The sequence below is a fragment of the Schistocerca piceifrons genome, chromosome 3 (genome assembly GCF_021461385.2).
Source record: "Schistocerca piceifrons isolate TAMUIC-IGC-003096 chromosome 3, iqSchPice1.1, whole genome shotgun sequence".
Classification (NCBI taxonomy): Eukaryota; Metazoa; Arthropoda; class Insecta; order Orthoptera; family Acrididae; genus Schistocerca; species Schistocerca piceifrons.
Window position 1 is genome coordinate 137,278,307 of NC_060140.1, and position 144,179 is coordinate 137,422,485.

The window sequence follows — 144,179 nt, forward strand, 5'->3', positions numbered from 1 at the left end:
GCTTTTTCTGGCGAACACTCTGAACATGTCCTTTTTTATTACAGAAAAAGCAAATAGCTTGGCGTGACGGGCAATTCTCACGCGAATGTCTAGTAGCACACCGCAGGCATGATTTCACTGCATTTGCTTGCTGCCGCGGGACACGGGGCTGCGCGGACGTGCACGAGGGCTGTTTACAGTTCCGTGCAGCTCGCCCGGCGGGCCTGTTAATGTGACACACAGCTGGCGAAGGTTCAAACGATTCCTGAGCAAAGTCAAGTGTGTCTTGCCTATCCAATATGTCTATCACTTGTTGAAGGGAGGGATTGATTAGTTTCAAAATTTGCTCCCGTATACGAACATAAGAAACGTTCTGTGCAATTGCATCACACACCATAGTATCTGAATAAGGGAGTCCACATTCACACTCAAAAGCACAATCCCTGGTAAGGCGTTGCAAAGTTGCAACCCACTCCCGATTAGTTTGACCAGCCGTACGTTTTGTACGAAAGAACGTATACCGTTTTGCAACTACATTGACTGATTCCTTGAAATAGGCATCTAAAGCAGACAAAATGTCTTCGTAGGACAGAGTTGCTACGTCGCGTCGGGGAAATAATTTCACTAGCACACGGTACGTTTGCACCCCTACACACGCCAATAAATGAGGCTGCCGCTCGTTACCTTGAATTCTGTAGGCGGCGAGATGAAATCCAAATTGGCGTGACCACTCCGTCCAGGTTTCCGTCGCCTCATTGAACGGCCGAAACGGTGGTGCAACAGCATGTTGTGGGTGCGGTAGCTGTGAAACGGCGGCTGCCGCATCGGTTTGCATTGCACGTTGACCCTGGACGAGCTGTCCAAGGGCATCCAATAATGCCTGCGTCTGCTGATTCTGCAAGCGATAAAATTCGGACAGTACATCTGGAGATTGTGGCGAAGCCATGACACAAGTAAATTAGAGCAATACGAACGCGAAATCCTCTTTTAAGCCTCGTCGCCAATATGATGTGTCGACAGAAGTACCGACACAGTATGGTTTGAGGAGACCGATATGCACGCTATAAGCTCACGCAGGATGGCGTGAGGTCTGAAACAGGATACGTAATGAATGCTATAAAGAAAAGTACGTAGCTTCTGGAATACTTAACTTTAATCCATCATTTGTATACATCGTTCATGATGAGACATGCTTCATATGATAACTATCAATTGCTATGGCGCCTTGCTAGGTCGTAGCCATTGACTTAGTTGGAGGCTATTCTAACTATATTCTCAGCAAATGAGAAAGGCTTCGTCAGTGTAGTCGCTAGCAAGTCGTCCGTACAACTGGGGCGAGTGCTAGTACGTCTCTCGAGACCTGCCGTGTGGTGGCGCTCGGTCTGCGATCACTGACAGTGGCGACACGCGGGTCCAACATGTACTAATGGACCGCGGCCGATTTAAAGCTACCACCTAGCAAGTGTGGTGTCTGGCGGTGACACCACACTATATATAGAAAGAAAGAGAAGTACATGCGTATATTCCAGACATAGAGATTGTAAGGACGTCTCTCGGTCCAAATCATGGGCCTTTTAGGCCTTTTATATATTTTAGCTGTCAACAAGAGTTGCAGAGCCGATGCTTCCCAGGCCTAGAAGACGATAATTGTGCTGGTCTTTTGGTGGCCAGGGTTGCTTTTGGAGTAAACAGATTTCGATTTTTACTACAATCCCTATGCTGTGGATCACAGAGATTTGTGGTAGATAAATTATCCCCAATTAGAGAGGTTTATTCAGAAATAAACGAAAATTTTCAGAAAAGTTATTGTTTATCTGCATTTATCACCATTGACGAAATGTTCCACCCATTTCGAGAGCAATGTGGCTTTATCATCTATATGCCAGGTAACCCTACCAAATATGGCATAAAAATGTATGCCTTATGTGATGCGAAAACGTATTACATATCACGTTTAGAGATTTATTATGGTGTCCAGAGTCCATGGCAGTATGTACTATCGAATAAGTCGATGGACATCGTAAAGAGATTAGTAGAACCATTGAAAGGTTCAAAGAGGTATTTAACAACTGATAACTATTATTCAAGTTGCGAGCTTGCTATACACCTTCTCGAAAATGGCCTTACTTTTCTAGCTACCATGAAGAAGAACAAGCCAGACATCCCTCTTGAGTTCCTTCCTAACAGAAATCGCCCAGTAGGATCAACTTTATTTGGCTTTCAAGATTGTTGCACTCTGGTGTCATTTTACTGTACACAATGCACGATGAGCGAGCTGTATGCAAGGAAACGGGAAAACCAGACATTGTTCCCTATTATAACACTACTAAAGGTGGCGTTGATTCACATGTCCAAAAATATGCCAATTATTCTACGAAACGAAGGACAAGGAGGTGGCCACTAGCATTATTTTTCAGATTTTTAGGTATGACAGTTATAAAGCCCATATTGTTTTTGTTACCAACAACATATCAGTGTTGGAAAGGAAGAGGCAAAGGCGAGGAGGGTTTATTGAAAAATTGGGATTTAGCCTACTTGAAGGTTATCTGAAAGAACGGGGTCACATACAATCACTGCCCCTAGATATAAAAGCATATTTGTTAAAATACAAGGAGCCTTCTGATTTACCAGTAATCCCTCAAGCCTCAGGACAGCGACCAAGATCTGCTCCATGCCATGAGTGCGGTAAACATCGCAACAATAAAACTACAAGAACATGCTCAGAGTGCATGCGATTTGTATGCAAAAAGTATTTCACCTGCAAAACTATTTGCAGTGTCTGCTACATTTCATTCGACGAAGAGTGGCACCTTAGTACTAATTTTTTCTAAATATTTGTTCATCGCTATGTTTTTTATGCAACCTTGTTCCTAGTTAGTCGTAAGTAATGAGTTATATTTGAAATATTTACCAAAGTATTATATTTGCCATCATGAGTCATCTGTAACAGCTGTACTACTTAAATTTGATTGCTCAATAAATATTTTAAAAATACTATGTGGTACGATTGCCGCAAAATGGAACTGCAGTACGGAGTGCTGCGCGCGTGTACTGGCGTAACTTTCAGTGGCACATGTAGCTAAGGGTTAAAACTGTGTGCTACACTAAGACACAAACCAGAAACCTTTGCATTTTGCAGGCAAGTACTGTACCAACTGAGCTACCGAAGCACAACTTACAACATATCCTCACAACCTTAATACCACCAGTACCTCATCTGCCAGCTCTCAAACTTCACACAATTCTGTAAAATCTGCAGAACTAGCACTTCTAGAAGAAAAGATATGGCAGACACATGACTTAGCCACAGCCTGTAGGATGGTAAGAGTACTAACCTGCAAAAGGCAAAGATTCTGAGTTCGAGTCTCAGTCGAGCACACAGTTGGAATCTGCCAGAAAGTATCGTTCTGGTATACAGTCAGCTGCAGAGTGAAAAATTCATTCTGGAAACGTCCTTCTCGCTGTGGCTAAGCCATTTTCTGCTATTTCCTTTCTTCCAGTAGTGCTAGTCCTGCAGATTTCGCTGGAGAACTTCCGTGAAGTTTGGAAAGTAGGAGATGAGGTACTGGCGAAAGTAAGGCTGTGAGGATGGATAGTGCGTCGTGGTTGGGTATCTCAGATGTTATAAGACTTTACCTCGAAAGGCAGAGATCCTGATTTCCAGTCTCAGTTCAGCACACAGTTTTAATCGGTCAGGAAGTTTCATATCAGCGCACAGTCCACTCCAGGGTGAAAAATTCTTTCGGGAAATATCCCCACGGCTGTGACTTAAGCAAGTCTCCACAATACCCGTCCGCCTCCATAGCGTAGCGGTAGCGTTATCGCCTATCACACAGGGGGCCTGGGTTCGTTTCCAGGCAGGGGAGTGGGTGTTATGTGTCCTTCATCATCACTGACTCCCAAGTCGCCGATGTGGCGTCACCTAAAAAGGACTTGCAATACGGTGGCCGAACTCCCCTGAATGGGGCCTCCCAGCCAACAATGCCATACGATCATTTCATTTTTTTTCCCCTCACAATACCCTTTCTTCCAAGACTGCTTTTCCTGTAAGTTTCGCAGGAGAACTGTGCAGTTTGGAATGTGGGACATGAGGTAGAGAATGATCTGGAGTTCGAATCTCGGTCTTGCACACAGTTTTAATCTGCCTGTAAGTGTCATACCAGCACACACTTCACTGCAGAGCGAAAAATTCATTCTGGAGACACCTCGCAGACTAAGTCACTGAAGTGGGAACGTGTGGTTGTCGCTGCTTTCATGTTACTCATGCAGTGAGCTGACTTTACTGTTGCACCCACTCCCTTTGCTCAGAAATAAGGTGGAGTGCCGGTGTGGTGATGGGAATTGATAAATGATTTAGCCATAGACTAGGGAATTGTTTACAGAATGGATTTTCACTTTGCAACGATTTGAAACTTCCTGGCAGGTTAAAACTGTGTGCCGGAACGATAGTCGAATGTGGAACCTTTGCTTTGCGTGTGTAAGTGCCCTACCGATTATTGGGCTGTCCAAGCACGAGTCATGACTTGCCCTCACCGTTCCATTCCCGTCAGTACCTATTTTCAAACTTCACAGAAGTTCTCCTGCGAAACGTGCAGGACTACCGGTCCTGCAGAGTAAAACCTCATTCTGAAACAATCCTATAGCCTGTGGCTAAGCCATTTCTCCGCAATGTCCAGGAGAGCTAGTCTGTCTCTGCACAATACTGTTTGCGCAACACAACATTCGTTGGTATTGCGTGGGCTCGGTGTAATGTCTTCGCCATACACAATGTTTGGTTCTCAAAGACATGTAAATAAATAAACAGAAGTGAAGTAAACAAGTGTGCTTTGCTTGGTTAATGTGAACGAAGATCTTCATATCTTTTTTAAAAAAAATGTCGAAATTACTGCGTCTCGGTGGGTGCCACGAACAATTGATTCTAACTCATTACTCGTGGTACGAGTATTATTTAATGCTGTTTTTTTATTTTATTTTAGATAAGATCTGTGCAAGCCGAAATGCCTTAACGAAGTTGTTATTCAGTACCTCAACTGCAAATGGACTCGAACAGAAGTGGAGACGAGAGTAAGTGAAGCTGAAACATCTGTACTTTCGAATACATTCTAGTCAGACACCAATCCCATAGCGTATTAAGGGAAATCCTTGAAAAGGACAATTGTCTTTGAACAGCTTTATAAGTACATCAGTTTAAAAATTACAGATGTATGAAAATCAAGGGCCAGCCTGACAGGACTAACGGCGTTGCGGCAGTGAGGGTGGGAGAGAAACAGTTACTAATGTCGAACCAGGCTAGAGGCTACGAAAGTGCAGTCATTCATTGTCCTGTGCAGTAATTGAAAAATAAGATAAATAAAGCAGTTACCTGTCACCAGCGTACAACATACATTGGTTAAGAATCTTTAGATCTTGGGATGACTGATGAGTTTGGCTCTTAGTTCGTTTTCAAGTATCCGTGAGTAAAAAAGATGATACAAGTGTCACATTGTTTTAGCATTAGTTCTCATTCTTAATAACTGCTTGCAGAGGACTATTACTGTGTAACAACATTTAGTGATAGATGTCTATCAGTTCCAGATTATATTGTGACTTGGAATTTAGACAGTCTGTGACATTCATCCAAACAACTGATTGCTCCTTTTTAATCTCTGTGCTATTTGTAATGATATTGTGGTTAATGAAGCTGTTAGTTAATAAGTACTTTAAGGTCAAATTCACTATTTCACTGTCTTTCTGAAGGAATCCAATACATTTCTCTCTCATCATATACAAAACATAAAGTATGCCTGCACTACAGAAAACTCAAATTTCAGTACTTAATGTCAGTTTTAATGGAAATTATAATAAGTTTTGGTGCATAAGTCCATAGAGAGACCACAGATAGACTGAGTTTATGTATGCTTAGTTCCACAATGAAAGTTATTTGATATGATGAAATGTTTGAATAGGCCTACACACCACATTAAAAGTGACATGTAATTTATGTAAGTACATTGATGCTAAAGCAAGTGCAGGTTTGGATGGATGAAATTGTTTGTAGGATTGGCGACATCTATTTGTACAACTCAATAATTGTTGCGTCATGGAAAATGTGAGGTATTATCATGAAGGAGGAAAAAAAGACTTAAAATGTCAGTTATCTATGTACTAATGTGATAATTGAAACATGGCAAACAGCAATAAGTTAGGTATTTCAGTTTCTTTTCATAACATCAGAAAAAGATAGTAGAAATTTAGGCTGTTTAAAATACTATCACATAGATTCTCAAATACACAAAAATGAGACAATACAAGAGCAGTCTGGTACAGTTGGAATGGCATTGCAGAAGCATACAATTCCACCCGTCTGCTTTGACCCATTGTGTCATCAAGATGATGGATACCCCTACTTCTGGCATATACAATATGGTAACTATAATGTCACTACATACAAATGAAATACAAATGATACCAAAAAACTAACATAACCAATTTCAGAATGCGGAATCACAAAATTCCCTTCGCCTATGTAGCTCAAACAAACCAATGATACCAAAACCTCCCACACAAATTGAAAACCCAGAAACCCCTTTGCACACTTAGCTAATTAAAATACCAACGAAAAACTATGCACCAAAACAAATAAACCATACATAAAGTATTACAAACCAAATAACATAAAAAAATATTAACTAACCAAAGCTACTGATGAATACAACTAGGTCCCCCCCCCCCCCCCCCCACACACACACACTTATATATGCACACACAACCAACCCACCGACAGAAATAGAACAGAATTATCCAGACAACCCCAACCTCCCCTCATTAACCAACCTCTAAACACAAAACCAACAAAGACGGGCTTTTGTTGAAGTTTCGAGAACATACCTTCACCGAAGAGTCAAGCAGTATATTGCTCCCTCCTACATATATCTCATGAAGGGACCATGAGAATAAAATCAGAGAGATTAGCGCCCACACAGAAGCATACCGACAATCCTTCTTTCCACAAACAATACGAGACTGGAATAGAAGAGAGAACCGATAGAGGTACTCAAGGTACCGTCCGCCATACACCGTCAGGTGGCTTGCGGAGTATGGATGTAGATGTAGATGTAGAAATAGTAGAAACAAACAAAAAGACAGTTCATACATTTTTAAAAAGGAACCCTCAGAAAACAAAACAAAATAGCTGCTGAAAGATAAAAAGATGAACAATAACAAAACTAATCCGTAAGTAAAACAATCCCCCTGATAGCCAACCTAGCTTTCTCGGACCAGGTTCCCTGTTGGATAGGTTGCCACATATGTAGGTCCCTGGTCCGAGAAGCCAGGGCTCTAGTCAACTTCATATTGTCGTTGGAAAAATATATCTAAAAACAAAGAAGATGTGACTTACCAAACGAAAGCGCTGGCAGGTTGATAGACACACAAACAAACACAAACATACACACAAAATTCTAGCTTTCGCAACCAATGGTTGCTTCATCAGGAAAGAGGGAAGGAGAGGGAAAGACGAAAGGATGTGGGTTGTAAGGGAGAGGGTAAGGGGTTATTCCAATCCCGGGAGCGGAAAGACTTACCTTAGGGGGAAAAAAGGACAGGTATACACTCACATACACACACATATCCATCCCTCGTTGCACACAGACACCTCTCAAAGTTGGCAGCCAAGCCAGACTCCTGTAAAAAACTTATCATAGTCACCATATCATCATCCAACGCAACCCACAGTGAATAACTCACTGAGGATACAGCACACACTTTCAACAACCAGTTCACAGAATGATTACACAAGGTCAAAGTACCACACATAACACAAACATTTCCAAACATGAACATCCGCCACAAGAGCATGCCACCAAATGCTATGACATTCCATCTACAAACTCGATTCAACTCAAAAACACTGTGCCACAATGATGTCACACAACACATGTATGTCACAGAGCAGATGGGTGTATTGGGACACTTCCCTTGATCCTCTGAAACTGAAATGCACACACATCATATATGTCCAAATATGACACTGGAGACAAAATCATTGTTATGAGCCAAATTACTGCAGTGATAATAATAAGAGTGAAGATGGAATGCTGTTCTTTGTTTCATTTCTCTGGAAAAGGATGTTGGGCACAGTTATTAAGTTTGGAATAGGGCATAAAACATTTGTGACTAGTTAAAATTCTGTCAGACCAGGAACTGAATTATGTTTAACCTACAATGACAATCAGAGTGTTAATTTGCTAGTAGTAAAATGTGAGTGCAGATAAGGAACGTTATTGGCAGAACCTTGGGGCTCAAATGAAAGTAAACTTCAGTTGCGAGGATTATTTGGAAATTAGTAGCTTAAGGGTGGAGTGGGACATTTCTACTTAATTGGGCATTTTTTAGGTTCATTTAGAACCTTATATTTATGATTATTAATTGTAGTACCAAGACAATGTAGATAACAGGGACAGTGCAGACATGCATGTGCATGTTTTTGTTCATTTTATGTTTACGCTGTCTGCCCCATTGTGTATGGTTCGTGTACCTCCATAGAGGGAATATGTGCTCTTGTGACCACCACCTTCAGCCTATTACTGATAACCTACTCTACTATATAAAAGACATTGACCATTTCCTCTACCAACTTCCCACAGTTCCTGTACTGTTATCACATGACACATTGCCTATCACTGTCTGTGCAACCTCCCTCAACATAAGACCTAAGGCCAGGACTTGCTGCCTTTGAACACTACCTATTCCAGTGCCTGACTGACTCCAAATCCACAGCCTCCTCCCTGGTCACCATGACCAACTATATCATCACCCACAAGTACTTCTCCTCTGGAGCATCATGTACAAAGAAATCCATGGTACAGTTATGGGCACCCAAATGGCACCATTCTACACCAACATATTCATTGGCCATTTAGAGGACTGCTTCCTAGACACCCAGAATGCAAAACCCCTCACCTTGTTCAGATTCACTGATGACATCTTCATGATCTGGAACCTTCGCACCTTCTCCTCCATGCACTTCACCTGGTTTTCCACAGCTCAATAAGCCATCTTTCTGAATGTTAATTTCCACCCTCAAGGATGTCTACATCAGTACCTCTGTCCACATCAAACCTACCAACTACTAATGATTCCTCTGCTTTGACAGCTGCCATGTATTATACAACACAAAGTCCTTTCCACACAGCCTAGCTACCGGTAGTGATGAGCAGTCCCTTATCAAATATGCCAGGGATCTCAGTGAAGGCATCAAAAACTGAAATTATCCTCCGCACCTTGTCCAGAAACAGATCTGCCACACCTTGTCTCCCCCCGCCACCTGCAAGTCTGCTCCCCCCCCCCCCCACCCTCCCCTCCCTACCCATACCCATTGGTTGGCCACAAAGGAGCAGCTTCCTCATGACTTACAAAGGAACATTCCCATGTACCAATGAATGACCTTGATGAACATTGATGGGTGTGTAGAGGAGGCAAATTAATGCAATGCATACTTTTTTGTTTGTGCCCAGTTTCACTTCTAAGGGGTAAAGCACACTCTGAAAGTTAAATTGGCATGTGTGGAGGAAATCGCTTCAAAACTGCGAAATTAAGATATAAAATAAAATAAAAATTTAGATGTAATTAATCTTCTTGAAAACTATATAATTAACTGTCAGAAAAATTTGAAAATTTGCAAATTACCCAACTACCATTAATGAATTTTGCAAAATGGAAACTTTTGTTACACCATAAAGTTTTTATGCCACATACATCCGTGTGTAATAAACCTGGTTTCTGTAATACCATTTCTGGAAAGTGAGTAGCACAAAATGTGCTGTCGTAGTATGTGCAACATACCTAATTAAAATATCTAAATGTGCATTATTGTTCCAATTATTTGTTATACTGTACATATTTTTATTGTATTATGTAAATTGTTATTTTATATTTGCAATTAATGTCCTTTCTTCTACTTTTTTAAACATTTCACGTCATGTCTATTATGTTAATTGAAAATCATACTTATCTCATTATTATGAAGCAAAATCATTACAGTAATGATAATCAGGAAAGAAATGCTAAAACATAATGTTTTTGTACACTATGCACACGCGATGAATGACAGTTCTTCACGTAATACGCACAGTGGACAGGTCAATAAAAAACAATGTTCATCAAGTGCTACAAATAGTGGCGGCTGATCTTCTAAATATCCTAATTTGTGCCACGCATATTTCAGTACATTGGAAAGCATTGGTGAAGATTGTTGATTGTGTGTTAGTAAATGCAGATTGTTTATTTTGTTTCTCAAGTAGAGATTGACATCATAATCATGCAGCAGAACTAGATTTGAAAATCTTCTCACAAATTTCTCCCAACATCGAGAACCGTATATGTCCAATGGCTCTACCTACCCCATCAAGCCTTTTGGGATCACCAGATGAGCAAGGTCCTTGTCCTCAGGTACAACACTCAGAACAGTTCTTTATCACTGACCACCCCAGGAATACAATGGTACAGGTTTTTCTCCCAAACTGAGAAAGAAAACTTCTGTCTAATATCTTTTGACATGGCCAGACATTAGTTTATGAGATTTCGATGTCACCACAAAAATATTTGGGGCTTTAGAACGACATTCTCTAATTCTCCGTCCAATCTTTATGTTAGTTTCTTTTAAAACTACGAAAAGAGGGGTCAGCAATTTGCCTGCTGCAGAGACTGTAGGCTGAATCATGTAACAGTGAGTAATTGAAGACAATGACTGCACCTTTGATTCAACTTTCTTTGCACTCTTATGGAACAAAGTATGTCCAGAGTGCAACTCCAGGTTGACTCTGCTCTGATCAGAGTTGTACACATTTTCAGCCCACAAAATACTGTTGTGCTCCTTAACTTGCACTACAAATCATAAAATGACCTCTTCGAGATCATTTTTATCATTTATATAGTGTCTAGTTAAAAACATTGTTATTTTCTGAGATACAAGCCTGTGTACCATTTAAAATGCAATAGCCATATGGAGCTTGCCTTGAAATTATGTAACTTAACTTCCCTGCTTGTCTGCAAGCCCCACTTTTGTAGGTCAATATCATGCGTAACCAGCTGATGATACATAACTTGAAGTACTTTCTTTTGAGTCATTATCAAGAACATACTTTTCCCAGCAATACAGCTGTTTCACTAACATAACTTTGTGATATTTATGCTGTGTGGATGGAAGCAGCCTTTTCCCCCTCTTTCTGTTTTTCAAAAATTCAACCGCAGATTTCTTATATTTGATATTAAATTCGCTTCCTGAAGATAGGGCATTGCCTGGGTGAAGGACTCTTCATATGTTTCACAATCAGATACACAATCATTGCTATGTCATGGAGCTGTGACCCATCAAACCATAGCCCATTATCTTGTTCTATTACAGTCAAATGTCCATCTATTCTTTCACAAATGAATGCTGCAATGGTGCCTTTTGGTTCCATTTCCTGTGAATTGGCGATACTCTCAGGGAATTCCAGGCTGTTGGAATGATCATTTAGAATTCAGAAAATTTTAACTGCATTAATGATTGGCATCTCTCATATTTGCCAACAGATGTACTTTGCACACAGTACAAAATCTCTCCTCAGTGCAGAAACAAGTTTGTTCAACACCACAGGTTCAGTGAATACTGACAAGTACAATCAGTCTCAAGAAGAATTTGAAGAGACATCCGCGTCGAAGACCATGTTCATAAATATGTGTAATGCATAGTAATCAAAAACCGTTCCTTGAAAGAGAGGTCCTGAAGAATGCAGTGAGGTCCAGAAGTCGTGCAGTGATGTACACTTCTGTAGTAGTATCAGGCAGCAGATGAGACTGATATGGAACTCGCAGCACTTGCTTATATAACAGGAAGCACCAGTGAGCAGACACCAGCATGCACAGTTCTAGGCAGATTCGTGATGTTGTCTATGATGTTGCCAACTAGCAGTGTAGCCTTGTACCCCATGGGCTGCTAATTGGTGAACCTCGTTATACTGCAGGCCACAAACTACAGCATCTTTGAGATGTAGCTAATGAGAAGTTGTGCCAGAGAGGGCCGGTTCCTGGAGATGGTAACAGGCAGTGTTGCCAGATGTGGCAATCCTTTATAATCTTCAACTAATGGTCCTCAGAAGCAGCTATTAATGTATGAAACTAGCTCTGAAATCACTTTCATTGTGTCGTGAAGAATTTGTCACAGCAACGGTATTTGGCAGGTAGTGCGCCGAGCAGTACATACTCGAAAGCATCACCCTAACAGATCGGGGTTTGCTGGTGGTACATGCACTGTTTGACTGCGTGTGAGATCTTCTCTTCAACAGCCTTTAGAGATACACCATGAAGAGAACTTCACTTAAACGATTCACCCATTAGTCTCTGTAGCTGGAAAGTTGTTTACCACCGTTTACATAATTTTAAAAGAAACTGATGGAGAGTTTGTGTCAAGAATTCGAGCATCTCTTTATGAATCCCCAAATGTTCTTGTGACTATATCAAAATCTGGTAAGCTAACATCTGAACAAGTGAAACAGATGTCTTTCCCAGCACAGGAGAAATCCATTTACTTTGTGTGTGTGGTGTAAAAAATGTAATGTTGTAAGCATTTCTTTAGTGACTATGGTTATTGTAATGACTTTGGATCATAATAATGGGTTACTTATTATTTCAATTAAGCAAATACACATATGTGAAACAGTAAACTAAAAAAATGAAAAAAATTAATTTGAAGCATAATATACCAATTTAAACATAAACCAAAATAAGTAAAACATGTAATTAGCATACAAATGAACACTTAGATATTTTAATTAGATATGTTACACATACTCTGATAGCACATTGTATACAACTTATTTTCCAAAAATGGTATTACAGAAACTAGCTTTATTAAACTCGGATGTAGGTGGCATGAAAGCTTCTTTAATTTTTGTTGTAGCAAAAGTTTCCATTTTGCAAAATTCAGTAATGGTGGTGGTGTAAATTTCAAAATTCCAATTTTTTTTTCAAAAATTGATTATACAGTTTTGTAGAATGTTAGTTACATTTCAGCTTTTATGTGAAACATATTTTTTATGTTTCATGGTTTCAAGACCATTCCCTCTAAACCTAATACGCCAAATTACCTTTCAGGGCGCATTTTACTACTTAAAAGTGAAACAGGGCATTATTTTGTCTCCTCTACACTTCTTCCAAGTTTCATCAAGATCTTTCATTGACAATAGGGAAAGTTCCCTTGTCATTATTCCACAGGACTGGAGTAACTGAATCACATTATCTCATTGTGCCCTGTGATATGCCACTGGCCCCCCACCCCAACCTACGTGATATTCTTGCCCGTCCCTATTCCACCCCTGTCCCCAACCCATCCCCATTCCACTGCTGCTCCCTACCCCTTGTCTATAGTCCTACAATAGACATAGATGCAGGGCTTGTTCCATACATGTTCCCTCTGTCCCACCAAGGGGCATACATATGGACACAGGATATCTGGCGTGTGTGTCACAGCAAAGTAGTGTGGAAACCTATCATGGACGGTGCAGCAGACAATTGTATGGGCAGAACTAGTGACCCAGGTGTTTGCTTGCAGATGGCAGTATGCCAGGTGGGTCAGTTCTTACGCTGAGATCTACTAACATGCACCTGGCCTTTCACATCATAGCCTGCTCTTGGTTCCACATCTAGTCTGTATTGTTATTTGCACTGACCATGTCTTGTGCTTTTCTTCATGCCAGGCTCTGTATGGCGTCCAGACTCTCTCCTCCTATGTTTTTTTTCGTCTTCTGGGGTCCAGCGCCAAACTTCTGGGCCATGTACCCCCCTAATGTAGTGACATTTGTGCCAATAGGATGGTTTTACAACATTGTTATTCTTGTACAGAAACAAAAGTGGCGATAGAGGACGTCTGTATAAGTGTGACACTTTTATTTGTTTCATGGTGTTAATTTGTGGCCACAATAAACTCGGCATGTATGCAATGCTGGCAGGAACAGTTGTGCCTCTAGAAGAAGCAACAACAGCTGCTCAAACAGAATGCATATTTGATCTGCTCTCACACCACACTGGTGGAAGTCAGGTACCTCCACAGGAACCTTCTCCCCTGTTACTCCCGACTCCATTTGCCAGTTTTGCCAAGTCTGCAGGAACATGGGAGAATTGCCTTCACTGGTTCTTACTGCACTGCCAGGTGTATTATCAGTCCAGCTGATAAGGCTGCCAAGTTATCGTCCTGCTGTGCAGGGTTGTACTAAATTGTGCAAAATTTGAATCCCTCTGCTGAGGCTGACAAACTTATCTTTGCAGAATTTTGTCAGTTGCTCACACAATATTCTGGAAATTAATTCTATGTGTTGGTGGCACAGTTGCAATTTAACAAGCACCACAAGTGCCCTGGGCAGTTGTGTGCTGTCTGGATCACCAATCTGCAGGCTCTCTTGCACCAGTGTCAGTTTGAGTGTCCCCAATATATGTCAACTCACTAATTAGGGATGTGTTTATTTGATTAGCACCAAAATCTGAGGTAAATCAGGGCATTGGTCCCGTATAACCCTTCATTAGCTGAATCTGCCCAGATTGCTTAATAACACGAAATTACAGCAGCGGCGAGGGACATGCTTTCTGACAGTTGGCAGGTGGCAAAGCTAGATAAGCATGGTAAACAGTGCTCGTTGCCCGGTGGGATTGGTTGGTTGACCTTGCCTTCCGCTGAGCCACCATGTGAGGACACCATTAATGATCTGAGTGCAGCCTTATGTCACTGTGCTGCCTGTCTTCACCTGCTGTGAGTTCTGTAGGCCCAAGTAAATCGAGAAGTTGGGATCCTTACTTGCAATGTTTTTTGGGCTCTTGACGTTGCTCTTCTTCTGCACTCAATGGGCAAGTCAGTGGTCCTGCCCAAATTGTCATTTGGTGCATGCTTGACAGGATTGCCTGTATATTGATGCCGTGTGTGGGGTATGCCGAGAAGTCAGTCAGCTGGCATCATTTTGTGGCAGTCAGTGAGCCACAGGCTGGTTGTTAGAGGCCCCAGTATTTTCCCTGGACTTGGAGACTGTCTCTGGCACCCCACAGGCATCACCCCAGCATATTTTCCTGTCATTGGTTGTGGACAGGCAGCCAATTGAGTTACAGGTCAACATAGGGGCAAATGTCAGTCTCATTAATTTATAGATGTATGGGCTCTTGGGCTGTTTAGTGTTGCAGTGACTTCTACATAAGTGGTATCTTATAGTAAACAACATATCTAATTGTGTTGGCAGTTTTCCATCTCAGCTCATTACAAGAAGGTGGAATGACAGTTTATGTTGTTACTGGTAAATTCACCTCTGGCACAAAATATTTCTGGGCTGGATACTTTCTGTTTTTGGGTTCCAGATCACTGACAAAGTCAGTGTAGTGTCCCAGCTGATCCTATTTCAAGGTCTGAGAATACCTTGGGTCAGGCAAAAAATTTCGTGGCCTATGTAAGTCATCAGCATTAGCATACTTTTGTCACCATCACCCGATCCCCTTCACCATCTGTGCATATCTGCCATCCTCTTAACTGGCTGTATCAAAAGGCCATGAAATTCATTTGGTCTGTGGACTGTCAGCGGTCTTTTCAGTCTCTTAGGCACTGTTTTTAACCCATAAACCCTGGCCACTGATTTGTCCCAGTACACATCAAAGATATTTCAACAGCACAATGTAACCATTCGTAGATGGAAAAGGAGGCACTACCTATCATTTTCAGCATATTTTTTTTTAATTATATAGAGAAAATTTTGTATCCATCACTGACCATGAGCACATATTTTGTTATTTGACCCTGGTTCTAAACTCGTGCGGAGAACTGCACACTGTTTGCAGAGTTGGGCACTTTTTCTCAGCAATTATTGCAATGATATTTGTTACTGGTCCATCACCCAGCACACTAATGCATGTGCACTGTCGTGACTGCCAATGTGACCCAATCTGTAGTTCAGTCAACAGGAGGCTCTCGTTTCCAAATTGAATGATACCTTGCAGCAGACATTGCTAAATCTTTTTTGACAGCACTGGAGGTTGTGGCTGCCACAGCTGCTGACACGCTTTCCCAGAAAATAAGTTAAGCAATCCAGATGGGATGGCCCAAGTGCACTCCTTTGGGAACAGATTTGACATGACGTATGTTTCTCCTGCTACACAGATGATTCTGTGTTGTCCAGGGGGTCATCATGCTTGCCATGGAGGAGCAAAACTGTCGAGTCATCGTCTCTCTGGTGTTGTGTTCTCGCATACTTCTGCTGCTGCATGCATCATTGTGGAGTATGTCTTGTGTGAAGGCTGTGTCATGGCAGCACATCTGCTAGCTGATAATTGATTATGGCAGTGAATATCTTGTGTGGGCTTTTGTTGCCTGTGGGCAGAACTATGCCGCACCACCACATCAGTTTTTCCCTTGGCTAGTCCCAGATCCTACTTCGGACAAGCTGCACGTTGTCTTTACAGGTCACTTTCTGGGAAGCATGTTGTTATTAGCAGTAAATGCATTGTCTAATTTCTCATATGTATCCATCACCTGCCACACTGTGAGCAACTATTTGTATGTTGTTCGTCATTTTTGCCATTGAGGGCTCCTCCTAGACCCTAATCTCTGATGATGGTTGGCAATGTGTGTCACAGGAGTTTGAGAATTTTTACATTCACAGTTGCATCCAACATCTGGCTACTGCCCCATTACATTCAGAAGTAGAATGGTTTGTGCGAACCTTCAAGATCCAAATGCTGAAGTCCGTGACTGCCTCGTCCTACAATGATGCACTGTCTCGCTTCCTAGCCTCATAGCAGGAGGCGCTGCTTAATGAGTGCAGTCTGGTATAGTGGCCTACTGTATTTCCCTTATGGGGTGCTGTTTGAACCCAGTTTTTTGTTGGCAACAGGGCTGGCTGCTGAGTGTATTGCTGGGCAGTAATGGCCGACATATTCATGGCGAATGTCGGTCGGGAGCTCCTGACCCATCATTCAAATCAGTTTCGTTTGCCACCTGTTGCTCTCTATACCAGCCTTACGATAGGGTCAGATGTGGCATTTTCCTAGTAGGACGCTTCCAAATGCTGCAGCTTCCACACCTGCTGCTGTCAACACATGCTCTCCACCAACCTACTGTCACCCACAGAATAGGGCACTTCCAGCAGTTGCTTCTGCGACTCCTGATGCTGCGCTCATAGAGATGGAATGCTCTTCACCAACCTACTGTCACCCACAGAATAGGGCACTTCCAGCAGTTGCTTTTGCGACTCCTGATGCTGAGCTCATAGAGATGGAACCTGTGCTGTCCTTTCCCTACTGCCTGTAAATGGGTCCTCACCCCTACTGGATCAGGTGGACCTGCTGTTATGCCAGCTTCTGAAATCTTCTGTCATTCCAGCAAAGTCAGGTCATCAGTGCCAACTTTGGTGGTCGACCCACTGCCAGGGAATCTCATGTCCTCTCTGGTTTTGCAACAAAGGTTGTGTGCAGAAATCAGGCCATTTTAGGACCTAGTGGCCTTTTCTGGGGGATATACATAAGGAAACAAGTGAGATGGCATGAGTCTTGAGACAGAGTAATGCAGAAAGCTATCACAGACAGTGAACACAGAGTGTTGTATAGACAGGACCATTAACACAAGTGTTTTCTTGCCAGCAGTAACAGGCCAGGCCAGTCAGTTCTTATGCTGAGGTGGTTAACACAGACCTGGCCGTTTGCGTCACACCAAGCCCTTGGGTTCGTGTGCTAGTAATTTTGGTTATTCCTAATGTTTATGTCTTGTGCTTTTCTATATGCCAGTCTGTATGCAGTGTTCAGATTCTTTGCTCCTCCATACATTGGCCAACAAATCGTGTTTCCTTTTTTTTCTTTCCACTTGCAAGATCCAGCTCCCTGACTCCCAGATCGCATACCTGCTGTCAGCTAGTGTAGTGACATTTGTGCTGATAGGATGGTTTCCCAGCATTGTGACACCTGTACAGATACAAAAACTGTAAATAGCAATTTACTACTCAGTTCTAACCCATAAGCAACAGAGATACCATTGACAGAACGAGGAACAGTTCAGACTGTGAACCCCAAATAATCCTCCCCCCTCGCCACCAAAGTCATCTTCTGAAAATATCAAGTAACACCATAACCATTAGTCTAGGTGACTCCAAAGCCATAAATGATCAGAGGGTATACTAGTATATCATAATCATCCCTGTGGATGTAGATTTTCTTACCATGCTCCTTGATAGTTGCATAGGGGTTTTGTCATATAAAGCTATTTCTAAAGACTACATTTCCTTTTACACACAGAGAACTGCAGGATATCATAAACTCTAAACCCCCAAAAGGTGTGACGTATCTCTCCATAGAACATCGTACTCTTTCTGATTTGCACATGTGTGCTTTCTGTCTACTGTATATAATACAGAATACCTTCCCCTTCTGGAAGGGTACATAGTCTCAACAGACCATATCTCAGCTGTGGTAGATCAGTAGCTCCAACATATCACCTGGAGTATCCTGTCAAAGACAAAAGTTGCTGCCATGCTGCTTATTGAGAACTGATCCACTTTAGACCTACTGACAAACAGTGATGTCTCTGCTTCTACAGTTTCCATCACTTCCGCACTAAACGCTCCCTTCTGTACTGCTTAGGTGTCTGCGGTAAATGTATTTGCTCCAACAGCAAATTTATCAGTAGCTATACCACTACTCTCTACCAGCTTTCTTCTCCTGCATCTGGCACACACATGGATATCTTGGATTGAATCTGCCCCCTCATTTCAGTCACCATATCTCTGGTTACCAGAAAATTGGAAGCACTTACTTCACTATCCAGTGCCACTCAGGCCTCCAACACCTCATTAGATTACTCTTCTGGAGCTACAACATTCTCAGATCTTGCCCTGAAATAAGGTTATCTCAGTCTAATACCCAGTCGCTGAGTATTCTGTACAATGTGACTCAAGCCAGCACCATGTTTCCTATGTTTAGCATTTGATGAAGTGGGTCAGTCTCAGCACATTTCTGGCACAGTAACAATTGCAATATGTGCAGTAACAATTACAATAAGAAAAAACAGGCAGTCAAGTGGTATGCAAAAGGAACATAGCAGCAGTTCTTGTTACCCACATCTCATGTAGTTCAGTTTGTGCCCTATGGCATAAGGAGTGCTGAAATAGTTTCATTGAAAGCACTGGTGAATAGGCTCATAGTGGTTCACCAGGGTGATTGATAAGATTTCAATTGGATTGTAGAATGTTGTTGAGTTATATTGCATATTGGGGAGAGATATGGCTGTTTTTTGTTCTTGTGGAAGCAGCTGCCTGGCATCATCTTGCATGAAATATGGTGTGGGAACTGTCATGTGATCAGCAACAACCACCACTTTGATTCCTGGGCATGCCATCTGTATAAACTTCTGCTATGTCAGTGCCACTGCCCTCTCTGTCACGGCTGCTGTCAACTTATAATGTGGGGAATGAATACCTGGCTCCAACCTGATCAGGACCTTAACTCCACCAACTTTTGGTAAGAAAGACTGGCACGATAAGAAAGACTGGCACCTACCATCCTTGTGATGGTATAGTATTACTCTGGTGTCGTCACTGGAGAAAAATTTTCCAAACCTCCTTTCACCTACTGGGTAGATGAAAGGCCATCCTAACAGTACATCCACATTACCATCCCTCACCTGTAATAACTAGCACCTGGAGGCTCAGTTGGGCCAAAATCTAGAAGGCATTACATGCAGCAGGCTGTGTTGTCCAGTGCAGATTTCTCTGCTGCGAGAAGTAATCCATTATGTTGACAGGTTGAAAGTAGTCCTATCACTGCCTCAGGAACAATTCATTGTATATACAAAGGAGCTTATTGGCCCCTGTAGTTTCTTGCAACTTTGGAAAATAAACTTTCTATGACATAGTAACTGTAGTTATGGAAGTGAATGGCATGTGACTGTGGTTGCGGATCCGGATACCGCTTGCCTATCTGGAATGCTAATATGAGTACTACATGAACACCCTTGCAAGGCATTGTATGGAACACTGCACAAATATGTGCACACCACATACTTGACTCGTAGCCTGAGACAGAAAATCTCATACGGTGATGACAGCTGCAGAACTTATGCAGTTATATGGTGTTGCTTGAAACTCATACGTACCATGCTGGGACATGTGAGCTAAGTTTATTTCTTGCAGAAAGACCATCAGACCTAGGTATGTCAGAGCCAACCAGCCTGCTATTGACATTAGGTAGCACAGAACTCACAGCTCTAGCAGTATTGTTGTACTTGTCCTGGCTGAAACTGGCTGCCAGTGTCTGGCAATCAAAGAGCGGTGGGGTGCAGATTTGAAATATTTACCATTTTTAGCAGTAGTAAGTGGCATCAGCAACAAGCGGACTCATGGCAGTTATTGAGGTGGTGGTACCCTGAACAGTAACCTGGCATTGATACTTTGTATCTCTGTTGCTGTACATGTTGCAGTAAGTGCTCTAAACTGATCCAGGTCTGCTGAGCTGCTATCAGACGAAGCAAGAAGAGAACAGTCTAGAGTTGCATTCAGGCAAGGCAAATGTTCAGCAGGCAGGATTTTTAATAGTAGATGGGTCAGATTGATAAGAGTGTAGATGTTCAACGGCATGGTCCCTGTTACGCTGCAGGAAGAGGGGCCATTTAAATCACAGTAGACCCCATTGAGCAGCAGTCCACTATCCTGCAGTTCTATACGCTGATCTAAAAAGCAATAATAAGTACTATACAGCCAATGTAGAGCCACCTTTTGACAATAATAGGGCTTATTGACTCTAACTTACTAGTACAATGGTCCACTAGTCTTTCCACAAGAAATAAGCTAAACTCCTATTGTGGTTGTTTATTTACTTACCTTCATTCATCCAAGGATCAACTCACAGTGGTATAGAATTTGTCAAGATAATACAATGCAAATCAGTAAATCAATTGGTTAAAATATACAACATTCAGCATATGCAACATGCTTTATGAGCATTGGATAGGTAGTCAGGTGTGGTCTTAATTAAGGAACCATCCTGGTATTTACCTTTGCCAAGTAGGAAAATCATGGAAAATCCAAATCAGGATGGCTAGAGAGAGCAACTCCATCCTCCTGGATATGAAGCTAATGTCATAACAGCTACACTGCTTCATTCAGTAAGTCTCTGTTGTATAATGTTCCTAGATTTACTCACAGTTTGTGTCAAGTAACTTGTAATATGAACACGATTTGATTCTTCATTGTCATACATGCTAAGAACACCTACTGAGGACTCCAGAACTGCTTCCAGTAACTTTTAATATAAAACATAGTTCCCTTCTTCATTATTGCACACACTAAGGATACCTGCTGATGACTCCTGGATTTTTCCAGTAACTTGTAGTATAAAACATAGTTCTGCTCTTAATTGTCATGCGTTCATGCTAAGGAGACTTCTGCTGTGCCCGTTGCACAAACTCCAGACTCCATTCCCACCGCGTTCAACTATGAACCTCAGTACACCTGAATAACTGAAGTCGGGAAATCTTATGATCAAGCATTTTACACCCTGACACATAATTTCTTTATGAAAATAGTAATAGTGTATTAAAATGCGACAAGGTGTTGTAGCTATCCCCTTTCATTACTACCCACCGCTCTAAGTCAGCTAAGTAAACTTTAATTGTGTGCTACACATTATTTATGAAGAATAGTTTAGCTGCCTTTTTAAACAGGTGTATTTTAGTAACCTTTTTCATTTCATTTGAAAATTTTTATTATACAATTTTATCCCCTGATGAGGGAAGCTGGCTTGTGTTTTTTGTTTGTTTCTTCTGGGAAAATCTGATTAAAAACTGGTTGTTGTTCTGTGATTATGTGTATAACTATTAGTGATGGATTTAGTAATGTTTTCCCTGATATTCAGCACAGGTTGATGTGTGTACTCACTTGGTTCAATAAGGATGCCCAATTTTTTAAATAGTTCTTTACAATGAGCCCAAATACTACATCCAGTTATTATTCTTGGGGTCTTTTTCTGCAGTTGGAAAACTGTGTCCATGGTTTTTGGCTTCATCCCCAAAAAGTAAGCCCATAGCTAAGAACTGAGTGTACGTGGTATATTGTCACAAGACGTGGAGTGTTACAAACTGACACTAACCCCTAAGAGCATAACATGCTGTGGCATTCTTTTTGACAGTATCTTTGTGTCTTCATTCCATGTCAGCTGACAATCAGCATTCGTGCCTAAAAACCAGGCTAGCAGGGATGCACAACGGAAATAGTGTGTGTCAAGTTGAGAATTCGAGCTGGACATGAAGCATGCTAGGATAGTTGAAGTGGTTAAGGTGACCACCAATCCAGGTTTGATCCCCAGTCCAGCACAAATTTTCACTTGTCACCACTGAAATATTTCAGTGACCTAATACAGCTGACATCAGTATTTTTCTTTTACCATCCCTAAAAACTTTGTGTTCGTTGCTTGTATATATATTTCTCATCTGTGCTTAATGTGACGGAGTTTTTCACCTCTTTATGCTGAAGGGCATACTGTTTGTTTTCTTTATGTTCAAGGTTAACCTACTACATACTTCCCATTCATAAAGATCCTTGAGGATTTCATTTGCTTTCTGTAACAGGAGTTCTGGTGTTTTATCAGTGACTATATCTTTTCTGAAATCGGAAAATAGAACTTTTTCTCCATGTCTTTTAATGTCTGGGAAGTCATTGATATAGATTAAGAAGAGAATTGAACCCGATGCACTACAGTGAGTAACACCTGTGTTTATATGTTTCATGTGTGACAATTGTTGTACTAAAAATTTATCTTCAGCAGATGTGAAAACTACCTCTAACTTTTGCACCCTGTTTTTTAAATAAGACTGGAATCATCATTTGCTATTCTTCTTATGCTTAGCACTTCTGGCTTTCTTCATAGTATTTTGTGGTCAAAAATGTCAAAAGCCATGGACAAGCCCAAGAAAATGCATGTAACACAGTCATCCTGTAATGGATGATGTTGTACTTCTCCCTCACTTGCAACTGTGCTGTGCTTCTGTAAAAAGGTTGTATTTATTCATGTAATTTATTAGTTTATCTTTCTTGATTAATTCATTTACAACTTAGAAAAATAGATACATTTTTCAAAGTTTTACTGTCAAAGTATTCACCTGTTGCCAGAAATATGAAAGTCATAGGATACCCTTAGCAGCCCTAGTCTGTTGCCTGATGAATCTCTGTAACAGTTCTGAACTGAAGGCTGTGAAGGGCTTCCTTCAGTTTAGGCATCATGCTGAATTCACAAGAGCTGAAGTCCAGGGAGTATGGTGGTAGGTACAGCACTTCTCAGCCCATTTAACTGAACAAATCAGTCACAGTTGTGCCATATATGCCCAAGCATTGTCCTGCAAGATGATATTCAGGTCTTGCAAAAAATGTCACCGCTTTTTAATGTAAACTGGTTGCAGGCTGTGTTCCAAAACTGAACCGCTTCGAGAGAGAAGCAGCTAGTTGTGGGAATGTCTTCTCAAAAATTGATTTAAATAATGTGCAGAATCTAGAGACCTTAGCGTCTAAATTGTTTTCCATGTACATTTCGTCCCAAGTTTGATTTGCCAATGCCCTATAACAAGTGCATATCTTATGTACCAAAAAAATACTTCTATAGGCTTGCAGTTTTGTAAACTTTACCAAGCTTATCTTTAGCTTCATTATCTTGCAGTAATGATCCAAAATGCCAAGATATATTATAAATGCTTTACAATTTTTCCTGTCAGTATCTGTAAGTAAATGGTCTAAAATTGAAGCCGAAATTTTTGACCCCCTCATGGCAGTGTTTATCATTTGTGCCAAGCCAAAAGTATTCAGACTATTTAGGAAGTTAATACTCGTTTTATCCTCAACACCTGTGTTAATATGCATGCATTCCATGGTGTGGTATGAATTAGCTCCGAGAGGTATAATGTGATTCAATTTGAATGGCAATAAACAAGCTCAGCAGCTGTCATCACTGTAGGAGCTTTCCTGTCTTGTATTTTGTGCTATGAACATGGTATTCTGTATGTATTAGCACATATTGATGCAATGTTACCAACATGACCACAAAGGGGTGAAACACACACCACTCATATTTGACTTCAAGACATGTGAGTGGTGTCAAGACTTGACAGTCACAGCTGCAAGTAATCCATGTCCAGGTTGGTGATTGCTATGCGAACTAAAAGGAGGCAACAAGCTACCTTTTCTTTACTATAGCTGCTTGTCACAGCCGAAGCGCTTCCTGAGCACCCCTAGATGGCCAGACATGCTGTACACACACAATATATACTGCTGAAGTTTCTTTTTTACAGATGATGTCATTTCATCTACTTCATACAGACCTTTATACTGTGTAATGAATTTCTGTATCTTGCACTTAGTTTCAAATATATTTATTAGTGTCACCCATAGGCAAGTGTGAAATTTTGGTAGTGTGAGCTTACCCCACATTGTTCCCACCCATTGCTCTAAAGCCTTAATGTTTTCCTTCTTGGTCGATCTTTGAACTGCTCTTATTCTTTTTGCAAAATTATAAGCTGGTGGAATGCCTTCTCCTGAGGATGGTAACAGTGGCTCAAAAGATGAGAGTGTTTCTTGCCTGGATGAAATATATTCCCCTGGAGGTGGTTTGTAGAAAATGAGGGTATTTGTTGCCTGTGCACTACTTCATAAAGCGAGTCATTTCCTTTCATGAACTTTGGAGTTAATGTTGTTACAATATATGGCAACAACTTGCATGAATAATTATGGTAGCTGTTTACTTAGTGACTTAACATTCTGCCTATCATTCCACAAACGCACTTGGCTCTTCCATTCCCTGCTGCAGCTCACTAGTACATAATTTCTGGATTGTAGGAGTCAGCACAATTGCTTCATAAATTCTGCCAATAAGTTTTAGATCCTTGACCTGTTATAGATGACTCAAGTGTACCAAATTTAAACAGCCAGTTGATAACTATCGTAAGCTACTGCGAGAAATGGTCAGTAATTGTAAGGACACAGCGATTTCGTGATGGTGTTCACTCAGGCATTATTTTATCTGAACCAGTCATCTTGAACCTTGGAAAAGGTGTTCACTCGAGCTGGGCCCTGCTCTTTGCATACAAGGCAATCAGTTCCTTTTATTGCTCCAATTTTTGTTTATGGATACTTCAACAGTAATGTTCCACAATCCACTGGTCCATAACAATTTATCCTCCATGCCCCACCAGTATCGCCCCATGGGGCTGCCTCAACACTTTATTGCACAAACTGGCTGGCAGGACAGTACATTGACTGTTCCAGATGTTTATAAGGAATCTTGTTGCAAGCACAGAACTGCTCTTGAATAGCGAATTGCTAACAATGGGGTTAGCACTCTTTACTGCTTGCCATTCATCAGCATAGATGCTCATGCATTCTGTTGTGTTAACCTTGCAACTCAATCCATTGGCATTACTATGTGTTCTGCCAGTGCAGTGCATAACTTCGTAATCAATTTCACTAAGGCATAACATCCAGTATGTAAGTCAGCTGGTTGAATCTTTTAGACCTAGAAGCTGTTTTAATGTGGCATGACCATTCCCCACTGTAAAAAGCTTGCTGTATATGTAGCATCATAATTAGGTGATGCCATAGGTTACACTTAGTGTCTCTAATGTCTCTCTTTCCATTGTTGCATAATTATTTTGGGTTCTTTCATCAACTTGGAACCATCAGCTGTTGGGTGCTCCATTCTGTCCACTCAGGTTTTTGACTCAGGATGCATTCTAGGATGTGATTGCTGGTATCAGATTTTGGTACTCTGAGTTACAATCACTGGTCAAGTCCTTCAATACTTAGGGCTTCTTTTCACTCCAAGGTCCAGTAGAACTCCCCCCCCCCCCCCCCCACCCCCCATTTTTTTAAGAAGATACGTGAAGGATATCACTATTCCCACAAAGACAGACACAGATTTCCGATAGAAGTTTGCCACTGCTAAGAAGAATTGCAATTATTTTTCTATAATAGGGGTTGCACACTGACTTTTCATGTATGGATATCACCACAAGCCAGGATTCCATTTGCACACTACCTTGGCCAGTAATACAGGTATGACCTAAATAGTGTACTTGAAGTAGCACGAATTGGCATTTTTCCCTATTCATTGTCAAGCACACTATTTTCAGCTGACTCATCATATTTTTTGATTGCATCACATATTCTCAACGTCATTCAAAAACGTAATGATTTCATCCAAGTACACCATATGCTGCCTTGATTTTAGGCCTCTTGGAATCCCATCCAGCTGATGCAGACGTGTCACTGGTATGTTCTTTAATCCAATGGTATTTTGTGGTTCTGTTGATGCCACTAGGGAACAGTAAACAAGGACTGGAGTCAATCCTCTTGTGGTACTACTAACTAATGGAATCCACCTCTCAAGGCCATCATAAACTAGTAGCACTGGCCAGCTTCCATCTGCACTTGAGAGGCTCCAAAGTGTTGGTATTCTCTTCTGTGATTACATAATTGAGCTGTTGGTCTAAGAATTCTTCCATTACTGGCTGGAGGAAGTGCAGAATCGGATACTACCTCTGGTATGCTGATAATTTATTTCCAGTGGGAATCTGTTGTGGCATTCCTGGATTGGCTGTTAATAGTATGGGAGGGTTACATAACTCCTCTAATAACTTCACCATTTCTTGCCCATCAGTGACTCTTATATGGAACACTTTTTCTTTCCATGCTTTTCAATTGGCAGTTGTCCTCCTGGCTCAGGGTTCCATGATACATTCCTCTGTCCACTACCTCCAGTTTGCTGTCAATACATCATGTGGTTTCTCCTTTGTTGTGCTAAGTTTAGCTGTGCTAACAAACACCTTAAGGCTTTTTTTTTATTAGTTGCTATTTGTTCACAGTAAAAATTCACAGTGGTCCAGGAATGGCTATTTCATATTTATTCCAGTTACAGACGACAGTATCTTACATCAAATTACTAATTACACTCTATGATGATACTCTTCAGATCTGAGTATTAAAATTTTTTTGTACTCAGGTCTGAAGATGGTCATTATAGACCTAAATAAACAATGTGATGTAAAATGTGGTCTATAACTGGAATAAATGCAAAAAGTACAAACATATCCCTTCTTTGCACATACAATATCCCCTGGCGCCTAAACCACCATGACCAAACTCCTTATTTCCAGGTTAACTATCCACCACACAAAATGTATGAGGATGAATCAAATATAAATAAGAGTTTTTGTTTTGTGCGCCGTACTGTAAATGGAGAATTGTGCAATCTTTGTTTATTGTTGCTTTCATTTTCAATGATTATTCTCCACAGCAAGAACATTGTCTTGTTTCTTTAGTCAGAGTTGTAATGTCAGAGCAGGAGCTACCATCATCTTTGCACAATGAACTATAATCTAGTTTCACACAGTAGAGGATGTTAAACCATTCAAAATTTTGAAAAGGCCTGCAACACAGTTCAGACTCAAATGTATGCATGGCACAAACAGTTTTTATGAGGCCCAGAAACAGTTGAGAATGCAGTTTACCATCATCTGAGGACCAGCATGACTGAAGAGAGATTCACAGTGTTAGTCAGCTTGTTGAATATGATCACCGAATAACAGCTGCTGAAATTGCTACTGTGGGTTGGCGTAAGCTACAGTAGTGCTCAGTCAAACATTCCTGAGAACCTCGGATTTCAGAAAATGTCCACAAGCTGAGTGCCTTGTCTTCTCACAACAGAGCACAAATTTCATCATCTCGAAGTATACAAATGGCCACTGACATGCTACCAAACCGAACAGCACTGGACTGTGAACTGCAATGAAAAGTGGTTACATGTACCTGTCAAAGCTAGAAACTTTCTGTCCACAGGACCACACTAGAATGCCCTGCCTACAGTCCGAACTTATCACCCTGCGATTTTCATTTGTGTGGACCACTAAAGTAATCAGTCAGATGACACATTTGACAATGACAGTGCTGTCAAAGCATTCGTGCACAACTATCTCCTGTCATTGCCACATTCATTTCATGAAAACAGATTCAAGAAACTGCCTATCTGCTTAGAAAAATTCCTGTGTATATCTGATTCAACCACGTATTAACTGACAACTCAGCTCTGAAATTCATTCAGATTACCTCCAGTATACCTTGTGATACCCTATCATGTGAGGGGACTTTAAAGGATTATGCACATGGTCCAATTGGTTTTCACTGGTGTAGGGATTTACCGTGTGTTGGTTTGGTACTTTCAACAGTGTACCAATGCAGAAAAATATTACCAACACAGAAAAATATCCCATCTATCTTCCCTGTATGCCATTTTAGATTGAATTTAATATGTTGTGTAACTAGGAAATCTCAAGCTCAAAAATGTAGCTACTGCCAATTAGGGAAGCGCTTTCATCCAAGACTGCAGAGTGCACATTCCTACCCAGAAAGTAACCCATTCTGAACAAAGAAAATTCACTTGACTTTCTGCTGCTCCATGTAAGTTTTAATGTGACAAATCTATCCCCTCTCCAAGTACCATCTGACATATTGCAGACACCAGAATCCTCTGTCTAGCTGTCCCCCTCAATTCACCAATCACACAGTAACCTAACCTTGAGTCTGCATATGGATTTCTCATGTTTACATTTCCAGAGAATGCCATGCTGTGTCTTCCGTGTTCCTGTTTCTGTTTAACAATGGAATGTTAGTGTGAAACCCTCCTCATGTTTTACTGTCTTGCCTTTGTGAAGATTGCCTATGGCATTTTCACTTCCAGTACCTTAACTACTTCTACATTGAGAATCTCTGCAGTCAAATTCAGTATGGCCGGACCACCCAAACTGATAACTTGTCTTATATGTACTGAATATTCCTCTCCTTTCGTACAGGCTTTTTTGCCACAATAATATCTTCCAAGGCTGTCACAGTTATACAACATTCACAGAGGATTTCCACTGGCAAGCTCCATAAGAATGTGTTCAGTGCTATCTGTTCTGCATCGTGAATGAGGGTCCTTTATGAACTATTGCTGTCCATTAGCTCATAAATATTATATTTAACTTCCTGATTCTCTCCACAAGTTCTTCTGTTGTTTCCTACACCTTTGGATAATGCCATTAAGCTGCTGTTAGTAATACCTCACTGTATTTTCCCCTAAGAGGGCATCAACAGAACTTGCAATAGATCCTTCAAAGTACAAGCCTCTCATAACTTCTAATAAATCATTACAAATATCCTTTCATGTCTGCTAGTCACAGAAAACCCACACTGAGCAATGGCTCCTAGTCCCAGCTGTTCAAAGTTGTGGTTGTTTGTAAGGTTACAAGGAAAGCTATCACATCCTCCTCTGATTCACCTGAGAGGGAGTAATTAGCCTGGGAGCACTGGAATCTAAGGCAGATGAGGAAACACAGGAGGAAGGAGGGGTGGGGGAACTCCCACACTTCACTCTTGTCTTGATCTTTCTAACTCTTAATGTGTAGCAAGATTATCTGCTCACATCTGTGCATCCTCTGCCAATAAATGTTGAAGTATGTTGTGGGTAGTCACCATCTCACCTGCAGTACCCAATGGCATTCTTGCCATGGGAAACTATTTTGGAAAGGGAAACAGGTATACACGAAAGCCCGAACAAAGAAAATAAGGAATCCACAAGTGGTTACAATATGCCTAAGGTACCACTTACTCATTAGAATGCAGGGAAGTCTTGTGCTTGGTTGCTGCTGAAGAAACTGCCTTCCTGTTTATCAGATTTTGTTCTATGGTGAACAGGCACAGGCCAGCCATTGACGCGACTGTCAACAGGCTGACACTGCTGACATCCAACCTCTGACACCACTTGTGACAGCAACACATGGATATTGGCCACTGTGCCTCCAGGTATCCCTACTGGTGAAGATAGCCAATAAAGGTCTGATGCCTGGCTGGCCTTTTAGCTACCCAGTATAAAAATGGGTTCATTAGATTATTCTCTGCTGGCACCACCATTGCAGTGCTACAGCATTGGGAAGGGTTTAAAGTGCTCTCAGACAGAGCGTGCAGCAAGTCAAACTTCATCTTAACATATTTGATACATTTATAATCAGAAGCTGATGGAGCTAAAGGCCCGTCCACATACAACGATCTGTCTGCGCACATCACATCTGCGCAGACAGATCGTTGCGTGTGGACAGAAGATTTGCACCAACCTGAGGTGTGTGCAAACCTGGAAGTTGGAGTTGGAGGTTTGAGCGAAATCTCTCAAATCTGTGGGTTCAAACCACATCTGCGCAGACAAGTTGGTGCGTGTGGACAGGAGATCGCTGCAAATCTGGTGCGAAACAGCTGTTTGCGCTGTCTAGTGTTTGTATTTGTGCGCACAGGGCATTAAAATGGCTGATACTCGTCAGTGTTCTCGAGAGTTTGTAAGTGAATACATTGAAATATATAGAAACCACCCATGTTTGTGGAAAATTAAAAGTAAAGAATATAGGGACGGAGACAAAAAGACAGCAGCATACAATGCTTCAATTGAAAAATTGCGGGCAGTTGATGCCTCAGCAAACAGAGAAACAGTAATAAAAAAAATAAATTCGTTGCGAACTATTTACCTAAAAGAGTTATCCAAAGTTCAGAAATCTAGAAGATCTGGTGTACGAGTAGGTCAAGTATACCAGCCAATGTTATGGTATTTTGATCGGCTTGGCTTTCTTAGTGATCAAGAAACGCCAAGACCAAGCAGGAGTACAATTGAAGATGAAATTGGAGTGTCAATGTGTGAGGAAATGGAACACAAGGTAATGTAAAGCAATAGTGTAACTATATTAACTATAGTATTCACAACCACAATACTACAAGTAAATCTTTTCAGGCAGATAACGAATCTCTGTCTAGAATTCAGAATGGAGTTTTGTATCCTGGAACAAAAATTTGTAACAGGTTGCTTCTACACAGTACGAACTGAAAATGCCTACTCAGGAACAAAGTAAACCGTAGCTCATTGGCCGTGTAGGTATATAATCTCTAATAATATAGGCCTATTGTGTTTCAAACACGTCTACAACACCAAAAATATTATCTGTAACTTGACTTGCCTTCGTGAACTCATCCTTCAGGACAGCGTAAATAGCTTCACATGTGTTGGGTATTATTTCACTCAACGCTTGTTTCGATATTGCAGTTGAAAATTCCAAATCCTTGTAGCTCCTTCCTGTTGTTAGGAATCTTAATGTTACCACCAGCCGTTCATAAGGAGAAATTGCCCTTCTCATACAAGTATTTTTTCTCATAATATGAGGGGTTACAAGCTTTAAGAGATAATTATAAGTTTCGACATCCATCCGCAAATAATTTCGCCAGTCGTTAGGTTCACCCTGCAGCTCTCGCAGTAAATTTACGTGAGAAAACTGCTTTCGCTTTAGCAGCCACTGTCTACACCATTGTGACCGCTTTCTCTGTTTCCTACGGTTGGTCTGAATGTTTTTTGCAACGCAAGTTGCGAACACAGACCACAACAGAACTTCCTCCATTTCTATATTTCAAAATAACTTAATTAAATTTTTGATGTTTACGGGGAGCGTAGTCGCTTGCCACTGATACTACTTTTCTGCACCGACAGATGGCGGGCGAGTAGTAGACTGGTGTTTGTGTCGTGTGAACACACCACATTTGCAGCGATCTTTTGCATGTACAGACATCTGCGCCGATGTCTGCGCAGACAGATCGTTGTGTGTGGACCAGGCTTAAGGTAGTTGAAGTCAGTTACTCCTTCAGTTGACAGCAGAGGTGGCCTGGTTACCAGACAATCGCTGATGCAAGTGGGTGCCTGGCAGCCACTTCGTTGTCCATAGTTGAATGAAAGCTTGTTTCTTCCTATGTGATATTGCTCAGCCTTGGGAGGTGTGAAACTGGCATCTAGGCAGAAGCATACCAGATAAAATGTGCACTGCTTGTGAGTTGAACATCCATTAGGTGAGTGTGGGAAATATTGAGGCATTCAGTTGAACAGTACAGATGAAAAATCTAAGGCCAGTGCTGTCATTCTCAGAGTATATGCATCAGCTACCCATGAAGTTCCAATTAGACTTTGAAATAAATTATGGTAGCTTTTCACTTTTACAGCTGGTGTCTTTAGATAAATGAACTAAGCAAAGTGGCACTGAGACACTTTGAAGTGCTGGTGTGATGTAATATATCATCACAATATCAGCTGCAGACAGCAGTTTGCATATCTGTTGCTCAAGTGGAATGCCGGAGCTTGTGACTCGTGGAGGTTTTGTTTTGAACATCGGCCTACTGAAATACTTATCCATTACACATAGGTTGTCAAACATAGTTTGTTTTGGCTCTGAGACATATGTAAGCTTGTGACACTTTTTCTGACAACTGTGTGGGTACATAAGTTGAAAGCGTAAAAGAGAGAACTGAACCTTGAGGCAGTTTATTGTCCAGTTCATGAAATTTGCTCTGCATGTGGCGAAAGTAAACTTGGGACAGTTAGGTATTCAGCATATTGCCAAATAATGAGGTGGCCTGTATCCTGGCAGCTGTTGAGTTAAAGGCCCTCTTTCCAGGGTGTGCTGTGCACCGAGAACAAATCTAAGAAGATGGTCAAAATTTTTTCTTTCTTCTCAAAGCCAGTGTACAAATAGATGATTAAGGGGAGGACTTGGTCATGGCAGTTGTGATTGGGTAGAATCCAGCTTACTGGTCTGTGATTAGTACTTTAATTATCATTGTCACTTTGCTTGGAATCAGTAGTTCCAGTAATCTGTATGTGACAGTGTAGTGCAGTTGGTCTATAACTTATGAGAGATCTGGATCACTTCCTGGTTTCAACAGTGAAAGCATTTTAGTGTTCTTGAAGACTGGCATTGTCTATCTGACTCCAACGTGCATCTATAAAAGAAAGCAGTCCAGGGCTAAGTGGCAGATCCACAACATTTAAGTAGTTATGGTAATATCCCATCAAAGCCTGCAACCTTCCCAGTGTGGATACTGTTTAAGCTTTCTTGAACTTGAAGGAGTAAGTGATAGTGAATGCAATTTCTTCAATAAGTTGCTTCTTTTGCCTTATGCAGGTGACTGCAGTTTACTTTAGATCCTTATGCTGAATTTCTTACCTGTTGTTGTTCTGAAAGTTGGGACACGGATGTTTGCTATAAATTCAACATTAACTGCTGCACACTTCTTTGATGACATTGGTGAAGAGACAAATTCATGACTGAGAGACTAGGCTTTCTCACTGAAATGGGTTAAATTCATACTCTTGAAACTTTCCACACGTTTATATTTCCTGGCATTGTCCAGCATTTCAAAAGTTCTGAGGCTGTTTCATGGGAATTGTCTTTAAATTTAGCAGCTGATCTACTTGTCTCTTAGTTCCATCCTGATCATTAATCTTTATAGACTGTTCATTGAATATTTCTTGTGGCTGCTGCTTTAGTTAGGCCAACAAATCTTCTACAGTTCTCTAGAACTTTCATACCCTCTCATTATGCCTTCATAGTGAACAATAGTATCCTAATCCCTCCCCTTCCTCTCTTTAACATACTCAATGTTTTTTTAATTTGATCTTATTTTGCTTTTATTAATTTTCTCATTTATTCTTTTCCTCCAAAAATAGCTCTTCTTTCTTTCACCCCCACCCTCCTCTATTTTTTCTTGGTGTTTTCTGTTTCCTCCGTTTCCTTTGTGTCTGGTGTTGTGCTTTATTTGCATTATTCTACCCACTTACCACTTTCTTCTCTTCTTCTAATCGATCTTTACTTCTTATTCTATTATTCTTTTCTGACATCACTTAAGTGAAAATGTCACATCACTTACTAACATTTCATTGCTGACCTCCTACTTCCCCCATGCATTTTCCTTAATCATTGCCTACATTTTGTCTTGTTAGACACCTTTTTTTAAATTTTTAGTTCGTGCAGTTTTCTTGGAGCTACACTCACATATAAACATCTCTTTGTATTAATAAATGTTTCTCTGTGTGCATGACTACGGGGATAATACACTTGTGGTATGGATGGAAAAACAAAAAAAAAACTGATCGTAGGAAAGGCGGTTGTCACTGAGATTCATTGGAAGAATCATCAGGAAGTGTAGTCCACCCAAAAAGAAGGTAGCTTACAAAACCCACGTTAGAGTGATACTTGAGTATTACTTCTCTATCTGGGACCATTAACAGGTAGTATTGATAGAGGAATGAAAGAAAAGACAAAGAAGAACAGTGTATTTAATCCCAGGTTTGTGTAACAAGCATGAAAGTGTCAGAGAGATGCTTATACAGCTCCATTGCCAGGTGCCACAAGGGTATTTTTGTACCTCATAGTGTAGTTTACTGTTGAAATTCTGAGTGCATGCATTCCTAGAAAGTCAACCAATAATTACTTCTTTGTACATATATCTCTTGAAAAGACCAGGTGGGTAATGTTGAATAGAAATATGAACTCACGCGGTGGGTTACCAGGGATGGGGGGAAGTGACAGTGGTATATGAAGTAGCCTATCCACATACTCAAGTACTTACACAATATTCATTTAATGACTCTCATGAGTGCCTTCTGTCCTCCAGGAATTCTTGAAAGTGCATTTGCTATTTCTTTTGTCTACTGTTTCACTAATATTTTATTCTGTTTTGTTTACTTCCTTATTCACTAATTTCTGAATTGCAGTTCACTCATAGAAGCATTAATGCCTTCCGTAAATTCACTTTTGAGTGTTATAATTTCGTTCATTCTCACCTGGTGGTATTTTGAATGCTAAGTAGTTTTCAAGGCTCTAAGACCCTCTTTTAAAGATTTATTGATTGCTTTCAAGAAATCTAGGCCGGTTTTCATTTACTGCATTAGATCTTCCTATAAAGATTCTTGATCCTTTTTCATGGACTTTGTTAGAACTATGCAGAGCTGTTCAATAAAGAATGACGATAATTTCTTTTTTGACAAGATACCTTTACTCATCCTCATAATTTTGATGGTCCTTCTCAAAGTAGTCTCCCTTGAATGTGATGCACTTGTCCCAGTGTTTCTGCCAGTCTTCAAATACATGCTCAAAACCATTTTTTGAGAGGTCCTTCAAAATCACCTCCACAGCCTTCACCACTGCTTCTGATGATTGATAACGCTCTCACGAAGGCATTTCTTCATGTTAGGGAATAGAAAAAAAGTCACATGGGGCTAAATCCGGATTATAGGGAGGATGAGGGAAGCTCTTCACATTGATTTTTGCAATATATTCAGCAACAACATTGGCAATATGTGGCCGCGCATTATTGTGGTGCAGCATCCAGCCTGCTTCATGGAAATGTGGTCTTTTGTGTCTGATATGGACTTACAATGTTTTCAGAACTCCCTGTCATATTGTCCAGTTACTGATGTGTGTGCAGGTACAACATGCTGATAAACCATACCATGAATATCAAAAGATGAGGTGACCATAACTTTCCCAGCAGAAGCAAGCACTTTTGCTGTTTTGGGGGTTGGTAATGAAGGGGATTTCCACACTGAGCTTTGCTGTTTGCTCTCAGAATCAAAATGATGTAGCCAAGTTTCATCAGCAGTGATTACACTTGAAAAAAACTCCGGATCTTCCTCTAACATCAACTTTAACTGCATACAGACCTGCACGCGAATGTCCTTTTGTTCGGGAATGAACAGCCTTGGAACCCATCGCGCCCAAGCATGTGTCATGTGTAATTTGTCGGTCACCAATGTGTGGGTGGCACCCAGTGAAATGTTCAGTATTTCAGAAAGTGATCTTGAGGTAATTCGTCAATCCTATCTCACAGTGACAGCAGCCGTGTTTATGTTTTCTTCCGTAGGAGCAGTAACTGGAGCAGTGGGTCCACCTTCCTTTGAAATTGATTGTCTCTCCTCTTTAAACATTTTAAACCACCTTCGCGCTGTGCTGTAGGGAAGAACATTTTTCATAGGCCTCCTGTAACATTGTATAGGCCTCAGTTGAAGATTTGTTGAAACGAAAGCAGAATTTCAAAGCCGCATATTGTTCCTCACGTGTTACCTCCATTGCAGCGGTAGGCAGTACTGAACATGTCTGACCTTGCCTGCCTCTCACAGGTGGGAACCAGGAGTCCCAATAATGAAACTACTATGGTGTGTTTGTTGCACATTAAGCTAACAGAAAATCATAAGATTAAATTTTAGTGTGAGAAATTATGAGCATAAAAAATTGTGATCATTCTTTATTAAACAGCCCTCGTATTTTTAATGGTTCCAACTTTGTTTTTAAGACACAGTATTTACAGTACGTCCTATTTATGATTTCAGGACGTCAGTTTTTGTTTTTATTGCCTTCAGGAGTTGTTGAAATAAGACTTGTATGTACAACAGTTTTTTGGCAGACACACCATGATATGATATCTGATAATTTTGACATCCATCACGTGCACCAGTATCGTCCTCTTCCTTTTTTCACTTCTTCTTGTCCCAGTATTGGTTCCTGATATGACATTCATTTGGTGTCCTTGATCTACATTTTCCATAATTCCTGCTTTCTGTTTTGCTGTTTTCTTATCCTGTTTATCCATTTTGATTTCCTGCTAGTAGTACAATAGCTTGCATGGATGCTTGCTCTGAATTTCGACATTTCTTTTCAAATCACTCTGTTACCTAATACGTGAGATTTCAATGTGTATTGGCTTCTCAGATAACAAATAACTCAATTCTGTTCTAGATCAATCCTAATAACTGAACAGCAGATTTTTTAATGTATAAAAATAGTGATATGTTGACAAATTCTATAAATTATTTCTAACCATGAGTTTTTCCTTTCAACATTTATTTCTGTCTCAGTAACATTTTTCTCTCCACGTGATTGACAGTGCAGTCATAACTTGGTTGCTTGATTTTGTATGTTACATTCTTGTTTTCAACTAAACAAAAAAAACATAGATGGAAAGAATAGTTCTAGTGATACTTCTTTTCATTTGAAGCTTAGATGTTAATGTTGATGTAGATCTTAAAATTTACACCCAGTTGTACAGTTTTGTAGCTAAATCCATATCCATGCTGTGTTTATATTAGTACCATTTTTCAGTTGGCACATTGAAGTTCTGAATAAGGTGGAAACATTCTATTTTGCTTTCAGAAATGGATTACCTGAAAATCCAAATAAAGAGCTCTCATTAATCAACTCTCCTGACTACACATTCCTTGATGGAAGAACAACTCCACTGGGTGTAAGACAGAAGAAGCGACTACTTAAACAACGGGAATATGCGGTCAGTAAAAGTATAGACTTAGTCTATTTTAGAGAACTTGTTTCCATCCTCACCGTCCAGAAACAGATTTTTTACAACAAGGAAATCTGAATATCAGGTCTGGCAAAAGAAGTGCCTTGACTTCTCTTATTTTTTTGAATGTGTTTGATACTCTTGTGGATGCTGTTATTTTTGTAAAAAGGCAATCTATTCACACTAGAACTGGAGTTCATTCCCAGGAAGTGATACATATGCAAGATACTATTCGGAAATGGTGATGTATCAAAGTTTTGTTGCAAATACAGTCTACCAAAATAATACTGTAGCTAGTACAATGACTTTCGGGGCATGCATTTCACAGCTCACATCATAACATACAGAGAAGAGTGTGAGACTAGCTCTGTGGTGGTTTATATGATGGAGTCTGGTATGATTCCATTAGAGGCCACAACTGAGGATCAGTTCTATCTGAGTACCTTCACCCATGTGGTGTGTAGTCCAGAGGAGCCATAAAGAGGAAGGCTGTGGATCAACATTCACTGGCATTACAGAAGTGGGATGAGGCACAATGGGAAATGCTAGAGTATCCACAGGATTGGAGGAGAAGCAGGTGGCTGCTGCCCAGAATGACTGAGGCAAAATTGGTTTCGATGGCACTGGAGAAGTCTGTGGGCAGATGTCACAGGATACATCATGGGCCTGTAGTAGATAGAGTTCACACTGCCACCTCAAGGTGTCCGGGCTTATGGGCTCACAGTAGGGTGCCACCTTGGAAGGAGAAGCCTCAATGATGACGTGCACCATTGGTAGATGCAAAACATCCAAGAGGATGGGGTGATGTGCAGCCGTTGAGCTCTCTACCGGGCTTCAAGTTTCAGACAGTGTAGCCGTGCAAGTTACTAGAAGATCGCAGGGTATGCTAGTGCCGTGATTGGACATCACTTCCTTGTAGGTGGCAGCTGTGACACAATCTTCTACTTGTTCAGTCCATTTGCTGAGAGGCTGAATCCCAAATCTGTCACTGGCAGTTGCCTGAAAGGACACTTGCACAAAGATCATTTTAATCCTTTTGCTTTTTGTGGATTATAATTCCAAAAGAGTGACAAGCATCTGTTCCAAAAAGATTACATTTTCTTTTTTGCACCATGAAAAGTGTGCACTTTCATAGATTTATCTCACTTGGTACACTTCCTTAGGTTGGGATGTATCTGCATTGTTCTTGTCGTGTTCTTCTTCAGTCCAAAGACTGTCTATCCTGTGCAAGCCTCATATATCTGAATAGCTATTGCAATCCACATCCATTTGAACATACTTTGTATGCTCCTCTATTGGTCTCTCTATGTGTATTTTACCCTCCACTCCCAATTTCCTCCAATACTAAACAGACGATTCCTTGGTGTCCCAGAATATGTCCAGTCAACTGATTCCTTATTTTAGTCAAATTATGCCAAAAATTTATTTTCTCCCCAATACTATTCAGTACCTCCTCGTTAGTCATGTGATCTACCCATCTGATCATCAGCATTCCTCTGTAGCACTACATTTCAAAAGCTTCTATTTTTTTTCTAGTGTGAGTTGTTTATTGCCCTTGTTGCTCTTCCATGCAAAGTTGCACTCCAGATAATGCCTACAGGAAAGACTTCCTAACACTTACATTTATATTCAATGTTAACAAATTTCTCTTCTTCAGAAATGCTTCTTTTGCCATTACCATTCTGCATTTTATATCCTCTTTACTTCAGCCATCATAAATTATTTTACTGCCCAAACCGCAAAAACTCATGTACAGTTTTATTGCCCTATTTCCTAATCTAATTCCCTCAGCATTACCTGATTTAGTATGACTACATTCCATTACTCTTTTTTTGTTTTTTGTTAATGTTCATGTTATATCCTCCTTTCAAGATACTGTCCATTCCATTGAATTGCTCTTCCAAGTGATTTCACAATATATATAAATGACCTAGTAGATAGTGTCGGAAGTTCCATTCAGCCTTTTGCAGATGATGCTGTAGTTTACAGAGAAGTTGCAGCATTAGAAAATTGTAGCAAAATGCAGGAAGATCTGCAGCAGATAGGCACTTGGTGCAGGGAGTGGCAACTGACCCTTAACATAGACAAATGTAATGTATTGCGAATACATAGAAAGAAGGATCCTTTATTGTATGATTACATGATAGTGGAACAAACACTGGTAGCAGTTACTTCTGTAAAATATCTGGGAGTATGCGTGCAGAACGATTTGAAGTGGAATGATCATATAAAATTATTTGTTGGTAAGGCGGGTACCAGGTTGAGATTCATTGGGAGAGTCCTTACAAAATGTAGTCCATCAACAAAGGAGATGGCTTACAAAACACTCGTTCGACCTATACTTGAGTATTGCTCATCAGTGTGGGATCCGTACCAGATCGGGTTGACGGAGGAGATAGAGAAGATCCAAAGAAGAGCAGCGCATTTCGTCACAGGGTTATTTGGTAACCGTGATAGCGTAACGGAGATGTTTAGCAAACTCAAGTGGCAGACTCTGCAAGAGAGGCGCTCTGCATCGCGGTGTAGCTTGCTCGCCAGGTTTCGAGAGGGTGCGTTTCTGGATGAGGTATCGAATATATTGCTTCCCCCTGCTTATACCTCCCGAGGAGATCATGAATGTAAAAGTAGAGGCTTTCAGACAGTCGTTCTTCCCGCGAACCATACGCGACTGGAACAGAAAAGGGAGGTAATGACAGTGACACGTGAAGTGCCCTCTGCCACACACCATTGGGTGGCTTGCGGAGTATAAATGTAGATGTAGATGTATTGCTTCTGACAGAATTGCAATGCCATTTTATTTCTTCTCTATGAACATTAACTTCCTTTCCAAATTTCTCCTTGCTTTCTTTTACACCTTTTCAATGAGTGGACTGAATAACATTGGGGATTGGCTGCAACTGTGTCTCACTCCCTTCTCAACCACCGCTTTCATTTCATGCCCTTTGACTCTTACAACTGCTGTCTGGTTTCTGCTACCTTCAGAAATTGTCTGGTTTCTGCTACCTTCAGAAATTCGAAAGAATCTGCTGAAGTCAATATTGTCAAAAGATATCTACAAACGCTATAAACATAGGTTTGACTTTCATCAACCTATCTTCTAAGATAAGTCATAGTATCAGTATTGTCTTGTGTGTTCAAACATTTCTCCAGAACCCATTCTGACCATCCCCAAGGTTAGTTCCTACCATTTTTTCCATTCTTCTGTAAATAATTCTTGTCAGTATTTTGCAGTCTTGAAATATTAAACTGATAGTTCGGTAATATTCACTCCTGTCACCACCATTTTTTTTTCTTACATTCTTCATGGTGTTTTGCCTGTTTCATATATCTTGCAGACCAGGTGGAATGATTTTCTCACAACAGGCTCTCCAAAGCATCTCAATAATTATGACGGCATGTAGTCTGCTTCAGGCGCTTGTTTTGAGTTAGATCTTTCATTAGTTTGTCAAATTCTTTCCACAGTATTATATCTTCTGTCTTATCTTTCTTCTTCCATTTCTAAAATACTGACTTCTCAAGTTCATTGTACTTGTATAGCCCCTCTATATATATCTTCTGCCTTTCAGCTTTCACTGCTTCACTTACTATTGGTTTTCCAGCTGTGCTCTTGATATTCATGCATTGGCTTCTTGTTTCTCCAAAGGCCTCTTTAACTTTACCATAGGCAATATCTTTTGCCAACATGTACATGCTTCTATAGATTTACATTTTTACTCTAGTTACTTCTTCTTAACTATTGTACACTTTCTGTCAGTCTTATTTTTTAGACATTTCTATCCCCTTTCACCAGCTTCTTTTGATGCATTTTTGTATTTTCTCTATTCATCAATTAAATTCAGTATCTCCTGTAATATCCAAGGATTCCTACTAGGCACTGCTTTTTTACGTATTTGCTCCTCTGCTGCTTTCACTATTTCATCTCTCAGAGCTATCCCTTCATTGTCTACTGTATTCATTTCTCTGTTTCAGTCTGTCATGGCGTAATGCTGTGTTTGAAACTCTAAATAACTGTAGTTATTCCAGCTTATTCTGATCCTGTCTCCTTAATTAGCCACCTTTTTCCAATTTCTTCAGTTTTAATCTACAACTTATAACCAATAAATTAGGATCAGAATCCCCATCTGCCCCTGGAAAAGTCTTACAGTTTAAAATCTTGTTCCGAAATCTCTGTCTTTGCATTATATAATCTGAAATCATCCAGTGTCTCCAGGTCTCTTCCAGATATACAAGTTATTTCATGATCCGTAAACCAAAGCACTGACAATGATTAAATTACACTATGTGCAGAATTCTACCAGGTGACTTCTTCTTTTCCCCTAGTACATATACTCCTACCATTTTTGTCTTCCTCTTCCTGCTATGGAATACCAGTCGCCCATCACAATTAAATTTTCCTGTCCTTTAACTCTGTGAATAATTTATTTTATCTCATCATTCATTCTTTCAATCTATTCATCTGCAGAGCTAGTATCTCCATTAGCTTGCGAGTGTCCTTTTGTTTGCCAAGCCAGTGGTATGTTGCACACAGGGGGGGGCATGTGTTGCGTGTTCTGACTGTCACCACATTCTTGTAGCCCAAAGCTGATTTAGTAATTTTGAACTAAGTTAATAATCTGGGTGGCAGGTCACATTTTTATAGCACTTGGCATGCAGAGAGAGGAAACAATGCTAGAATTTGCATAAACAATTTTCTTAAGACTCATCTTTTGTTCTTCTTCTTTGTCGTAAGTTGTAAGCTCAGAGTCCATTCTGAAATTTAACTTTTTAGGCTGGTCAAGAGGGTGTTCAGCTTCATTTTGTTAAATATATGAATGCTGGTGGACTTTTTGATGTTGAACACATATATTTTCAATCATTTCACTTCACAGTAGAAATCAACATCAACCATGATGCTAACACAACACACATAACTTGCACTCCGTCCTCGTACTTCAAACTCGCTTTACTAACTGCCCAAAGGCAAAGATTTACCTCTAACAACATATAACAAAGAAAATACGATCATATATCGATCTACTTGTGCAAAATTATCTTTGTGATATACATTTCAAAAATAAAGTACAAATAATTTTTTATCATTACTTTTCTTTTTAAGAAGTCCATAATCACCATAATAATTACACTAAGTGTTTATGTATGTTGACATTTATAAATTTTTGTATAGCTATATGGTTGTCTATTTTTGGATATTGAGTCTTCAACTTGGGAATCGGTCATTTCATGTGATCAAAGATCAGTTAATACATTTATTTCAACACAGCAAGTTTTATTACAATGTGTGGTGAATTAAACAGTGTTTACAGCTGGACGTGGCTCCGCTGCTGATGTGGCCCGTCACTGGTGTGGTTGTTTACAAGGTCATCGGGGCTGTGGGACAGCTGGGGCCCCCGACAGAGTTGGCATGACATACTGTGTGACTGTTGTCAGAGAGCTGACTGTCTCAGTGTCTTTCTCCATCATAAAATAACTCAGGCCCATGTTGCCAGTTTCATAGGCTTGAGCTATTCACTTACATTCCCTTGGGGATGGATGTGGCTACCTCAACTAGTGGTCTCTGCGTTTCAGATCAGAGTTAAATGTGCTATCACATCCCTGATTAGTGTGTCCACATAATTCTGACCACACAAACATGTAAAATTGCAATTTCTACTTAATCTGTGTAGGTCAGCAGCCCAGTCTGAGTGTGGTTGCTTGGGCTCCTTCTTTGCTGGCAAAATTCTGTCCTGGCTGCAATAATTTGCACTAAAGAGTCAATGAAACTGTTACATCTACCTAATATCATGTAGGGCCCCTGTGAGCATGCAGAAGTGCCGCGAAATGATGTGCTATGGACTCAACTAATGTTTGAAATAGTGCTGGAGGCAATTGATGCCCTGAATCCAGCAGGGCGTCCATAAATCTCTAAGAGTACGAGGGGGCATCCAAGATATGCTCAATAATGCTGATGTCTGGGAGGTTTGGTGGCCAGCACAAGTGTTTAAATTCAGAAGAGTGTACCGGAGCGACTCTGTAGCAATTCTGGACGTGTAGTGTATCGCATTGTCCTGCTGGAATTGCCCAAGTCCATTGGAATGCACATTGGACATGAATGGATCCAGGTGATCAGACAGGATGATTCCATACATGTCACCTGTCAAGAGTCATATCTAGATGTATCAGGGCTTCCATATCACTCCAATTGCACATACCTCACACCATTACAGAGTCTCCACCAGCTTGAACAGTCCCCTGCTGTTGAAGCGAGACTTGTCCAACCAGGCAACATCTTTCCAGTCATCAACAGTCTAATGTTGGTGTTCACAGGCCCAGGCAAAGTGTAAAGTTTTATGTCATGCAGTCATCTAGGGTACACGAGTGGGCCTTCAGCTTCGAAAGCCCATATTGATGATGTTTCGTTGAATGGTTTGCATGCTGACACTTATTAATGACCCAGCATTGGAATCAGCAGCAATTTGCGGAAGGGTTACACTTCTGTCACGTTGAACGATTCTCTTCAGTTGTCATTGGTCCCATTCTTGCAAGATCTTTTTCTGGTCGCAGCGATGCTGGAGATTTGATGTTTTACTAGATTCCTGACATTCACAGTACACTCGTGAAATGGTCGTACGGGAAAATCCCCACTTCATCACTACCTCTGAGATGCTGTGTCCCATCGCTCATGCACCGGTTATAACACCACATTCAAACTCACTTAAATCTTGATAATGTGCCATTGTAGCAGCAGTAACTGATCTAAGAACTGCCCAGACACTTGTTGTCTTATATAGGTTTTGCTGACTGCAGTGCTGTATTCTTCCTGTTTACATATATCTGTACTTGAATACGCATGCCTATACCAGTTTCTTTTGTGCTTCAGGGTACATCTTCATTGAGAAATGTTCTTGCAATTAAAAAAACACCTTTAAGGCAACATATGTTATGCTGGATTTATTAATGGTTGTATGTCTTATAATGGATGACACAGAATGAAATTTTCACTCTGCAGTGGAGTGTGCTTTGATATGAAACTTCCTGGCAGATTAAAACTGTGTGCCAGACCAGGACTCGAATCTGGGACCTACTTCTTTCACGGCCAAGTGCTCTACCATCTGACCTACCCAAGCATGACTCATGACATGCGCTCACAGCTTCAATTCCGCCAGTACCCCATCTGTGAAAGGCAAAGGTCCCGAGTTTGAGTGTTGGTCCAGCAGGCAGTTGTAATCTGCCTGGAAGTTTCAGTGGATGATACAGTTTGGAGTTTCCTGTCAAGAATATGACCTTTTGTCCTTCTATATTGGAAATTTGACAAAATGAAAATTATAACTGCAGTCATCACACTCCTGCCTAGTTGGTAACACTTACAGTGCCTGTAATATAGCTGTTGTTAGCTCCTGATAACCCTGCACAAATGGCATTAGTTGATGTTGTAAATGTTCCATGGTTGAAAATCTGCACTCTCACCAATTACAAAATTGTTCAAGGTCCGATTTGCATGTATCACAGGTCCCAAGTCGTTGCCACTTTTGTAAAATGTCAGTCTACCACAGTTTATTGACAGCAGTTGATATTTATACAAGATACTATTCTGAAACCTTAAGTCCGTATTCCCAAGCAGAGTCTAGTCCAAGCCTTATAGAGTTCTGGATATTACAGACAGAGTCTACCAGAATAACACAGTAGCCAATTCAATAACACTCATGGCGTGCGCACTACTGCTCACATCATAACACACATAGAAGAGTATCCTTCCAGCCCTGCACTGGCTTGCGTGCCAGAGTGTGGTTAGAGCTCATCAGAGAGCGTGCCTGAGGATCAGTCCCATCTATGTAGTGGTGCTATAGTGGTTGCTAGTAATGTTCTGCCAGCTACTTTGTTTACATGGTAACATTTGGTGGTGACACTACACTTATGATTATCATTCTCACTTAAGTTTTAGTCTTGTGGTATTATTGTGTTTGAAGACTGTTGTTGAAGGACATTAAAGATGAGGAATCTTGGGAAGTATGTAAGGAGTGAGTATATCAAGCTGAAAATAATTAATGCTGATATGAAGGGTGAAAATTTTTCAGGTGAAACCCTAAGTAGTGTATTACATTGGAAGGTTGATTGCATTTATTGTCAGGATGAAATACCAATTGGAGTTATAAGGGAAATAATAAATACTATTTTTCTGGGTCAGACCATTCATTCAATATTCAAGAGAGTGGCAAATGAAGCTTGTCTAGTGACTTTTACCTCTGTGGCTTTATTTTCCATCTATTGAGCAAAGTGGGGCAGTGGTAAGACACTGGCCTTGTAGTTGGGAGGATACTTCAAATTTTCGGGGGGACAGTTCAAATTTTCGGGGGGACAGTTCAAATCCCCATTCAGTCATCCATACTGAGGTTTCCTCCAAGTATTCCTTAATTCACTTCATGTGGGTGGCAATTTCCTTGCTCATCCAACCTTGTGCTATGTCTCTACGTAATGACCATAATGTTGAAGAAACATTAAATCTTCATTGTCTTTCTTTCCTTCCTTCCTTCCTTCATTCCTTCCATGTTTTTTCCAGTTTTGCTCCCTCTCATTTGCTTATTATTCATCGTTATGTCACTAAATCACAGCCATGGTCATCTTCTTGGTCTATGATTGTCCAACTGCAGTATTCTAGAAAGTCAGTCAACATTCATTTATGACATATGCCCATATGATGTGAAGTTGTGAACAGTTATACTGTATCCTGTAAAATTCGATTTTACTCCCACATATTTCCTACTTTTGAATTGTACTAGATTTTCCCACTATTTCATTCTTAATTCTTCTCTTACCAATCATGAGCTGTACAAACTGCATCTCAGCAGCTTGATTCTCTTGTCGTCTTTCATGCCAGTACTATCTGCTTCTAGATAAAATGTGTAATAACACTAATATATTCATCCAGCATCAGTCCTATCAGTGAGACCCTCATCAAGAGAACCTTTTTCTCACATTGTACTTCCAGATATTAAGATTTAGTGGTGTGATTGCAGCTAAAAGTGATTGATACAGTGTGATTCTATGATGATGATATAAGCTTTTGGGAATGATAGAGAAGGGAAGGGACTCTGGTGTGGAAATGACCGAGTTGAAAGTTGTAAGCGAAAATCATTCTGATGTCTCTGAAAGTGGACCTCTTCTACTGCAAGCTCTTTGCTCTCCATATTGTGGGAAGAGGCAGTGTGGACAAAACAAGAAAAAGCTCTCAGTGAACATGGGCTCTAAAATGCACACCATTAGAGCTGTGAGCACTTGTTCAGTAGAAGAGATGTTTTTCTTAGTAGCATAGATGAACAAATGGCATAACTCTTAAGATATGCACTTCAGAGCCCATGTTTACTGGACTTTTTGTTCTTGTTTTGGTCCATACCACCTCCTCCCAAAATGTGGAAAGCAAGGAGTTTGCAATGGACGAGGTCCATTGTCAGAGGTACCTGAACAATTTTCACTTATAACCTTTGACTTGGTCATTTGTGGACTAGTTTCCCTTATTTCAAATTGATACATTTACTCTTCTCCATCAACCCTCAAAGTTCGTAAAATCATCATAGAATCACATGTATAATCTTTAGGTTTCTATTCTGGCATTACCAATAAAGGCTTTTGTCAGAACAAAGGCACAAGCTGATAATGTCTATTGTGAAGTACCCTGTATGGTGAAAAACTGAAGCACCCCGAAGACATGACCAGATTTCAGTGTAACTTTGTATACGTACACACCGTTGGTGGGCATGTAAATGATTATAGAGTTGCAATTATCCGTGACTCAGGCCTTGTAGGGTATACGAAGGGTGCAAACAGCATCCGATGTTGAGTGAGCAGTGGCATAAGGACAAGAAAGAGATTCAAAAGGGGCTCGTTGTGGGTCTCCATTTCGTTGGCTGGTCTAATCGTGCGATATCTAGATTTGCGAGGTATTTGGATGTAACAGTGGCCTTATATTGGACTACGTGGAAATGCGATTTGTGATGTACTTGTCATCAAGGTTTCTGTTGACCACATCTGCCCACCACAAAGGAGGATCACTGTGTTGTGCATCAAGCACATTGTAACCTCTTTACATGTGCACCTACCAGTTGAGAACAAATAATAGACTCTCTGCAGCATTCTGTGTAATCCTGCAGCATTGGTCAGAGACTAGTGGCAATATGATTACCATACCATGTATATGCTGCTGGTTATACCATAACACAAATAGCTGTGTTAGCTGTGTTCAAATGGTGCAGTGGCTGGCAAGCATTGACTGCTGATAAATGACACCACAATGTGTCCAGTGATGAAGTGATGAATTGTTGTTGTGCACTAACCCGTATGGCCATCACTGGTGAGTATAGCACGACTTGGGGGGGGGGGGGGGAAGGTCCCATTCCTCTTGTTTTGGAGGGGCATAGCTTTATAATTTCTGCTGTCATAGTGTGGGAAGCCATCAGACTTCAGGTCACAGCTGCAAGTGATTGAGGGAATTCTGATGACACAATGGTGTGTTGTGGACATCCTACGTCTTCATGTGTTACCTCTCATGTGACACAGTTGTGGTGCCATTTTTCAACTCACATTGCTTGTTCACACATGGCACACATTTCTATGGATTGTCTGAGTGGTTTTGAAATACTCCCATGGCCATCAAGGTCCACAATTCCAGCATTTGAGACTAGCTCAGACACCAAGTCTGTCCCAGTGCCAGTATTTAGGATATTAAGGACCGGTTACATGGATGTGGGTGAGATTGCTTCAGGAGAGGATACAATGGCTTTGTAAACCCCTTTCCAAGCAAATTAGTGCATGCGTTGAGGTCATAGAGGGAGCAATATCGTACTGATAAGTGGACTTATGCTGCCAAGTTCTTTGTAAATTTGACTCAGTTTTGTAATTGCTCAAATAACTTTGCATACTTTTTCAGTCTGTAAATTTTTTTGTTTTTTGTTTTGTTTTTGGTTTCTCCTCCCCTTCTGGATGCTTCCCTTTTTTTGTCAGTCAATGTATGTAAAAATTGCAGAACCAATGAGAAGGATACAATGACGGAAATGATTGTTATGTCACTTATTAAATACATGATGGCACACAAATGACTAGGATTGTGTTTTCATGCTGCAGTTAATTCTACACTCTCACAAGACGCAATACAAGCAGCATCTTTCATAGTAATAGCAGTTGAGGAAGGGACTTTGTAGACTGGTTAACACAGAATGAGAGCTTGAGCTCCAGATGTGGGATTAAAACTGGTTCATAATGAGGTGTGTTGCACCATCAAGTGAGATAGTCATTCGTGAAGTCTGCGTGACAGTGCCACTAATGCTGCCATTTCTTTTGCTTCAGGATCACTGAGCTGTCTATCTGTTGACATGCCAAGGGTTAAAGAAATATACATGATATTTAACTTTATGAATTTGATACAGTGTGAAGCAGCAGCATACTTCAGTCAGTGATTTTAAAAGAAGTGACATTTAGTCAAAGAGGGCGTGGTAATCTCCGTTTCGTGTGTGTGTGTGTGTGTGTGTGTGTGTGTGTGTGTGTGTGTGTGTGTGTGTGTGTCCACAAAAGAAAGCCAATATTTACCAGATGACTGTGACATACAACAACCAACCAAATCACAGAGGCATCCAGTGGATTGTGGGTCAGCTGAGAGGCAGACCAGGTTGATAGCAATAGCTGTCAGACTTCAGAAAATGCTTACACATTCCGCCTCAAATGTCAATACATATTTTACTGCTGAAACATTCCATGTCGGTCACCTTGAATGAGAAGTGGTACCTCTGACTGTAAAAACTGCCTGTTGTTGTTGTTGACATCCATACATTTACATCTACACTCCACTAGCCACCTTGAACGGCGTGTAGCAATTGCTGTTCCAGTTGCCCTCAGTACATAGGTGTTGAGATTACAAGTTATGTTGTATATTGTCCCAGATCATCACAGTGGCATTTGTCCTCTATGTTACTCAACAGTTGAGGCTTCTGTATTACATTCATCACTGTAGCTCTATTAGAAACATTAGTTCCTTCCTTGAGGAGGAGAATGGAATGGGTTGGGTAAGACTAAAAGGAAGGGTAAGTCAATTTGACCCACATGAGATCCGTTTCATTTTGGGACCTGAATGACCTGCCCTTCTACATTTACATCACTACTCTGCAATCCACCATTTGGTGCATGGTGGATGGTACCCAATAACACTACTAGTCATTTCCTTTCCTGTTCCACTTGAAAATAGAATGAGGGAAAAATGACTATCTATATGCCTCTAATTAGCCCTAATTTCTTGTAACTCACCTTTGTGGTCCTTATGTGCGATGCATGTTAGAGTCAGTAGAACCCTTCTGCATTCAGCTTCAAGTGCCAGCTCTTTAAATTTTCTCACTACTTTGCAGTGTTCCTTGAAAAGAATGTCACCTTCCCTCCACAGTTCCCCATTTCAGTTTCCGAAGCATCTCTCTAACACTTGCTTGTCGTTCAGACCAACTGGCAGCAAATCCAGCAGCCCGCCTCTAACTGCCTCTTCCTTTAATCCGACCTGATACAGATCCCAAAAACTTGAGCAGTATTCAGGAATAGGTCGCACTAGTGTCCTGTATGCAGTCTCCTTTATAGATGAACCACACTTTCCCAGAATTCTCACAATGAACTGAAGTTGACCATTCATCTTCCCTCCCAAAATCCTTAGATGCTCGTTCCATTTCATGTCATGTGGCAATGTTATGCCCATATATTTAGATGATGTGACTGTGTCCTGTTAATCATCCCTGGCCTGTACCTCTTCTCATCCCAAGGGAGGAACTAATAGTTCCAAAAGTTAGGAGAGTTTTATGTATGCTTATATATACACATTAGTAGAACTAAATATTTCACCCTCTATAGGTAGGTAATGGTCAGCAATTCTATCTCATACTTTTATAGATTCTCAAGTTAATTTTCCTTTTGATACAGTATACATACTTATCAATCTTTTTGCTAGTTTTTCTGCTTTAGATTTGAAACATTTTTATCGTTTCTGTTCAGGTAAGAAGATGATTTGTATTGCAGAGAGATAATGTATTATTGTTTACAGTAAATAGAAATAATTAATGCACAAGCATATCATGCAAACACTACCAGGGCTATTCTGGACAAGAATTTGTTTATTGTGTTGTTACATTGTCTGTTGTTCCTCACATCTTACTAACAATTTTGCCTTAACTTTTCACTGAAAAGGACGAGCGTTACTGCACTTTTGATGTTTTCGCTTTTCAGGAAAAAATTGTGAAGCTGACCCAAGAAATGGATTTTGCTGTAGAACGTCATGAAAGATTGAAGAGAGAGGAGGAAGAATATAGGAAAAATATTATAAACAGTAAACTCAAACCAAAGGGTAGTCTCCTAAAGTTAGAAAAGTGATTATTTTGTTGTCCATTGTCACTTCTCTCTTGTTGTTAAACCTATTACCTAGATTAATAGTGCAGAATTTGTATCTGATATGTAATTATTTGTAATATAGTAAAGTGATATTTTACAGGAATAAGCTGGCCTTTTTTTTCAACTTAAAATAGACCATCCTAAATGATTTTTTATTGTAATGTGGCCCCTGCTTCAGTTTTAGTGATTGTCTTCTGAAAATTAATTTAATATCATTTATATAAAAGTCAGTAGAGGAAAGCTTATCATTCAAACATGAAGCAGTTGGCTCTGTGGCTTAAGCAGTTGCATTTATTTGGGATTTGGAAAGATTCTGATCAGGATCAAACTAGGTAGTCAGATGTTGAAGGAACCTTCAGTAAGACCTTTTTCACTTTAGTTTTCTGCAGATATGAAGAATACTGTCATAGACCATGATTGCGATTCCCAGGAATATCGGTTTCTTTTTAATTTACTGATTATAATAAAGGGGGCCTCCCCATGAACCATGGACCTTGCCGTTGGTGGGGAGGCTTGCGTGCCTCAGCGATACAGATAGCCGTACCGTAGGTACAACCACAACGGAGGGGTATCTGTTGAGAGGCCAGACAAACGTGTGGTTCCTGAAGAGGGGCAGCAGCCTTTTCAGTAGTTGCAAGGGCAACAGTCTGGATGATTGACTGATCTGGCCTTGTAACAAAAACCAAAACGGCCTTGCTGTGCTGGTACTGCGAACGGCTGAAAGCAAGGGGAAACTACGGCCGTAATTTTTCCCGAGGGCATGCAGCTTTACTGTATGATTAAATAATGATGGCGTCCTCTTGGGTAAAATATTCCGGAGGTAAAATAGTCCCCCATTCGGATCTCTGGGCGGGGACTACTCAAGAGGATGTCGTTATCAGGAGAAAGAAAACTGGCGTTCTACGGATCGGAGCGTTTAACGTCAGGTCCCTTAATCGGGCAGGTAGGTTAGAAAATTTGAAAAGGGAAATGGATAGGTTAAAGTTAGATATAGTGGGAATTAGTGAAGTTCGGTGGCAGGAGGAACAAGACTTCTGGTCAGGTGACTACAGGGTTATAAACACAAAGTCAAATAGGGGTAATGCAGGAGTAGGTTTAATAATGAATAGGAAAATAGGAACGCGGGTAAGCTACTACAAACAGCTTAGGGAACGCATTATTGTGGCCAAGATAGATACGAAGCCCACACCTACTACAGTAGTACAAGTTTATATGCCAACTAGCTCAGCAGATGACGAAGAAATTGAAGAAATGTATGATGAAATAAAAGAAAATTTAATAGTCATGGGTGACTGGAATTTGAGTGTAGGAAAAGGGAGAGAAGGAAATGTAGTAGGTGAATATGGATTGGGGCTAAGAAATGAAAGAGGAAGCCGCCTGGTAGAATTTTGCACAGAGCACAACTTAATCATAGCTAACACTTGGTTTAAGAATCATGATAGAAGGTTGTATACATGGAAGAACCCTGGAGATACTAAAAGGTATCAGATAGATTATATAATGGTAAGACAGAGATTTAGGAACCAGGTTTTAAATTGTAAGACATTTCCAGGGGCAGATGCGGACTCTGACCACAATCTATTGGTTATGACCTGTAGATTAAAACTGAAGAAACTGCAAAAAGGTGGGAATTTAAGGAGATGGGACCTGGATAAACTGAAAGAACCAGAGGTTGTACAGAGTTTCAGGGAGAGCATAAGGGAACAATTGACAGGAATGGGGGAAAGAAATACAGTAGAAGAAGAATGGGTAGCTTTGAGGGATGAAGTAGTGAAGGCAGCAGAGGATCAAGTAGGTAAAAAGACGAGGGCTAGTAGAAATCCTTGGGTAACAGAAGAAATATTGAATTTAATTGATGAAAGGAGAAAATATAAAAATGCAGTAAATGAAGCAGGCAAAAAGGAATACAAACGTCTCAAAAATGAGATCGACAGGAAGTGCAAAATGGCTAAGCAGGGATGGCTAGAGGACAAATGTAAGGATGTAGAGGCTTATCTCACTAGGGGTAAGATAGATACTGCCTACAGGAAAATTAAAGAGACCTTTGGAGATAAGAGAACCACTTGTATGAACATCAAGAGCTCTGATGGAAACCCAGTTCTAAGCAAAGAAGGGAAAGCAGAAAGGTGGAAGGAGTATATAGAGGGTCTATACAAGGGCGATGTACTTGAGGACAATATTATGGAAATGGAAGAGGATGTAGATGAAGATGAAATGGGAGACACGATACTGCGTGAAGAGTTTGACAGAGCACTGAAAGACCTGAGTCGAAACAAGGCCCCCGGAGTAGACAACATTCCATTGGAACTACTGACGGCCTTGGGAGAGCCAGTCCTGACAAAACTCTACCATCTGGTGAGCAAGATGTATGAAACAGGCAAAATACCCTCAGACTTCAAGAAGAATATAATAATTCCAATCCCAAAGAAAGCAGGTGCTGACAGATGTGAGAATTACCAAAAAATCAGTTTAATAAGCCACAGCTGCAAAATACTAACACGAATTCTTTACAGATGAATGGAAAAACTAGTAGAAGCCGACCTCGGGGAAGATCAGTTTGGATTCCGTAGAAATACTGGAACACGTGAGGCAATATTGACCGTACGACTTATCTTAGAAGAAAGATTAAGGAAAGGCAAACCTACGTTTCTAGCATTTGTAGACTTAGAGAAAGCTTTTGACAATGTTGACTGGAATACTCTCTTTCAAATTCTAAAGGTGGCAGGGGTAAAATACAGGGAGCGAAAGGCTATTTACAATTTGTACAGAAACCAGATGGCAGTTATAAGAGTCGAGGGACATGAAAGGGAAGCAGTGGTTGGGAAGGGAGTAAGACAGGGTTGTAGCCTCTCCCCGATGTTATTCAATCTGTATATTGAGCAAGCAGTAAAGGAAACAAAAGAAAAATTCAGAGTAGGTATTAAAGTCCATGGAGAAGAAATAAAAACTTTGAGGTTCGCCGATGACATTGTAATTCTGTCAGAGACAGCAAAGGACTTGGAAGACCAGTTGAACGGAATGGATGGCGTCTTGAAGGGAGGATATAAGATGAACATCAACAAAGGCAAAACGAGGATAATGGAATGTAGTCGAATTAAGTCGGGTGATGTTGAGGGTATTAGATTAGGAAATGAGACACTTAAAGTAGTAAAGGAGTTTTGCTATTTGGGGAGCAAAATAACTGATGATGGTCGAAGTAGAGAGGATATAAAATGTAGACTGGCAATGGCAAGGAAAGCGTTTCTGAAGAAGAGAAATTTGTTAACATCGAGTATAGATTTAAGTGTGAGGAAGTCATTTCTGAAAGTATTTGTATGGAGTGTAGCCATGTATGGAACTGAAACATGGATGGTAAATACTTTGGACAAGAAGAGAATAGAAGCTTTCGAAATGTGGTGCTACAGAAGAATGCTGAAGATTAGATGGGTAGATCACATAACTAATGAGGAGGTACTGAATAGGATTGGGGAGAAGAGGAGTTTGTGGCACAACTTGACCAGAAGAAGGGATCGGTTGGTAGGACATGTTCTGAGGCATCAAGGGATCACCAATTTAGTATTGGAGGGCAGCGTGGAGGGTAAAAATCGTAGGGGGAGACCAAGAGATGAATACACTAAGCAGATTCAGAAGGATGTAGGTTGCAGTAGGTACTGGGAGATGAAGAAGCTTGCACAGGATAGAATAGCATGGAGAGCTGCATCAAACCAGTCTCAGGACTGAAGACCACAACAACAACAACAATAAAGGGGTACAAAGATTTAAGGGTTTCAGAAGATTCAGCTGGACAGTTGAGAAATAGGATGTACTTGCCAATAGGCTGCTAGTGACATCAGATGCTTATCATTACTGTGTAAATGAGATGAAGTAATTATTGGATTCCATGGAACTGATGGAATAATCTTCATAATGCTTGTCTTGAGATAGTGTTCAGGAACTGTAAAGTCGAAAACAGCAAGAAGTATATTTTCAATTGCACTGCTGTTTTTAAAATTTATATATTCTTGTAATCAGTGATTTGTGGCTAATTAAAGCTAACTTAAATTTCAGTCAGTCAATATTACTATCATCTGGTATAACTTGAGGGACACCCACGACCACCTTCTCCAATATAGTAATGACACCCTTGCGATAATACACAGTTATTAAGAGACGGTGCAACGGGGAGTCGACAGAGAATGTCACATGGAAGCAAATTTGAAATAGTATCAAGAATATATTGTACATACATTTCAGTTATAAATTGATACAAGTTTTGTTGTTACAGGCAGCACTCAGTGGTAAATATGTTGATAATGTATCTATTGTACAGAATGAAAAAGAGTCAGTATTTAACAAATTAAGTCAAGGAACCAATGTACAGAACCTGTGCAGGCTCTCAGCATCTTCCTCAGGCACTGAACATTAGTTGACATAAGTTTTAATTGTAATTTCAGTTTAGCAGGAGCTGGAGAGCAGTGTAAACCAAAGCTGTGGGGCCATGGGGCAAATAATTCACAGAAAGCTGATTTGAAAATTTTAAAGCAGAAGAGTGGATTATAAATAGGTAAAAAAACACAATTAAGATTACTAGTAGTGTACTCAATCAATTTTTCAGATATGAAGAAAGCAAAAGAAATGTTTTCAAGTGGAACAAGGCAGCTACTGAAGAGAAGGTAAGAGTTTCTAGCAAACAGTAACATGATAGAATATGCTGAATGAAACAAAATTGGATGTGAGAAGACACAATGAAAATTTGGCAAGAGAATAACTGCAAATAATTATGGTATGAAGAAAACAAAATAGAAGTTTGTGTTGGGTAGACACACATTTCATCAATTAAGATGCCAGGTGAAAAAATAACAACAGAGATAAAATTATGCAATCCTCAGTGTCTTAGTGTTTTAGGTTCCCTGCCCAGTCCACATATCTATATGGAGAAAAAGTCAAAGGTGCTTGTTGTTGTATTTAGTTATAAGTACAACAGACTGAATACAGCTTTATTCCATTGAAGCATTAACAACTTGAACACAGTATTTAAGTAACATTCAGAAGGAACCAATTACATACAAAAAGAACTGTAACACACACACACACACACACACACACACACACACACACACAGAGAGAGAGAGAGAGAGAGAGAGAGAGAGAGAGAGAGAGTGAGGCGCCCTCTGGTACGCACATGCATTACTCCATTTGCGCTTCATACCTTGGCCACAGCTAGCTCTTGCAGAGAATGCCTTCATAAGCATGTCACATGGACCCATCCACTGATGTAAGAGTGTCTATCAACATAGTGGCTTTGCACTTGTCACACAGTTCTCACCATTCTCTTGGCCTTGCATGTGTTTGCATTTTTCAATTCGAATTGGTCTGTGAACTGTTTGCCTGTGCTTACAGTGACTTTCACTATGCTCTAAACTTTGAGTCTGGCTAATTGTTTACTTTGTGAAGTCTGCTGTCATCAGCCACAAGAACTGTCTGTCTTTTCCAACAGTCACCACATCACTGCCAGTGTTTGTGATCATAAATTGTGTTCTGCCTATGCCAGATACGATAGAAGAGTAGTGGCAAGGATTTTCTTACATTGCAACTATCCAATGTGAAGCATGGATCCTGAGTTTTGAAAGTTGTGGCAGCAGTAGAAAGAATTCCAGCAGCAGCAACAGAAGGACTTGCTGTTCCAACTACCTGCAGCTACAGCATCATCATCTCCCCTCAGCCATTTGCTTGCTTTGATGAGGAAAATGAGCATTGTGAGATCTATTGACAGAGTTCAGTTCTTCTGTACATGGCTTATCACGTAGCTGACCAAGAATTTCAGAGTGCACTCTTATTGTCTTTTAGTAATAAATTGTTTGAAATTTGTGCAGAAACCACAACCACTCTTAGACCCCAGTTGTTTTGAGCTTTTCAGATGTTTGTGGTTTTATGACAGCCACCAAACCCATTTAGTCACAACTAGGCTCAAATTTAATCAATTTGTTAAGCAACCACTTACAGCATAGGCTGCTTACTTGTAAGGCTTACCAACCTATAAACAGTGTGGTGCAGTGTATGCTGAATCATTAATCTGTGATGTGATTATACATCCATTTCCTGATAGAGCAGTTAATGCAAATGCTTTAGGGTCATCTGACCTAACCTTGAGTGATGAGCTAAAAATTTCCAAAGCTCACAAAGTAACAACATCTGTGCAAGCTGTGTTCCACAATACGGCTAGTGTCAAGTTTCTTAGTAGCAGCAGCAGTACCAGTAGAACAATCAATGGATGGCAACCAAACAAAGTCTTCATCTGATTCACCAAGTACCCAATTGTTTGGTAGTGCAGGGAAGCAGGATTCAGTAGTTCGAGCAATAGTTCCAGATCCACCACCCTCATTATTGGTAGATGCTCACAAACAGAAGCACTTTGTTTGCCATTGATATGTCTCAAAGCAAGTGGTAGCTTGATGACATAAAATGGAAAGTTTTTCCTTTTGTGGGAGCAGGTCATAGTCCTAGATAAGTATAAAAATATAGCTTGACAACTAACCCAGCTGAGAATAGACTCTTGGATGTCAACTAACATTTTTGGCTTAACTGTTTTCATGCATTGTGATTTCCGAATTCAAGACTAAGTCAATCTAGTTTCAACCATGTTCCGTTCAAAGAACTTGATACCTATTATCCCCAGTTGTGTTAATTATTTAAATGACTTGCTAACTACTGGGCAAATGTGGAGCAGCACCTGCAAAATCTGCAGATGTTTGAGTGACTTCAGGCCCATGGGCTGCATTGTTCCCATAATAAATGTAGTTTCTTTGAGCAAATTGTAAAGTATCTAGGACATATATTAAGCAGAGAAGGGTACAAGCCCTCACAGAATCATATGAACCCAATCAATAAATTACTAACTGCCAAGAAACTCAAAGAGCTACTGTCTTTCCTAGGCAAAACTAATTGTTATGTGAAATTGATTCGCAATATGGCATGGATCAGCTACCTGCTAAATAAGATGCATGAAAAAGCACTGTGGTCAAAGGCACACCAGAAAGCTTTCGCGCAACTTAAAAAGTGTCTGCCCCGTGTTTAGAATGGGCAACCTGTGCAAATTGATGCCTCAGATTGCAGCATTGGCACAGTGCTCTCCCATAAACATGCCAGTGGCACAGAACAGCTCATTGCATTTGCATCTAAAAAATCAAATACAGCACAGCCCATCATACAGCACTAAAATGTGGACAGAGTTTCGTTCTTGCTCCTATGGTCCAGATGCAGAGTTTGACAGCTGCAGAGTGCTGTATTTTGCCTTAGACATCAACCAGTGACATACCTGCACCTGCCTAAGGGTGCAGCTCCAGCATTGAACACATTTTTCATTACGACACCAGCTTAATGCAATTGGTGGTGTCCTGTTTTTAGCCATAACTGAATCTGAATTCCGGGTGGTAATTCTGCCTATGCACCATCCCCACATGCTGAAGTTGCTCCACATGTACACTGAGGAATGTGCAGAATGAAGGCAATAGAGTGATGTCATGTGTACTGGCCCGGTATTCATGCCACTGTAGAACATACTCCGTAACTGCCAGGCCTGATTCCACAGTCAGTCAGCCTGGTGCGGCCTTTCAGCGTTTGACCACACCCTGACCAAGAGTACATTATTTAGCTGGATGATTCTGAGGAGCAGTGTGGTTGCTAGTTGTTGATGCCAATTCTGGCTTTCCATATGTGGCAGGGATGGAAATTACCACCACAGTAGCAACTGTCTGTGCCCTCTCCATCACATTTTCAATAGAAGGGCCACCTTCCTCCCTGGTTTCCAACAATGGTCCTCAGTTCATGGCATCAGCATCTCAGGATTTTTGTAGATGCAACATTATTGAGCACATGACTAATGTCCCTTTCCATCCAGTATCTAGTTCAAAAACCAAACTGATGGTAAGGACCTTCAAAATGCAGATGCACAAGATAATAATGACAACTGACTTTGGGAAAGCACTCACTGGTTTCTCGCAACCTGCCTTCCCATCCCAGTAAATGCATATAGTTTGGCCAACACTTTGCACGAGTGCAGACCACACACCTCATCAACCTGCTGTGCCGCCCAACTCGACAGACCCATTGTACATCCACACAGCCATATTACTACCTGAGCCTTATGTATGAGCTCACATTGTTGATTGAAACACTCAGTGGACACAAGGCACCATTGTTGGCAATAGAAGGTGGCAGGTGCTGGAGGCCAGGGGCATGAAGTCAGGCTTTGACGTCAGCTCCAACTGCAATGACACACAGTGCCACCTTCGGTTCCTCAACAGTCGACAGAGCATGACTGATGCAACCACATCAGGGAGAAGCCTGCCCAACAACCTGCCTGCCACCACTACAACACCTGCTCTTATTTTAGACACCAATAGTGACCAGTGATGGAAGCCGATAGAGGTGGAGCCACTTCCATCCCCCGTGCCATGTCCAGCTTCCACCAACACCAGACTCCTTCACTAAAGGATCAGTGGAGGTTGAGCATTCTCGGGCTGAGGTGCCCTTGGAGGCTGAACTATATTCCCCATCTGAACTGTGGCTGGTACAAGCTCTCCCTGCAGGCAGGACAAAACGGTTACCTAGAAACTCTCAATGGGCTGCCAACTCCACAGACAGTTCCACCAGCCATCCTGGCCTTTTTGTGACAAAGAAACACCATAGGAGTTTGTGGAAGGGATTCCAGCATCTCTTTTTTCATCCTTGCAATAGAAGTTGGCAAGGGTGAGGCCATTTCTGGCCCTATTTGCCAATTAAAAGGGGGAGGGGTTTCTTATCTGACAGTGATTTCAATTTCCCAAACAGCCCTGGTATTAATATGGAGGAAAGATCAGAGATACTCAGGTTACGTACTATGAGTGCAGCTTGCTTCCACAGAGGGCATCCTGACCACCTTGGGCATGTCCATTAAAGTGACTATGTCCATAAGTACTGAGGTCCTGCACTTGTCTGGAAGTTGCTGTTCTGAGAAGCCTATGATGTACACTGTTGATAGTGGAGTACTGATTTTGGCTGTTTTTATGTGTATTGACTTGGATAGCTCCCTGGACTCTTTGTGCACACTTATGATAATTTTGGCTTCATTCTGGACTTTGCTTCTGGCTAGCCATTCATGTCGTTATCTCCACTGCTACCAACCACTGGAACTGCTTGCTTTTTTCCATCAGCCTCTGTTCAAGTGATCATAAAGCATGTTCTGCCTATACTGAGTAGGATAGAAAACACTCTTTGCAAGATTTCTTAAAATGTTTACACAGCTGAAGAGAGAAAATACACACTGGTAATAATTAAATAATATGAGGGACATTTCATAAATAATGCACAGAGTGTTATCACTGTGGATTGTTTAATGCAACAACAATGAAAATTACGTCAGATGTAGTTGGGAGCTTGAGGAAGAAGAATATGTTTTTGTCTTTTGACTGTGACTCTAACATAAAATTGGTGAGAGGTAGAAATGTATGCTACAGGGGTATTGAGTACTGTGGCTTTTGAAGACCAGAGCTCATAAATCAAGGAAACTTTATGTGGCAAAAACTTCATAGAAATCCACAGTGCATTAAGTGAAGTTTGTGGTGAGTTTACGGTGGACCATAGTACACTTTTATGTTGGTTTAATAGTTTTCATGATAGTCATATGAGCATAGATGATAATCCAAGACCTAGAAGGCCAAAAAATCAACAGATGAACGAAGTGTGAAACTTGTGGCTGATGCTCGTGAAGAAGATCACAATGAAACTTGTGAGGAACTCTCTCAAGTTTTGGGAATTCCCGAAACATCAGTATCCCATAATCTGAGAAATGATTTGAAGAAGAGAAAAATTTGTGTGAGATGGTTTCCACACTGTTTGACTGTTGAAGAGAAGCAGAAATGCCTGGACATTGCAACCTTGCTCAGACAACAATTCAACTGTGAAAGTCAAGGATTCTTGTATTGAATTGTTGCGATTGAAGAAATGTGGCTTAGAGACTTTGAACTGGAGTTTAAATCACCGGCCGGAGTGGAGAGCTTCAGATTCTCCAAGTCCAAAAAAATTTCGACACACTCAATCAAAGCTCAAGCAAATGATGATGATGATCACCAAGGAATCATCATAAGAGATAGTCCCATGTGGAACAAGTGCCAAAGCAGTGTATTATTGTAACTTAATGCAAAACCTGCACAGAAAAATCCACAAAACCTGACCTCAATTGCTGGAGGCTGCGCCACTCATTCTCCACCAAAATGCTTACCCACATATTGGCAATGTTGCTGTGCAAAAACTCTGTGAATACGGATGGGAAGTGTTTCTGTATCCTCCCTACTGCCTGGACATGATTCCACCAGACTTTTACTTGTTCCCAAAGTTGAAAAAACCTATGTGTGAACGTCACTATCTTTCTCTGGAAGAACTTTCTATCACCGTTACCTGACCCATTTGACAGATGAACAGAAGAGGTTCCGAAATGTTGGGATTCAGTCCTAGAGAAGCAGGGAGGCTATGTCTAGAGACTGTAGAAAGATACTGGGGGAAAAAAAAACCATGTTCATAAAAAAGAATGTTGTGCACTATTTATGAAATGTCCTGCATACATATCTGTTGTCGGTGGCTTTCTACTCATTCTGAGTGTTTGAGACAGGAGATCATGGCTGCCTGGAAGCTGTAATATGACTTTGCTTTCATTTAACACTATTTTTTATGGCATTAACATCAACTGGCCAGACTTAATTGTGTCTTACTGGTTAATAAGGTTGAGCCATTGTCGACATTTGGCCTGAATCACCAAACATTTTAAGCATTTGTATATATATATCTATCTTTATAATTACCATTGTCTGTGAACTTCACCAAGTCCATCTTTAAACATTTAAAATATGTTTCTAAGCTGCTGTGTGGATATACCGTGTGTACTGTTTTGTGCCACACAACAAAAACATACAGAAAAAGTGAGGCAAGAGTAAATAGCCAGAATGTTTCTGAGTTGTCCATGTCCCCATCATGCGTTTAAAAGAAAACTGAAATTAGAAATAATTGACAGTAACAAAAGCAATGATATTTTAGACAATGCTGAAGCTCTTTCACAAGTCCTTTCTTACACTGTATCTTTTTCTCTTTGTGGTGGTGAAGTTAAACTTTATGAAGATGTGGGAACAAGCAAAGCTGTGGTGTGCAAATTAATGTATCAACTTTCAAAAAGTGAAAAATCATTTCATACTTAATCAAAAAATTCAGGTAATGAAATCTGTAACACTATTGTGGCACTCTTCGATGACGTTAAAGGAACTATAAAGGTGCAAATGCTGGTTTAAGTTCTCTGGGGTCTGTTGAATTTACCAAGCCCTCCTCCTTGACAAAGCAACTATGAAAAAACCATAGGAGATTGTGCGAATAGTGCAGCCAAAGAGTTTATGGTTACTTCTTCCTCAGAATTATGGTGATACAAATATCAGAACACTTTTGGTGTTCCCAACAAACTTTAGTTTTAGCACTGAATTTAATGCAAGTACATTCATATTGCCACACCATAACTTTTGGATTTTGAAGTTCTCAGTAAGTATGTCAAGATTATGCAGTAAACCATGAGAGCACACCCCTTCATGATGAGTGTATAAATGATCATTGTGGAAGAGGTGGAAATATGGAATTAAGAGTGGCAGCTATCATTTATCAATGTTCCGAGAAGAAGAGAGGGTCATTTGCATGATGGACGTAACAAGGTATTCATTGCAGTGCAGAACAGCAAACCATATGATGTACCTACAAAAAAGCTTCCACAAAACTATCTGATGGCGAGGCAATAAAACATCGTGGAAGGCTAATGGATAAGGCAGTTGATGTCTTACAGGAGTATTATTGGTAGGCTGGTAGAACAAACTGTGATAATTTAAAGAATATGAAAAGAGCTATGTGGAGCACTTTCTTTCATTGCAAGCCAGCTGATGAAAGGCCACATCATGCTTTGTGTTGACCTCCACCAAACACATGGTGAAGTCCAGGAAAGCTGATTTTCTGGCAAGATAGATGCATTTATGCATAAACGTTCTGCCTGATATTAATGGAGGCAAACTATCCCCTATTCAACATGAAAGAAATGTTTGTATGGGAAGAAACCAGAATACGAATGAATCCTTTAACAATGTTGTTTGGTAACATGTTTGTAAAAATGTTTTGTTCCACCAGTACTTGGAAGTTAGCAGTGTCTGATGGCATAATAACTTTTAAAGAAGGAAACTGTTGTAATCCCTCTGGTCATATTGATGGATCGGTCCATATAATTATGCTTATGAATGATGGGGTTGCTAGGTGTGGTCCAGAATGATCCATCCACCAGAACTAGATCACATATCAAAACAGACACAGCAGATTTAAGGGCTATTGTGGACTGCCATGGCCTTAATTGTCACAATCAGCCAATGTTTACAGCAAGCTCCCCGGTGCACCTTTTGTCAATGATCCTGTGCTATATAGTTTTCTCCTGACCTGTGATTTGGACTTTGTTCATACCTACCACTGACATTTAGCTAGCAGAAGGACTTGCCTGTCAACTTAATGCAGTATTGTCTTTGCTCACTATTCAACTGACAGTTGTGTTTTCAGTGAACAATCAGTGGCATATGGGTGCACAGAGAGCACGGTTCACATTCGAGAGCTTCCCCGTCAAACCTACAGTGTTCTACAGTGCTAATGCTTGCATTACTGAACAGACTTCCAGAGTACTATATCAGTCAAGTGATATTCACCTCTGGAAGCTTTTCATTTTGTGTATTTCCAGAGAAGTTAGGAGCTATTGCTTTCTATGATTTTTTATAAATTATTTGTGCTTAGTAAAAACTGTGTTGTTGAAGAAGCAGACTTGCAATAGAAGCAATAAAAGAAAAAGAATGAACATTCTGGAGGGTGAGATTAGGGAGGACATAGCTAGAAGGCTGGGGCAACTGGATGTAATTTGCGCATGCCAAACAGAGTTTTCTTCTCAGAAAATTATAGTAGAAGCAAGGAAGAAAAGGTAAGCATTGGGTGCTTGTAACGCACAAGAGGATACAATTTGTGGTCTAGCACAATCTAGTGTATGAAAGAATTAGAAGACTGTAGAGTGGTTTGATGTTACAGAAACTTTGGTCCTCAAATTATTAGAACTGTTTTATTTCTGTAAATATCCTGCATTCTCAGAAAGTACTGAATATAAAAACATCAGACTTTCAGAGCACGCCAAGAAAATATTTCACATGCATGGAGCTAGAATTATCAAAAAATTACCTTATGTGTTTAATTATTCCCAAAATGCGGCCAGAAACAAATTCTAACGCACGTCATAACAAAATTCTTACACCAATTCTAGTTCAATATACTCACAAAAGTACACTAATTGTTTAATGAAAAATGGAAGTTGATACCTTGATAACTTGCTGAGACAAGAATCACAATGTTTGATAATTTAACACTGGGAGCATAAGACTCACAATCTCTCCTTAATATTGATTGAACTGTGTGGATATTCACTTTAAAAGACCCTGCACTCAAAGTAAATTCTTTAAAACTATATTTCATAAGCTTATATTTATCTTACCGCGAGATTCTTTTCCGTGTAGTTGTGTCTCACATATGTTCTGAGAGGACAGCAGCAGTTTTACTGTTTCCTTGAGAAATCTCCAGCCACACTGAAGCCCATCACTACTTCCAGTTTGCTAAGTGACTTTGGTGTGGACGTTTTGACATGTGGTTGTGTGATGTAACCAATATGATCATATTATGAATACTGTCTTGTCATTCAATGCAGCCTTCAACCCATGCATTACCACATTTAGTTCTTGAGGCTTGTTGTTAGTAGATTCCTTCTGAATACTGCAGCATTTTTGAGGTGGATGGCCACTGTGCAGTGCCACTGAATTAAAAATTACAGTGAAGGCTGGACTTCTTTCCAGAACACTACTGATTCTTTATGTATGTTCTTTACTTTGTCATATCTTCTTTTTTCTAAGTATTCTGGACCTTTTTAACATTTGTTTCCATTATTTCCCTAAAAAGTACTACAATTTTTATAGAACTAAGAGAAGTTAGTAATCCATATTTAACACCATGTTCTACAAGAGCTTTATTGTAATGAATGTAGGAAGAGTGATGTGTTGTTAATCTTTCTGCTATAAGGCTGCTATTACAAAGACATTTTAGGGACTTTAAGTTTCCTGTGACTATCTCACATCATCATTTTCATTGAAGAGGCAAGACTTTTGAGTGTCTTGTCTTTTCTCTTTATAACCATGACCTCACATATGATGAGTTGTGTGCTTATGTACCTCCCATCTGGAAATGAGTAGCTGCTTATCCTCCATTTATATTTGTTGTTTTGAAGCAGCTATCATAAGTACAGACTCGTTTTACTCTGTTTGTAATATATTACTAGTCACATAATTAGTCATAAGGAGGGCACCCACAATCTTCTCATAGAGCCCTGCAACTTCCATCCAAATACTGGGAAATTTGATCTTTTTGTTGTAGATTCCATTGAGATCCCATGAAAGCATGGAATGAATGGTCCACTCAGACAGAAAGTCTGCCTCCTGGAACAATCTCATAGGTACATACACTGTCCAGTCACATTAATGTGACCACTTGTCAGAAGCTCGAATAACCACCTTTTGCAGTGCGGAGTGCTGCGAGATATGTAGGAAGAGAGTCCGTGAGGTTCTGGAAGATACTTACAGGACTGTGGGGCCACGTCAACTCCAGTGCCGTGGCCAGCTATGCTAGGTTTCTCAGTTGAGGATCCAAGGCGTGAACAGACTGATTGAGATTGTACCACAAGTTCTCAATTGGGTTTAAATCTGGGTAGTTTGGTGGCTAGGGGGCATGGTATACTCATCATGGTGCTCTTGAAACCATTCACATATGTTGCAAGCTGTGTGACATGTTGCATTGTCCTGTTCATAGATGTCATCGAGGGAAAAAAAATACATGTGGAGGCAAACATGGTTCCCAAGGATAGATGCATGCTTGTGTTGATCTATAGTGTCTTCCAGAATGATGAGGTCACCAAGGGAATGCTACAAAAACGTTACCCAGACCATAGCACTCCCTCATGATTACAGGATGTTTGCTTACAGACGTTTCATGCTGTATGTGTCAACAGCCATCTGTCCCATGGAGCATAAAAAGTGTTTCATCTGCATCTAGTCTCGGTATTGGCATGCAAATCCCAGTCTTCATCATGGATGAACAACAGTCAGCATGGATGTATCAACCAGTCAATTGCTGCAGAGGCCCATACGCAGAAATTGTTGTTGAACAGTTGTTGAGGAAACAGAGTTTGTGGCTCCTTGGTTCATCTGAGCGGCCAGTTGCTCAATAGTTGCACATCTGTCTGCCCGTACACATCTCTGCTGCCATCATTGATTCCTGTCATTCATGTGGGGCACAACAGTTAACTCAGTGCCGGTTGTGGATAGCACAATTTGGCTATCAACAGTATACTTTAGCCAGGCAACATGCGAACAGTTTACAAGCTTAGCCATTTCAGAAGTGCTGTCACCCTTGGCTCAAAAGCCAGTGATCATGCCCTTTTGGCTATCAGATAAATCTCTTAGTTTCCACATTACAATGACGACTGCACTGTTTTCCACATCCCCGACACACGCTTCATATTCCTTCCACTGCTAGTGGTGCCACCTGCCGTCTGCAAGTGGTCATTGCTCACTGATGTTGGTGTTCACATTAATGTGACTGAGCTGTGTATCATGAACAACAGAGAACAGAACTATGTCACAGCTCTGGTGTGGGTTACACATACTAGTTCATCATCAACTGATACCAGACCATATGCTCTGGACTTTACGGGTGGTCAAATTTCTGTTGCAAATGCAACTTGCCATGATCACCTTTGAACTTGAATCATTGGTAACAGGTTCAAATTAGCAGACAGAATCTTTGCTGAACACCAAAAATCCATCAGTGCCATTGTCAATAATACCAACACACATGGGAAGCAGTGCCAGCCTTGTCATGCCCTTCCACTTGCTGCTTCTGAGCCTGCTCAACCCCAACAATTCTCTGGCAATTGTGACATCATGGCCTCAGCCCTGGGAAAATAATCTTCACAAAATCATAGGAACCTTTCACGCACCTGACAGCCACACCCTTCATGCCACCATGCCCATGTGGAACCATCTTTGCTGGTTTCACATGCAGTCTGGCGACACTAAAACTGTCTCTCAGCTTGCGACTACCCAAGAGAGTCATACTGTCCAAAATAGGGACACTGGATCACAGAGGCTATGCAAGTCACCTCTTTCCACACCACAGCAATGAATCATCTCCCATGCCATTGCTGCAGAACAGCCCACGACTCATGCCAACAATATTATCTCAGCGATTTGGGCTCTGACATGAGTACTGCATCTCCAGCCCTTCCTCTTTCGTGACAAGGCAGTTTTGCTATACAGCTCCTTTTACCAAATGACTCTGTGATCACCATTTATTGCTCTTAGTCTCGCTTACTGAGTTTAGGTCTTGGAGGTGTGATCACATGGAACTTCCTCGTAGCAGATTTCAGTGAATCTGCACTCTGCATCGATTTCCTTTGTCATTTCCAACTTCTACAGGATTTGGCTAGCAGTATATTGATTCACCAAGAATGCAGTCACTCCAGCCCATCCAGCAGCATAGCAGACCCTCACAGCATCTTCTTCAGATGACACACACTGTTGCACTTTGACAGATGATCATCATCATTATCTACAAGACTGCATCACATGACTTGGCAAAATCTAAGAAGCCTAACTAGTCCACTACAAGACATGACAGGATGTCTCCTATGCCTACTGAAGGAAAATGACACCATGTGATGAGCTGTCCACAAGACATCAGAGGAACTCACCACAGCACAGTGCCATCTACAAATTTCACCCACTACCTAGTGGGCGCTCCCGTTTTCAGTGCCCTTTACCGCAGGCAACCGTGCCTGCAAACACGAATGAGTGCAGAAGACGTCCACAAGACAGTGATTATGATGCCTTGTGGCTTATTCAAGTTCCTGCTTATGCAACACAGCCCCAAAAACTTGGCTTAAACCTAGCAGTGATTTATTGACTGTATTTCATTGAAGCTCTCCTTCCACTACATTTGCACTGACAACATCCTCAGTTTTTCCCAGATGAGGACCCGTATAAATTGCATCTTAAACAAGTTTTCGACATGCCTGCTGATAACAGTTTCATGACTAATGAAGAGAAATGGCAACTTCGACAAACTGAAGTTATGTTTCTCATACACTCCGTTGACACTGCCAGTATTCATCCTTTGCCACAGTGAACAGAATTTATCTTCCAGATGTCACTTATAATGAACCACACACCTCTAACATTACCTTTTTTTTATAGAAATAACCCCCTACCAGGATTAATCTTGAATGTCATATAGGTGAATATTATCTCGACTGTTCCACTAAAAGAATTACATATGATTTTGCATATGGTGTGTTATGTTTCAGGCTAAAATGCATAAAAAGAAATTAATTTGTTACACACTGTATGTACGGTTAAAATAACTCTTCTTTTAAAAATATTTGAAATGACGAAATTTCTGGAATACTTAAAATTCATATTATTAATTGCACAATCTAATGCTAACTATTAAGTTTATTTCTGGATTTATTTATGAAATAATGATGTAACTTGGTAAAGATTCTTCTCCTGTCGAGAAAGTTTGCAAACTTCAAAAAATGGTTCAAATGCCTCTGAGCACTATAGGACTTAACTTCTGAGGTCATCAGTCCCCTAGCACTTAGAACTACTTAAACTTAACTAAACCAAGGACATCACACACATTCATGTCCGAGGCAGAATTTGAACCAGCGACCGGAGCAGTCGCGCGGTTCCGGACTGTAGTGCCTAGAATCACTCGGCCACTCCGGCCAGCCGTTTGCAAACTCTTTTGCTTTGTAAACTCTTTGGAAATTGTGAGTACAGCAGATTGTAAGTAGTGGAGGGCATGCCTCTGATGGAAGTAGACGTTTTCAAAGTTTGTCACCAACAACGTAAATATTGGTTTTTATGAATGTGGAAAAGTAAAAATGGTGTGATGTTGAAAGATGTGTGACAGAATAAAATTTAAGAATAATACAAGCAAATCTTCATCAGTTATTTAGTCATCAAGACTCAAAAAATCGACATTTCAGCTGCAAGAATGTACCCCTTGACAAGACTTCGAGCCATCGACAACAACAATGAAATAATAAAGATAAGTAAAAAGTTATTCTTTTGTGTATCTTACGCCTCTCAAAGCTTTCAAAATTTGTGCAAAGACAGAAAATTTTAATAGTGATGTGTGGCAGGGTAAGATTAAGCATTGCTGGAAGACTTCTAAGAGCTACAAAAATTCCTAGGGATGATTAATTTCTGTGGCCGTCATCTGCAGGCAGCTGCCATTCAGGCCCCATTCATGGAGGTTCTCACATGCAAGTATACCACCATAAATGTAAGCTGGTGTAGATCCCTCACACAATCTCTCCCCCTCCCCCCTTTCCCCTACATACAGCACGACTTTGACTGTATTAAAGATTGCCTTGAACATGATGCAGCTTTGGCACAACCATTTGTTCACACTCAATTCACTAGTATATCTGATGTGAGTGACTTTGCTGTTGTGGCAGTCCTTCAGCAGGAAGCAGCAGGTGTACAGCAACTGTTTCATTTTTTCTTGTGTAAACTGACAGCTTCAGTGTGTAAATGGTCTGCCTATGATCATGAACTTATAGCAGTTCATGAAGCACTTCGCCAGTTCAAGGATAATGTGGAAGGCAGAGCACCAGTCGTGCACATACCACCGACCACCAGTGGACTCAATCCGAAATCAGCCAAAATACGTGTGCCCCAGGCGAATCTGCCACGTCGACTATATTGCACAGTTTATGACTGTCTGCCATCTGAAGGTTGTGGCCAACATCATTGTGGACTATTTCTCGTGGATCAATGCAATCTCCACATAAATCGACTGCAGTAAGTCCACAGGGGGACAGCTGCAGGACCAGCAACTATAAGACTTTCTCCATGCTTCCACTACTAATCTCGAGCTTGAGCATAGCCCAATACCAGACAGATCTTGTGTGATGTGTCACAAAACCGATTCGCACCTTCGTCTTTCTGCTGCTTCAGAAGATCATCCCCAACCAGTTGCACAGCTTGTCACATCCCAGCATGCGCATAGTGATGTGCCTTGCCACAGGTTTCTTCATGTAGTCAAATATTAAGAAAGACTGCAAAGAGTGGACACGTGCATGCATGCCATGTCAGTGCAGTAAAGTGGGGTTTCACGTGCAACTGCCTCTTAGCCAGTTTGAGATTCCAAGAGGACGTTTCCCCAACATGACCATCTCGATCTGGTAGGGCCTCTCCCAAGTCTGATGGCTATCGATATATTCATTCTGTCACTGACTACATAGCGCGGTGAGTAGAGGCTGTACCTCTCAAGGATATCATGGCAGATTCAACACCAGCCTTTCATGGATAGGCGAACTTCTCAGTTTGGGTTCCCAGTTTCTATAACCACTGATCAAGGTTGGCAATACGAATCAGCCATGTTCAGTGAACTATCCAATCACTGCAGCATCTATCGATGTTGGACATCTGCATATCACCTGCAGAGCCATGGCCTAGCTGAGTGGTGGCACGATACCTTGAAAACAGCGCTCATGTGCCATGGAGGGCAGTGGACTGAAACCCTGCTGGTAAGTGTGCACTCTGCACACAAACATGACTTAGGGGCTTCTCTATCAGAGATCCTGCATGCCAAAACACTTTCCTTACCAGCTGATTTCATGCCTAAGCAACCACCGATCACAGCCACAATACAATCTGCCCTTATTGCATGCATCAAATGCCATATAATACACCTCTGCTTCATTTCTACACATTTTCACAGTGTGCCAAAAGTCTTTGTACACAAGGAGCTGGGTGATTATGATTTCATTATGCTCCATGATGACACAATCCGGTCAACTTGGCAGCTGCTGTACACAGGTCTGCACAAAGTGCTTAAATGAAGGGTCCACACTTTCGAGACATTACTAAATGGAAAGCCTACGACAGTGATGATAAAGCATCTCAAGCTGTCATGGAGCCTGCATGACGACTCATCCACTGATTACGAGCCCCAACCGCTTGGCATTCAGCTGGGCAGCCCAATGGTACACACTGATGCCCCCAACAATTTTGAGGCATGCCTTGATATCCAAAACTTCCTGCCTCGACGTGAGTGTTAAATTAGTTAACAATTTTTTGGTTGTTGATGGACAACACCCGGAATGGTATGCCGAAGTTGGCTTGATTGCCTGTCACTTCACACATACCGGTAACCTGCTGAATGACGTAGACTAGGCCGATTAGCTATCACCAGGTAGCTACCTCATTATCACTGCACCCAGATCATTGCATCTGCTCAACACTTCCTCTGAGGTTCCAACATTTCCAGCTTGCAGGTTGATCCCACAGGCTCCACTCGACAACCAATGCTTACAACCAGTCCTGCTATGGCCGGACTTGATGGCACTCAGTACACCTTTACGATTGTCACATCTACATGATGATACAGGAACCTCTTCCATGTACAAACATTCAAACCGGCGGGACCTCTGCTTCGACATCTGCAACAATTTGGATCCCACCATGCTTCTCCTGCCATGTGGGTATCGTACTACACTCCTGGAAATTGAAATAAGAACACCGTGAACTCATTGTCCCAGGAAGGGGAAACTTTATTGACACATTCCTGGGGTCAGATACATCACATGATCACACTGACAAAACCACAGGCACATAGACACAGGCAACAGAGCATGCACAATGTCGGCACTAGTACAGTGTATATCCACCTTTCGCAGCAATGCAGGCTGCTATTCTCCCATGGAGACGATCGTAGAGATGCTGGATGTAGTCCTGTGGAATGGCTTGCCATGCCATTTCCACCTCGTGCCTCAGTTGGACCAGCGTTCGTGCTGGACGTGCAGACCGCGTGAGACGACGCTTCATCCAGTCCCAAACATGCTCAATGGGGGACAGATCCGGAGATCTTGCTGGCCAGGTTAGTTGACTTACACCTTCTAGAGCACGTTGGGTGGCACGGGATACATGCGGACGTGCATTGTCCTGTTGGAACAGCAAGTTCCCTTGCCGGTCTAGGAATGGTAGAACGATGGGTTCGATGACGGTTTGGATGTACCGTGTACTATTCAGTGTCCCCTCGACGATCACCAGTGGTGTACGGCCAGTGTAGGAGATCGCTCCCCACACCATGATGCCGGGTGTTGGCCCTGTGTGCCTCGGTCGTATGCAGTCCTGATTGTGGCGCTCACCTGCACGGCGCCAAACACGCATACGACCATCATTGGCACCAAGGCAGAAGCGACTCTCATCGCTGAAGACGACACGTCTCCATTCGTCCCTCCATTCACGCCTGTCGTGACACCACTGGAGGCGGGCTGCACGATGTTGGGGCGTGAGCGGAAGACGGCCTAACGGTGTGCGGGACCGTAGCCCAGCTTCATGGAGACGGTTGCGAATGGTCCTCGCCGATACCCCAGGAGCAACAGTGTCCCTAATTTGCTGGGAAGTGGCGGTGCGGTCCCCTACGGCACTGCGTAGGATCCTACGGTCTTGGCGTGCATCCGTGCGTCGCTGCGGTCCGGTCCCAGGTCGACGGGCACGTGCACCTTCCGCCGACCACTGGCGACAACATCGATGTACTGTGGAGACCTCACGCCCCACGTGTTGAGCAATTCGGCGGTACGTCCACCCGGCCTCCCGCATGCCCACTATACGCCCTCGCTCAAAGTCCGTCAACTGCACATACGGTTCACGTCCACGCTGTCGCAGCATGCTACCAGTGTTAAAGACTGCGATGGAGCTCCGTATGCCACGGCAAACTGGCTGACACTGACGGCGGCGGTGCACAAATGCTGCGCAGCTAGCGCCATTCGACGGCCAACACCGCGGTTCCTCGTGTGTCCGCTGTGCCGTGCGTGTGATCATTGCTTGTACAGCCCTCTCGCAGTGTCCGGAGCAAGTATGGTGGGTCTGACACACCGGTGTCAATGTGTTCTTTTTTCCATTTCCAGGAGTGTATTTCAGCATTGTTAGACCACTGCTGTCCCCCCCCCCTCCCCCTTCTAGCCCCATAGTACAAGGAGAGAAAGGGGGGGGGGGCTCTGGAACTGCTCGCTGACTATCAACTGTGGTCACATGCAGATGGTGTTTGGAACTGTGAGTGAACTTTAGTTGGTTCTGTGGCAACCTGTTGCATGGACATTGTCTTGTATTGCGGTTATTCGTGTAATGAAGAGAGTGCTATCTCATAATGGGATGCATTATCTGTCACCATGATCATATCTAGGGTTGGACACCACAGCCTCAATGCAATCTCCGTGTCCCTTTGGCTCTCCTGACAATGCTGAGTGGCACAAAGTATAACAATGCGTTTGCACAGCATTGCCTTTTTCAGCCTTACGCTATCGTTTTTGACAAACTGATGAAGCTCTGTAACACTTTTTTCCTCTTGTGCCATTTGTTTCCATTATGACGAAACTCTTTAAATCTCCTACACAACCACGAAATAATGGAGAGTGTGCAACAGCCTATTCAGCTCGACTGACTTCTGAGTACTGCTCATGAGTAATGACAAGCCACTACACAAAATAAAATGCAGTGTGACCAATTCGGGGAACTCGGTGCTGTAATCTTGGCTTGTCAAAACTTGCTGTCGATCGCTGGGCCTCTCCAGTGGCTCTTAGTAGAGGCTGGATGATAGTAGCTAGCCTGCTGGCCGCCGTCTGAAGAAAAAAAGTGAAAACTTAAACCGTTTTAAAATGATCGAAATGTTTACAGTGCCCTCCTAATGTTCTAAAAGACGAAACCGTTTTGAAATGGCGAAAAGAACGAAGTATCAAATGTAAAAGTTGTAGATGTCAAATAATTACATTTTTTGTATGTAACAATTTTCTGGATGTTAAATTGAAAGCTACCCAACTAAAAAGCGTTTCAAGACACTTAATTCTTTTCCTAATGAAAGTAGTGACAAGAAGTTTCGAACTTGGCGAAGCTAGCGCCACAGTTCAGTCAATATCAGAAAATAGAAGCTGACGAGGGGCGTGAAGTTTAAAATTCGTACATTCATGCTACTGCGTATTATGTAACATACGAGTTTGACAGACTAGAAGTAAACTTCTTTGGTAACTAAAACATAGTTCTCAGCGTGATTTAAATTTTTTTCTTAAAGTTCCACTAGAATTAAAATACGTTCATGAATTTTACAACACTTGCACTCATGCAAAAATAATACTTTTTGCTTTACAGCATCTGATGTATTTGTCGTGCCTTACACGCAAAGCCTTTGTATTTTACATTAATTTAATTACTAGTTATACATGCATATATTTTTTAAAACAATCCTGCAGGTTCAGCATGGGCTTCCAGCGCCCAGGCCTTTTTTTCAGAATCACAGGTACAGATATTCAAACTTTAGTTTGATTTCTATTTAGTTAGGCACACGTGGAGGCGTGGGCCCACGGTAGTTTTCCCCACTTACGCCCCACCTCCCCTCCTCCTAACGCTGGCCCTATGGAAACAGCGTTAAAAATATATATAAGTCTAGTGAGCGTGGAAATGGGTTGTTTTTGCTTCTAATTGTTATACACCTTGTGTACCAATTTTGTTGCAGCGGCGCCCTGACGCCCCTCTCAGTTAGCGCCCCAAGCGACCACTTGCGTCGCTTGGGCCTTAAACCGGTCCTGGCTGCACTCATTTAAATATGTGTTAAAAAAAGTACGTTCTCAAATAATCAGAGGACACTTACAAAATAAATATAACGTGAAATTGAAGGGGAGCGACATACACTGCAGACGGCAGTAGAATGTAGGAGATTGCCTTAAAGGCTGCTTGGAGGTGTCGATGGTCTGGTTATGGTCGTAATTACCACTTTCCATCGTAATTCCGCGTGATCTGATGGTCGTAGTTAACGAAAAGTAAGATCATTAACTGTTTTTCCGACTAATAGCAATCTTTTATCGACCTTCTGGTGCCTGCAGCAGTGACAGCCAGTAAAACTTATGTCAAAATGTTGTCTACTCAGTAGGACAATGTGGCCTGGAGACTAACTGTGCCAGCCACGGAAATGCGTCTTGGCGCCAGAAGAAGGCAGTATAGTGAGGCAGAACTCTGGTTTCGAAGAAAACTTCCCGCTGTGCAGCATCCGGCTTCGGACCTGTAACATCGTGGCACAGCTCATTGTTGATCAAGCCGTGTTGGTGCCAGCTGTGTGAACCAAGCTCACTGTTACCACATAAACTATGGAAGCGATTAGATGTTTGCTCAGTAATAACTAATAGTTGTATGTTAACCGGGGTCCTAAAAACGACGGAGAGGTTTTGTCCTCGCCGCAGGCGCAGTGGTCCACAACCCCACGACGACTACTGCAGTCCACTTCACCCCTCCTCCGCCCCACACCGAACCCAAGGTTATTGTACGGTTCGGCCCCCGGTGGAGCCCCCAGGGAACGTCTCTCACCAGACGAGTGTAACCCTTACGTTTGCGTGGTAGAGTAATGGTGGTGTACGCGTACGTGGTGAACTTGTTTGCGCAGCAATCGCCGACATAATGTAGCTGAGGCAGAATCAGGGGAACCAGCCTGCATTCGCCGAGGCAGATGGAAAACCGCCTAAAAACCATCCACAGACTGGCTGGCTCACCGGACTTCGACACAAGTCCGCCGGGCGGATTAGTGCCGGGGGCCAGGCGCTCGTTCCCGCTCCGGAAAAACTAATAGTTGCTTCCTTCTGATACTGCTTGGGCGGAATGATGCTGTAGAAATGACCTTGTGACAGTTGTGTGTATTTACATTTGTGGGCCGGCGGAAAGCCTTCTTCTTGTATGCAGAAGGCAGGAATAGGATAGGTGGGAGAGCACAATGTAGGTCTCCCGGTTAATTATTGAAATATTTTTCTTTATTGTTTTTTTTTTTCGTCGGTATTTGTGGCCCCGCCTTGCCTACACACGTGATGAGGCAAATCTCGCCACCCCGGCAGTGCAGACACTCATCCAAGAGCTTCGTGGGTCATTCTAGTGATCCTGTTTACTATCCTTTGCTGCTGTCACATTTATCTTTGACATTATAGATGACACTTCAGGACTTTACATATTTTGCAAGACAATACTTTGTCGTATGAAGTTCGTGCTGTATGAGTGTGTCAATGCTGGAGAATAAAAAAAAATATACTTTTAATATTATAAGGGGCTAGAATGAAATTTTCACTCTACAGTGGAGTGTGCACTGATATGAAACTTCCTGGCAGATTAAAACTATATGCGGGACCAAGACTCGAACTCGGGACCTTTTCTTTCGCATGCAAGTGCTCTACCAATTTTTTTTTAATTTAATTTTTTGTTCGTTTCTGTTCGTTGTATTTGCTCAGGGTGGACGTCGCAAGACACCCGTTTCAGTTCGTCATTGATCCATTAACTCAGTTTTTTTATTACAGAGGGCAGCTAACCCTCTGACCGAACACGCTGAGTTACCCTGCCGGGTATAATCTCATTTTGTTCGCTTTTGTTCGTTGCATCTGCTCGGGGCGGACGTCGTAAGACAACCGTTTAAGTTCGTTGTTCATCGATTAACTCAGTTTCTTTATTACAGAGGGCAGCTAACCCTCTGACCGAATACGCTGAGCTACCGTGCCGGCAGCCAAATGAGCTACCCAAGCACGATTCACGTCACAGGGCGTGAATCGTGCTTGGGTAGCTCGATTGGTAGAGCACTTGCCCACGAAAGGCAAAGGTCCCGAGTTCGAGTCTCGGCCCGGCACATATTTTTAATCTGCCAGGAAGTTTCATATCAGTGCACACTCCGCTGTAGAGTGAAAATTTCATTCTAGAAACATCCCCCAGGCTGTGGCTCAGCCGTGTCACCGCTATATCCTTTCTTCCAGGAGTGCTAGTTCTGCAAGGTGCGCAGGAGAGCTTCTGTGAAGTTTGGAAGGTAGGAGACGAGGTACTGGCGGAATTAAAGCTGTGAGGACGGGGCGTGAATCGTGCTTGGGTAGCTCACTTGGTAGAGCACTTGCCCACGAAAGGCAAAGGTCCGGAGTTCGAGTCTCGGTCCAACACAAAGTTTTAATCTGCCAGGAAGTTTCATTATAAGGGGCTGTTAAAAAGTTCCCGTTCGAAGGTCGTACAGCCCAGAATCGTTATGCAGATCATGCAAATTCGCCGTGAGTATTGACGCAATCATCCCACCTACGCTCCAGGTTGAATATACTCGTTTGGCAACACACTGTGTCCTGCTGCGTTAAGAAACTGTGGCGAAACAAGCGCTGTATTGTTTGAGAGATAGAGAGGAGAGCGACTGTGTCGGGACTTAACCCAGTTCACTGCTAGTAACGCCACGTCACCCTAAGCGCCTGTGCGTAGCACGCAAGTATTGCACCATAATTAAGGATGAAATTAAAAGTTAAAGCTGCATTTTCAAACTTTGTCAACACATATTTTAGTGTAATAATGTTTAAACTGTCAAGTCTCAGATTGATTAGGTCAATATTTTTACCTAAATACATCGTTTTTTTTTTTAAAAAAAGTGGCGCTAAATAATAAAGCTAGGAAGCCAGAAATTGGTCATAATGTGCAGATGTATGTCAAAATTAACTGGTACAAGTCTTAATGTGATTAAAGCAATATTTTGGTCAGAATCCATGTTTTTAAGAAAAAACGAAGGCGCTAAATATTAGACTTTGAAATGTGAAATTTGTATGACGCTTCAGTTCAACATGAAAATAATAACTACGTGAGCCCATTAAGCTACCTCTAATAGTTTTCGAGTAATTTACTCAAAACTAAATTTGGGACAAAAACGTCCTTATTTGTAGTAGATTAAGTATCTGTTATATTAATGCTAGAAAGTTTTGGTTACAGCACGCGCTGAAACTTATTAAATAATACAGCTATAACAAGTTTTAGGACGTTGATGTTAATAACAACCAATACAAGATCTCTTAAAGTTGTAGTTCAGAGGTCATTTCTACTGTCAGTTCCGTTCTAAAAATTCTAGAAGCAAAGTTTTAATGCAGCCGAGCTAAAACTTTTTCTGTGGTTTTATCCTACTTACCTACACGCATGCAAAAATTACGAAGATTCTAAATTGATTCATAACATTGTTATTATATATTGTGTGTCCGAGAACATAGGACGGATGACAGCAGGTGTTCCCTTGGCCGTCCGCTGCGTTGCATATACAAATACAGCCCGAGGGGCAAGACTATAAGCCTCATTTCGCACCCAGTCACCGTAAGATCCACGTCAGTCAAACGCGTTGAGTGCGCACCGCCTCGGGAAGTCGGAGATTGGCTGTTACAAAACGCCTATTTTCAGTAATAATAGATAGTGAACTCGTGAGGACTGTACACAGTCCTGGATCGCTTACATTTCGCAAAAGTAACTGTTAGTGTTGCGCTCGTAATGTTAACAAATCCGCATGGCAAGCGGTAAAAATGTAAATGTCGTGTGACTAGGGCCTCCCGTCGGGTAGACAGTTCGCCGGGTGCAAGTATTTCGATTTGACGCCACTTCGGCGACTTGCGCATCGATTCGGATGAAATGATGATGATTAGGACAACACAACACCCAGTCCCTGAGCGGAGAAAATCTCCGACCCAGTCCGAAATCGAACCTTAGGATTGACATTCTCTCGCGCTGACCACTCAGCTACGGGCGCGGACGTGGCAGGCAAGTGGTGAAAATTATTTTCCACTTTTTTGGCGAGCATTTATTTTATCAGTAGTCAGGGCGAAAGACAAATAGCAAGAACTTACCATAGAGGTCGTCTCTGAAATGCTCATAGTGCTGTTTAGGATAGAGAGATATCCTGTCAGTTTGAACATAATGAAGATTACAATGTTGTGCGTGTGAAACTTACCAAGTATATGTTTCAATTAGAACTCAAAATCATTTGTAATCATCGTTCTGCTTCCGCTGAGGAAATAGAGAACAGAAACATTTCCTTCAGTGGGCTGGAATAGAATGTGGACTTACAGGTTGGGAACTATGGTCAGTATTTTCTCCGTCGCTTTCTAGCTGACCACAGAAGTAGCTGCCAGGCTCTCGTAAAAGACGGCGAACAATATTTACAACAATTCCCATTTCCTCCTGTGACTAATGATTGTTAATATGATGAAAATCAACCCCCCCCCCCCCCCCCCCCCCCCACAAAGTCCGTAACTGCTTGCTGCACATCTTCGTCCGATAGGAATTGACGCCCCTTTAAGGATTCCTTAAAGTGACCGAAGGTGTGGTGGTGGCATGGGGAGTGATCGGGACTATAGGGTGTGTGCTCGGTTATCTCCCACTTAACTCGTCCCAATGAACTTCTGTGTTACATTTGCGGTATGGGGACGTGCGTTTTCATGAACTTGGCACGGCATTCCACAATGACATGCTGCCCCATACACATTCTACATTATGCGATGGATCTCTAGCGGTGTTTGCCCTTCGGCAGCCAAGAAAAGAATAACAGCAGCATGTTGGTCCTGTTTGCACGCATTTGTTATTAACAACGCCACAGTTTACGTTTCCGCATTTACTACACGCACGTCTGAAAGACACTACTGCGACATTAATCCTTTGCCTACATGTCGGTGCTTATATACCCACATCGGGGTCGCGCTATGTTGAGTATATGCTACAGCAATGCCCTCAAACGGAAACTTTGCCTTTTATGAGTGCCTTTTATAATAGGCTGTAGAGTGCATTTACTTAACTCTTGAAACATTTTTATGTGATATTTATTCTGTGATGTAGTGAACAGTGGCACATACACAATCCAAAGAAACTGTTTTACCTGCCCATTATCGTGTGGGGCCCCCGCGTGCACGCAGAAGTGCCGCAACGCTACGTGCCATGGCCTCGACTAATGCCTGAAGTAGTGCTGGAGGGAACTGACATCACGAATCCGGCAAAGCTGTTCATAAATCCGTTAGAGTACGAGGGGGTGGAGATTTCTTCTGAACAGCACGTTAAAAGGCATCCCAGATACGCTCAATAATGTTCATGTCTGGGGAGTTTGGTGGCCAGCAGAAATGTTTAAACTCAGAAGAGTGTTCCTGGAGCGACTCCGTAGCAGTTCTGGACGTGTGGGGTGTCACATTGTCGTGCTGGAATTGCCCAAGTTTGTCGAAATGCTCAACGGACATGAATGGATGCAGGTGATCAGACAGGATAGGATGCTTACCTACGCGTCACCTGTCAGAGTCGTATCTAGACGCGTCAAGGGTCCCTTATCACTCCAACTGCACACGCCCCACGCTATTACAGAGCCTCCACCAGCTTGAACAGTACCCTGCTGACACGCAGGGTCTATGGATTCATAAGGTTGTCTCCATAACCGTACACGTCCATCCATTCGATACACTTTGAAACGTGACTCGTCCGACCAGGCAACATGTTTCCAGTCATCATCAGCCAATGTTGGTGTTGACGTGACCAGTCGAGGCGTAAAGCTTTGTGTTGTGCAGTTATCAAGGATACACGAATGTGCCTTCGGCTCTGAAAGCCCATATCGATAATGTTTCGTTGAATGGTTCGCACGCTGACACTCGTTGATGGCCCAGCATTGAAATCTGCAGCAGTTTGCGGAAGGGTTGCACTTCTTTCATGTTGAACGGTTCTCTTCTGTCGTCGTTGGTCCCGTTCTTGCAGGATCTTTTTCCCGCCGCAGCAGTGTCGGAGATTTGATGTTTTACTGGATTCCTAGTATTTACTGTACACTCGTGAAATGGTTGTACAGGAAAATCTCCACTTCATAACTACCTGGGTGTTACTGTGTCCCATTGATCTTGCGCCGACTATAACACCACATTCAAACTCACTTGAATCTTTATAACCTGCCATTGTAGCGGCAGTAACTGATCTAAGAACTGCACCAGACCCTTGTTGTGTTATAACGTGTTACTGACCCCAGCGCTGTTTTCTGCCTGTTTACATATCTCTATATTTGAATATGCATGCATATATCAATTTCTTCGGCGCTTGAGTGTAAAATTCGCTAAACACACTGATGAGCCGAAAAATTTTGACCACCTGCTTAATATTATATTGATTCATCGCTGGAACTCAACACGGTAGCCACTCTGTGTGGCATGTATGGACAAATCATTAGTAGGTTTCCGGATGTATATAGCACCAGATATCTTCACAGATGTGACTCAATTCCTGTAAATAACGCGCTAGTGGTTTGAGGACGTGGAGCTGGGACATGGTAGCATCCCAGATGTATTCCATCTGGTTCAAATCGGGCGAATCTGCTGGCCAAGATATCAATTTGAGTTCACTGTCACGCTCTTCAAACCCCTTTAACACGATTCTGGTCTCGTGACACAGACAATTATCCTGCTGGAATATGCCGTCGCCAGTGGGGAAGGCATCAAACATGAAGGGATGCAGGTAGTCCATATTAAAGTTCGTGTAGTCCACAGCTGTCACGGTAGCTTCGATTACTAACACAGGACCCATGGATGTCCAGGTGAATTCCCCATATAGCATACTACTATTGCCTCCACCAGTCTACGTTCGAGGCGCGATGTATCTTTCCAGCTGACGTTCGCCTGGTTGACAGCGTATCCAAACATGACCATCAGTCTCATGTAAAGAAAAACATGGTTCGTCCATTCAGGAGATACATTTCCGTTAATCCTTTCCTCACCGCAATCGTGACAGACAAGGTCGTTTGATCAACAAGGGAACACTTTGGGGTCGTTTAATGCAGAGTGCTATGTTTATCAATTTGTGCAGAACAGTCTGCTTCGAAACACTTTTGCCTGACCCAGCGGTGTACTCTGTCATTAGATCTACCGCTCGTCGCCTCTTAGCCTGCCTTACAGACAGTTCAAGCCTCTGACTTCCGTGTTCTGTGAAGAGTCTATGATGTCCAACACCTTGTCCCCTACTTATTGTTTCACTGTCTTTCAACAGTTGTCCGTAAATGCTCACGACAGTCGCATGCAAACAGTAATGGTTCAAATGGCTCCGAGCACTATGGGACTTAACTTCTGAGGTCATCAGTCCCCTAGAACTTAGAACTACTTAAACCTAACTAACCTAAGGATATCACACACACCCATGCCCGAGGCAGGATTCGAACCTGCGACCGCAGCGGTCGCGCGGTTCCGGACTGCAGCGCCTAGAACCACTCCGCCACTCCGGCCGGCTGTAAACAGTAGACCAGCTTTGTTGTTTCCAGGATTCTTGTGTTCCCTTTTTTCCCTTTATTGTGACTTGATCCCACTCGTCCTATAAGGGCGAGGGTGGGAGGGGAGGGTGGGGGGGGGGGGGGGGCTGTCAGTGGTACAATTTTCCACTCTTCAGCCAAGACCATTTTTAAAAGTACGAAGGGCGCTCAAAAGTAATGCAACACATTTTTTTCTGGAAGTGGGTTGGTTTTGATCAGGATTCCAATACACAGTATTATTCTCCACTCTTTTGGCTACAAAACTCTATTTTTCAACGTCATCTCTGTTCAGTGTGGTCTTACGTCACCTTACCTCGGAGCCAACGTCGTGCTGCATCGATAACCTCCTCATCATGCTTCCTATGGAGTGCATCCTTCATGGGGGCAAACAGATGGAAGTCGGAATGTGCGACGTCTGGGCTGCAGGGTGGATGAGAAAGAACAGCCCAGTGAAGTTTTGTGAGCTTCTCTTGGGTACTCAGACCTGTGCAAGGCGTTGCATTGTCATGAAGTTCGTTGGCATTTTTGTTGCGACGAACACGCTGAATCGTTTTTCACAACTATTTGCCGCCGGCGAACAGGTTTTGCGCGACCTTTTTCGATGATGATAGACGCCTCGCCCAACGACACAGTGTGCTTTTGTTCGCTGCCAGAGAATCGCAGATATTAATTGGCGCTTGCAGAATTTCTACAAATTCTTCAAGCGCCAATTAATATCTGCGATTCTCTGGTTTTCCACCAAAAGAAACTCAAGACATCTCTCTGCTTGGAAAGCACATCCGTTACAGACGCCATTTTTAAGGCTATATATATCGTCCCCACGTATCTGAACTCCATGAAACTATAGAGGCTGAAGCGGGAATATTCCACGATGTACCACAAGAAATTACACATTTTTTCAACCGAAACTGGCCGAGAGAATAATAGTATTGCATTACCTACTGAACGCATCTCGTACAACAAAGATGAGAAAGGAATATTACGAGTGTTTTTCTTTTTCAAATTAAAAATCAAGGACGGATATAAATACGAATATATACATTTTTTAAAAACACATCGCAGAGTGGTGTAATTCTTCTAAGAAAAACCACTGAAGCACTGCGTTTTTAGTTAAAACCAATAAGACCTGAAGTACTTCTGGAGGAAAGAATATGTTCTACATGGTTTTGAGGTAGGAAAAAGTAAAGAGCTGAAAGTAAGTGTTAGGGTGGTTAGTGGAAAGACAGAAAGTGGGAAAGAGAGAACGAGGAGTTTGGTATATGGGTAGGGTAGTGGTAAGAAGAGGAAAGGGATGGGGATGGATGGAGCGAGAACAGGAGAGAGGAGTCCTGATTTGGAGTGGGATAGGTAGGGAAGAGTTACAGTTGGTAGGAGTGTAAATGTCTGGGCGAATTACATCGTCTGGGAGAGGGAGCTGGTTGAAGTTCGTTACAGGCATCAAGTCGCAAGAAAGGTTGGTTGATTCTGGGGAGTAGACCAAACAGCAAGGTCATCGATCGCATCGGATGGGATAGGATGAGGAAGGAAGTCGGCTGTGCCCTTTCACAGGAACCATACCGGCGTTTAGCTGAAGTGATTTTGGAAATCACGGAAAACCTAAATCAGGATGGCCGGACGCGGGTTTGAACCGTCCTCCTCCCGAATGCGCATCAAGTCGTAATAAAGTGCCCTCTGTCTAAGTCCCTTCCGTCAGTGAGTTTCTCCATTTGCGGCTCGTATTATAGGCCATATATGCGCCAACTTTCATGGTGAGTGGTCAAACTGTGTCAAAGTCTAAAAATCTCGAACACACCAAAATCCATTTTTATATACGGGGTGGGCCAGACTCAATTAGGTAGTAATATAAACATTCAGAGAGAAAAGGGGACACACCTGGAGTTGTCGATAGATAGTACCCCCGAGGACACTGCTCCCTGTTTGTCTCTGCTCCGCTTACATACTTCACCTACCGTGTCACGTGCCCGCAACCCCACGAGGTGGCTGTCAGTATTGCGGAGGGCAGTGGTCGTAATGTTTCGGCTCATCAGTTTGAATACATTAAAATACTGAATATTGCCGTGTGCTTGCCTACAAGGAAGAGGAAAATGAATAAACAAAAATGTGGACATTGTGATGCTATGTGAGACTCACTACCCTTTTCTTGACTAATTTTATTCTGATAAGCTCAGTAATGTATGTAAATACCAAGTGAAGCGCAGCTGGACGGCAAGAAACTTTTTAGCGTGCAATCCCCGCAACGACAGTAGTTGTGTATCTTTCAGTATGGACAAAGCAAAATTATTAAAAAAAAGAGGACTGTTAATCTGCATCTTGTGGAAAGAGGGCGTGTTGCTAGGCCATCGCTCAGAACGTACTGTTACATTGAATGAAAATTGCTATTTTAGTGATAAAACCGAGTAAAGTAGGTGTAAGAGTTGCCAAACATTTATGTATACAGTTTTTCTGGAAGTGAAGAACAGCAATCTCCTTTTCTCACGAAAAGCAGATTACTGCTTGATCTTATTTACTTACAACAGTGGTCCCTTAGGTATGAAAAGCTACGAAAACTTGGGCTCAGAGCTATCCGCAATACGGCCAAGTAACCAACAGAGGCGTACTTTAAATCTTAAGGAACAATAACTTCCTCCAAATTATAATAAGTCACCAAGTGGTGCAGAAGCTGATCATTTAAGGAGGCAGAAACCAAAATTCAGGCACCAGTTACGACTTAAAACTTGGGCTCAGAGCTATCCGCAATACGGCCAAGTAACCAACAGAGGCGTACTTTAATTCTTAAGGAACAATAACTTCCTCCAAATTATAATAAGTCACCAAGTGGTGCAGAAGCTGATCATTTAAGGAGGCAGAAACCAAAATTCAGGTACCAGTTACGACTTAAAGTAAAGTCTCAATCAAAAATCAATCTCTCTCTCTCTCTCTCTCTCTCTCCAAACACATATATAAATATTCATATTATTAAGATAAAAGTCATTTTATAACATGAATAACAAGCATGTCGTGCACATCTTACGTCTGCTGCATGTGACAGATAGCTTCGAATTCGATGATTATTTCAGTAGAGTTGACGTTCTCTGAAGTCATTTCGCAGTACCTCAACAGCAAAAAGCGGTGGCTATACCTTCCCCCCCGCAACACAACAATGAAGGTTTCATCTGAGCTGTTACGCTTGTTGCAATCAAGCGAAATGCCCTCGAGTTTCACTCTTTGGAGGTTGCCACGTCCAGTCCAGATATCGCATGCAAACTACTGGTGTGCTTATGAAACGCGGATAAAAATGTATGACACTTCTGAACGGGAATATTTTATGGCGATGAAACAACAACAAATCTTCTGAACACTTACAAACAATATGTGAGAACAGAGAAATGTGTGATTCCCCCATCTGCTATGACCCATGACGTCATATTTCGAGGACAGTTTGCACAAATTACTAACGATAAGAGAACCACAGTTAACGTTTAATAATATACCGATTATATTCTTCAAGATGGGGAGCACAAGATAGACCAGGTATTTATAACTATCGAAAACAAACATAAAATACACACGAAATATTTCAGGCAGCTGACAAAATGATATTAACAGGATAACCGCGGAAATGAGGGGGTTTTGAGTGGGGACAAACGAAAAAAAGGTTAATAAAGCAAGATCATTCTAAAGCAACCAAAAAATAGAAAAACCATAACGAATTCCTCTAGACAAGCGGAACGAAAATATGCAGAAAACACAAACTTGTAATCGAATAATTCCCTTCACCTATACAACTCCAAGTAAGACAGCGATATCAGACTTCGCCCGCCTCCTCAAAAGAATCACATAATCGAATCGAATGTTTTGCGCTTGACCTATGTAGCTCAAACAAAGACAGTAATACGCCATTGACGCCATACAGAAGTCATATGCCCCGGGAAGCAGAGTATGTTGACGACAAAAATTCAGTTGTGTGCATCTGCATGCTCACTCCAGAGATATCGCTGCTCTATGGAATAGCATTATGAATGTCTTTGATGAGGCAATCCTTCTGGCCACTATCCTTGTACTGCAGGCTGGCGAATGACAAATTCGACATCCGGCGTGCAGAAAGAGGGAGAGAAGTGTTGCGAATTGCCCTCGAGTTTGGCTCTTTGAAGATTGGCACGTCCATTCCAGATATCGCATGCAAACTATTGGTGTGCTTATGAAACGCGGATAAAAATGTATGACACTTCTGAACGGGAATATTTTATGGCCATGTAATAACATCAAATCTTCTGAGCGCTTACAGATAAACGATATGCGAGAACAGAGCAATGTGTGATTCCCCCATCTACTATGACCCATGACGTCATATTTCGAGGACAGTTTGCACCAATTACTAATGATAAGAGAACCACAGGTAACATTTAATAACATGCCGATTATATTCTTCAAGATGAGGACTACAAGATAGACCAGTCATTTATAACGATCGGAAACAAACATAAAATACACACGAAATATTTCAGGCAGCTGACAAAATGATATTAACGGAATAACCGCGGGAATGAGGGGGTTTTGAGTGGGGACAAACGAAAAAAAGGTTAATAAAGCAAGATCATTCCAAAGCAACCAAAAAATGGAAAAACCATAACGAATTCCTCTAGACAAGCGGAACGAAAATATGCAGAAAAAACAAACTTGTAATCGAATAATTCCCTTCACCTGTATAACTCCAAGTAAGACAGCGATATCAGACTCCGCCCGCCTCCTCAAAAGAATCACATAATCGAATCGAATGTTTCGCTTGGCCTATGTAGCTCGAACAAAGACAGCGATACGCCATTGATGCCATACAGATGTCATACGCCCCGGGAAGCAGAGTATGTTGACGGCAAAAATCCAGTTCTGTGCATCTGCATGCTCACTCCAGAGATATCGCTGCTCTGTGGAATAGCATTATGAATGTCTTTGTTGAGGCAATCTTTCTGGCCACTATCCTTGTTGTACTGCAGGCTGTCGAGTGACAAATTCGACATCCGGACTGCAGAAAGAGGGAGAGCAGTGTTGCGTGAGTGTGTTACGGGCAGTGCCCGCAGTCAGAGAGATGGAGGAAATTCCGAAGATTCCACGGGCCAGCCCATCGTTCGATGCTTCTGAGCTGACGAGGGAAATGCTGGGAGATTTCCTGAAGGAGGACGTGCTGACCTGGGAGGAGGCAAAGACGCGCTTGCCATCCAGCGCTGACCACGAAGAGCGCCAGCTGCTCTCCGACATTTTGCGGGTATGCGGGAAAACTTACAAATCCTAAGCCGTTTGCAAGACGTAGACATATATTAGAGACGTATAAATGTAGACAAGAAGTACATCTACTACTACCGGGTTCGCTATAGGCCTACTCGCCATTGTGTCTGCTAAATATTAGTAAGATGGTGCCAAGAGGAATCTACAGCAGTAGTCGCGGCTTTGACCAGCTCCAGTGAGTTGCTGGCAAAGGCTACTGTGACGTCGCTTCTGAGTGCGCATGTTGAATTGCTTTCCTTTATAGCGCTATTCGTTCCGATACATCTTCTTTGGTTTCGAGAGAAATTATGTTTATAACATCTGCTGTGTCCGAGATGCAAAATACTGTCTCTGCTGTTTCGATGGGAATTACACTATATCGTCCATTCATCGGTCATTTTTCTTTATGATAAATATGTTCTTTTTTTAAATTCGTACTGTATTTCGTGGTCTCCACTACAGCTGAAGAGCTTTTTTTACGATACTCCATTGATTTTCATGTCGATAAATAGTAATCTGATGATAGTCGTTTTGATTTACTTCTGCTATATGCATGTTCTTATAACTGTGTATCGCAATCTCTATTTGATCTATGTAACTAAAGTGTACTTAGTGATACTAGCTTAAATATCTTCAAGAAAATTTTTTTAAAGTTCGTACCCTGTGTCGTGGTATCCGTTAGAACTACAAACCTATATATATATATATATATATATAGGGTGGTCAGAAAATGTCTGAAACGCTTGTAGGGATGTTGCAGGGCACGTTGTACTGAGATGTAAATGTTAAGAAACAAATTCAGTACGCTGCGCCGTTTCCTAGTTATTTAGCATTGAAGTTAGCGAATCAGGTCGTCACGCGCGCAAATCCAAGTTTTATGTAACCAGACAAAGCACTCATTTTCTGACCACCCTATATATATATATATATATATATTGCCACATCCATACTGTCATGTTCTTCTGTGCAGATGCACAAACAGTGCCCGAACTCTTACGGGAATCGAATCGGCAGTAAAGCCGCGAGTAATGAGTGTAATGGGCAGGGGCACTATGAATATAGTGCGGGACAATGAAGTTGTGAATGTGGGTCTCACGGGAGGCGTGTCCGTGGTGGCTCAGCTGGATAGAGCGTCTGCAATGTTAAGTAGGAGATCCCGGGTTCGAGTCCAGGTCGGGGCACACATTTTCAACTCTCCCCGTAAACTTATATCGACGCCTGTATGCAACTATGGGTATTCATTTCATTGTAATTTCATTACAAACCTTTTCTTGCTATGCTAGTGCTCTGTTGGTATCTTCTCTGTACTGGTGTTCGATCAGTATTCCTTCCCATAAATATGTGATTGAGCAACATAATTGTAACTCCCACTACTTCTCTTCCCGATGCAGTACACTCTCGTCATCGAAACAAATTGCTTTATTTACCTCTCAATATGTGGCTAAGGATCTCACGTTAGAGTCAAAACATTGTTTACGTCGTCTGACATATGGTCACTACCTCATTTCCTCCGCAGCTCGTGGTCTTGCGGTTGCGTTCTCACTTACCGCGCACATGGTCTCGGTTTCGATTCCCGGCGTGGTCAGGGATTTTCCTTGCCTCGAGATGACTGGGTGTTGTGTCGTCTTCATTATCAACCTTTATTCCCTTTACGGTCGGAGGAAGGGAATGTAAACCACCTCCAGTAGCACCTTTCTAGTCGGCGGTGCGGATTTCTCGCATCGTCCCTGACGCTGCTCGTAGTATGGGACCTCATCTTCATCACCTCACTGATCGAGTCTGACAGCTGGTATCGCAATTTCCACTTTGTCCGCTGGCCTACATCTATAAACTACTGTCACATCCATACTGCACGAAGTGGTACACAATTCGTGACATGGTACATGTACGTTGAGTGGCTCTTCTTATTCGTGTTTGATTTTTTCTTTGTGCTGCTTCTTGCTTCTGTTGCACGAAAAATGAGTTGTGTGTTTTGGGGTCAGCAGGAAAAGGAAACGGATTACCCTTTGCATTTAAATTCGAAAAATGCGATAAGTTGAAGAATCCAGTAAAACTCGTCTGCTTTGCCCAATGACGTCATATTTTAGTCATAAATGTTAATTTCTTTATTTTCGAGCCATAGGTAATAAATCGGTTATCTTCTGTGGCGAAACGTCATCATCGTTAATAGAAATAAATGAATGTGTTATTAAGAGACAAATATTGTGTGCGCTTTTTGTCACTTATAGTAATTTCAAATCATTTGTGTACATGTTCTAAATTATTCTTTCGTCTGACAGTGAGTCGTTCCAATTGCTGTTTCCTCTGCAATTGATTCGTGCCTTGTACTATGTAGGTCAACTGAAGCATAGGATACTAGTACTAGCGAAAGAAAAGAAAACGACGTACTCAGCACTGGCATGCTGTACCTCAGCTGAACTCTGAAGATTGTATCCTATTCCTCAGTTGACTTCATATATTCAGCTTAAGTGCAGGATACAAATTTTACGTTTTTCGTTTTTTTCGCCTTCGCTAGTACTAGTAGCCTATTCTTCAGCTGACCTACTCATGTCAACTGAATTATCGCTTTTTGGTCTTCGCTAGTACTAGTATCCTATTCTTCTGTTGACCCATATACAGCAAGGTCTACTGAAGTACAGGATAAAAATTTTATGTTTTTTTTTTCGCTTTCGCTAGTAGAGTATTCTTCAGCTGACATGCGTAAAATTTGTGTGTATGTCAACTGAGGTATTCCGTGCCAATATGAAGTATACTGCTTTTTTTGCTTTCGCTAGCTCTAGTAAAATGGCTCTGAGCACTATGGGACTTAACTTCTGAGGTCATCAGTCCCCTAGAACTTAGAACTACTTAAACCTAACTAACCTAAGGACATCACACACAACCATGCCCGAGGCAGGATTCGAACCTGCGACCGTAGCGGTCACGCGGTTCCAAACTGAAGCGCTTAGAACCGCACGGCCACACCGGCCGGCTAGCTCTAGTATCCTATCCTTCAGTTGACCTATATAGTTCAACTGAAGAATAGGATACTAGGATTTTCTATCTTGAAAGAAAGTGATATACGTAACATAACGTTCGAAATATGGATGTTCGTGATATGTGTCCACGATCGTTTGTTTCTCAACATTCGTCTATCCTTTTAAATCTTTTCAATGCATCATCTGTGGTAACATGTGACGTCGTTGGTTAAAGCCGACGGGCTGTATCTCATTCTTTAGTAGTCTTGAAAAATGGCGTCAGAATTGCCGTTTGTTTTATATCTCAAAAAATATCGTGGACAGATAGCTGATAACTAAATACTGGCAGCGTACTTTATAAAGGGTGCCCCAGGAGGAATGATTAATATTCAGGGCTGAGAGAGAAGCGGTCATTTGAAGCAAAAAACTTCACATGAGCATAAACCCTGCTCCCAGTGATTTCCGAGACGTTTAATGTCACTTTTGCAGGTTTTTCTTCAGCAACTCAAAAACAGGTACGTTTAGCGAAAATGTGTCGCAGTACAAAATTAAACTACATTAAATTTCCTACAGAAAAGGCCCTACGGCACTATGGGGCCTAACATCTGAGGTCATCAGTCCCCTAAACTTAGAACTACTTAAACCTAACTAACCTAAGGACATCACACACATCCATGCCCGAGGCAGGATTCGAACCTGCGACCGTAGCAGCAGCGCGGTTCCGGACTGAAGCGCCCAGAACCGCCCGGCCACAGCGGCCGGCTTAGGACTAACAGCTTGCGCGAAGAGAGCGAGAGAAAACTGAAAATCTAGTGCAAAGCGCATGCGATGTAGCTTAGGTAGTTTCTGTAGAGGCCCATAAGAAGTAGTTTCTCGACTTGACAGACCGCAAGTATCGTTTATCAAAGTGTTCGTATGGACTTCCTCTACAGTACTGTGGCACGTTGTAAACAATGAGAATGTGTTGAAGAATACAGAAAATAAACAACAATGCACACAATACGTGTTCTGTCGTAGAAACCACTCGAAGTGGGGCATACGTCCATATGAAGCTCTTTGCTTCAAATGAGCGTTCCTATTATATCCCTGAATGCTGACCTTCCTCTTAGGTCACCCTCTATATACAAGGTGTTTCAGAAAGATTGACGTGATTTAAAAAACTCCATATTTATTGTTAAAAAAATATGCTGTGCTACAAATCTGGCATGAATTGCAAAAGACTCACAAGATCTTAAAGTTACAGCTATGCTTTCACAAATGCTCTGTGTGTCTACCACCAGCAGGACGAAGAACACCTATACGATGGCTAAATTCATCATAAACTTTACACAATGATTTACTTTTACAGAAGTTATGGCGGCTGTTATTCCGTTCTTTGCTTCTTCTTTGTCACGAAGTAAAGGGGAAATGAACACATTTTCCTTCGCATAGCCCCATAATAAAAGCTCGTATGGGGTAATGTCTGGCGATCTTGGAGGCTAAGAATTCAGGGTACTGTCTCGGGTCCTGTGCGCCCTATCCCGCGTTGAGACAGAGTGTCATTGAGAAACTACAGAACTGGCTTTTTCCGCAACTTCAGGAAGACTCCATTGACTTCCTTTACCGACAGGTTGGAGCTCCACGACACTGGCACAACAACGTAAGTCAGTTTCTCAGTGACACTCTGCCTCAACGCTTGACAGGGCGTAAGAGACCCCGAGACACTGCCTTGCATTCTTGGCCTCAAGATCGCCTGACATGCCCCTGTCTGACTTTTTCTTTTGGGGATATGTGAAGGACAAAGTGTTCATCTCCCCTTTACGTCGCGACATTGAAGAAATGAAGAACTGAATTATAGCCGGTGTAACTTCTGTAAAAGCGGATATATTGCGTAAAGTTTATGACGAATTTAGCTATCATCTAGACTTTGCGCTTGCTTCTGCTTGCAACAGCATAACTAAAACTATAAGATTTTTGTGAGTATTTTGGAATTGTGCCATGTTCGTTATGTTTTTATCAATAAATATGGAGTTTTGAAATCGGCCGCGCGCTTTGAGGCGCCATATCAAGGATTGCGCGATCCCTCCCACCGGAGATTCGAGTCCTCCTTGGGGCACGGGTGTGTGTGTTGTCCATGGCATAAGTTTGTTTTAAGTAGTCTAAGTCTAGGGACCGATGACCTCAGCAGTTTGGTCCCTTAGGAATTCACACAAGTTTGCACATTTGTTCAATAATGGATTGTAGTCGAATTAAATCGAGTGATGCTGAGGGAATTAGATTAGGAAATGAGACGCTTAAAGTAGAAAATGAGTTTTGCTATTTGGGGAGCAAAATAACTGATGATGGTCGAAGTAGAGAGGATATAAAATGTAGACTGGCAATGGCAAGGAAAGCGTTTCTGAAGAAGAGAAATTTGTTGACATCGAGAAGAGATTTAAGTGTCAGGAAGTCGTTTCTGAAAGTATTTGTATGGAGTGTAGCCATGTGTGGAAGTGAAACGTGGACGATAAATAGTTTAGACAAGAAGAGAATAGAAGCTTTCGAAATGTGTTGCTACAGAAGAATGCTGAAGATTAGATGGAGGTAATGAATAGAATTGGGGAGAAGAGAAGTTTGTGGCACAACTTGACTAGAAGAAGGGGTCAGTAAAACTCGTAGAGGGAGACCAAGAGATGAATACACTAAACAGATTCAGAAGGAAGCACCTACTCGGGTAGCAGAGTACTTGTGGAGTGCACATGAAGGTTTTTTAGGCTAGATGATAGTTTGAGGTGTTCCAATGAACACTCACTAGTCGATACACAGCAAGGGAACTCAGACGGCGTTCAGAATAAAGTCACTTCGACTGTCACAATTTTATCAGTAAACGGTCGAAGTATTCGTAATAAAGTTCCTGAATTTACTGCCCTCCAGGAAAGTCCTAGCGCTGAAATTATTCTTGGGACAGAGAGCTTGCTGAAACCTGAAGCGGAAAGCTGTGAGATATCGTGGAACGTATATCGGAAACACAGTTTAGAGGCCATAGGAGGCGGAGTGTTCATTGTAGTTGACAAAAATATTGTCTCTATTGAGGTCAAAGTTCATTGTGACAGCGAAGCTATCTGGTCGCGTATAACCGGTGAAGGTGAAATCAAGTTAATTGTTAAATGTTTTTACCGACCACCCGATTCTACCGTGACAGTTCTAGAGTCATTCAAAGACAGTGTACGGTAAATAGCGCGTAAATGCCCAGATCATGCAATAGTAGATACACCGGACCTTATCGACAGTGTTACTATAGAGACGGGGATTAGCGATCTTGATGTCATCAAAGCACCTATGATTACGAAGGTAAATAAATCGATGAAGATGGCTGGGAGAGTGTTTCTACTAGATACAGCAGATAATCAGTCATTAGCATTCTCTGAGACAGTAAACTGACATCACTTAGTTCCAGTAGGACGGATGTACAGGAATTATGGACTAAGTTTAAGCAGATTGTAAATTGTGGTCTTGAGAGCTACGTGCTCAGTAAGTGGATAAAGGATGGAAAAGACCCACCATGGTGTAATAACGAAATTCCGAGGATAGTGAGGAAGCAGAGGCTGTTGCAATTTCGGTTCAAAAGGGAACGCACAAATGACGACAAGCGAACGTCAGTAGAGTCGTGCGTCTGTGAAACAGATCTATGCGCGAAGTATACAACTACCACCGTCACACCTTAGCAAAAGATCTGGCAGAGAACCCGAGGAAATTCTGGTCTTACGTAAAATCGCTAAGCGGATCCAAGGCTTCCACTCAGTTATTTGTCTGGTATGGCAGTTGAAGATAGCAAAATGAAAGGCGAAGTCTTAAATTTCAGGTTCAAGAAATCGTTCACACAGGAGAATCGTACAAACATACCATCGTTTGACCGTCGGACAGACTCCCGTACGGACGACGTATTAATAAGCTTCCCTGGCGTAGAGAGACAACTGAAAGATTTGAAAGCAAATAAATCGCCAGATCCGGATGGAATCCCAGTTCGATTTTACACAGAGTACTCTACGGCATTGGCCCCTTATCTATCTTGCATTTATCGCGAATCTCGCACCCACCACGAAGTCCCAAGCGACTGGAAAAAGACGCACGTGACTCCAGTATATAGGAAGGGTAAAAGAACAGACCCACTAAATTACAGACCAATATCCCTAACTTCTGTTTGCTGCAGAATCGTTGAACATATTCTTAGTTCGAATATAATAAACATTCTTGAGACTGAGAAACTTATGTCCACGAATGGTTTTAGAAGGCATTGCTAGTGCGAAACGCAGCTTGCCCTTTTCTTACATGATATACTGCGAACCATGGAAGAAAGGCAACAAGCAGATTCCATATTTCTAATTTCTGGAAAGCATTTGACACGGTGGCCCATTGCAGGTTGTTAACGAAGGTACGAGCATATGCAATAAGTTCACAGATGTGTGAGTGACTCGTTCTTAAATAATACAACCAAGTATGTTGTCGTCGACGGCGAGTGTTCATCGGAGAGAAAGGTATCGCCAGGAGTGCCCCATGGAAGTGTGATACGACCGCTGTTGTTTTCTATCTTCCCACAGTCACTCAACTTCGACACCTTACCGTACACCACGGCATCATCAGCAAACAACCGCCCTGTCCGTCAAATCATTTATGTATATAGAAAACATAAATGATTTGGCGGTCTGGGTGGGCAGAAATCTGCGGTTGTTTCCTGATCATGGTGTGGTGTGCGGTAAGGTGTCAAAGTTGGTGTGATGAATGGCAGCTAGCCCTAAATGTGGAAAAATGTAAGTTAATGCGGATGAGTAGGAAGAACAAAACTGTAATGTTTGGATACAGTATTACTTGTGTCCTGCTTGACACAGTCAAGTCGTTTAAATATCTGGGAGTAAAGCTGAGGTGGCACGAGCGTATGAGAACTGTGGTAGGAAAGGCGAATGGTCGACTTCGGTTTATTGGGAGAATTTTAGGAAAGAGTGGTTCACCTGTAAAGGAGACCGCATATAAGACGCTGGTGCGGCCTATTCTTGAGTACTGCTCGAGTGTTTGGGATCCGTACCAGCTCGGATTGAAGGAAGACACCGAAGCAATGCAGAGACGGGCTGCTAGGTTTGTTACCGGTAGGTTCGAACAACACGCAGGTGTTGCAGAGATACAACGGGAACTCAAATGGGAATTCCTGGACGGAAGGCGACGTTCTTTTCGGGAAACACTGTCGAGAAAATTTAAGGAACAGGCATTTGAAGCTGACTGCCGAACGATTCTACTGCAGTCAACATACGTTGCTCGTAACGACCACTAAGAAAAGATACGAGAGATTAGGGCTCATGCGGAGGCATACAGATAGTCGTTTTTCCCTCACTCTGTCTGCGAGCGCCACAGGAAAGGAAATGACTAATAGTGGTACGGGGTACGCTCCGACACGCACCGTACGGTGACTCGCGGAGTGTCTAAAGATGTAGATGTCAAGAAATACTTTATCTACCTGTTTACATTGGACCATCATGTCATTCAGAACGGCATCTAAGAAAAGGGCGAGTTGGGTTTTACGTGACCGATGTTTTCGTTATCCATGTTGGTTGGCGTGGAGATCATTCTGCTCGAGATACCTCATTATGTTTGATTTCAGGATATGTTTAAGTATTCTACAAGTTTTAGTCTGTTCACTAGGTCCCGAGCGTTGATGAAACCTTCATTTTTATACTTATTGCGAAGGCTCAGGTTTAAGGAATCGTCTGACATGCACTTCACAGTATATAGCTGTAGATGTAGTTTCAAGATATAAATGGTAAAAATAGTATTGTTTTATTAGAAAATAACGGTCCATTCCCATTGTATATTTAACATCTGTGATTTGATTGATTATTGCCTGAACCTTTTTAATATTTTTGTCTGAACATTCTGCCTAACAGTTTTGATTGGGATCAAAGAGGAGACTGGTATTACAAATCACATTTCAGGTTTTTAAGCCACATGCGAGATATCACAATCGACAAACTGATAGGCTACGTATAACCTTTTTGTGATAGTTCTGAAATACAAGTATGATACTACGGCTGCAGAAGGCTCAGAGAGCCACCCATATACTTACAAAATGACAGGGAAAATAAAAACATTTTCAACTAATAAGTAGTAAATGAACAGCCTTGGTTTGGTGGGAGACAATCTACGAGATAGTGTTACACCAGAAAAGGCCGCAGTTCATAGTAAAATGTTCTCTTCAGCCCTCTGTTGTACTCTCAAATATCTCTAACAAAAGCGAGGATTCGAACACACGTGTGTAAGTATTTATCGACAATTACGTTTCATCAACATCGATTTCAAAGAGGTTTGAAATCTTTCCGAGACTGAAGTAGTCGGACATTTATTTCTGTTACTTGACTTTTCCTGAAAACCTCTTCTGAGTACGAGGAATACATTTCATGTATTGATACCTCAAATATAAATTAAAGAAAGAGTTTTCCAAAAAAATTTCATTAGTAACATTCATACCGCTAGAAGTGCAAGTGTGTGCTGCAGTTGTGTCAAAAACATAAACTCTAAGACCTCATTAAGCGTTGTTTCATACAATACTGTTGCTTGCAAGACTGTCTACCACATCTTGTCGTGATAAATAAATAAAATAAATAAAGAAGAACTATGGTTACCTGTTAATTCTGAAAATAATTTACCATCCCAGTACACAGTAGCAGCCTGCACGATATTGTCCCTAAATTGGTTCTTGATTTTAGTTGTCTTTTAGTCATGGAGTTAATCTCGGGAACTGTGAATAGTATTTCTGTTGGTTGCAAAATTTTCGACATCTTGACCGAGCACTTTGATAGTATCTGTCAGGGTGCTGGTTGCTTCCCTGTCACTTTTACTTGTGGCGCTTAAATTTTTGTGGCAATATTATTTGTCGATAGGGCTATTGCCGATTTTCCTGGAAATTTTCCGGGAATCAAATAACTCTGAATCACCGCTTCATAGATTAGACGTCATCAACTTGGCAGACTGGTACGAAAAAAAAAAAAGGAAAAATCTGAACAGTTATAATATTCGAAATATTCGTAAAACTGCCAGCACTGAATAGGTAATGGATTTTTATTTTACTATCAAATAAATTTATGTATAAACTTTATGTTATAAATAAACTACTTCCCGATTAATTTGATTTCTTTTCGATTGGCTCTCGTCTCTTAAGGTCGACCTCTGCTCGTTTTTTCTCAAATAACGAGTGACCGATTCCATTTATACTGCACCATTGGCGACCTCGTTTCGTTTTCCATATTTTTCAATACAGCATCGTCATGAGGGCGACGCGAATGCAGCAAACGGGGGTACAATAGAGCATGCCAACTTAGTTGCTTCGCCCAAACTAACGGTTCATCCTTTCGAGACTTCCGCGCCAAATTTCACTCGGTGTAAATGAAAGGCCGAGACAACCGCCGCGAGAATCAGTCTCGTGTAACTGTTTTGCGAGACAAATTTCGCGTTGCGCAAACGCAGCTTAACGGGGACCATAACGCACGTGAAGCACGAGCTGCTTATTAACGTTGCAGCCTATTCTTTCCTCTGGACCTCGGCGAAGAAGCCACTGCTCTAAGAGGATGGCTTCTCTCGAATAGAGCCAAGCGAGCCGCTGGGTTTAATGCCTCTGTGTAACCTGTCCTCATTCCGTGAAAAACTCAGGAAACATTAGGAATTTAAATAACGGTGATGACGAATTTCGCCTTGCCATTTCTACTCCTCTTGGCGGTTGAAAATATGGGGCGAACATTTTTAACTGGCTATCTCTACCGCTACCATTCCAATCTGCGTTTCTGGCTGTGGTTACGGAGGCATTATATTATCCGGCAGCTGTTTCCGTTTCAGTTTTAGATCTTTTGCAGTTTACTGAGCTTCAGCATTGCGTATGAAAGAGGAAATTATGCGGACTGAAAACTCTCGAATCACTCACTCAGGGCTGTGATGAGTGCAACAGATAATTTTTTATGAGATCATGTAATTCAAAAGTGTTGCGCGAGCGGTTGTATGTGTGTGTGTGTGTGTGTGTGTGTGTGTGTGTGTGTGTGTGTGTGTGTTTGTATGTCTCTGAAATGTGAAGCCTACAATAAAAGTCGATTTGCCATAGTCAAACACAACTAATATTCAGAAACAAACAGCCAAAGATTGCTCAGAATTTGATATTCTTATCGGTTTCGCCTGTCAGAGTCCATCAACGTCAGATCTATGAAAATCACAATATTTAGCTTCAAATGCAGTCTATCACTAAGTCAGCTTACGCCATAGTAATTTCAAGCATTACCCTGATGCACGATACGTTAGAGGTTAGAGCGTTATGAAGTACTGTTCGGTACCACAGTTAAATACGAAGCTGTATGTGTTTGATATGTAATATTTAGTGCCGCCTTACTAGGCAGGTGTAGTCTATGATCAAAGCACAACCGTGGAATTTATCATATCTGATGAGAACGTAGCAATCAAATCGATATATGTAAATCATATACTACCACATTCGAAAGCACCTCACCGAACAAACGGAAAAATCCGTTCAAATTCAACTCATTTTGCGCGGTTAAGAAATTTTGGGGATTTCCTTTTCATTAACAGTTCCAATTCTTGTAGCAAATTTAAAAACGATCCATTATCTGTTATGTCGGTTACTTTTGCGCTAACCTAAATTTCTCCTATGGCGTTACCCTACTACGATATTTTTTGCACTGCGCCTACCATGGCGATGATCGGAAACACGCTGTGAAGTTACAGTAAACAATAACCATACACATTTTTGCGACTGTCGCATACACTGTGGAAGCTCAGATAGCTTCAGGAGCAAGTTATCTGGTCGTTAGAACAACACAGCACATTCTGATGGGTTTAAAGCGCACAGGTGAACACACGAGCCTACCGAAGCGCACTCCCAGGTGCAATAATACTGTCGTCGACTAGCATGCTTGGTTACATTTAAATGCTCACCTAATGGCGCACATTTAGAATTGGGGTTACAGTGTCCTTTACTGCGTACGTTCCAACGGTCTGTGCCTGTATATGTGCTTGCTTTGTCTCGGATACTGATTTTGTACACTGCCGAACTGCTGTTTACCCCCGGGCCAATTCTCCCTCTGTATCAAGAGGAGTCCAAGAAAATAGATGGTCCAAAATGCTACTCTAACCTTCCAACTAGGAAAACATATAGCTGTGCGTCCACTTGATCTTTATACGTATGTGGAATGCCATGGCCAGCCAGTGTGGCCGAGCGGTTCTAGGCGCTTCAGTGTGGAACCGCGCGACCGCTACGCTCGCAGGTTCGAATCCTGCCTCGGGCATGGATGTGTGTGATGTCCTTAGGTTAGTTAGGTTTAAGTAGTTCAAAGTTCTCGGGGACTGATGACCTCAGATGTTAAGTCCCGTAGCGCTCAGAGCCTTTTGAACTATTTGATTTGGAGTGCCATGCTGGTGTTTGTTTTTACTACATTGTAAGTTAACTCTTAGTGGTAAACTTTATCCGATACTGGCGCTTAATACTGTCATTTTCGCCGATCTGATAATGCTCACCTTTGACGGGTAAAACGGGTTGTAAAATCAAATTGCTTGCGACCTGTGCCTGTTTTGTCCGCAAATGAATTACCAGGGAACGCGTGCAGAACTCGCACTTTTATAGTTTTAAATAATGACAGTATTTGGAATAAGTGTAGTCGTAGGGATTAAGAGAGTTGTGGGAATGAAGAGAAAAACAGCTTTAAAATAAACCAAACGGCGTGAAATACTTTGTATATACATTTCCATGTGTCCAAAAACTTGTTTGTCCCGGATTTGATGACTGGAAGAGATCAGGGACTGTCAGTAGTGTCATATAACCTATAACTTTAACTCAACGAACGTTTTCAATTACAGTGACGGCAATAGAGCATAGCAGTAATAGGTAAATCACAATTCAAGGCGACAGTGGCAAGTATATTTGTCATATCTCATAGAAAAGTCAAATGGGCGGAGTTAGTGGACTACTGAAGTGGGCGCGTTTATTATTCACAGAAATTATCCAGTTAAAAGTACTTTAAAACAAATAATATGAAAAGGGAGCCTCTTATTCGTTATTAATAAGTTAGCTTCGTAAAATATAGGTATATAGCTGGGCATTCGTGATACCGTTTTGCCTGTGATAGTTAAAAGTCACTTTTATGTTAAAAATTTTCCACAAATAGCGCAAAATCGGTATGCAATGTCAGAAGACAGCTAAAAAACCTCTAATGATACCTCATACATCCATGTATGATTAGTATGTGCTGGGAAAAAGTGATGTTGATTTGAGGAATAATATATATGATAAAACGGTCGCTATGAATAGTAGGGCAAAGTGGTCATGAGTACATTTTGTTAGAGAAGGTTGTCTACATTCAGGGGCAAACCTATTTTTCTCTTTTGATTGACAGGTCCTTAACCTATTGTTCTCCTGGGAATAATCCATCCTTTTGATTGATATGTCCTGTCAATCGAAAGGATGAATTATCCCCAGGAGGTCATAATCCACTTAACAGAGCAATAGGTTAAGGCCCTGTCAGTCAAAAGAGAACAATAGGTTTGCCCCTGAATGTAGACAACCTGCAGTACCAAAATGTACTCATGCCCACTTTGGCCTACTACTGCTTTGTTCTCAGCAGACCACGCCTACATTTGATAAGTACGACTGCACCTGTGTAAGTGGAAAGCATGTAGCGTGAAGCTAAATCACATTTATGGAGACATCACAACATATTTACATATTCCACACGATGAGCTATGAACCAATTGTCATCTACACTAACAAACCCGCTGTTGTCTAGGTGTTTTTATTTAGAGCTGCGCATCCATGCTCTTACCACGCAGAGTTTGGCGTTGTGTTCAATGCTTACAAAGTCATATCTCCTGAACTATATGATGTACAATGATATAATTTTGTAGGTACATTCAGCGGTATATGCAGATATTGTCTGCAAAATGTGTTACGCATGGAGTTAAGCAGCAACGGAGTAATAAATTTAAACGCCATACACGATGCGGTAGGTTTCCACGCACCTCACTGTTTATGACGTATGTCTCCTGAATTACGTACCTTACAATGACATGTAGGTACATTCAGTGGTATATCTGGATACTGCTTGCGAGATTTATTGCGAATGCGGTCAGTAGCAAAGAAGTAATAAATTGAAACTCACATGTGATGTGTCAGTTTTTCACACATCTCGTTATTTATGACATCATATCTCCTGAAGTATTTGTCGTACAATGATATAATTTTGCACATTCAGTGATATGTGCAAATAACGCCCGCAAAACGTGTCGCGAATACAGTTAGTGGTAAAGAAGTCATAAATTAAAACGTCATGTCTCATGCGGCAGTTTTACTGCATGGATAGCGGAAAAGTAGTAAGGGAGAAACGATTACATTTCATCGTTTTGAAAAGGCTGTCAGTGAGGAAAAGTCTGGTAACGGTTTTTAATTATACGTTAAGTTTGTTGCAAGTTGATATGTGTTCTCATTCACATATACTGCATGGATGAATTCTGGGAATTCACACGTCGCGGCTACTCTCCCCACCTCTCCCCCCCCCCCCCCCAACTCCCTCCCTCCCCCCCTTCGATAGGTACGTTGTTCTTACCCCCCACAGCGATTGTCGCCTGACAGTAAGGTACAGTAAGGTACACTTATATGTGTACAAAGTTAAGATGAAATCATTCAAGTGGTTTAGGGGCAGGTGGGAACACACACACACACACACACACACACAGACACACAAACACAAACACACAAACACATTTTTATAATATGTATGGATTTCTGTTACTACACAAGGTACAGCCCATTCCGTAAACCGTCATCTCGCTTGTCCTAACAATTCTAATTCATTCATTCAGATGCGGATCTAGGATTCTATTCGTTGAGCTAGGTGGGGAGGTGGGTAGTGGAGCGATCACAATTTGTTTTTGATCACTCCACCTCTATTCACCCCAATATAATTTGTCATCAACGTCACTTTTAACGAGCAACACATGCCTACAATTTTAAAAATAATATCAGTATATTGTTGTTATTGTACAGAAGCGTTTATATAATTTGTTCATGTCAATGGATGGTAGATCACTTCAATACATCTTTCAAGAGATTGCGATTCAAATAAATACATCAACTGAAAAGCATCTATTCAAAAATTTGAGCAGTACCTGTGTCATGCATTTGTTTGAAGACATACGCTGATAAGCCAAAACATTATGACCACCTCACACCGCGAAATTGGATGTCGCTGGTGGTGATGCGGGAACGTGACATGGTAAGGGAAGTATGTGAGTGGATCAAAGTCGAATGGGGAATCATTCTAGCGAAGACATGGGCCGCAAATGGAGAAATATACTGACATAAACGACATCGACAAAGGTGATATTATTATTACCCAGAGCCTGTGAACGAGTATCTTCAAAGCGGCGAAGCTGGTCGAATGTTCACGTGCAGCCGCCGCGAGCATCTACAGAAAGAGGCAGAAGGACAGTGAAATTACCACTGGACGCTAAATGGTTGGACGTGCACGACTCTTCACAGAACGTGGAATTTGCAGGCTTGGCTTCTCTGTAAAGCAGGATAAGCGGCGATCTTTGGCACCTCTACTGAAAGAGCACAATGCTGAAGCACTCTTAAGTGTTTCAGAGCATACTGTTCATCATACATTGTTGAAGATGGGACTCTGCAGCAAACAACCCCTACATGTTCATATGTTGACCCAACGACATTCTCAGTTAGGGTTGCAATGGCCATGGGATCGTCGAGATTGGACCGTGAATCAATGGACACATGTCGCCTTGTGAGATCTACCACGTTTCTGCTACAACAGGTCAATGGCCATCTCCACAAATGCTGTCATCCACGCGAATGGCGGTTCGAAATTTGCACCGAGCCAAGGATGCAGGTTGGTGGGAGTAGTATTACGCTATGGGAGACGTTCTACCGCGCTCCCATGGGACCTATGGTAATAATCGGAGACACACTGACAGCTGTGGACAACCTGCACCGGTTCATGCTTGATGTCTTCTCGACTGGCGATGTCACCTTCCAGAAGGATAATTGGCTGTGTCTCATTCAGAACCGTGCTACAGTGGTTTGAGGAGCATGATAGTGTACTCACGTTGATGTCTTGGCTACTAAATGCGCTTGATGTGAATCCAATGGAAACCTGTATGGGTCGCTGTCAGGCGCCATCGCTGTGTAAACAGATCAGCGGTCCACTTTTTAAGGAAATTACAGGATTTGCACTTGGACGTTTGGTTGATATACCTTCACAAGCCTACAAACAAACTCTCGAATCCACGGTATGCAGAATCGATGATGTCCTGCGTTGCAAAGATGAACCAACAAGTTATTAATCAGGTGGGCATCATGTTTTCGGTCATCAATGTATAACAGCAAGAAACGTTCCTTATTTTGACACATCAAAGTCAGTACTCACCATTATTACGGTCTAAGATTATGAGCACTAGTCTGCACACTGCAGTTTAGCGAGGATATACATGTGGAGAATGCAGTATCTTTCTCGTTGTTTCCATGTGAATTCGGGAAAGCCTGTCTATACGTTACTTTTATTACTGGAATTTCTTTTCCCTGCTGCTTTGTCTTCGTTCAGCTTCCCACGGTTTGCTGGACCCACCCATGGATTCAAAAGTCATGTTAGATTTGTTGTTGCCAGGAGGTACGGGCAACTGGTGTATCTTATGCTGATGCACTAGAACTTTGGCTTTTTCCGCAATTTGATGAAGCTTAAATACAGAACTTTATTTGGCAGCAAGATGATGCGGCACCTCCAATTCGGTTTCCGACGTGGCCACAACACGCAACACCATCTAATGCAACTTGTGGAGGACGAAACGAGAGTCTTGGAGCATCGGCAGTACTCAGGGTCAGCACTCCCAGGTGCCTCCAATTCCTCTGCTAGTGGCACGAGGGCCTTCTCTACTAACTCTTTGTATTGCGGAACGGATGTCGCATGTCACAGCCATCGCATCTTACCTGCGTGACCGGACCTTCAACGTCCGCGCCAGAGACGGCATTTCGACAGCTAGAGTAATACAATGGGAGTGCCGCAGGGGTCTGTTCTCAGCCGCTGCTGTACTCGCTGTACACCGCTGACACCCCAAAGACGGAGCGGGTAACGTTAGCGCTTTATGCGGACGACACCGCACTCTACACTCGCTCCATGAAAGCTGCACATTTCCCCCACCGCCACTGTACACTGTTTGAGCGGGAAGTGGGCTAAACAGGCAACGGGCCGTAGTTAAATGACAAGGCTATCATACTGCATTCGGCTTGGTTTCACATTTCTCAACAACATATATCACAAACGAAACAAACATTTAGTATTAGTTAACTACATACTGAAGACATAATTTTTATGTGGTACAAACTGACAGCATATAGACCGACGGAGACCACGGATTTTCCCAATCGGGTTCCCACATAATCATAACTTATTTAGTTTCATAATTGAAAAAGAGCGCTTCACTCTCGCATTTCGGCACTCTTTTTTCCTTCATAAATTCAACGATAGCGGGCTTTAAATCGAAAAATCGTTCCAGGTATGCCCCTTGACTTAACCAAAATATTTTATCACGTTTGCAAATTCATTATGGCGATGGGGAACTCTACCTGAGGAAAACAATGTAGACGTCCTGGACAGCTTTAATGTAAAACCATTTGTCTTTAAACCGGGAATTATATGGCAGATAAATGAGATGCATCAACTCACAATCAGGGCCGCTTCCGACTAAAATGACAAACGGTCTCGAAAACAGTTGTAAGACTAGCAGTGTACTCAAAAACGTTTAGAAAACTATTCTTGTAATTCTGTCAAGGCCACAGTTAATTCTTTGGGCCATGTATTTTCTTTAACGCTTGTGAGCTTAGTGAATAGGACTGTGTTTTTTGGTCAGAATTTGTTCTTTCTACAATGCTATTTACTTTTTAAATGCGTCCGCATCAAATCAGAAATAAGTTTTTTCTCATCTTGCAACGTCTTACTATGGGCAGTGTGCAGGCAAATGCACATAAAATGCGAGTTCAGGAATCAATTCCAGATGTTGTAATTAAAAAAAGAAATGGTTCAAATGGCTCTGAGCACTATGGGTTTAACATCTGTGGTCATCAGTCCCCTAGAACTTAGAACTACTTAAACCTAACTAACCTAAGGACCTCACACACATCCATGCCCGAGGCAGGATTCGAACCTGCGACCGTAGCGATCACGCGGTTCCAGACTGTAGCGCCTAGAATAGCACGGCCACACCGGCCGGCTGTAATTTTAATTTCGGCACTCTTTTTTCCTTCATAAATTCAACGATAGCGGGCTTTAAATCGAAAAATCGTTCCAGGTATGCCCCTTGACTTAACCAACGTATTTCGAAATAATATATAAAGTCTCCATAATCTTCGTTCAGTTCCACCGAAAACTGTCACAAAATACATTGCAATAATGCGTGGGACTTCAGAAATTCAGTTGAGTTTGTCCTCGTGTCCATGCCAGCAAATTTAGCACAAACTGATCCCTGTCGTACAGAACAATGAACCCTATTTGTCAATCGTAATTTTTTGCTGTTTCATTGTAATTCTGCATGGTATTGTAATGTCGTTTAGAAGCAGATCTGCTGTGCATATCGATTATGTAACTGCATAATAGATATTGAGAATTCTCGTCCCTCTCTTCCGTCATTCATATTCGTTTTTAAAGGTTTATGTCGATGGATTGCTGGCTGCCTCTTTTTGTGCAAACAGCCACTGAACCTGTGAACGTCCGTCATACCAGGAACAAATAGCGAATGGTAAACAGCGTTGACTCCGCGGCTCTGCCGAACTGAAGAGACTCGTGCCAGCCGAAAACTGCCACACCGCAATGCTAACTGAAATGTCGCGTGACGCGCTGTACTGAGTCCTTCCGGGAAGGAACGAGCAAAGCTGAGACAGGCTGAGCCTCGGCCTGCCCGTGGCTCACACAGCATGCTCGCGACCAATCTGGCACCCTGTGGCCGGCCCCGCCTAGGGGCATGGACCACCAAGTGGCGTCTAAAATTTACCCCCACGAAAAGCCAGGCCATCATAATTGTACGGCGTAGAGTGTCAACGGACCTTCAGCCATTGCGGATCATGGAAAGCCTCATCCCATGGTCTCGCAAAGTGAAGTACCTCGGGGTTACTCTAGGCAGGCACCTCATATGGAAACCACACATCCCCTAAGTTTGGGCCGGACGAAGTGGCCGTGTGGTTAAAGGCGCTGCAGTCTGGAACCGCAAGACCGCTACGGTCGCAGGTTCGAATCCTGCCTCGGGCATGGATGTTTGTGATGTCCTTAGGTTAGTTAGGTTTAATTAGTTCTAAGTTCTCGGGGACTAATGACCTCAGCAGTTGAGTCCCATAGTGCTCAGAGCCATTTTTGAACCCTAAGTTTGGGGCAAAGCATGTGCCCGTCTAAAGACGCTTTACTCTGCTAAACCCAGACTCGATGTTTCCACCACACTGCGGTGTTACGCTACATCTAGCGCTGATTCGACCAGCGCTAGAATACGTGGCCACAGTATGGGAAAACGCAGCCGACAGCCAAATGGTTCAAATGGCTCTGAGCACTATGGGACTTAACATTCATCAGTCCCCTAGAACTTAGAACTACTTAAACCTAACTAACCTAAGGACATCACACACATCCATGCCCGAGGCAGGGTTCGAACCTGCGGTTCCAGACTGAAGCGCCTAGAACCGCTCGGCCACACCGGCCGGCAGCCGACTGCTATATTCGCCGGCTCGAAGTGTGCAGTGTAGAGCCTTAAGACTACCCATGCACCACCCGCAACAGTACCCTACCCGGGAACTCCGTTAGGGATCGAATCAAACAGATTGCCCGACAATTCTACGAAATGTCGAGACAGTTTGACAATAGGCTGACTGCAAGTCTGGAAAACCAGCAACACAGAAGAAGGACTACTACACTCATGCTCATAAATTAAGGATAACTGCAGAATGTGGTACCACACAATGTGGCACTACACAAAACTGGCGCTAATAGCATAGGCACATAGGGAACACACACGACACAGATCTGTATTGGTGATAAGTTGAGAAAAGCGTCCCTAAACACATGTGCTACAAAATAACACTGTTTCCTGCGTATGTACCCCGACTTCAATATGGAATATGATCACCATACACACGTATACAGGCCGCACAACGGGTGGCATACTCTGGATCAGGTGGTCGAGCAGCTGCTGGGGTATAGCCTCCCATTCTTACACCAGTGCCTGTCGGAGCTCCTGAAGTGTCGTAGGGGTTTGAAGATGTGCAGCGATACGTCGACCGAGAGCATCCCAGACGTGCTCGATGGGGCTTAGGTCTGGACATCAGGCAGGCCACTCCATTCGCCTGATATCTTCTGTTTCAAGGTACTCCTCCACGTTCACAACTCGTTGGGGCCGTGCGTTATCATCCAGCAGGAGGAAGGTGGGACCCACTGCATCCTTGAAAAGGCGGACATACTGGTGCAAAATGACGTCCCGATACACCTGACCTGTTACAGTTCCTATGTCAAAGACATGCAGGGGTGTACGTGCACCAATCATAATCCCACCCCACACCATCAAACCACGACTTCCATACAGGTCCCTTTCAAGGACATTAAGGGGTTGGTATCTGGTTCTTGGTTCACGCCAGATGAAAACCCGGCGAGAATCATTGTTCAGACTATACCTGAACTCGGCCGTGAACATAAGCTGGGACAACTGTTCCAATGACCATGTACTGTGTTCTTGACACCAGGCTTTACGGGCTCTCCTGTGACCAGGGGTCAGTGGAATGCACCTTGAAGGTCTCCGGACGAATAAACCATGTCTGTTCAGTCGCTTGTAGACTGTGTGTCTGGAGACAACTGTTCCAGTGGCTGCGGTAAGGTCCCGAGCAAGGCTATCTGCAGCACTCCGTGGCCGTCTGCTGGCACTTATGGTGAGATATCGGTTTTATTGTGGTATTGTACACTGTGGACGTCCAGTACTGTAGCGCTTGGACACGTTCCCTGTCTGGTGGAATCGTTGCCATAATCGTGAGATCACACTTTGTGGCACACAGAGGGCCCGTGCTACGACCTGCTGTGTTTGACCAGCCTCCAGTCGCCCTAGTATTCTGCCCCTCATATCGTCATCAATATGTATTCTTTGAGCCATTTTCAACATACAGTCACCATTATCACGTCTCAAAACGTCTGCACATTTACTCGCTACACCGTACTCTGACATGCACCAACACACCTCTGCGTATGTGGACTGCTGCCAGCGCCACCGTGCGACGACTGCAGGTCAAATGCACCGCATGGTCATACTCCGAGGTGATTTAAACCCGTAGACCGCACACCAGAGCATTATCCTTAATTTATGAGCATGAGTGTAGATAGCCCGACCTGCTGCGGCACTGAAGGCAGAATAAAAAAGACCGCACATCAAGGAAAGCCAGGAACAGTTTTCAACAAACTTAACTCGCACAAAGGTTGACCCATAACTCACTGTCAATACGCGATTGATTAAAATAAGTAGCCGATAGCTGGATAGGCCGCAAGGGGCCAGATGACAGAGCTTGACTGCCTGACCTACCCGTTCTAACCGCATGCGATTTTTACCTTTGGGGGTCATAAAGGATTATGTGTTTGTGCTCCCGCTACCAGCTGATCTACCCGACTTTAATAACAGCATCGTTGCAACTCCAGACACACTGATGAAAGTTTGGGAGAAACTCGCTTGTCGACTCGATGCGTGACAAATGGTGCTCACATTGAACACTTGTAATACAACTGTTTGAGTTGCTCTCTCATTTGTTGAATTATTTGTAACTGTAAGTTGAGTGTAATACGTGTTGCGAAGCCTTAAAACTTGAATAATCATTTTGAAACTCTCTGTATAAACTATTCCGGTAACTGTTGTTTGAGAGTGGAGGAACGATCCCCATGACGCTGCCCCCCCCCCCCTCCCCCCGCCCCTCCTCTAGAACTGCGCTTGCATTAATTGCTCTCTCAGCTAATCATAATTTTATTTACTTTATATATTGCATGCTACCATGAGTCTCCCTCTTTCTTTTTCTCCTTTCATAGCTCTCGTTTTACCGATCGTTCTTTCACAATATCCTTTATATACCATCAACACTGTAATCATCGTTTTGTTTCATATTGAGCCGTATTGTTGTACTCTCTTCTCATGTGTCTCGTCTGTGATTGCCTTGTCGTCTTCTTCCCTACTTTATCTTTCAAGTCTTTTCTACGCTAGAATCAGGCTCCATCTAAGCACTTAACAATTTCTGCTGCCTCTGTTGCATTTTATCCTTTTTTGTATTGACAGCACTCCTGCCCACAAGTCAAAATAGGATCTGCAATAGATCTGTAGTCTTTTAGTTTTGTACTTAACTTATTTGCATGTAATTTATTGCTTTGCTGGCAATTCCGACCAGTGATGAATATCTCATTTAGATGTTCCTGCTTTTGTTACATTTCGGAAATAATCGTTGAATTTCACATTGGCTTTTCTTTTTTTTATTTGTGTCTTAGGCTGCTTCGTCTTCTGCTATTCTGTGTGTGGTGTCACCGCCAGACACCACACTTGCTAGGTGGTAGCTTTAAATCGGCCGCGGTCCATTAGTACATGTCGGACCCGCGTGTCGCCACTTTCAGTGATAGCAGACCGAGCGCCACCACACGGCAGGTCTAGAGAGACTTACTAGCACTCGTCCCAGTTGTACGGACGACGTAGCTAGCGATGCACACTGACGAAGCCTCGCTCATTTGCAGAGCAGATAGTTAGAATAGCCTTCAGCTAAGTCAATGGCTACGACCTAGCAAGGCGCCATTAGCCTTACATAGCTTGTACCTGAAAAGTCTCACTTGTCTCGTCAAGAGCGATGTACCACAAAGATGGATTAAAGTTAAGTATTCCAGAAGCTACGTACTTTTCTTTATAGCATTCATTACGTATCCTGTTTCAGACCTCACGCCTATCTGCGTGAGCTTAGCGCGTGCGTTTCGGCTTCCTCGCATTGTGTCTAGGCTGTCTTGCCTAGACACAACACTGTGCGGCTCCGTTTTACCCATGTTTATTTTATCCTCTGCGTCAAGTTTCATACTTGGCGCACCAATTCCTTCTGGTCACGCAATTTATACCTCATTGTTAGCTCTGATTATCTGATCATCAGCGAACCAAAAACCTCATTTCCAGTGTTGAGCTCTTTTTCTCCGAACAACTAGTGCCTTTTGAACATATACATATATCGACAAGAAAGAAGCAATGCAAATGTACTGTTTGTCGTGGTATATCACGGTGAGACTGTTCATCGTCGTTGAACCATATCTGCCCGCTGTGACATGTTTCATCAGAATTGAACAATTCAGCAGCTATGAACGAGCCATTTATCACAGACTAGCTTAGCGCCCACTGCTTTGCTCGCATAGACTGTACGGTCTGCATAGATATTTTTTGTTTGTTTTTCTTTAATCGAATATTTATTGCAATACCTTCAAAACTTTCACGCAAATTAAGATGCCACACTAGCATGGTCTTTTCAGAATATACTTCGGACCAAAAGGCGATTCTGGTTGTTTGAGACCAAAAATTTTGTTAATCATACCTTTTGCGTTCTTGTGGTGATATTTCCATGGGAAGTTTCATCTCCTAACACACATCTGTTTATACCCAACCGAGAAATGAAATACCAATTTTCATAGCATTAAAATTTATTTCAGTGTAACGAAATATTTTCTTTAACATTTTTTTCCTCTGTTTCACCCCCTTAGGAACTGAGTTTCCAAGAACAGTGAAACATGTAATTTTTTATTTCTAACAGAGTAATGAAATAAAAATTTTCGTAGATTTAGCTTTGGAAATACTTTCATAATGAAATAATTTCACAGAACTTTTCATCCCCTATTTATCTCTATTAGAGAGTCGAATTTACAAAAACAATGAAAAACGTATTTTTCCTATTTCCAACCGAGAAGTCAAATACTAATTTTCATTGATGTAGCTTTAAAATTGCTTTAGTAGTTCTTTAATAATGATTTAGTTTAAAAAACATTTCACCCACAATTTTACCCCCATAGGGTTTAAATTTCCGAAAATGATGAATCACGTATTTTTTTAATATTCGACTGGGAAACCAAATAACAGTTTTTGTAGTTCTAGCTTCAAAATTGCCTTAATTGCGACATATTTTCAAAAAGCGATACATCCCCTGTTTTACCCCCTTTGGAGCGGAATTTCGAACAATCCCTTCTTAAACAATGCCTACATTATAAGATCCACACCATCTTCAAATTTCAAGTTAACATCCGTGGTGGTTTGGGCTGGGCGATGATGGGTCAGTGAGTCGGGACATTGCCCTTTATATGCGGATATGAACAGGATGCCGAGTGTAATGTGGACAGGGTAGAGTAACTAGTTCATTTAAAAGCAGTCTGCATTTGGTGTAGCATTAGAATTAACAGCACCCACCCAAGGAAGCCTGATTTTTCCTGGTTGACAAGCACATACAGAATATTTGGAAATTTGTAGTAAGATCTATGGGACCAAACTGCTGAAGTCATCGGTCACTAGGCTTACAGACTACTTGATCTAACTTATGCTAACTTAGCTAAGGACAACACACACACACACACACACACACATGCTCGAGGGAGGACTCGAACCTCCGACGTGGGGAGCCGCGCCATGCAGAATAACTTGGCACCTGACGCACTCTTGTTCTCAGCGCTGGGCCGAGTGCACTCTTCCTTCAGAAGATGCGGCTGCCTTAGCTGAGCTGTGTGTGTCGTCCATTAGAAGCGGATCTCTCAATTCTCTATGCACTGATTTCCTTATTTGATACTCTAGTCAGAAACTACTGACGTGGCATGACCTGTGAACACGGTTGTTTGGAGACTCTCTTGCTGGAGCTTAGAATTTGTGCTTGTGGGAAGGCTCCGGCTGTTGAACAGTAGTTTCCCTTCTGTACAGTGATGGCACGTAAGTAAGTAACCACTACCACTGCCGTTGTCCCTTCTCCCGCCGTGCTTCCTGCGCACGTAAGCGGCAAGTTGTTTTGTACACACTCTAACGGGGGTGGGCCACAGTGATGTCCAGAGAAGATGTGAACTAGGAGAGAAAGAGAGAAGAAGCAGTTTGCCTAAGCCTTTTGTTCTGGAGCAGAACAGAAATACGACAGAGAGAGACTCACTAACTTTTTTGTGCAAACAGGTGTGCGAGGAAGTCACCTGACCTCTCTCCTATGCGTCCCGCGTGTTATTACAAGAATGCTGGGCCATACTGCGTTTTCGTACAGACTCCGTACTGTCCTTCGACTCTGGTCCTCTGATTGAACACTCAAGTCAGAGCACGTCAGTGGGTCCAGTTAAGTGGAGATCAAGTCAGAGTTAACGACTAGTGCGCTCCTTCCAGTTATCAGCAATACTAAAATAGCACGTGACGAGAAAGTTAGTTGGTTACGTGTTCCATAGATTATATTCACGATAAAAGTTATGACGATGAATGTGTCAGTTGAACAGAAGACTGCAGAGTCAACTAAAAAATTTGAATACACTCACACACTCTAATGAGCCAAAACATTACGACTACCCGCTTAACAGCACGTTGGTCCACCTCTCGAATGCAGCACAGCAGAGATTCTGAATGTTATGTATTCTACAAGTCGTTGGCAAGACTTACTGACCGATAGCGTCCCTTCTGTTTCAGAACCAGGCAAATTTGGTGGTCAAGACATCAACGTAATCCTTGTTGCATCATTCTGGCATTGTGACATGGGCAGTTACCCGGACGAAAGTTACCATCACTTTCGGGGAAGACGTCAAGCATGAAAGGATGCAGGTGGTCTGCAATAATATGCACATAGTCAACAGCTGTTATGGTACTTTCCATTATTACCAGAGGTCCCATGAGAGCCAACTTGAACGGCATAATTCTGTCCCCACCAGCATGTGTCCGTGGCCTGGTGCATCTTTCGGGCAGCCGTTCGCCTATGTCATGGCGCATGCTGTAATAAGAAACATGAAGAAAGATCCGTTATCATTTAGATACAATATAGCAGGTCAGCAACTGGAAGCAGTTAATTCCATAAATTATCTGGGAGTAGGCATTGGGAGTGATTTAAAATGGAATGACCATATGAAATTAATCGCCGGTAAGGCAGATGCCAGACTGAGATTTATTGGAGGAATCCTAAGGAAATGCAGTCGGAAAACAAAGGAAGTAGGTTACAGTACACTTGTTCGCCAACTGCTTGAATACTGCCCACCGGTGTGGCATCTGTACCAGATAGGGTTGATAGAAGACATAGAGAAGATCCAACGGAGAGCAGCACGCTTCGTTACAGGATCATTTAGTAATCGCGAAAGCTTTACGGAGGTGATAGATAGACTCCAGTGGAAGAATCTGCAAGAGAGACGCTCAGTAACTAAGAGAGACACTCAGTAACTCGGTACGGGCTTTTGTTGAAGTTTCGAGAACATACCTTCACCGAGGAGTCAAGCAGTATATTGCTGCCTCCTGCGTATATCTCGCGAAGAGACCATGAGGGTAAATTCAGAGAGATTAGAGCCCATACAGAGGCATACCGACACTCTTTCTTTCCACGAACAATACGAGACTCGAATAGAAGGGAGAACCAATAGAGGTACTCAAGGTACCCTCCGCCATACACCGTCAGGTGGCTTGCGGACTATGGATGTAGATGTAGATGAAGATATATGCAATTTCCGTTGATCCACGTTCCAGTGTCGGTGATTCCATGTCCACTATAATCGCACTTTGCACTGCCGTTGGGGCAACGTTGGGAACTCATAGGGGTATGAATATGCAGATTATTAAGGAGTATCTATCTGATTATTACACTCCCATCTGTGCCACAGTTTGGCTCACTAGAGGCAAGTATATACCATTCTAATAAATGGATAGCACCAGTTTGTTTTTGTTCTACAATATTACTTTTATTGTTAATCGGTTTTCGGCTTACAAGGCCATCTTCAGACATTTAGGGTAACAATTAGGTCGGTCGTCGGGAATACCGCGAAAAATGTCTGAAGATGGCCTTGTAAGCCGAAAACCGGTACAATAAAAGTAATATTGTACAACAAAAGCAAACTGCTGCTTTTCATTTATTATAATGTTGTTCTGCCAAGAACCGACGGAAGATTCTGTTAATATGATATACCATTGTCTCTCCCATGAGGGTGTACTGAAAAGTAATGCCTACAATTTTTTATATGAAAGCCCCTACAGCTTTTTAAATAATACAAATGTTATTAACATTCTACAAATTCATTCTTCTTTGTTTGCAGCCCTCTGTCGCTAGAGCGCTCTGAATTGTACCGTGTACAATGGCGTTGGGTAACGTAATTACGAGTATATCGGTGCATGACAAACAGCGTGCTGTAATCGAGTTTGGAATTCGAAGAGTTCGTCCACACATGGGGCACCTTATCCTCCAGCATGATAATACCAGACCTCATGCTAGCGCAGAGACATGTGCAGCAATCCGACGCCTTGGGGTCACTGTCATCGATCATCTTTCATACAGCCCCGGCTTGGAAGCATCCGATTTTCATCTGTTTCCAAAACTTTAATATCACTTTACACGAAATCACTTTGATAGTGTTGATGTGGTGCAAGCAGAGGTGAGGTTGTGCCTCCGTCAAGAAAGTCAAACATTCTACAGTGACGGTATTAACAAAATGGTCACTCGTCGGAAGAAATGTGTTCGTCACCAGGGTGACTATGTTGAGAAACAGATGTGTCGTCATGAAGAATAAAGATGCAGAATGCTAATAACATTCGTTTGGTTTAAAAAGTTTTAGGAGTTCTCATATTAAAAACAATTCAAGGCATTACTTTTCAACACGCCCTCCTAGTTTTTATTTGTGAATATGTCTACTACTTAATTGTACGTTTCACGTATACATCTAAGATGCTTCTTCTATTTTTTTTCGCAATATTCACGACGACCGACTTAATTGTTACCCTCAGGTGCCGTGAGCTGTGCTGTTACATGTATTCATTATCTTGACTCCAACCAGACTGTGAAATATTGTTGGTCTTGCACCGCCATTTATAGCTAACTAGTTGCCTACGTATTTATTTTGCCACTTTTCTATTAGAACCGGAAACAAAAAAAAAAAATAAACTGTGTTTTTAGTGTAATATCTAAAAAATTTCATTTCCATGTATTCGTGAAAACACCTTTGAAATTATGAGACAGTCGTACAAAGAACTATAGATAATGTGGAAATGTATAAGTAGAGCTGTTTTGCGTGCCTACAACGCGATTTTGTAAACGTCTCTATGGCAACACCTCTTCATCCGCCTACAGCAGTTTGCCCTTGGCAATTAAGCCTGTTATAAGCGCTATAGCCCAGTCAAACTGTCTGGAAAGGAGCCTATACCTTGAAAAGGATGGGGAACAAGATGTTATTTTTTAACCCATTAATATGGTTTGGAATACAGGAAAAGCAAGTTTTTCTAACGATTTTTATGTTGGCTAAACTTTCTGTAGTCAAAAAAACTTTGAAAATTTGGAACTTTTTGCATTATTTAAAAAAAACTGTTGCTTGTGCTCCTAGCGCTCTGACGTCTATTTCCTTTTCAAAAGAGCACAAAATACTCTACAAGTTCTACTACTACAACTTATTTCTGTACCCAAAACTAACAGCGCTACAGTTCGTCAAAAAATACCAGTTTTTCAAATTTTTAACAAAATGGCAAAATACCAAGTTTTTGAGCACTTATTTCAGTTACTGTTTTTATAGTAGATATGTATTATATGTGATGTTGTACAAAATACCAGAACAGCAAATAGATGCAAAATGTTTTTTACATAAAAACGCGGCGTGAACTGTTTTATAATCTAAAAATAACACATATTGTTTTGGTCTTCAGTCCAGAGACTGGTTTGATGCAGCTCTCCGTGCTACTCTATCCTGTGCAAGATTCTTCATCGCCCAGTACCTATTGCAACCTACATCCTTCTGAATCTGCTTAGTGTATTCATCTCTTGGTCTCCCTCTACGATTTTTACCCTGCTCACTGACCTCCAATACGAAATTGGTGATCCTCTGATGCCTCAGAATATGTCCTACCAACCGATCCCTTCCTCTAGTGAAGTTGTGCCACAAATTTCTCTCCTTCCCAATTATGTTCAATACCTCCTCATTAGTTATGTGATCTACCCACCTAATCTTCAGCATTCTTCTGTAGTGCCACATTTTGAAAGCTTCTATTCTCTTCTTGTCTAAACTATTTATCGTCCTTGTTTCACTTCCATACATGGCTACACTCCATACAAATATTTTGAGAAAAGACTTCCTGACACTTAAATCTATACTAGATGTTAACAAATTTCTCTTCTTCAGAAACGCTTTTCTTCCCATAGCCAGTCTACATTTAATATCCTCTCTACTTCGACCATCATCAGTTATCTTGCTCCCCAAATAGCAAAACTCCTTTACTACTTCAAGTGTCTCATTTCCTAATCTAATTCCCTCAGCATCACCCTACTTAATTCGACTACATTCCATTATCCTCGTTTCGTTTTTGTTGATGTTCATCTTATATCCTCCTTTCAAGACACTGTCCATTCCGTTCAACTGCTCTTCCAGGTCCTTTGCCGTCTCTGACAGAATTACAATGTCATCGGTGAAGCTCAAAGTTTTTATTTCTTCTCCATGGATTTTAATACCTACTCCGAACTTTTCTTTTGTTTCCTTTACTGCTTGCTCAACATACAGATTGAATAACATCGGGGAGAGGCTACTACCCTGTCCCACTCCCTTCTCAACCACTGCTTCCCTTTCGTGCCCCTCGACTCTTATAACTGCCATCTGGTTTCTGTAAAAACTGTAAATAGCCTTCCGCTCCCTGTTTTTTGCCCCTGCCACCTTCAGAATTTGAAAGAGAGTATTCCAGTCAACATTGTCAAAAGCTTTCTCTAAGTCTACAAATACTAAATAACACATATCAAAACAAAACTGTATCGTTCTAGATCCCACTAGAGATGCGAAATGCGTCTGGGAGGAATAAATTACAGTGCAACAAGAAATGACGGTGTTTATTTACGGAACAAGTGTTTTTATGCTTGTTGCAGAGGATGACCACAAACAAACTTGTTAAGAACTAAACTGATCGATAGGCTTAGTGGGTATCCAGTTTTCGTTGTATGATTGAAAATGAAAATATCTTTCAATTTCACTACAGGCCAACTAGGTCGTGTACAGTTTTACTGGGTGATTTTTTTTTGTTTTGGAGGGGGGGGGGGGGCAGAATACACTTTCTCATACTGTGTTTTGAACATATCCATCTCTCTTCAGAAAGGGCTACTGCACTTTGGATGTCCTTATTGCCACCTCTGTCCTGCAAATAGTGGGACTGATGATGAGATGAGAGTATGGGTTTGGTGGAGGGATAAGTGGATGGGGACGAGCACTTGAAGCTCTTCAAGCTCTGTCTTGTGACAGCCAGAGCGAGAGCACCAGCAGCAGCGAGTACTGTTTGTATAAAGCGTTTATTTTGCATTTTGTTTACGATCTTCCACTAAGGAAGGGATTCTATTTGTGTTTATCTGCTCTGCATAGTAACTAACAGTTCTTGATAAAACTTTACGTAGTTTTCGTGTTAGATTTCTTAGTGTTTTCTTGATCGTTTAGAACAGAAAGCGCCCTAAAACCGTCTTTTGTTTGTTTCGCGGCCGTTAGCCACTAGTCACTTGAATCAGCAGTTGTCTTGTGACAGCCAGAGCGAGAGCACCAGCAGCAGCGAGTACTGTTTGTATAAAGCGTTTTTGTACTTATTTGCTGCGCTTAGCTTTTAAATAGTTTTTCTGGGAAAACCTAGCGTAGTTTTCGCGTCTCGTATTTCAGTGAGTGTTTCTTGATTATCAGAGTAGCTCATCAGAAGATTATCTTGGGAATTTGTCACCGTATAGAGTAGGGTAAACATAGTCATGTGTAGGGACTGTGGTTGTTGTGAGCGGACGCAAGGAGAATTGGCCACTCTTCGGGGGCAGGTGGAGGCTTTGTCTGTTAGGCTCATCGAGCTCGAGGCGCAGGCGTCGGCTCGTAGTGGCGTTGGGGCAACTGTGGTGAGACCTATGCCTACTTCGGTGGCCTTGGAATCACATGGAACCCCTGATGTCGCTGCGTCTTCCGGCAGTGAGCATCTTACCGGTCAGCCATCACTCCAGGGTGAATGGCGGACAGTGGTGGGCTCGCGCGTGCCTGGCCGAAAGGCGAAGGTGGGATCTGGCCGCGTGGCAGCTGCCTTACCCCTTTCCAACAGGTACGGGGTGCTTCCTAGTGGTGATGACATCGTTTCCGAGCCACCACAGGATGCCTCGCCTGTTGGGCCAGTGGCCGATTCTCCGGCAAGGTCCCGACAGTCACAGAGGGCGGGCCTATTAGTTATAGGGAGCTCCAACGTTAGGCGGGTTATGAAGCCCCTCAGGAAAATAGCGGGTAGGTCGGGGAAGAATGCCAGTGTGCACTCGGTGTGCTTGCCGGGGGGTCTCGTCCGTAATGTGGAGGAGGCCCTTCCGGCAGCTATTGAACGCACTGGGTGTGACCGGCTGCAGATAGTAGCACATGTCGGAACGAATGACGCCTGCCGCTTGGGTTCTGAGGCCATCCTTTGTTCCTTCCGGCGGCTGGCTGATTTGGTGAAGACAACCAGCATCGCACGCGGAGTGCAAGCTGAGCTTAATATCTGCAGCATAGTGCCCAGAGTCGATCGCGGTCCTCTGGTTTGGAGCAGTGTGGAGGGTCTAAACCAGAGGCTCAGACGACTCTGCGACTATAATGGTTGCAAATTCATCGACCTCCGTTGTTGGGTGGAGAACTGTAGGGCCCCCCTAGACAGGTCAGGCGTGCACTACACACCGGAAGCAGCTACTAGGGTAGCAGAGTACGTGTGGCGTGCACACGGGGGTTTTTTAGGTTAGAGGGACCCCCCCTTGGGCGAAACGATAAAATACCTGACGGCTTACCAGAGAGGACATTATCATCGTTGATAAAGAACGTCCGTCCTCAGAGACCAAAAACAGGAAAAGTTAACGAAATATTGGTAAACTGCAGGAGTATCCAGGGCAAGGTTCCTGAATTAGTATCTCTTATTGAAGGAAATAGTGCGCATATAGTATTAGGGACGGAAAGTTGGTTAAAACCGGAAGTGAACAGTAACGAAATCCTAGACACAGAATGGAATATATACCGCAAGGATAGGATAAACGCCAATGGTGGAGGAGTATTTATAGCAGTAAAGAATTCAATAATATCCAGTGAAGTTATTAGCGAATGCGAATGTGAAATAATCTGGGTTAAGTATCAAAGGTGGGTCAGATATGATAGTCGGATGCTTCTATAGACCACCTGCATCAGCAACCGTAGTAGTTGAGCGCCTCAGAGAGAACCTGCAGAACGTCGTGAAGAAGTTTCGTGATCATACTATTGTAATAGGGGGAGACTTCAATCTACCAGGTATAGAATGGGATAGTCACACAATCAGAACTGGAGCCAGGGACAGAGACTCTTGTGACATTATCCTGACTGCCTTGTCCGAGAATTACTTCGAGCAGATAGTTAGAGAACCAACTCGTGAAGCTAACGTTTTAGACCTCATAGCAACAAATAGACCGGAACTTTTCGACTCCGTGAATGTAGAAGAGGGTATCAGTGATCATAAGTCAGTGTTTGCATCAATGACTACAAGTGTAATAAGAAATGCCAAGAAAGGAAGGAAAATATATTTGCTTAACAAGAGTGATAGGGCACAAATCGCAGAATATCTGAGTGACCACCATCAAACGTTCATTTCTGAGGAAGAGGATGTGGAACAAAAATGGAAAAAATTCAGAAACATCGACCAGTACGCCTTAGATAAGTTCGTACCGACTAAGGTCCAAAGCGAGGGGAAAGATCCACCGTGGTATAACAATCATGTACGAAAGGTACTACGGAAACAAAGAAAGCTTCATCATAGGTTTAAGAGTAGTCGAATCATAGCTGATAAGGAAAAGCTGAACGAAGCGAAAAAGAGCGTAAAGAGAGCAATGAGAGAAGCATTCAACGAATTCGAACATAAAACATTGGCAAACAATCTAAACAAGAACCCTAAAAAGTTTTGGTTATATGTAAAATCGGTAAGCGGATCTAAATCCCCTATTCAGTCACTCGTTGACCACGATGGCACCGAAACAGAGGACGACCGAAGAAAGGCAGAAATACTGAATTCAGTGTTCCGAAACTGTTTCACTGCGGAAAATCGTAACACGATCCCTGACTTCAGCCGTCGCACGGACGCCAAAATGGAAAATATTGAAATAAACGATATCGGAATTGAAAAACAACTGCTATCACTTAGTAGCGGAAAAGCATCCGGACCAGACGAGATACCCTTAAGATTGTACAGTGATTATGCTAAAGAACTTGCCCCCTTTCTATCAGCAATTTATCGTAGATCGCTGGAAGAACGTAAAGTACCTAGCGACTGGAAGAAAGCGCAGGTCGTTCCCATTTTCAAGAAGGGTCATAAATCATATGCGAATAATTATAGGCCTATTTCGCTTACGTCAATCTGTTGTAGAATAATGGAACATGTTTTGTGTTCTCGTATTATGACGTTCTTAGATAATACAAATCTCCTTCATCATAACCAACATGGATTCCGCAAACAGAGATCATGTGAAACTCAGCTCGCCCTATTTGCCCAAGAAATTCACAGTGCCGTAGACACTGGCGAGCAGATTGATGCCGTATTCCTGGACTTCAGGAAGGCATTTGATACGGTTCCGCACTTACGTTTAGTGAAAAAAATACGAGCTTACGGAATATCGGACCAGGTTTGTGATTGGATTCAGGATTTCCTAGAAGAAAGAACACAACATGTCATTCTTAACGGTTCAAAATCTGCAGATGTAGAGGTAATTTCGGGAGTACCGCAGGGAAGCGTGATAGGACCTTTATTGTTTACAATATACATAAATGACTTAGTTGACAACATCGGTAGCTCCGTGAGGCTATTTGCAGATGACACGGTTGTCTACAAGAAAGTAGCAACATCAGAAGACTCGTACGTACTCCAGGAGGACCTGCAGAGGATTAATGCATGGTGCGACAGCTGGCAGCTTTCCCTAAACGTAGATAAATGTAATATAATGCGCATACATAGGGGCAGGAATCCAGTCCAGTACGATTATGCCATAGGTGGTAAATCATTGGAAGCGGTAACGACCGTAAAATACTTAGGAGTTACTATCCGGAGCGATCTGAAGTGGAATGATCACATAAAACAAATAGTGGGAAAAGCAGGCGCCAGGTTGAGATTCATAGGAAGAATTCTAAGAAAATGTGACTCATCGACGAAAGAAGTAGCTTACAAAACGCTTGTTCGTCCGATTCTTGAGTATTGCTCATCAGTATGGGACCCTTACCAGGTTGGATTAATAGAAGAGATAGACATGATCCAGCGAAAAGCAGCGCGATTCGTCATGGGGACATTTAGTCAGCGCGAGTGCGTTACGGAGATGCTGAACAAGCTCCAGTGGCGGACACTTCAAGAAAGGCGTTACGCAATACGGAGAGGTTTATTATCGAAATTACGAGAGAGCACATTCCGGGAAGAGATGGGCAACATATTACTACCGCCCACATATATCTCGCGTAATGATCACAACGAAAAGATCCGAGAAATTAGAGCAAATACGGAGACTTACAAGCAGTCGTTCTTCCCACGTGAATGGAACAGGGAAGGGGGGATCAGATAGTGGTACAATAAGTACCCTCCGCCACACACCGTAAGGTGGCTCGCGGAGTATAGATGTAGATGTAGATGTAGATGTATACGTCACTTATACGAATATGCTTCCGCTGAAGCGAATTAGGATCAACTACTCGCCTCTTCTGTTTTGGCAGAGTGATTGCTTCATGTGCAATATTTTCGCAGTTTGTGCATGCGCATGGGAGTATCACATAGGGGAGTGGAGTGCTGGCCTCAGTATTCTCCAATACCGCATCACGGTAACACCATTGATAGAGAATGACACAATGATTTTTAGGCAACGCATGGTCCTTAGGACGAATATGGGGAGTCTGCAGACTGTGAAACGCATATACTTGGTGGCCTCGCAAAAATCCACCTTCATTAATGATACTATGCGCCCTACTCTATGATACCATCGTTCCAGTGGCAGCATCAGGAAGAGACGAATAGTTATACCGCTTCTTAGCAGAGATAAATGCAAATTCTGATAATCGGCCAATGTCGTAGTGATGCCAGACCGCGGATGAAATCCGACCGTGTGTGCCTGAAATGTAGTGAGGAATTGGTTGTCACGATTTGTGCTCAACAGGTGGCAGATTATTATTTTGGAAACATGACCACCACTGAGTCTGACCTGCCTTCAAGCTACCGAAGACCATTCATCCTATTTGGTTCAGCAAATGACGCCTGGCTACTACTAAGGCTGTCCTCCCTTACGGACCAGCAACTACTATAAATGTGACACTTTGTTGTTTTGATTGTTATTGTACTAATGATACGGTAGGATTGTAGTTCCGTTGATTTCCATATAGTGTCTTTTTGCTGTAAATTGTTTTATTGGCTTTCGGGTGATCCCATTCGGCCAACTAAATATACTGATACGATAAATAACACTCAAATACATAAATACAGTAGCTTGACGATTAGTATAAAAATTAGAAAGTGTATGACTGTCAGATCCGAAGATTAAGGCGACTGCTTTATATTTCATTAAAGTTTCTCGTATAGTTTTTTTATTTTTTTTTTTATCCGACTTAGGACGTCTTTCCATGATAATACACTCCTGGAAATGGAAAAAAGAACACATTGACACCGGTGTGTCAGACCCACCATACTTGCTCCGGACACTGCGAGAGGGCTGTACAAGCAATGATCACACGCACGGCACAGCGGACACACCAGGAACCGCGGTGTTGGCCGTCGAATGGCGCTAGCTGCGCAGCATTTGTGCACCGCCGCCGTCAGTGTCAGCCAGTTTGCCGTGGCATACGGAGCTCCATCGCAGTCTTTAACACTGGTAGCATGCCGCGACAGCGTGGACGTGGACCGTATGTGCAGTTGACGGACGTATACGCGAGGGCGTATAGTGGGCATGCGGGAGGCCGGGTGGACGTACCGCCGAATTGCTCAACACGTGGGGCGTGAGGTCTCCACAGTACATCGATGTTGTCGCCAGTGGTCGGCGGAAGGTGCACGTGCCCGTCGACCTGGGACCGGACCGCAGCGACGCACGGATGCACGCCAAGACCGTAGGATCCTACGCAGTGCCGTAGGGGACCGCACCGCCACTTCCCAGCAAATTAGGGACACTGTTGCTCCTGGGGTATCGGCGAGGACCATTCGCAACCGTCTCCATGAAGCTGGGCTACGGTCCCGCACACCGTTAGGCCGTCTTCCGCTCACGCCCCAACATCGTGCAGCCCGCCTCCAGTGGTGTCGCGACAGGCGTGAATGGAGGGACGAATGGAGACGTGTCGTCTTCAGCGATGAGAGTCGCTTCTGCCTTGGTGCCAATGATGGTCGTATGCGTGTTTGGCGCCGTGCAGGTGAGCGCCACAATCAGGACTGCATACGACCGAGGCACACAGGGCCAACACCCGGCATCATGGTGTGGGGAGCGATCTCCTACACTGGCCGTACACCACTGGTGATCGTCGAGGGGACACTGAATAGTGCACGGTACATCCAAACCGTCATCGAACCCATCGTTCTACCATTCCTAGACCGGCAAGGGAACTTGCTGTTCCAACAGGACAATGCACGTCCGCATGTATCCCGTGCCACCCAACGTGCTCTAGAAGGTGTAAGTCAACTACCCTGGCCAGCAAGATCTCCGGATCTGTCCCCCATTGAGCATGTTTGGGACTGGATGAAGCGTCGTCTCACGCGGTCTGCACGTCCAGCACGAACACTGGTCCAACTGAGGCGCCAGGTGGAAATGGCATGGCAAGCCGTTCCACAGGACTACATCCAGCATCTCTACGATCGTCTCCATGGGAGAATAGCAGCCTGCATTGCTGCGAAAGGTGGATATACACTGTACTAGTGCCGACATTGTGCATGCTCTGTTGCCTGTGTCTATGTGCCTGTGGTTCTGTCAGTGTGATCATGTGATGTATCTGACCCCAGGAATGTGTCAATAAAGTTTCCCCTTCCTGGGACAATGAATTCACGGTGTTCTTATTTCAATTTCCAGGAGTGTAGAACACCGACCGAAATTGGTATCTAATGTTCCAGACTGTTAATGTTTCTTAGTAACTCTGTCGAGACGTCCTTCCTCCCGGTATATGCGGGGAAAGAAAATGTTATTTAGGTCTTCCTCTTGAATACAGAAGTGATAGTACGGTCGATGTTGATGTTATGAAAATGGTATCCAAATCGATCGTGATCAAACATCATGCAGGATATTCTGAGTAAGAATTCTCGTCTGTAGTTGAGTTGCGTTAGTGTACGTTTTACCGTATTATTGGTTTTGCAACTTTTCACTAATTTATGAATAATATTGTATCTGGTGACGCTAATACACGTGAGTAATCTTCGTCTTTTGTTTAACGTCTCTTCATTTCCAGTATAATGTGAAGAAATGCCCATTTCTGTTGTAATGTTTTATTTTGGTGCTAACAGGTGTACGAGAGTCACGAAGCATATTTGCAAGAAATAAGAAATGCCGAGGAAGATATAATGAGGAAGTGTGCGGTGTCAGAAGTTGCGAAACGTCAGAATCCAAAGAACGCCAAGAACATTCTTATTGAGGACTCCGACAAATACTTCCTCAACAAATTTCCTCTTATAAAGTTTTCTTGCTTGCGGATTCCGCCACATAAGAAGATTATTGGTATGTTTAATGATATAATTCTCCTGCAAGTAGATACTGAACTTTTTTCTGTGATTTGAAAACAGAGTGTTGTTGATGATATAATTACCTTAATCTATGCGCACGGTTTATAATTTCACTCATCTTGTGTTCTCACTTTAATAACTATGCATATACGGGGAATGTAGACCTTGCTATCGGAATTAATAAAAAGGTGATCCATTCCTACAGTTTGCTATTAAAAGTTGGACATTATACCTGATACTAATGTGGCTTTGATCATATTCACTCATTTTTCTATAATTATCCATAATTACTTTTCAAGGTATACAGTCGATTTCGTTATCTCCAAGAGTGATCACTTAAAGTGCTATCTTCTATTGGAAAAAGATCAACAAAGCAGGTTGTCACATAACATTAAGTGTGAGAGAGAGAAGGCGGATGCGGCATGCCTAAACCGTGAAGTGGTCAAAATAGTGATTGTAGTTAATGCAGTGATCCAGGGGCGTTTCGACAACATTTTTCCCCACAAGCGACAAACCATTTGGCGACGGGGAATGGCTGTGCCGAGTTGGGGAGCGACCTTTTCGTGTATACAGCGGTGGGCTCCGTCCCACAGATCGAGTAAAATCGTTGCGTGAACAGTACTATTGTGATGGTTGACGTCTTGTGGCGTAACAGTCGTCAAACACTTCCCTCTCTTTGTCTGCTGAAGTGTTCAATGTGTCCGGGGCCTCCGCTGTGGAAACACAGCGCCTTGTTGTCTTTTGTGTTCCAACTATCTGTTATTCTGCAGGGCCTTGTACTGGTTTTAGGACTTGGTTGTACCTGCGTTGATCGGGTGGTGGAATGCGGTTAGATTGGCTGCGGCGTATGTCTGAGTTTGCTGGGTGCATTCTTCCTGTTGCATTTGGCTGCTGGCGAAAATTGGTGCTGAAAACCGATACACCTCTTCTTCAGCATTCTCTATTACATCCTGACGTATGTCTATCTCTCTTGCTTACTCGGTCCGTCAGTTCTGGTTGCCATAAACTGCTGTATCTCTTCTCTCACTACGTGGCATATGAGAGAGCGAGGTCATGGTGATCTCCGATAGTTGCCACAGGAACCACATTAGGGAGTCAACCACACCTCTTTCGTCCGACTTTTTTCTGTTGCATTTCCTCGATGCACTGGCATTACTTGATGAATTCTTCTGTTGTTATGACATTTTGTACCAGAAGAGATTGATGCATGTCTTATGTGACTCAATTCAACACGTGTGAGATTTTCCCAGCTTCTGTCATATTAGGATCAAAAGTGTTGCAAAGGGAAAGAACATTCTGTATGTATGACTGTCATTTCGTCATGACGCTGGACCCTGTTCTTCAGTTGTTCTTCTTCTGTTGATTTTCTCAAGATGTTTTCTTCAGTTGTATCTGGAATTTGTTCCATTTACTGAGCTTCTCTTCGTTGTTCTCGAACCATTGCTGGGCTGTGCCGTCCAAGTAAAGGCATACATTTACCACATGCGTCATGTCATCCCACCTGTTGTAGTTGGCAACTCGGTCGAATACTTTCAGCCCTTCCGTCGGTCCTAATCACCAGGCTCTCTGGAGAACACTGTTGGATGTCTGACATGCAGCTGAGTTGTTGCTGTTTTAGAATCCAATAGTTTCCTGAATACACGGACCCTGGGAATAATGTACTGCCTGTATTTCGGTTCCTGTTCGTGTAGGCGATGGCTTTTATGTTGCCTAATTAGGGCCACGGTGGTGTAGATGTACTGAAGTACCCGGCGAACGGGAACGGGTGGCGACGGGAACAGCTCCTGGCATCCCCTCTACCACTAACGTTACCAGCTCCAGATTAACATGCTGACATGGTGCACACACGCAATAAGGACAGGAAAAAGAACCAAGGCAAAATTCTTAGAGGACGTTATTGGTAGAGGACGTACGTAACTTCTGCACTCCCCTCATGACTGTAAGAATAGGAAAACGTCTAATTTATTTGTTCGAGAAAGTACGTACTTACAAACAAATCTTCCAGTGAAACTTCCTGGCAGATTAAAACTGTGTGCCCGACCGAGAGAGCTTCTGTAAAGTTTGGAAGGTAGGAGACGAGATACTGGCAGAAGTAAAGCTGTGAGTACCGGGCGTGAGTCGTGCTTCGGTAGCTCAGATGGTAGAGCACTTGCCCGCGAAAGACAAAGGTCCCGAGTTCGAGTCTCGGTCGGACACACAGTTTTAATCTGCCAGGAAGTTTCATATCAGCGCACACTCCGCTGCAGAGTGAAAATCTCATTCTGAAATCTTCAGTATTTAGAAGGCAGTAAACGGCACCTTTTTACTTTAACTTTTGTATCTCGTTTCGTTTCTGAGTGCCATAAATCAAATAGCATTGTATTTTTTTCGTTAAACAGGTCTGATTGTTTCTTTGGTTAATCAGTTTTCATTAAAAATGTGCACCTATCTGCTACATTACGGAGCACCGAAAGTCAAATCACTCCCATACTCAGAGAACGACTATAGTGGAACAGATGCAGGAAACGTGTACCACCACTCATGGCAAGGTTCTTGTGAAGGTGGTTTGCTGTTGCCTTACTCCAACCTGTTATGCAGTGTCAAATATGTATCTGTGGCATGTTGGTGACCGTAATGAGTCTTTTTACAGAGCGGTATTGGGTTTGTATTGTTATGGATGAAGGTGAGGGGGATGATGGAATCCAGAACCGGCACATAGCCTAGTCGTCTCGAATAGCACCTAGGGGTTCGCCGAGGTTAACGTCCCCATGCACTGGACGGATCACGATCGACAGTGTAACACTCCCTCACTTCATGAGACACTGCAGAGAGGTTAAGAATTTAGTCCAGGACATTGCCGTAAAGACGAGCGTCACCTCACAAGCGTGCGCTAACGACTTCGGCTAAGGAGGCAGGATTATCCATACATAGAGTAGGTTTTATCTTTCTCTAGGTATTGTAAAACGTAAATACAGTGAAGTGACAAAAGTCATGAGACAGCGATATGAACATATACAGATGGAAGTAGTATCGCATACACAAGGTATAGGGACCGATGACGTCAGCAGTGTGGTCCCATAAGACCTTACTACAAAATTTACCACACAAGGTACAAAAGGGCAGTGCATTGGCGGAGCTGTCATTTCTACTCAGGTGATTCATGTGAAACGGTTTCCGACGTGGTTATGGCCGCACGACGGGAGGTAACGGACTTTGAACGTGGAATGTTAGTTGGAGCTACATGTATGGAAATCGTTAGGCAATTCAATATTCCAAGATCCACAGCTTCAAGAGTGTGCTGAGAACACCAAGTTTCTGGCATTACCCCTCACCACAGACAATACTGTGGCCGATGGCCTTCACTTAACGACCAAGAGCAGCGGCGTTTGCGTAGAGTTGTCAGTTCTAACGGACAAGCAACACTGCCTGTAATAGGCGTAGAAATCAAAGTAGGGTGTACGATGCAAATATCCGTTAGAACAGTGCGGCGAAATTTGGCGTTAATGGGTTATGGCAGCACACCATCGAAGCGAATGCCTTTGCTATAGTCTGCACAGAATACCATGGCCGGTAAGTGCGCAGATGGCAGGGCATGCGTGGGGAGAGTGGTAGTGGTGGGGGTTATGGGCAGGGATTGTAGGGGTAATACCGAGGACTGGAGGGGAAGTGCCGTTTCAAACTGAAGCCTACGCACACATTTTTTGCAACTTTTAAGTGGGGCCCATCCACACACACATTTGCATGGTGACCATGCAAAACAATCTACTGTCACCTCTGCTTTCTTTAGAATCTACGACGAATTCCGCCGAAATGCAGCGATTTATTTTCGCCTGGCTTGTTAACCATTTGTAAGTTTCAGAGAAACGTCATGAGGGGCGAATTTTGAGTAAAACCTACACATTTCTCTGGTTGCCATGTTAAAATTTGCTTGTTTTGCCAAACAGCGGAGTTTACACAACCTCAACTCATTAAGATGTTGTGCAGACACAATTACGAGAGAATTCTGAAACTGTGGTAGTATTAAGTGAGGAACTGAGGAAGAGTAAGGTCTATAGCTTATAAAAAAAAGCCCATCCTTGGTACAAAAAAAAAGTGTAATGGCTTTACTTACGATGTTCCAAATTTCTCGTTACACCAGCTTTGATTGTCGTTAAAAAATTACATTCTTTCATCGAAAAAGTCTATAGTTAGTGGAATAACAAGGTAGATAATGAAGTTTTCCACAATAATCATATGGTAACATACTCTCCTCTTTGTGTGCTATCATTTGACAAAATCTCATTTTGACATCTTAAACCGTTTATGAAGTATGAGGAATGATATGGATATTTCACTCTGGCTTTATCGCTGGCGCCGCGCGACAGCAAATGAGTGTTCTACTTCAGGTCACTTTTCTTGAGATTGGCGACAGATAGATGCCTCTAACAAAGTCTAAAGAAAAATTCAATATGGTAGCTAAATTTTATATGCAACAAAATATTATGTAATATGCACCAAACGCAAAATCATAGCGACGTCTGTTTTTCATTGCAAACTTTTGTGAATTTCGCGCAATGTCTTACTTCCACGTAAATATCACAATGGCTATGACCATTCACCAAATGTTGGCACATCATCGTGAACCAGACACATGAAGCTGTAAGTAAATCAAAAATGATTTTTTTTTAGCGAACAGTTACTACACTACTGGCCATTAAAATTGCTACACCAAGAAGAAATGCAGATGATAAACGAGTATTCATTGGACAAATATATTATACTAGAACTGACATGTGATTACATTTTCACGCAATTTGGGTCCATAGATCCTAAGAAATCAGTACTCAGAACAACCACCTCTGGCCATAATAACGGCCTTGATACGCCTGGGCCTTGAGTCAAACAGAGCTTGGATGACGTGTACAGGTACAGCTGCCCATGTAGCTTCAACACGATACCACAGTTCATCAAGAGTTGTGACTGGCGTATTGTGACGAACCAGTTGCTCGGCCACCATTGACCAGACGTTTTCAATTGGTGAGAGATCTGGAGAATGTGCTGGCCAGGGCAGCAGTCGAACATTTTCTGTATCCAGAAAGGCCTGTACAGGAACTGGAACATGCGGTCGTGCATTACCCTGCTGAAATGTAGGGTTTCGCAGGGATCGAATGAAGGGTAGAGCCACTGGTCGTAACACATCTGAAATGTAACGTCCACTGTTCAAAGTGCAGTCAATGCGAACAAGAGGTGACCGAGACGTGTTGCTAATGGCACCCCGTACCATCACACTGGGTGATACGCCAGTATGGCGATGACGAATACACGCTTCCAATGTGCGTTCACCGCGATGTCGCCAAACACGGATGCGACCATCATGATGCTGTAAACAGAACCTGGATTCATCTGAAAAAATGACGTTTTGTCATTCGTGCACCCAGGTTCGTCATTGATTATACCATCGGAGGCTCTCCTGTCTGTGACGCAGCGTCAAGGGTAACCGCAGCCATGGTCTCCGAGCTGATAGTCCATGCTACTGCAAACGTCGTCGAACTGTTTGTGCAGATGGTTGTTGTCTTGCAAACGTCCCCATATGTTGACTCAGGGATCGAGATGTGGCTACACGATCCGTTACAGCCATCGCCCGATATGAATCCCATCGAACATTTATGGTACATAATTAAAAGGTCATTTAGTGCAAAAAATCCTGCACCAGCAACACTTCTGCTATTATGGACGGCTATAAGAGGCAGCATGGCTCAGTATTTCTGCAGGGGACTTCCAACGACGTACTGAGTCTATGCTACCTAAAGTTGCTGCACTACGCCTGGAAAAGGAGGAGGAGGTGATTAGAGTTTAACGTCCCTTTGACAACGAGGTCATTGGAGACGGAGCACAAGCTAGGATTAGGGGAGGTTGGAGAAGGAAATCGGCCGTCCCCTTTCAAAGGAACTATCCCGGAATTTACGGAAAACCTAAATCAGGATGGCTGGACGCGTGTTTGAACCGTCGTCCTCCCGAATGCGATTTCAGTGTACTAACCACTGTGCTATCGCGCTCGGTGGCAAATGAGATCCGACACGATATCGGTCGGTATCCCATGACTTTAGTCACCTCAGTGTACAAGGGGCGATCAAAAAGTTTTCGATTGACCGCTATACAGTCCAGAATCTGTATTTCAATCAGGCAAAATCTCCTTGAGCACTGAGGCAATCATCCAGCCGACGCACCATGTTGAAGATACCGTTTGGTAAAATACCGTGTCTTGGTACATGAAGTAGTCCGTAACTGGCTGTTGCACATCCTCGTCCAAAGGGTATCGTCGACCCTTCAAGGACATTTTTAATGTCCCCAAGGCGTTACAGTCGAATAGGGAGAGATCAGGACTATAGGGCTGGTTCTAGAGTGTCTTCCACTCGAGTTTGCGTAACTTCTACGTTACGACATTTACGGTATGGCGACGTGCGTTATCGTGAGGCAGCAGCACCGTTTGTCGCACTTTTCATTTCACCGTCGTTTTCGACAGACATGCTGTCCCATACACATTTTACATTCTCCGATGGATGTCTACCGGTTTGTAGAGTTACATGTGACTGTTGGTAAAAATGGAACTCTCAAACAATTGCTTTGTTGCCCGTCCGTCTGCTGTTTGTCTGTATGCATGTACGAGTGTTAAAAGCCCTTTTTCTCATGAACGGGTAGGCGTACCAGGTTTAAATTTTTGTCACATACGGCAGTCTATGTTCCTTGGTGTTGTAAAAAACTGAAGCTTCTAAGTCAACTCAATCAAAAGATTCTGCCGTCACATATTTTGAAACTTGAAAACCCTGTCATCAAAACCTGTAGGGTGCTCCCTGGTGATCTCATAAAATGCGGGGAAAAGCAAGGTTTCACAGTACAAGTAAAGAAAAATATCTCGCTCACCCCGTTAGCCGAGTGGTCTAACGCACTGCTTTCCGGAGCGGGAAGGAGCGCCTGGTCCCCGCCACGAATCCGCCCAGCGGACTTGTGTCGAGGTCCGGTGAGCTGGCCAGACTGTGGATAGTTTTTTGGCGGTTTTCCATCTGCCTCGGCGAATGCTGGTTCCCCTTATTCCGCCTCAGCTACACTATGTCGGCGATTGCTGCGCAAAGAAGTTCTCCACATACGCCTACACCACCATTACTCTACCACGCAAACATAGGGGTTACACTCGTCTGGTGTGAGACGTTTCCTCGGGGGTAGGGGTCCACCGGGGGCCGAACCGCACAATAACCCTGGGTTTGGTGTGGGACGGCGGAGGGGTGAAGTGGACTGCAGCAGTCGTCGTGGGGTTGTGGACCACTGTGGCTGCGGTGGGAATGAAACCTCTCCGTCGTTTCTAGGTCCCCAGTTAACATACAACATACAAAGGAAAATATCTGAAAATTGTTAATTTGTAATTATATGATACCAGGAAATATTTTTGTCAGTTTTTATCCATCTGTCTGTTTGTCTTTCCGTCCATTAATACCTGCTTCCCTCATGATCAGACTGGCGTATCAAACTCAAATTTATGTCACGTACTATGTTTTATATCGTCTTGTTGTCTCTACAGGCTTGTACCAAGGGAGCAAGGAGAGGATGATGTTTGGTGGTTGGTATCCTCTTTCTATAACACAAACTGCACGCATATACTAACTGGTTTCTTTATTCTTAAGAATAAGAAATCTACTTAACTTAAGGTAGTGGTTGTGTGGTACAAGCTCCCTGTAATAGTTCACGTGAGCTTCATTGCTGGTGAAGTACAAAGGCCGCTATGTACACCTTTCTGGTTGCTATGTACTAACTGACTCTGAGCTAGAGGCTGAGCAAACTGCTACTGCGACTCACACTGTGCTGCGACTGATGACAGACTGAATCTCACTCGGTGAGACAGACTGTGACAGACTGGCCCTCTAGTCCATGGCGGCGATCTAAGTACAGACGGAAAAGAAGGCGTTAGCGGTGCATTTCCTGCCAGCCTGTCGTTGGCCTCTATCGATCTTCTAGCAATCTCTTTGCCACCTGGTGCGCTGGCGCCAGCTTACGCCAGCACACTAAGGGCTATCGTCCTTTGACGGTGTAAAAATGTAAGCTTCTAAGTAAATGCAATCAAAACTTTCTGCGATTTATGTTTTAGATATTTTGATACTCGCAAACTCATTGAAACCCCGTAAGGTACTTCCTATTGACATAGAATCATGAAATCTGACAAGAAGCAACGTTTCACCAGTACAAGTAAAGTTAAAAATATCCGAAAATTGTTAGATTGTATTTATAGCACATAAAAAAGCCTTTCTGCAGTTACAACATACATCGCATTGATCATCCGTCAAATGCGTAACAGACGAATGTGACTGCATGCAAACATCAACTGTAAGCTGTAGTCATGTTTTAGTAAGTAAATAAAAATGTTTTTCATATCTGCTATATCTACATATACAGACTGAAGTCCGTTTCTCGATTCTTTTTATATGATCGTGCTAGTCTGAGGAACTGCTGTAGAGATTTTGATGTCTTGTTATTTATATATAGGGTGGTCCATTGATAGTGACCGGGCCAAATATCTCATGAAATAAGCATCAAACGAAAAAAATACAAAGAACAAAACTCGTCTAGCTTGAAGGGGGAAACCAGATGGCGCTATGGTTGGCCCGCTAGATGGCGCTGCCATAGGTCAAACGGATATCAACTGCGTTTTTTTAAAAATAGGAACCCCCATTTTTTATTACATATTCGTGTAGTACGTGAAGAAATACGAATGTTTTAGTCGGACCACTATTTTCGCTTTGTGATAGATGGCGCTGTAATAGTCACAAACGTATAAGTACGTGGTATCACGTAACATTCCGCCAGTGCGGACGGTATTTGCATCGTGATACATTACCCGTGTTAAAATGGACCGTTTACCAATTGCGGAAAAGGTCGATATCGTGTTGATGTATGGCTATTGTGATTTTATTTATTTTTATTTTTTATTTATTTAGCTTATGGCATATAACACATCATATAGAAAAGACATATAAATCATAAGACACAGAAATAAAGAGTAGTCACAGTGTGTAACATATAATTGTAGATATAAAAGTGTTTAAAAATAATGTATATAACAAACAAAAGTTCACAAACAAACATCCAGATTTGTGACATAGTCTATTGCACTTTCAGTCGCGGTCAGAAACTCATTGGGGTCTCCTGCAAAACGTCTCAGAGGGCAATCTTCCATGATGTGACGAATCGTCTGCCGGTCCGCACCGCAGTCACATCTCGGGGTGGTGATTTTACCCCATCTGTGGAGGCTGTCTGCACATCTGCCGTTATTCGTCCGAATTCGATTCAGGGTCGTCCAAGTTTTCCTTGGCAAATTGAATCCTGGTGGTTGGACATTGATGCATGGCATATTCTGCAGGTTTTGGGGCACAGATTCTCTCCACCGCATTTTCCAGAGGTTGCCATAATCCGGGTTGAGAGGATGCGTATTTTTTGCCTTTTTTAAAGAGGGGTGTCTTGAGCGCAATCTGTTCATCTCCAGGGCAGGAACATCCTTATGGATTGGCAGTTTCTCGTTGTTCAGCACTTTTCCATACTCGCGTAAGAGAGCGTTCTCTCTGCGCAGGTCCGGTGGGGGAATGTTGCTCAGTATAGATAGCCAGTGTAAAGGCGTTGGCTTTATTGTTCCTGATATCATCCTCATTGTGTAGTTTAGTTGAGCATCGATCAAGCCTGTGTGTTTACTGTTTAGCCATACCGGTGCGGCATATTCTGCTGTTGTGTAGACAAGTCCCAGAGCCGAAGATCTCAGTACAGCCGCGGAAGAGCCCCACGTGGTCCCACATAGCTTCTGTATGATATTATTTCGAGTTTTAAGTTTTGCGGCTGTATTACGTAGGAGTTCCTTGAGTGTTAGCGTTCTGTCAAAGGTGACGCCGAGATATCTGGGTTAATTATTATGGTTTAGCTGCCTGTTTTCGAAATGAACGTTGAGCTTTCTTTTTCCTTGGACATTGTCGAGGTGATAGCATGTCACCTCCGTTTTTGTCGCGTTTGGCCGTAATCTCCACCTTCGGAAGTAATCTCCTAGCTTTGTTAGATCCGCAGTTAATGTGTTTTCCGTTGCCTCCATTGATCTGCCTCTTGTAGCTATTGCCCAGTCGTCGGCATATCCGAATTTTTGAGAAGTGGTTTCAGGTAAGTCAGATATGTAGGGGTTAAACATCAATGGCGCCAGAACGGAGCCTTGTGGTAAACCATTGTTGAGCTTCATTTGGTCACTTTTTAAGTCGCCCATTATGACTCTGAAACTTCTATCTGTGAGCATGTTATCAATGAGGTTGGCCAGCTTATTACATGGTATGACCCGCAGCAACTTAAATATCAGGCCTTGTCGCCAAACGGTATCATAAGCGGCTGATAGGTCAATAAAGATTACTGATGTTTTGAGTTTTTTCTGAAAGCTCGCCTTTATATGAGTTGCTAGGGGGAGGATCTGGTCGGTGCAACTGCGGTTGGGTCGAAAACCTGCCTGTTCAATCGGTACCACTTCAAGAATTTTTCCGCTTATTCTATTGTAGATGATACGTTCCAACAGCTTATAGACACAGTTCAGCAGAGCGATAGGGCGGTAGTTTTGGGGCATGTCATTAGGTTTGCCTGGCTTTAGTATCGCTATAATCTTTGCTCGTTTAAGCTGGTGTGGGATATTACCCAATTCTAAAATATCTGTTACGAAGTTTGCGAGCCATGTTCTAGTATATTTTCCACAGTGAAGTAGGAATTCCAGGTGGATGCCATCGAAGCCGGGAGCCTTGCCACTTTTGATTTTCGACAAGGCTGCTGCAACTTCTTCCGCTGTGAAAGGCTGGGAAAATTCGGAGGTAGGCGATGCCCTTTGTTTTAAGGATCTTAATTCACGTTTGACGGTCGTGGTGTGTGTTCTGTCCCTTGGTGCTCTTGAGATTCTAACTATGTGTGCGGCCACATTGTTAGGGGTTATCGGGTGGGTGTCTTTTATTTTACGTATTGTGATCAAAATGCCCAACGGGCGTGTGCTATGTATGCTGCTCGGTATCCTGGTCGACATAATCCAAGTGTCCGGACCGTTCGCCAGATAGTTACGTTACTTAAGGAAACAGGAAGTGTTCAGCCACATGTGAAACGTCAACCACGACCTGCAACAAATGATGATGCCCAAGTAGGTGTTTTAGTTGCTGTCGCGGCTAATCCGCACATCATTAGCAGACACATTGCGCGAGAATCGAGAATCTGAAAAACGTCGGTGTTGAGAATGCTACATCAACATCGATTGCACCCGTACCATATTTCTATGCACCAGAAGTTGCATGGCGACGACTTTGAACGTCGTGTACAGTTCTGCCACTGGGCACAAGAGAAATTACGGGACGATGACAGATTTTTTGCACGCGTTCTATTTAGCGATGAAGCGTCATTCACCAACAGCGGTAACGTAAATCTGCATAATATGCACTACTGGGCAACAGAAAATCCACGATGGCTGCGACAAGTGGAACATCAGCGACCTTGGCGGATTAATGTATGGTGCGGCATTATGGGAGGACGGATAATTGACCCCCATTTTCTCAATGGCAATCTAAGTGGTGGAACGCATGCTGATTTCCTACGTAATGTTGTACCGATGTTACTACAAGATGTTTCACTGCATGACAGAATGGCGATGTACTTCCAACATGATGGATGTCAGGCACATAGCTCGCGTGCGGTTGAAGCGGTATTGAATAGCATATTTCATGACAGGTGGATTGGTCGTCGAAGCACCATACCATGGCCCGCACGTTCACCGGATCTGATGCCCCCGGATTTATTTCTGTGGGGAAAGTTGAAGGATATTTGCTATCGTGATCCACCGTCAACGCCTGACAACATGCGTCAGCGCATTGTCAATGCATGTGCGAACATTACGGAAGGCGAACTACTCGCTGTTGAGAGGAATGTCGTTAGACGTATTGCCAAATGCACTGAGGTTGACGGACATCATTTTGAGCATTTATTGCAATACTGTGGTATTTACAGATAATAACGCTGTAACAGCATGCGTTCTCAGAAATGATAAGTTCACAAAGGTACGTGTATCACATTGGAACAACTGAAATAGAAGGTTCAAACGTACCTACGTTCTGTATTTTAATTTAAAAAACCTGTTACGAAGGTAGAGCCGTATGTTTGTGACTGTTAACAGCGCCATCTATCACAAAGCGAAGAAACTGGTCCAACTAAAATATTTATATTACTTTACGTACTACACGAATATGTAATAAAAATGGAGGTTCCTATTTAAAAAAACGCAGCTGATATCCGTTTGACCTATGGCAGCGCCATCTAGCGGGCCAACCATAGCGCCATCTGGTATCACCCTTAAAGCTAGACAAGTTTCGTTCATTGTAGTTTTTTCGTTTGACTCTTATTTCGTGAAATATTTGGCCCGGTCACTGTCAATACAGGGCGGTCGGAAATTCCCGTTAGAAACTTCTAGGACATGTAGAGAGTAGTGAGTACAGAACGTTTTGAATAGGAACCCATGTCTGGAATCGTATCGTCTCCGTTCTACGACAGTTTCAATTCATATGTGTACCTCGTCAACGTCTGCTTAGGGCAAGAGAAACGTGTCAGAAATCCCCTGTCCTGGTATGCAGCAGAATAGACACGATGACGTGTACTACGCCAAACGATCCCCAGATGTCACTCATTGTCTGCTTTGCTGTGAGACCGAGCCAGTACCTGTGCATCACCGATAGAGGAAACATGTTTCAGTACACGTTTGCGGAATACACAGGCATGCTCCTTGTGTGCGGCTAAGCTGAAGGTAATGGAAGAGCTGCTAGTCGGCTTTATCACGAACGTTTTCCACACCGTCACACTCCACCGCACGAACTGTTTGCCCAGGTTACACAACGGCTACGAAAAGCGGGTGCCTTGACCGTGAGGAGGCAGGACTGTGGTGCTCCACGGCGACGCCGCACTCCCGAATTTGAAGGAGGTGTACTGCGTCGCATTGAAGATAGCCCGTCAACAAGTTCACGAACAATTGCGCGTGCAATGGCTGTTAGGCGCAGTACCGTCTTGGACGTCCTTCATGAGCAACAATTACATCCGTACCACTTAACAAAGGGTACACGCTGTAGGTCCAGCAGACTTTCCACAATGCGTCGCCTTCTGCATATGATTCCTGCACCGTTGCATCGACGCGCCCCTGTTTCCACGTCGAGTTCTCTTCACAAATGAATGTAGGTTCACAAGTGATTGTGTTCTGAATGCTCGAAATAACCATGTCTGGGCGGACGAAAACCCTCATGCCACGCCTGTTCAGGGATTTCAAGACAGGTTTGGAATTAACGTGTGGGTAGGTATTCTGGACGGTCATTTGATTGGACCATACCTCCTTCCATCTAAGCTCACGGGTCCCGCATACTTAGTCTTCCTACGACACGTAATGAACCCGTTCTTGGAAGCTGTGCCATTGAATTTCCGCCAGGAAATGTGGTTTCAGCAAGATGGAGCACCATCTCACTTTTCACTGGCTGTTCGGAGAAATCTCAACAGTATGAAGAGCCTAATTTATGAGACATCTGTAGAGACAGAGGAATATCTGCTTGCACGAGTTGTGGCCGCCGCAGAAGACACTGAAGAGACACCAGGTGGGATGGAGAGAGTGCACCAGAACATGCTTCGGAGGTACAATGTGTGTAACAACGTTGGTGGTCACCTCATCGAGCCGGTACGTTGTGGCTGGTGCCGTAGATGCTGGGTTCTTGTTGTTGCCGACTAATGTAAACCGTAAGGTGCAAGTTGTAATGCAAATGTGTAAGTAATAACGGAAGGAGCCAGTATACTTTTCAAATGGATTGCAACAGTTGTACTGGATCACGCCTAAGTACATTCCTCGCGTGAGAGTGGATGAGATAATCATCTGCATGAAACTGTCGTAGAACGGAAACGATACGTTTCCGAACATGGGTTTCTGTTCAAAATGTTATGTACTCACGAACGTCTATATGTCCTAGAAGTTTGTAACGGTAATTTCCGACCACTCTGTGTAATATATAATAACGTCGCCACAGTTATGTTTCCGCATTTTGTTGTTGTTGTTGTTGTGGTCTTCAGTCCTGAGACTGGTTTGATGCAGCTCTCCATGCTACTCTATCCTGTGCAAGCTTTTTCATCTCCCAGTACCTACTGCAACCTACATCCTTCTGAATCTGCTTAGTGTATTCATCTCTTGGTCTCCCTCTACGATTTTTACCCTCCACGCTGCCCTCCAATACTAAATTGGTGATCCCTTGATGCCTCAGAACATGTCCTACCAACCGATCCCTTCTTCTGGTCAAGTTGTGCCACAAACTTCTCTTCTCCCCAATCCTATTCTATACTTCCTCATTAGTTATGTGATCTACCCATCTAATCTTTTCCGCATTTACTGCAGACATGTCGGAAAGACGCGAATGCCGCACTAATCCCTTGCGTAAATGTCGGTGCTTATATACCCGCATCGGAGTCGCGCTATGTTGCATGTCCGCCGCAGCGACGCCCTTAAACGGAAACTTTTTGTTCGCCCTTAATATCTTTTTGGTTCCACTTATTTCCTTTCTCTTGTGGAAGTGGAGTGGTCGAAAAAATACCAGGTCCTCATGCAGTCTTTGCTATATATCGCGAAAACAAACCAAGCAGCACAAAAAAGTTTAAAAAGACACAAGAGCACAAATTCCGTTGCTATAACAGGAGTGAGCTCGATGAGAACAGGTTAACTTCCGATGTCACCACGGCCCAGTTTTCCTGAGTACGTGTTGTCTGCAGCGTAAACTAGGATCAAGAATTTAGATCTCCACACGCGGCATAGCCAGTTAATCATTGACGTCATTGATGCACTTGCGTCGTGGTTGACGGGTGCGTTAAGCGCAAGAACGTGACGCGCGCCCGTAACAGGTAGTCGATCTTGACCAAAAAGCCGCTAGATTAAAACAGATCATAGCAGCGTATTGTCAACCGAGTGACTCATCTACTCAAGCACTGTGTGTTCATGGTCCCCATAGTTTCAATGCTATCAATAATATAAGGCAGCAACTTTACAGGCAGTCCACAAATCGAAGTCTCACGGCAGAATATAACAAGGAGAAGGAAGTTATGGAATATATATTTCTTTGTGTCTATACGAATTCCAGAGTACCTAGTATTTGTTAGTATTTAATGCCCGCTTCCTTTCTCTTTGCTGTTGCCACTGCAGAAGAGTATGAACATGCTTTCAACGAGAAACAGATGAAGGCAAGACTGGAGGAGGACAGTTTGCTGCCGATACCGGGATCCGTTGAACGTCTGCCCGCTTGCGGCGAATGCACGACTGAGCAGTCAGTACAGAGGCAGCTGGAAGAAACCAAACTCGAAGAAGAGTGAGTTCTGATCAAAGCTACTTCAAGCTTAAACTGAAATTAACAACAATGGTTCAATCTGTGTCAGTCTCCGGAACCTATTTATTTGTTAAGAAATGATAATCGAAACCCTCAGCTGCTAACAGGAGTTGTTCATATACCTTAATGGGGACAGCTGAAAATGTGTGCCCCGACCGGGACGAACACAGGATCTCCTGCTTACATGGAAGACGACCTATCAATCTGAGCCACCGAGGGCACAGAGGATAGCGCGACTGCAGGGACTTATCTCTTGCACACTTCCTGTGAAACCCACATTCCCAACTGTCCACAACCTACATTCGTAACGTTGCTAAAGGATATTTGCCTATTCACTCATTACTCGCGCCAACTAAGGTGACGATTCCCGTAAGAGTTCGGGCAAAGCGTGCGCATTCGCACAGAAGGTCAATGGCCGGGTAGCCTTTAACTATATGAAGATAGTAACTGTTCCGAAAGAACAGATACCAATGATGACTATGCAGCTTCTCTAGAAAGAAATGATAATTAATCGAAATGTGTGTCTCACGTGAAGCGTGCAAGAGATAAGTCCCTGCAGTCGCGCTATCCTCTGTGCCCTCGGTGGCTCAGATGCCGGCACGGTAGCTCAGAGTGTTCGGTCAGAGGGTTTAGCTACCCTCTGTAATAAAAAACTGAGTAAACGGATCAACGAACAACCTGAACGAGTGTCATCGGACGTCCGCCACGAACGAATTGAACGAAAGATATAGAACAAAGACGGATTAAAAAAAAAATGGATAGAGCGTCTGCTATGTAAGCAGGAGGTCCCGGGTTCGACTCCCGGTCGGGGCACACATTTTCAGCTGTCCCCGTTGTGATATATCAACAACACCTGTTGGCAGCTGAGGGTTTCGATTAATTATCTACAGTGTAAAGATTAATTTTAGCTTCTAGACTAAGGGTACGTTGCCTGCCGCTCTGCAGTCACTACTTGTTTAGTAATTTATTAACAGTGGTTGTTTACTGTAAGTATTGGTTCAAATGGTTCAAATGGCTCTGAGCACTATGCGACTTAACTTCTGAGGTCATCAGTCACCTAGAACTTAGAACTAATTAAACCTAAGGACATCACACACATCCATGCCCGAGGCAGGATTCGAACCTGCGACCATAGCGGTCGCTCGGTTCCAGACTGTAGCGCCTAAACCGCACGGCCACTACTGTAAGTATTCGTGTTTTGCTTATTTTTGTCCGCAGTGAATTGTTGCCTTAATCAGTACTTTTGTGAAGGCAGTTCTTGGCACTGTGATAGTTCTTTGTTTAAATATATGAAAATTTATTGATAACCGGGCGGAGTGGCCGAGCGGTTCTAGGCGCTTCAGTCTGGAACCGCGCGACCGCTACGGTCGCAGGTTCGAATCCTGCCTCGGGCATGGATGTGTGTGATGTCCTTAGGTTAGTCAGGTTTAAGTAGTTCTAAGTTCTAGGGGACTGATGACCTCAGATGTTAAGTCCCATAGTGCTCAGAGCCATTAGGACTATTTATTGATAACCTTTTTAATTGTGTGCTGTAACGCCTGTCAACCTCCTCAGTTTCTTAATAGAGTTGGAATCTCATGGAAGTAGGCACAATTTAATTTGCCATACAGGCTCAAGATTGAGATCGGAACTCATTATTTATTTTTCCACAGACAGGGCACATGGTGGAGAAGCTTACCTCCCCTCACAGCACATTTAAAAATGGCTCTGAGCACTATGGGACTCAACTGCTGAGGTCATTAGTCCCCTAGAACTTAGAACTAGTTAAACCTAACTAACCTAAGGACAGCACACACATCCATGCCCGAGGCAGGATTCGAACCTGCGACCGTAGCGGTCTCGCGGTTCCAGACTGCAGCGCCAGAACCGCGCGGCCACTTCGGCCGGCACAGCACATTTACAGTAGAATACTAGGGTTTTTTCGTTTTGTAAAGAGCATTTAAAGCAACTGCCGATCACAGAACAACTTTGAATTTCAAAATTATCTGATTGGATTTCAGAGTATGTTTATTCAGATAGTACTTCGATATCAATAACTGTGTGATCTGCAAAAGAAACTAAGGTTGCTGTTAATAGTTCTGTCGCGTGCAATATGAACAGGTTTCGAATAAATCCGCAGCAATATGACCGTTTAGCGCATAAGAAAAACTACGAGTACTCAACTGAGGAGAAGACGCACAAAAACTGGTGTTTTTGAGTTTCAAGGATACTCAATACGTTTTATAGGATGTAAATGACAGTGAGGTACTACGTTCTGACATCAAATTGCGTGCGACATAGATTAACGTGATTTAAAGTGGAGCAGTAGATGGTTGCGTAACTTCAAATAGCGCTAGAGAACTGGAAGACCTAAGGTAACGAAATTTCACACAAATTATCAACTTGTCGATGCACAGAAAACTGCGGAATCGGCCCGAAAATTTCTAGGCGAGATGAACATATTCCATCGATCGGTAAGGAATCTTTTCAACTCTGACCAGTCGGGATTTGAAGAGGAAATGCATATGAAAGGAACTGCGGAAATTAGGGATACAAGACAGTTGTTGAAGAACAGTTAATATCAGTGCCTAACGCATTCGTATACAATTTTGTCGACTGTTAATCTGGATGGTAAATTGGCTGGAAAATTATTTATTGTGCTGAGAGAAAAAAATGGTTCAAATGGCTCTGAGCACAATGGGACTTAACATCTATGGTCATCAGTCCCCTAGAACTTAGAACTACTTAAACCTAACTAACCTAAGGACATCACACAACGCCCAGTCATCACGAGGCAGAGAAAATCCCTGACCCCACCAGGAATCGAACCCGGGAACCCGGGAGTGGGAAGCGAGAACGTTACCGCAGGACCACGAGCTGCGGACTGCTTAGAGAAGTTAGAGGTGTTCTGCCCCCTAAAATTATTTCTCGTGTACGTGATCTTCCAAGGGTATTTACGTCACAGCTAGCAAGAATTGGAAAAACGAACGTAAGAGAACCACAACTATGGTACAGGCACTGCTTTTGGCCAATAGCTGGTCAACTTTCTTCTGCTTGATTGCTGGTCAGCGTATAAAAATCATACTTCTTTAGAGCAAACTATTAATCCTGAAAAGTGTGTTACATTGCTGTTCATACTGAGACTGCAGCGACGCCTTAAAAGATAGCCAGTTTCACGATAAGGTCCACTTTTTCGCTTTCGATTACACGCCATCACATTCCATCAGTCCTCATCAGCCCGTTACGTCCTCAAATGGTTCAAATGGCTCTGAGCACTAAGGCACTTAACATCTGAGGTCATCAGTCCCCTAGAACTTAGAACTTCTTAAACCTAACCAACCTAAGGACATCACACACATCCATGCCCGAGGCAGGATTCGAACCTGCGACCGTAGCGGTCACGCCGTTCCAGACTGAAGCGCCTGGAACCGCTCGGCAACAAAGGCCGGCAGCCGAACGTCCTGCACGGTTTGTAACTCCCAAGGAGTTCGCCTTCGATCTTGATGGTGCGAACGTTTTGCGATCACTGGGGTGCGCTATTTTTCATTATACACTACTGGCCATTAAAATTGCTATACCAAGAAGAAATGCAGATGATAAACGGGTATTCATTGGACAAATATATTATACTAGAACTGACATGTGATTACATTTTCACGTAATTTGGGTGCGTAGATCTTGAGAAATCAGTACCCAGAACAACCACCTCTGGCCGTAATAACGGCATTAATACGTCTGGGCATTGAGTCAAACAGAGCTTGGATGGCTTGTACAGGCACAGCTGCCCATGCAGCTTCAACACGATACCACAGTTCATCGAGAGTAGTGACTGGCGTATTGTGACGAGCCACCATTGACGAGAAGTTTTCGATTGGTGAGAGATCTTGAGAATGTGCTGGCCAGGGCAGCAGTCGAACATTTTC

At 42.5% G+C, this 144,179-nt stretch overlaps 1 protein-coding gene across 1 annotated transcript; it reads left to right on the plus strand.

The window, feature by feature from the left end:
- The first annotated feature begins 4,720 nt into the window (after window positions 1-4,720).
- LOC124789635 (39S ribosomal protein L52, mitochondrial) lies at window positions 4,721-50,664 on the plus strand. Its single transcript, XM_047257062.1, has 4 exons — window positions 4,721-4,874; window positions 4,956-5,043; window positions 37,034-37,166; window positions 50,400-50,664. Exons 1-4 carry the CDS (start codon window positions 4,853-4,855, stop codon window positions 50,541-50,543), a joined length of 387 nt encoding a protein of 128 aa, XP_047113018.1. The 5' UTR covers window positions 4,721-4,852; the 3' UTR covers window positions 50,544-50,664.
- Window positions 50,665-144,179: the final 93,515 nt, after the last annotated feature.

Excerpts from the sequence above, each read along its gene's own strand:
- LOC124789635 (XM_047257062.1), top strand. The coding sequence starts at position 4,853 with ATGTCGAAATTACTGCGTCTCG. Across the intron at positions 5,044-37,033 it reads GAACAGAAGTGGAGACGAGA|AAATGGATTACCTGAAAATC; the intron begins GTAAGTGAAGCT and ends TTTTGCTTTCAG. Across the intron at positions 37,167-50,399 it reads TTAAACAACGGGAATATGCG|GAAAAAATTGTGAAGCTGAC; the intron begins GTCAGTAAAAGT and ends TTCGCTTTTCAG.